This window comes from Balaenoptera ricei, chromosome 6, assembly GCF_028023285.1.
Source record: "Balaenoptera ricei isolate mBalRic1 chromosome 6, mBalRic1.hap2, whole genome shotgun sequence".
In the NCBI taxonomy this organism is placed as follows: Eukaryota; Metazoa; Chordata; class Mammalia; order Artiodactyla; family Balaenopteridae; genus Balaenoptera; species Balaenoptera ricei.
This window is the reverse complement of record NC_082644.1, coordinates 86,118,513-86,245,420: the sequence shown is the minus strand read 5'-3', so window position 1 is coordinate 86,245,420 and position 126,908 is coordinate 86,118,513. Positions and strand designations below refer to the sequence as shown.

The following is a 126,908-nucleotide window of genomic DNA, read 5'->3' as shown; positions in this document are numbered from 1 at the left end:
CAGGGATCCCCACAAATTTGGTATCCTCACTTGTCCTCCACCTAGTAAACGACAGCACCCCTCTCATTGACGGGAACCTCTCCCTCCTTCACCAGTAAGACATGCCTGGTCCCTGGAAGATAAGCCCCTCCGGGACCAAGGCGCTCCGGTGACCGATTTTTCCTGAGTCCTTACGAAGTCCATGAGTCTCCTTCTTCCTTAGGACTCAACCCTCCAATCTCCCTCTTTCTGTCCCCACGCCCCCTCTGTGCCCTCCCGTGTCCTCAGAGGCCACCATAGCCCACTGGGCTCCCACCACACCATCTGCTCCAGGGTGGAAGCCCAGAGCAGCCTCTTCTCTCTTTTGTCTTCCTGCACAGCCTGGGCTTCCACCTGATAAAGGCTCAGAGACTGACTAAGCAAAACGTTTCCCCAGCAGTGGAAGCCCATTGTGCCCCCCTTGGGTTCTACCCCACTCCCAAGCTTCCATCCTAGAAGGCTCACCCCAGACACCCCATATTTGGAGTGCTGATCTGATCCCGAGGAACAGCTTGTGAGGGATGATATCATGGTTGCTGGGAGGGGTTGCAATGGGACCTTAGGGAGTTTTCCTCAAATTGTCATAAAGGAGATGCACATAAACCCATTCTCCTCCCCCTGCCAAGAGCCACAGTTTGTCTCCTGCTTCAAGCCACTTCTCCAGAAAGCAGTGCCAAGAAGCTGAGAAAGCTGGAGTAGAGGGAGGAGGGTGGGCGGGGAGGGAGTGGAGGGGCGTAGTTTCTCTGAGATGAAGGCGACACCTAGTGGTTTGGGGGGAAATTAAGGACAATGCCATTTTATTCTTAGGTACGATATTTCTTTATTGAACACCGGCTGCCTTGCACAAGCTATGGGGGTGAATACAAAATGCTGAATGATACAGACTTACCTTTGAGGAGCATACAGTTGGAATCCCTGGGGCACAGAGGCCAAAGGCAAGTCCCCCAACAACGTCTCTTGCCCTCAGCCTGGTAGAAATGGAAATCTTAGGGCAGCTCTTTCTTTAACACAGATGGATTAACTCCAGTTCCAGCTCCTGACACTGTTAGCGTAAAGAAATTTCGTCCTATCTGAGCAAGGAAAAGAAGGATATAGACCAGTCAAAAGGGTGATGGGACAACCTGAAAAAGACATGGCTCTAACTTCAGACCCAATCCACCAAATAATACTTTTCAAGCAACTACACACAGTTTAATGAGAGAAGCAAATCCAAACGACACAGTCTCTGCCAGAATCACAGAATTTCAGGGCTAGGAGGAATCTTATAAATAATATTGTTCACTCCCCTCATTTAAAGATAATTGAAAACTGAGTCCCAGAGAGGGAAGTCCCATAGCTCCCTGCCCCGCCCCTCTCCCCCAATCCTACATGGCTTTTTAATAGCAGAGCAGAGACTAGAATCCAGGTTTCCTGGTCTCTAAAGTGAGGCTCTGTACAGATATTCTTCTGACTCAAGGAATTTACCATGTGAGGCTGTGCTTAGAGGGTAATGGCCACTAAAGACCCAGAAGAGTCTCTCTGGAACACCTGCAGACCCAAGTGAGGACCAGACACCACTGTTGCCCAGACTCCCCAGACAAGTTTAAATGCATGACATGTCATTTCAAGCATCTTGCCCCTTCCCTCTTCCTTCCAACTGGCCACTAAGACTAGAAAGTGGGAAAGGTCAGGGAAATAAAATTAATCACTTAATACTGTTTCTTATTAACATCCAATGAAAGTTTTTTGTTTTTTTGTTTTATTTGTAGGGAGAGGCTGAAAATATTCCAGCTGGCCACTGACTAGAAAGTGGGAAAGGCCAGGGAAATAAAAGTTAATCAATGCTGTTTCTTACTAACATCCAATGAAAGTTTTTTGTTTTGTTGTTTTATTTGTAGGGAGAGGCTGAAAATATTAGATAAATGAGATTGATTATCTATATATTCCAACTATCTAATTATGTCCTCACTGATATGGACAATAAGATTTTGTCTGTATTTGGTGGCCCTACTGCTACCCATACAAAGCCTGGGAAACCTAAAGGTCCTGCTGGCCTGAGCAGCACCCAGCTAGGAGCCAACTTTATCTCTGTAGAGTCGGTAATGCCTCCCACTACTTCGCAGACACCATCTATAATTTCTTCTGGGACAGGGCCAGCCCAAACACCTCATATCTGATCCAGAACTAAACTGTGGAACATCAATTAGCTAGCTGCTAGAAGCTATGGTAGTTTCCAAGTTGCCCTCTTCCTTAGTGCAAAGAAGTCCTGAGGCCTGTCACACTCAGGCCAAAGGAGCCTCAAGACCCTTGCTGAGTTCTGAGATTGACATGGGATTCAGGCTCATGCCAAGCTCCATGTCAAGCCTTGATGCCCCAAACAAACTCCCAGTTCAGTACTGAACTTGTAACCTCCCTGATTTCACAGCTAACTCTGGACCCTCTGGTTTGCTCTACACCAAGACTGTGCCTCCAAGCCTATAGGATTCCAGAGAAACAAAACACCTTCCAGTCTTCTCTCTGCTTAACCAACCTGACTTGCAGAAAAAGGCTTTGACTTATATGTGATTGTCTCCTGCACACAAGACAGGTCCAAGAGAACTTGCCAACAGAGGGCAGAGAGCAGCCGCGGAAAGGAAGATAAAATAAGGCAGAAAAGATACATTTTCAAATGCAGCATTTCAGTAAGGGAGAGGGGGAGGCAGTATAAAAAAAGAAACACAGTGGGAATTCCTTGGCAGTCCAGTGGTTAGGACTCCTCACTTTCACTGTGGAGGGCGCAGGTTCAATCCCTGGTGAGGAAACTAAGATCCCACAAGATCCCACAAGCCACACGGCTGCAGCCAAAAAAAATTTTAAAAACAAAAACAAAAACAAAACATACTGAAGCATATTAAAGGCAAAAAAAGACCTTACTAAAATTCTGCATGATTTCTTTTAGCCCTAGTGAGGGAAAGAGAGACTCCTGAAAACAGGTCAAACCCCCATTATTGTTCATGTGGCCCCCTCCCCTCCCCCTCCCGACTCCCCTCACCTTCCACACAGCAGCACACAGCATGGTTCTAGACCTTGGGTTCACCTTCTCATCATATTCAATATCCCCAAAGAGCTGCTATTATTGTTTACAGGGTCAAGGGTTTTTACTTTGAATTCACACACAGTTTTCTTGTATAAGTTAAAAAAGTTTTAAAATTTAAAATATTTTCAAATCAAATCCCAGCTTCTAACTTACCTGTCTGGATATGTATTCTAAAAGTTGAAATGATACATACTGCGAGGGCCACAAATATCAGTTTTGTGAAAAGACGGTCCAGAAGAGCAGTTTTTTCCATGGAAAATGCTTCATGGAGAGCCAACGATTCCTAAGAAGCAATTTAAGAATTGTCAAGAGAAGCCAACATATACATTTATCTCCATGATGATTCAAGCTCCAGGTGAACCCATTTTTTCACCCATCTGCTCCCTCCAAGCCTGGACCAGCACCTCTGTGAGTGTCCAAGAAGGTCCCAGTGGTTCCCATTGCTCTTCCACACTTGACCTGTTCTCCCAGGTTTATATACTGCTTCCCTATGTTCCTGTTCCCACCCTTCACCATTGTTAACATACCCAGTAATGACTTACCACCCCTTGGGAGCATCTGATGCCATAAAGTCTTAAATATAATATTCTCGGTTATATTTCCTTCTCTACTCTACTTAAAATTATACTTTCTTTGCAAAATCTTTCACTGAGAAAAAGTGGCATGTGTTCCCTCACCTTTTAAGTCCTGCTCAATTTACAAATATCTCATAAAAAGAAGCAAAGGAAACATAATCTTCTCGATCTAAACAACAGCTTCTAGAGAATGGAAATGTATTAATCCCTATTTTAATCTTCTGCTCTGCTTAGAATTTTCTAGAGAAGCCAAAGACTGGGACAGGAGGAGAAACCTGAAGCAAGATTTGACAAAACTATACTCTTTTTACGTGGCTGAATTATGTCATAGAAAACAAAAAGAGTAGCTACAGTGGCAATGTAGGATTGGTTGGCAGACAGACTGAAAGCAAGAAGGTAAGTTAAGAGGCTCCTGGAGAAATCTAAGCATGAAATGCTAAGCACCTGGTCTAAGATGACGGAATAGTAATGGAGAGAGAGAAACAAATACAAGATGATTTGAAGGAAAAAACAACAGGACTTGGTGGCAGACTGGATCCACAGGTGAAGAGGAAAGAGTCAAAGATTCCTCTAAGGCTGGGGTCACAAAGGCACAGGCCCTCCAGGGCCACGCAGGAAGTGTAAATGTGAGAGGCAGCTGGATGGGGATTTACAAACCATGAAGGCCCTGCTCCTTCTAAAGTGGATGCTGCCACTCTAGGATGGAGCCCAGAGTCACCAGTTCTTACAGTTTTTCCTTTGGACTGTTTCAATGCCTCTGTGACAGGTCTCTGGACCTCCAGTCTCACCTCTCTCCAATTCATCCTCTGCGATGACATGTTCAGATGCCAGAATGACCCTTTTGAAACAAAAACCTAATTATGTCACTTCTCTGCTTGAACTTCTTCAATGGTTCCCCATGGAAGCTGTGCTTTTCAAAGTGATATTTTTAGCAGCAAAACCCTTCCTTCAAACAAAAGTTTAAATGTGAAACAGAAAAGAAGCCCAGGTGCTCCAGGAGAAGTAGTAGAAGTGAGCCCAGAAATCCACATCCCCTGCCCTTCGTGCTCTCTGAGAGAGAGCTTCTGAGCCCTGAACTTCTGGGCGGTAGCCTTCAAGCAAGGGGAGGAGAGAAAGATTTTCCAAGGGCTATGTATATACAGATCATTTCAAAGGAATCCATTTCCGGACCCTAGTCTTCCATGTGTACTCTTTCCTAAAATTCATCTTCTGGAGAATGGACTTGGGCTCACACAGTCCTTCCCCCACTTTACAAAAGAAAAGCGTGTCCCTTGCCGCCAAACCTTACTATGATGAATTGTTCTAGAGTGTAAATACTGGGGCACCCAACAAAGGGATATATAAATGAAGATATTGGTCTAGGGAAATGTTTAAAGATTAATCAAGGGGCCTTAAACTAATGGGGCTTCCTGCCTTCCTTACCATATACATACTTCTGTTAAGGGTAAAACTTGGCATTGGAAATGGGGTGTTTAGCCCATGTTGGGATTCTCTACAACTGGCACAGCCAAAGGAAAATACATTAGTGACATACTTTCTTTTAAAAGTAACTGGGGTACACATTTGAGTTTTACCATATATAAATTATACCTCAATAACCTGACTTAAAAAAAAGTGTAATTGGGAAGTCTTACAGGCCACGAAAAAATTCAGATACACTGAAAAAACCCATGGATAAAAAATTCAGTAACTTATTTTGTATTTGGCGTGCTCTATTCAGTAAGATAGTTCAAAGTCTAATTTGTCAAATCATCATGAAATATTTTTTATGATTACAGTCAATCCTCAGCTTATTTCAACTTATAAAATGATTAATATTTTCTATCTCCTGTTAACAATATATAACTGTAAACTTGGATAATAAATGTTAGGTTTCAACTTAAAACTGTGTGAGGGGGTTATTGTTATTTTAGGGAGCTCATGAGCAAAACATCTGAGCTCTGTGGCTCCAAACAACACTTTGGAAACCAATGGCTACATAGTGGCTCTCGATCCTATCAGGCCTAAGTCTCCCTTCTTCTAATAAATATTTTAAATAACAGCACCGTTACTAACCTAAAACGAAATTCATAGATAATACAAGCTATCTATACACATAATTTCAAAACACCAATAAAATGTCCTAAATCTAATATAAAAGAGAAATAAAAAACAATAACTTATAATAAAATAATAGGTATTTCAATACATAAATGATTGGACATGACCATCATAGAAGACTTACTGAAGCACTCAGATTCTTGCACCTAATTGTAAGGAATCAGTAAGTTAGGATTTAAGAGAAGTAAGATCAGAAGCCGTTCCATTAAAAAAAAAAAACAACCAGATTAAACACCAGTGTTAGGATAAGTAACAACAGACCAGATTTATTTATATATGACACCCTACACAAATGTTTGGTGGAACATTCAAAAATCATGCAGAACTCAAGTCATTTGACATCCAAAATGTATTGCCAGTGTTGAAGTACAAAGATTAACAAGATAAAAAGTCCTTCTCAGACTTCCCTTGGTGGTCCAGGGGTTAAGACTCTGCACTTCCACTGCAGGGGCACGGGTTCAATCTCTGGTCAGGGAACTAAGATCCCACGTGCTGTGCAGTGCAGCCAAAAAAAAAAAAAAAAAAGGTCCTTCTCTCATAAAATACATGACCTAGTGGGGTAGGCAGGTATCTACTTAAAGACAATACATTCTTTTTTTTTTCAAATTTATTTTACTTATTTATCTTTGGCTGTGTTGGGTCTTCGTTTCTGCACGGGCTTTCTCTAGTTGCAGCGAGCGGGGACTACTCTTCATTGCGGTGGCTTCTCTTGTCGCAGAGCAGGGCTCTAGGCGCGCGGGCTTCAGTAGTTGTGGTGCATGGGCTCAGTAGTTGTGGCTCGCGGGCTCTAGAGCTTAGTTGCTCCACGGCATGTGGGATCTTCCCAGACCAGGGCTCGAACCTGTGTCCCCTGCATTGGCAGGTGGATTCTTTTTTTTTTTTTTTTTTTAATAAGTTTAAGCTAACTTTTATTTATTTATTTTTGGCTGTGTTGGGTCTTCGTTTCTGTGCGAGGGCTTTCTCCAGTTACGGCAAGCGGGGGTCACTCTTCATCGCGGTGCGCGGGCCTCTCACTATCACGGCCTCTCTTGTTGCAGAGAACAGGCTCCAGACGCGCAGGCTCAGTAATTGTGGCTCACAGGCCCAGTTGCTCCGCGGCATGTGGGATCTTCCCAGACCAGGGCTCGAACCCGTGTCCCCTGCATTGGCAGGCAGATTCTCAACCGCTGCGCCACCAGGGAAGCCTGGCAGGCGGATTCTTAACCACTGTGCCACCAGGGAAGCCCTAAAACAATATATTCTTAATTATGTGGAACTGTTCTCACATTGCAGAGTCTAGCACCTGTGGCCCCTAACTACTAAAATGCCAGTAGCACCCACCTTCAATCACTATCACAATGAAAAATGCCCCACAAATGTCCAAAATGCCCCTCCAGGGGCAGTACCACTGCTGTGAAGAACCACTCGCCTACAGAATAGAGAACAAGCACATTAGCCCATCAGGATCTGGCTCCTACCTTTCTCTCCAGCTTCCTCTGCTGCCACATCTGCCTTCCGAACATACAGAACTATCTGTAGTACCCTAAGTGGGCCACATTAGTCCATGCCCACTGCTTTTCCATCAACCTGAAATGTCTTCTCTTCTTTTGCCTTCCAACTACTACTCTTCTTTGAAGCCCTCCAGGCCACATTTTATTACCCTTAAGATGTTGTTTTTAAGGCAGGTAGTTACTTTCTACCCTACCCGGCTAGTTTGTGTATTCTACAAGGGAAAAAAATTCTTTCATGTTTAATCTTTGTACCTCAACAGGGGCAATACATTTAAGATGTCAAATAAATGTTTTCTCAATGAATAAACAAGAGTACAGATGAAGGGATTCACTTTACAGAAAAAGAAATATATCCTCTTAGACTGCAGGGGAAGATGGAACAATGAATTCAGGGATGGATTTAGTGATAGATAAATGTAACTATTGGTTGAGCATTGAACTCAGCTAGGTATAAACATTGCCACCCACCCCATCACAGTCTTCATCTGTGCCTTGACATGTCTCCTTCCCACTCCTCACAATAGCACAGACAGATTCCACAGCTCTCCGCTCCTTTTTAGTTATGTGACAATTCAGTCCAATCCAATTGATTTAAACTCCAATCTCAGGTCCAACACAGAACTCATCTGCTCCCCTCTTCCAGCCCAAGCCTGAGCCATGGCTGAAGGAACCTGAAGTGGGGAGGAGAGCATGCTCCCTCCTGTGGCTTCTCCTCCTCTTCTACTTCTCTAGAAGGTTCTCTACAAGGGGTCTAGCTCTACAGGGGTTGGGAAGCAGGAGGAGAGCAGAGAGGGAAGAGATAACTGTCTCCTCACTTAATAAGGTAGTTGTCATCACAAAGCACTGGTGGCTGTGGATGACAGGCCACCCGAGCCTGTTGTTTGACAGATGTCAAAATGCCAGCTCTCTTATAGGGCACTGTGAGGCCTCTCCACTGAGCTGTGCCCTAATGGAAACAATCCCACTCCAGGTCACCTCCTTTAACCCTCCTAGCTTCTGTCCAGCAGGCAGCCTCTTGCATGGACTACCAACAAGATGGCTCAAACCCAGCTATCTTCCTCAGTATCCCCGGAACCACGAGAAACTCACATGTCCTTGCTAAGCCAAACAGAAGGAATACAGGCTATTCTACCGCTAAGCCCCTGTCTTTCACACCTAATTGCCTTTCTTCTTCTCAGATAAATGCAGAGCTAAACAAGTCCACTGTCCAAACACAGAGTCTAGCCAGGGAATGAGAAATCAGTCTCTCTTTCATGTAGACTCTCTTTGATACCCTCCTGCTTGGTTTGGGGGGCAAAAGGAGGGGGAGGTACTCCCTGGTAGGCTCATGACTCCCTCCCTTGAGTCCTCTTACATCTCACACAGACTGGGAACAAGGTGAGGTGATGAGGGATGGGTAGGGTTAGTGGTTAGAGGTACCAGGGCCAGTTCTGCTATCTCTTTGTAAGCCCTCGAGAGGGTGACTGACCCCAGCCATTAGCAGCTCTCTCCAGAATGTGTGGTGCTTAGTGTTTCTTTGTCCCCATTTTTAGACCCTAGTCACCAATTCCAGGGCAACAGGAAAAATTCGACTCAATATCTTCTACAATATGCTGAAGTGAAGGAAAAATTCTATGAAATAAGGGGCTCCACTGCATGCCTAAATGAAGAAGCAAAAGCATCTTCTGAGTGAGGGAAAGAACTAGGAGTTGAAGGTTCAGGCAGAATAAAGAAAGAAGACAGAGACAGGCTGGGGGTAGAACATTGAATGAAAGCCATGGACACGTTCTCTCCCTACCACCCACCCCCAAAAGGCACATATATATATTACACACAAAAGTTTGCATATCATTTTGGGGACACGTGAACCCAGGATCTTCTGAGACACTTGAAGGCCAAAGGACCCCAGATTAACAATTCTTAGGCTAAGAGAAAGCAAGCAGGAGGTGAGAGTCCAGTGTTCTCTATGTAGGAGGAAGGAGTGGTATTTATGAGGATAAGGCAAATCCTGAACGGTCAGACATTTAGGGACGTGCATACACCCAGAAGCAATCCACACCAGATGCCAGTTTTCTAAATGACATGTTTAGTCCAAACTATTCTGATTGGTTAACACTGTTCAACTTATTTTTCCATATCATGCCATGATACCCACTTATACACAGATTTTTTTTTCAATTAAATAGGCACTACAGTACTATATGGTTGGTTGAATCTGCAGATGAGGAACCATGTATGGAGGGCCACCTCTACAATTATACATGAAGTTTAGACTGCCTGGAGGGTTGGTGCCCCTAAACCCCACATTACTCAAGGGTCAACTGTACATATATACATATTTGGATGAGAATAGGGCTCTAAAAACAACAGGTGTGCTACAGATGACTACAAAGACCCCATGTGAGCAGATGAGATGGTCACTGTCTTCAAACACCTGCTAGGTCCCTGAGGGAGAAAAACGGAGCAGTAATGTGATGCCAGTCTCTCCCAACAAACGGCAGCTGAGAACATGTCCATCAGCTACTGAAAGTAACTAAACTGTCTAACAAAAAGGGCCAAGAAGGTTGCCCACTATCTGCGATTCAGAAGAGAACAAGAAAAGAACCCTGATGTTTTTCTTTCAAATCTAAGCTTTATGCTAGTCTGACAGAGGACAAATAAACGGATTCCAGGATCCCCAGATTAAAACCTACTTATGATGAAAATAAATGTAAAAGTACTTTGTAAGTTGTAAGGCATTATATAAATGTTAATTATTATGGTAATTATTACGGATATTTCCTACCCAGAAAGGAACTAGACCCCACCATCAGCAGTTTGAGGTCACAGTCTGGAAAGGTGAAATGTTTAAAGAAAATGAGTCTGCTTGTTTTCACAGCAACTGTGCAAAGATCTTCAAAATTTTCATCTCCTCACTGAAAAGTCTAAGAGGAGGAGCCAGTCAGTGATACATGACCAAAAGAGAGTTTAGAAATTCGGTTAAATTCGGTTCGATATAACAAATATTTATTGAGAGGACTTCAGAGGACACAAAAATAAGTCAGAATATAGTTCCTTGCCTCACCCACCCTGAAGACGTGTACTAACTAGGAAGGGACAAAAGCCATTTTATGTGGCAAAGTGGTGACGTGCTCCTTCCTGTGCCCACTGGCCCTACCCACCCATTCAGTCCTTGGCCTGTTTCTTATCAGATCGACGCCACTCCCTCTCCAGCGAGGCTGACATTCACAGACTGAGCCCTTGGCTCCCGGATCCCTGCTGAATGCCGTCAGTGAGGGGCACGGACAGAAGAATGTCACAAGGAAGCCAGAGCCAGTGTTTCCTCCCCTTCTCCCTCTGCCTTGGCCAGCATCTCCCGCAGAAGCTGTGTGTCCCCTGTGGCTGCAGCCGCCCTCAGGAAGGCACTCCCAAGTTCCAGCTTCTAACTCATCCTTGTTCCTTCAGCCCAGGGATGATAGACGATTCCTGCTGTTGCTAATCTCTGGGTTGCCTCGCCTTCCCTTGAATGACTTCCCAGCTCTTTCTTCACTTTTATAGCTAATTTTCTGGATGAAATTCCCTCTGATTTAAATACTTAGAGTGATTTCTGTTTTCCTGGCTGGACTCGAAATGTGGCAGCTAAGCCAAAAATGAACTGACTGCTATTGAGAGCAAAGACCCCGATTCCAACATTGCTAAACTCAAAGCTCACTGCTACTGGTGTGAGTTCAGACTGAGTTACACAGAGGAATGAAGAGAAAGAATTGATTTTCCTCTTCTTCCAAAAGAACACAGGAAATCAGGAGAGAAAAAGAGTTGGGGAAAAGAGAGAGAAAGGAGCATTATGGACTTCCTACTTCTCTGTCCTCAGGATAATTTGGGGAAGGGGCCGCTGACAAGGGCAAGGATAATCCCCCCCTTAAAATTCAGATGAGTCAAAGAGGAGACTAGACCTGCACAGGGCCAAATTAGGGTCTTTAGAAACCCAAAACACTGAAAGATTACGGTATTCCACCTGCCAAAAAAATTAATAAAAATAAAATGAGTCCTTTACACTTACAATATAATACAATGTAAGTATAAAGAAGTACAATAAATTTGATTTTTTTCCCCACAGTAACTACTTTCACATTTAAAAAAATATATCAAAATCTTTTCCTCCAAACCTATTTTGTGGCCCTGCTTTGCTGGTGCCCTAAGCACACATCTAGTCTACCCATTGGATCATCCAGTGATGGACCTGGGCAGCCTGCCTTGTCCAGAGCTCCAGTGGCCAGCCTCTCAGGGATGGTGCATGTACTATTAGGGGGGGTGCGGGATGCTGGAGGCTGAGTCTCCTAAGGACCCGGGAGTGGAGAGAAAGGATTCTTAAATTCATATGGGCCCAGAGGGAACTGTAGGCTTTAGAAGGGAAAGTGAGCTGGAGTGCCAACCCTAAGAGTCTCTGAAAGAGCAAGAGGATGTGCAGGGTTCACCTGCTGGTGGTGAGGTAGACAGTGGATGAGTCTCCAAGGAGTTATCTATGCACCATCCATCAAAACCACCACAGGCCATCATCTTCTTAGAACCAGCTATGGGTACTCAGCCATAAAAAAGAATGAAATAATGCCCTTTGCAGCAACATGGATGGACCTAGAGATTTTCATACTGAGTGAAGGAAGTCATACAGAGCAAGACAAATACAATATGATATCGCTTATATGTGGAATCTAAAAAAGTGGTACAAATGAACTTATTTACAAAACAGAAATAGAGTCACAGATGTAGAAAACAAACTTATGGTCACCGGGGGGAAAAAGGGAAGAGGGATAAATTGGGAGACTGGGATTGACATATGCACACACTACTGTATATAAAATAGATAACTAATAAGGACCTACTGTATAGCACAGGGAACTCTTCTCAATACTCTGTAATGACCTGTATGGGAAAAGAATCTAAAAAAGAGTGGATATATGTATATGTATAACTGATCCACTTTGCTGTACACCTGAAACTAATACAACATTGTAAATCAACTAGACTCCAATAAAAACTAAAAAAAGGACCAGCTATGGGGAGAGGAGAACATGACAAGCTGTTGCAGAGGGAAGAAATGACCAAGATGAGACCCATAACACGGATACAAGCCTCCCTACAAGTGCCTGGCTTGCATCCTTGAATTCAAATTCTGAAGGACAGAACTAAACTGGTAGAATGCCCAGAGATATATACCTGAAATGTACAAGAGTAAGCTTTCCTCTCTCAGTGGAGGGGGGGGATACCAGTTCTAAAAACAAAAGTTAAAATCCCTACACCTCCAAGTCTGTGACTTGTGCAATTTATACCAATTACACATTTATCCACTTCCACGATTTTAGCTAGTGCCAGAGGTTGATAACACCTAGATTTCTATGTCCAGCTTTACTTGCCTTCATGCTCAGGTGATTCCTTCTGCCAAGAAAACCCTCCCCACTCCCATCCCATATTTCACAAATTCAAATCCTAACCTTTCTTCAAGGTCTGGTTCAAATATTGCTGCCATCTGTTAGAGAACTGTCTCTCACCTGAACCCTCATGGTGCTCTATCTGATCTCTTCTGCGAGGCTTTCGCTCTCTGCCTCATATTACAGTAATGAGGGTACATCTCACCCCTCCTGTGAGGCAGTAAGCTACTTGAAAACAGAAGACATGTTTTATTCGTTTTTGGATCCTCTCAGCACCTACAGTATTTGTTGATGGAAAGAACAGTATCCTTTGGAGTCTAGATGATCACTCCCAAGATGATGCCTTTAAAAAACTGTTTCTGAAACTTCACTTTTGATGCTGCCTTCAGCCAGTTTGAGACCACATGAGAAAATCAGGCTCATCAATGACTACTGCTAATATTTATTCTGTGCCGTATGCCAACTACCGGGCCATGCGTTCTGCATCTAGTTGTCTCATTTAATCTGCCTAACAACTCTCTAAGACAGGTACTATTATAGTGCTCATTTGGTAAAGACTCTGAGGCCTAGAGGCGTTAACCAATTGCCCAAGACTATCCAGTTAGTAAGTGACAGAACCGGGATATGGCCACTTCAGGGTCACATCTACATTCAGTCAAAAACTGTACTACCAAGATGGATCATTCACCTTGTTAAAACACTTCTGTTTTAATAAAATTTATCTTCGAAGAATAAGTATTTGCCACCAATAAATATATATATGCATACACACACACACACACACACACACACATAAAATGGCTATAAAACTGAAATAACAATGAAGGACTATTTTTTCACCTATAAAAAAGATTTTTTGAAATAATAATACCTGACGCTAGCAAGTGTGTAGGAAAATGGTACTCTCACATACTGCTAGTGGGAGTACAATCTGGAACAACTTTAGAGAGCAACTTGGTGATTTCCATCAAAAGCCTTTAAAATATTTTTACCATTAACCCATCAATTCCACTTCAAGAATTTTAGCTAAAGAAAAAAAAAAAAAAAAGAATTTTAGCTAAAGAAAACAATCATAGATTTAGCTTCAAAGATACGCAATACAGCACTGTTTGTAATAATGAAAAATTAGGAAAGGTCTTAAGTTTCTAATAATAGGACATTGTATAACTAAATTATGTTACACTCATACATTAAAATCCAAGCAGCCCACTAAACATTGTTTCAGAGATGTGTGATATCAAAGATTGTTCACGATATATCATTAAGTGAAAACAGAAAGTTGAAAAATGTATGGAATGAGCCCAGTTTCATTAAACACACACACACACACACACACACACACACACATATAAATACATAGTAGACACCTGGGATGATATAAATCAAAATGTTAATAATCACTATCTTTTGGGAATGAGTCAGAATTTTATATATAACTGTATTTTCAATGATTACATATCACTTTTATAATAAGAAAAAATTAGATGAGGATTAAAAAAAAAAGGTATCACAGGGATGAAAGGATACCAAAAGATGTTTTTTCAAATGTCACTGAAATAGGTCTGTAGTTTCCATTTAACAAATATACCATTCCAAACTGATGGAGCTTTTATGTACAATTAGCCAGTATATTTATTTATAAAGACATATTACTTTAAAACACTTTCTACCTCTTTTATACAACCCCACCACAGTTAGTATGCAGCTCAGTAAATACTTGTTGAATAGAATTGAATAGTCTAGTGTAAAATTTTTATAAATAATCGAGATGAGGGGCTTCCCTGGTGGCACAGTGGTTGAGAATCTGCCTGCCAGTGCAGGGGACACAGGTTCGAGCCCTGGTCTGGGAAGATCCCACATGCCACGGAGCAACTGGGCCCGTGAGCCACAATTACTGAGCCTGCACATCTGGAGCCTGTGCTCCGCAACAAGAGAGGCCCGCACACCGCGATGAAGAGCGGCCCCCACTTGCTGCAACTGGAGAGGGCCCTCACACGGAGGCGAAGACCCAACACAGCCATTAAATAAATAAATAAATAAATAAATAAATAAATAAATAAATAAAATAATCGAGATGAGGAAGAACCCAGTGAAGTTCCTACTTTACAGGGGACGGTAAGTTCCTCCACTGTACTTCGAACACATTTGACACTGTCGGCCAGCACCTTCCTCTTAAATCTCTTACCATGGCTTCCACCACAGCTCATCCTCCTGGTCATCCTTCCATCTCAGTGTCCACTGATCGCTCACTGTGGTGCAGATCCTCTTCCTCCTCTGAACTGTGGCCATCCACCCCCACCCCCATCCCCCACCAACGCTCTGGTCCTCCGCTTTTGGCATTCTTCTTCCCATAGTCATTTCCTCGGAGAGTTCATCCACGATCATGGCATGATCTATCATTTCAATGGAGATAATTTCAGGTGGAATATGACCTTGTTTCCCTGGGTGTGGGCATGTGTGCTGTCATTGCTACATATATAAGGCATTTTGATATTGCACAACAGTAATGATTAGAATTTTACAGTATAACTTACCAAGGAAAAGACTGCTTGGAGGAACTGAGGAAGAGTTGTTGGCATCAATGGCAGTAAACTCCTTCCCCCGTCCCATAAAGTAAACCAAATAAAAATACACAAATAAGGACTTCCCTGGTGGTTCAGTGGGTAAGACTCCACGTTCCCAATGCAGGGAGCCCGGGTTCAAGTCCTGGTTGGGGAACTAGATCCCTCATGCATGCCACAACTATAAGCCCGCATGCTGCAACTAAGACCTGGTGCAGCCTAAATAAATAAATAAATAAATATCTTTTAAAAATACAAACAGAAAAAGTCAGCAAAGCATGTGTTTAAAATTCTCAGGTTAATGGTATCATACTTTGTTTGGGGAAGGAAGAAACTAAGTAAATGAAATAATTGGCCTACAAAATATTTTTTAAAGGCCCTAGATTTTATATTTATAAAACTCACTTATTGAACAAAGTACATATTTTTATTAATCATATCTCTGTTTTTTATTTTTCTGGTGGTCAGTCTTAGTCAGCTGATCACATTACTCTTATGGACTCAGCTTCAAGATGAATCTTCTAACCGCCTCCCTCCCCTTCCAATCAGATTTCTGCCCTTAAGCTTCTATATAGAAATTACAAGCCACCACTGGGCTTACAAATTCATTATTTAGACGCAGGGTATGTTAATCACGGGTCCTGAAATAAGCTAAGGGCTACAGTCATCCCTCAGACCCAATACATGGAACATAAAGGTTACAGACTTTTGGAATAGGAGGGTAGCAATTTGGGGCTAATTTTTTTACTAATCTTGGCAGGAAAGAAAGCCCATGGTAGAAAGCTCCACAGAATATTACTCCACAGGAAAAGCCATCAAAAGCCTTAAGGCCATGAACAAGACTGGGCCCAGATACTAGCCCAGAATAATAGATATAAAAGCCAAGTTTCACTGAAAGGTAGAACCACCTTAAAATCTAGCTAATAAATATGCTTCAGCCAAGCAAAACAGAAGAGAAGGAGATGACTGAGAACTGAACTTCCAAGGCTCAGAGCAACTAACACCTCTAGAGGGGGTAAAGGAAGCATCTACACTTATTTAGGCCTATAAAACTGGGCTGTGCTCGGTGGTGACTGCTTATGATAAGCACAAAGAGGCAGCTTCCAGGGCTTGCCAGTCAAGCAGAGGGGTTATTAGAAGTATGTATATATGTACACACTGCTACATTTAAAATAGATAACCAATACTGTATAGCCAGGGAACTCTGCTCAATATTCTTTAATAACCTAAATGGGAAAAGAACTTGAAAAAGAATAGATACATGGGGGGCTCCCCTGCCCCTGGTGGCGCAGTGGTTAAGAGTCCGCCTGCCAGTGCAGGGGACACGGGTTCGAGCCCTGGTCTGGGGAAGATCCCACATGCCGTGGAGCAACTAAGCCCATGTGCCACAGCTACTAAGCCTGCGCTCTACAGCCTGCAAGCCACAACTACTGAGCCCGCAAGCCACAACTACTGAGCCCGTGTGCCACAACTACTGAAGCCCGTGCACCTAGAGCCCGTGCTCTGCAACAAGAGAAGCTACTGCAATGAGAAGCCTGCGCACCGCAACAAAGAGTAGCCCCCGCTCACCCCGCAACTAGAGAAAGCCCGTGCGCAGCAGCGAAGACCCAGTGCAGCCAAAAATAAAATAATTTAAAAAAAATTTTTTTAAATACTTTAAAAAAAAGAATAGATACATGTGTATGTATAACTGAATCACTTTGCTGTACACCTGAAACTAACACATTGTTAATCAACTATACTCCAATATAAAATTAAAATTAAAAAAAAAGAAGTATGTATGTATGAAAGCTACTCCTCAGAAAGGGAGAGCAAGCCAAACTAAATCAAAGATCAAGAACCAAGGGGAACCTACTGGGCATCAGAATCAGAGTGGCAAGGACAGGAAAAAAAAAAAAAAAAGATGAGGATACACTTCTAAGAAGTGATAAGAATGCAACAAAATCTGTGGGATGGCTCAGGTCCATAGACTGGGATTCACTCTGATCCTTCCAAACCTCACCAGGTTAAAGGCAGAGGCTTGATGGTAATACATCTGTGTGAGAACCATTTCCTTCCTCTGAGCCCCTGCTACCTCCTGGAGTCCAGGTTTCTTCAGATTCGACAGGCAGAAGGCTGCTGGGTTATTAAGGTAGGTGGGGAGCTCCAGGTGTGCTCCTCTGGTCCTCTGTAGCCCACCCACCCCAGCAAACATTACAGGTAACTTCAGCACCATCAGGAGTCCACCCAAATGCTCTGACACATCTCTAGAGCAAACTGTAGTGGCACACCTTCTGTGACACCACACTGCCGGTTCCTTCCAACCACCTGGCAGTTCTCTCTCAGTCTCTGACCGACTCTTCCTTCTCTACCTGTCCCTTGGGTTGACTGGTGTTCCTTAAGGCTCTAGATTTTCTCCACCCAACTCTCTTGTCTACAATTATATCTATACCCATAACTCCAATGACCATTTCTATAGGCCAAGAATGAATCACCAGTCCATTTCTGTCAGCTCTAAACTAATATATCCAATTGCCTACTGGATCTCTTCACCTGATGGCCTTGCAAGCACTTCGAACTCCTGTATCCAAAACCTGACACGTGATTTTCCCCCCAAATATCTTCCCACCCCACTGTTCTCTTACTCAGTAAATGACCCACCATCCACCCACATGCTCAAGCCAAAACCTGAGTCATCCTTGAATTCTCCATCTCCCTTACTCTCCACAGCCATGTCTTGCTGTATATACCTCCAAAATATGCCCTCAAGGCCATCCACTTCTCCATTGCCTCTACCCTATGGAGTCCAAACCACCATCGTCTTTCACCTGGACCAATGTAACAGCCCCTTAACTGGTCTCCCAGCATCTAGTGTTGATCCTCTCCAGTCTTCTGTCTATAGAACAGCCATAATGCAGTGCTGGCAACGTCATTCCTCTGCATAAAAACACTTGAATGGCCTCCATAGTAGGATGAACTATGAACACCTTATTATGGATTTCACGGTGCTCCAAGATTTGGTCCCTGCCTATCTCTTCAGCCTCATCTCACATCACATCCCTCCCCTCCCCCTCTAGGCTCCAGATACACTGAACTTCTTTCATTCCTTTCATATCTGTCACCTTTGCACATACTGTTCCCTCTGCCTGAAACATTCTTCCCACCTTTCACCTGATCACCTCAAAATCATTCTAAAGGTCACAGCGTAAACATCACTACTTCCTTTGTAGACGAGGTCTCCCCAAAATGTGTATTCCAATAATGTTCTGTACTTTCTTAGTAATATTTTTCAAACTTAATATTGCTCAAACTTCATTATAGTTATTTGTGTTTATTTCCTTACCGCTACAAAATACTGTATCCTCAGTGCCTAGCACAGTGTATGGCATAACAGACTCAACTAATATTAGAGTAAATGAGAAAATGAGTAAATGACAAAATCCAAGAAATTTGGATGACTCCCCAAAAAATGGTCTCCTCAGGATGAGTGAGGTCAGATAAAAGGTAGATGCCAATGGAAATAGCAGATCACAGGAATCTGTCCTCACAGGTTTGATCAGGCCAGGTGTAGTGGATGTGTTCCAGTCACATGGTTCTTCCTTGGCCATGGGTCCAGCCAGTGTTGGGACATTGGTGGTGCTAAGGCCGGTACACATGGGTAAGCAGTCCCCCTGAATCTGAGTGCACTAAGCATCCATCCTAACCTACCTCAGATGGGCCCAATTAGCCCCTCTTGGAAACGTGTACACAGGCCTGCATCATTCCTCATTCAGTTCTGCCTTACCTCGTCAAAGGTGGTAGATGAGCTGACTGACACCTTCTACTCACATAAAGGTTTTGTACATCTTCACAGTTGCTGACACCACATCCTTCAGAAGTCCCTGAACCAGTTTAATGTAGTCTGGTCTGATCATTTAAACAGTCTTTAAGGTACTGCTTAGACTCTCTTGAATAAAAATTGCTCAGTCTCTCGCATAGCCACCTCTCCCCTGCTTCTCTAGCTGGAGATGGATCTGGATGTACGAGGGGAAGGGGACTTTGTAGCAGCAGGAGAAAGTTGAACTCCTTGAACTGGTGGTCCTCTGGCTTCCTAGATCTCCAGAGCAATGTTCCTTTGCCCCTGTTTGCTGCTTATTCTGCTGGCTGGTATAACTCTAGGGTCTCTCCCAGCCTAGAAACATCCTGAATGGCCCCCTCCAGCAAACTAAATTGCACTGTCTTCCCCGGCACCATCTTTCTTCTTATGATTATTATTTATTTTATTTATTTATTTTTTGGCTGTCGGGTCTTAGTTGCCGCACATGGGATCTTTCATTGCAGTGCGCGGGCTTCTCTCTACTTGTGGCACTCAGGCTCCAGAGCGCGTGGGCTCAGAAGTTGCAGCGCGTGAGCTCTCTAGTTGTGGCATGTGAGCTCCAGAGGACACAGGCTCAGTAGTTGCGGCGCACGGGCTTAGTTGCCCCAAGGCACGTGGGAATTTTAGTTCCCCGACCAGGTATCGAATCCACGTACCCTGCATTGAAAGGCAGGTTCTTAACCACCAGACCACCAGGGAAGTCCCCTGGCACTATCTTTCTGAGCCTGGTTGTGATGCTTATCACACCCCTCAGATGCTTGTATTTTCAGCACAGATGCAACAGAAACCCTTCACAGTCTCTGTACCAAGGACTTCTCGGTTGCACATGGGAGATGCCCCACATCTTAACCTCCAGGGTCAGACATTTTCACTGATACCTCTTTCAAAATATCTCTCCATTTAATGTCTACATTTTTTTTTCCTATTATCTATTTCTAGTCTTACTGGGCTGTGTCCAGGCTCAGTAAGAATGAGTGCCACGATGGACTAATGACATTTGCTATGGCTAGATGATAGGGGAGTTATACCATGAATGGTGTATGGGCTGGTCCTTAATCTCTTCTTCCTCAAATCCATTAATCCAAATTAATCCACCCTCCTTACTTAATCCACCCTCTTTATTATCAACCAAAATCCTACTTATCTTTCAGGACTAATTCAAGCTTTATTTCTTCTTTAGAGGTCAATGTAGGCCACAGTGATCTCATCCTACTCTGAATTAACACCACTTATTATCTGGTTATCTAATGTTAGTACTAGTTTATAAATGTTAATAGTAAATAGCACTTATTACTGATACTTGAGGTGGCTTGAACAATGGTGGTATAATTAACACAAATAAATTATGACTGGTTTTAAAGAACATACGAATGGTTAGTTATAGAAGATACCTGGCATTCTGGCTATCAGGAAAGAGATCGAGGAGTTCTCTGAAGATACAATCAGTGAACTCTTTTTGGCAAAAAGACATTAAAAATAGGATTAGAGGGCTTCCCTGGTGGCGCAGTGGTTGAGAATCTGCCTGCCAATGCAGGGGACACAGGTTCGAGCCCTGGTCTGGGAAGATCCCACATGCCACGGAGCAACTGGGCCCGTGAGCCACAATTACTGAGCCTGTGCGTCTGGAGCCTGTGCTCCGCAACAAGAGAGGCCGCGATGGTGAGAGGCCCGCGCACCGCGATGAAGAGTGGTCCCCACTTGCCGCAACTAGAGAAAGCCCTCACACAGAAACGAGGACTCAACACAGTCATAAATAAATAAATAAAAGAACGTGAATTTCTTTAAAAAAAAAAAAAAATAGGATTAGAGACAAAAACAAAATGCTGAGCTTAAACCAAGGAAGAGAGCATTAAGTCCAGTCACTATACCTCAGCAGTAACAGGAGCATGAGACCATTTACTACCATTTTCCATCCTGTACTGCTATACCACTTCCCCTACTGCATTATAGCCAGCTGTATGCAGCCCAAGATTCCCTTTTCTCTACAGATTAGTGACCCTTTGTGGAAAGAGGTTCCTGCTCTATCATACAATAAGATTAAGCAGATTGCCAAGGATCTGAAATACTTCCTTCAATTGAGGAATCACAGATAGAGGCAGTAACATCTTCTTGACTTTGCCATGCATACAATGGATGCTCACTAAAACCCAACCTCTCCCATTAACATGTAAACTCCACAGAGCAAGGACAGTGTCTAGTGTGTTCATTGTTGTATCTCAGTGCCTGACTCACAGTAGCTGATGACACATATTTTACTAATGAATAGTTAATACATAGTATTAGATGAAGATAACAACACACAGAAGAAAAGTTTAATATTTTGTTCTACAATATATCTGTTTTTGAGAGAGGTTATCATCTTTATTTTAGATTCCCCCTTTCCTACTGCCTCTGTTGTGCAGTGAGGACAAAGTTAAGGAAGTGACCAAAATGGATCATAAACATAAATAGACCTAAATGTGAAAGTCAAAACTATAAAACTTCTGGATATAGAAGAAAACACAAGAGAAAATCTTTGTGACTTTGATTTCTTATGCAGGGCACAAAAAGGACTAACTAGACAAGAAAAAAGTAAGAAATTACACTTCACCAAAATTTAATACTTCTGCTCTTCCAAAGACACCGCAGAGAAAATAAAAAGGCAAGCCACTGAATGTGAGGAAATATTTTCAATTCATATACTCACAAAGGACTTGTATCCAGAATATATTAAAACCTTTATAATAACAAGAATATATAAAGAACTCTTACAATGCAATAACAAGAAGCCAAACATTCTAATTCTTTAAATGGGCAAAAGATTTAAAAAGACTTCACCAGATATAAGATACAGGTGGCAACTAAGCACATGAAAAGGTGTTCAGTATCACTAATCGTTGAGAAAATGCAAACTAAAACCACAATGAGATATCACTACACACCTACTAGAATGATTTTTTTTTTAACTAACAATACTAAGTGCTGATGGAGATGCAGAACACTGGAATTTTCATACAATGCTAGTAAATGTAAAATTGAACAGCCACTTTGGAAAAGTTTGGCAGTTTTTTCTTTATCAAGTTAAAAACATTCACTTACCACAGGACCTAAGATTTCACTCCAAGGTATTTATCCAAGAAACATGTGTACATATCTTCAAAGACTTGTATGTGAATGTTCACAGCTCAAAGTGGAAAATAAATGTCCATCACCAGGTGAATGGATAAACTAATTGTGGTATATCCAACAATGAAGTACTACTCAGCAATAAAGGGATGAACTACTGATATACACAAAACCATGGATGGATAGCAAAAACATAATGCTGAATTAAAGAAGCCATACACAGGATACATACCGTATGATTCCATTTATACGAAGCTCTACAGTAGGCAAAACATCTACGGTGAAATCTGATCAGTGGATGTCTGGGGTGGGGTGGGGAGGGACTGACTGCAATGGGCAACAGGAGAATTTGGGGAGGGTGAGAGAAATGTTCTACATATTGACTGCTGACATGATTACACGGGTGTAAACATCTGTCAAAACTCAGTGATTACACATTTAAAATGTGTGCATTGGACTTCCCTGGTGGCGCAGTGGTTAAGAATCTGCCTGCCAATGCAGGAGACACAGGTTCGAGCCCTGGTCCAGGAAGATCCCACATGCCGCGGAGCAACTAAGCCCGTGCGCCACAGCTACTGAGCCTGCGCTCTAGAGCCCGCGAGCTACAACTATTGAGCCCATGTGCCACAACTACTGAAGCCCGTGCACCTAGAGCCCGTGCTCTGCAACAAGAGAAGCCACCGCAATGAGAAGCCCGCGCACCACAACGAAGAGTAGCCCCTGCTCGCCACAACTAGAGAAAGCCCGCGCGCAGCAACCAGAGACCCAACGCAGCCAAAAATAAAATACAATTTTTTAAAAATAAATAAAATGTGTGCATCATCTTGTCATTTCAATAAAGTTGAAAAAATAATTATTCTGCAACAGTTAAGGAGTTATTTAAGTCTTTTTTTGTTATCAATGGTAGCTGGCCAAAAAGTCATTACAGAGGTTAATCAGTCCATTGTGGTATAAGATTATCCTTGATCCATCAGCCTTCTGAAACATACCAGAGGAATGGATTCTCTGACCAGCAGAAATAGAGTAGGTCAGGGAATTTGCTTTCCAATTCACAGAAGTTAGAGTGTGAATTTGCACACTCTCTTGTGATTAACTCAAGTTAATTTTCAAAAAGTCAGGCCTAAGCTATGTTAAGAGGTGAAGAAAGGTATTTTTTATCAGAAGATTAATGCTTCAAAAGTGAAGAATCCCCACTGTGAGAAAACAAAATGATTTTGGCACATACTCTGATTGGGGTCTGGACCTTCCAAACACGGCAGACAGTCATCTAGTGTGTGTGCTGGCAGGGACACATACACGGGAGAGGGACAGAAATGCCTCCCTGGCCACAGTCTACATGACACAGGGGGAGAACGGCTCCTCCATCAGAGGAGCAGGTTGTTAGAACAGCCAGAGGGATAAGGTTTTTATTTGTAACTGGACTCACAAATGTTTATTATGATCATTTTTTTAACTGTCAGTCACTGAAAAGGCTTTCTGTGCAAGCACAGGAAGGGGAGAAAGCAAAGTAAAACCTGCTAACTGCCCTCTCTACCTGCCCTACCTTACCCTTCTCCTCTGCCCCATCCCCTTAACTCACTGCCCCTCATTCTCTAGCAAAGGTTAAAACCACACCAGAGGGACTTCCCTAGTGGTCCAGTGGTTAAGGCTTCCACAGCAGAGGGCATGGGTTCGATCACTGGTCGGGGAACTAAGATCCCACATGCTGTGCGGTGTGCCCAAAAAATCTTCAATACATAATTGAGAGGTAAACGCTTCCATCTTAAAAAAACAAAAAACAAAAAAACACAAACCACACCAGAGGTCTTGGCTGAGCCAAAAGAAAAGGCAGGCCTAGGATCCAGATGCAGATAGGTGGGGGAGGGGTGATGAAGTCAATGGACATTTGTCATTTCTAGCCCCCAGCATCCTAAGACTACTCTGATGTCCTTTCAGGCAATTGACTCTCTAGCTCTGTGTACAGCCCTGTTGGGAGAGTTAAAATCCAATGTTTGCCCTCCCTCGAGAGAAACCAAGGAGCTTCCCTAGGGGGTCCTTCCCCCAGATCCTTTCTCTCTATATCCTGATAGGGCCATAGATGGCCCTTGACTTAAGCTTGACCAATCAAATAATCTCATGCGACTTTCTTTCAAAGAGTGATGCAAGAGGCAAAGAAATGCCTTGCAGTGGAGCCAGGCAAGACAACTGAGCAGTTCTTTCTCTTGTCAGTTCCAAGCCTGGTTCCTTAGGTTTCCCTTCCACCCTGTGAGGCTTTCCTCAGTGGAGAAATACATATTTTAAGTTCTCACCTTCCTCCCCTACTCCCCAACTTTTCTTAATCCCCCTCATCAGAGTTAATGTCTGTCACCAGTTTGGTGTGTTTTTTTCCAGTTTCTATATATCTCATTTTTGTTTTTAAAAAATGCATGTGTCATATAAATTGGATTATATTATACGTATTGTTACACAACTTGCTTTTTATTAGCTGTGATCTTCTATTTCTTTTGTATCTTATCATCATCCCTGATTAAAAATGTACATAAAAATCCTACCAAAGTTGGAGTCTAGGGATAGGGTGGGACTTAGTTAATCTCACTATTACACAGCCCATAAGAGAATGGGCTCAAGTTCAGCTGGCTGAACAACAAGGATCCTAAGGAATGCTAACTATGTGCCAGGCTGTAAAGTTCTCACAGGCGACATAAAGGTTCTTGAGCAGGGAAATCTCATGATGAAGACAATGTTTCATGAAGAGTAACTTGGCAACAGTGAAGATAATATAGACAAGAAGAAGGAGAGATTGGACAGCAGGGAGACTAGTTCAGTGGCTAATAGAGAAGAGTAGATCTGAAGAAATAAAATTCTGGATTACTGCGGTGGTCAGAAAAATGGAGAGAAAATTTCCTGAATTATAATAAGGTAGACTAGTAGAGTGGAAGAAACAAATGATTGGAATTAGAAGAGTTAGATTTGAATTCCAGCTCTGAAATTTATTAGCTGTGTGACATTTGGTAAGACACGTCCCTGCTCCATATCTTTTTCCCTGTCAGTAAGATAAAGAAACTGGAATATCAGGGCCTTTAAGTTTTGGGGTTTTTGCCAGCAGAACCCCTGCTCCCCACATAGGTAAAGGGCTCAGAGCCCCAGCTCTCCTTCATTACACCTCTCAGGCACCTCTGAGGCATTCCTGAGGAATCAACAGAGGACTAGTGCACAGCATTAGAGAAGTCTCTAAACACTCTACTACCAAATCTAATATTCAATGACTTGAGTAAACTTGGCAGAAGTGTCTAGGAAAATCGTACTGACCACGATAGTTGCTACATAATCATATTAGAAAGGGTGAATTGACTTCTGATAAATCTGCCTGTTTCTCTTTATAGGTCAAATCCAATTAAATGTCCAAAATCTCATCCAAAGCTTCTGCAAATGGTAATCTGACCTATATATAAACAATACAGTCACAAATAATTCACTGCCTAACAATTCAGCTCATTCCAATCTGAGGTCCTCTAACTATTCAACTGTTCTTCCTTATTAAGTCAAAATTTGTCCGCCATCACTGCCATCCGAAATAAAGGTCCTTATTCCACCTTGTGAAGCTAAACCAAGTAAATCTAACCCCTCTTCCATAGGACAGTCCTGCGATTGTTTGAGAAGAGCTCTCAAGTCTACCTTATCCCCCCTTATTCTCTCTTGCTCTAGCCTACCAGGAATGTTCCACAGAAGTGGCCTGCTCCAGTTTTGGATCAGTTCAACATTCTCTGAGCATCTAAGTACAAGTAGATCTGCACTTATTCACGGCTTTAAAGACTTAATCAAATCAGATGGTCTTCCTTGAAACAAATGACTAGCTTTAAAATAAAGTGTAAATAGAACCTAAATTCATTATCTGGTAACCATTATTTTCTTACTAAACATTAGCTGGTGCCAGTGTATCAGAAGTAGATTGCTATATCTTTTAACCCAAAGCAAATTGTGAAAACATCTACTCAGGGATCCAAAAAGATCCAAGACTCAAGGTCCAGTGTAGCAAGTATAAATAACATAAATAAAGCTTATACTCTCATCAGCTCTCAGGGGAATGTAATTCTCACTGGTACAAAAGTTAATTATCACCAAGGTGACTTGGAATATCAGTGTTAGTAAGAAAGCTTCATTCACCATTCCTCATCCCACCCATTCCATATTCCACCACCAGGTCTACAAAATCAGGGGTCTGTGACTTAGGCCTGGGTATACTCCAGTCTGGGTAATTTGGGGATGGGGATTAGGAAGTGTGACTGAGTCCCTAAGGAGAAAGTGAGCTGGCACAGCCAGTCTGTGATGCCTGTGGGAGTGCTGGGCCTTTACGGTTTCCTGTGCCCTGGTTGTCCTAGTAACCTGAGGCCTCCCTATTTGTGTTGGCATCGTGGGGTCAAGAGCGGAAGCAAAGCTGAAGCACCAGGAAGACTTGCAGGGAAAAAATGCGGGTAATGCAGCAGTTATGCCACAGGAAGGTCAAGCCTAGGGCATAAGAATTACCTCTCCCTAAGGGGAGCTAGAGGAAGAGGAGCACACCCAAGAACCCTTCTCCAAGGGGAAGGGGGCAGAGGTGTGCTCAAAGAGTGTGGAGGAGGAAGGCTCAAGGAAGAGGGGGAAAGATGTTTCTGAGAAGGAAGGGAAGAGAAGGGAGAGGGACTTTAGGGACTCTCAGGGAGAGAGATTAAATGAGGGATTTTTTTTAAGTGTTGCTTTTGAGATATGGGAGATGAGATATAACCTTCATCTTCTACCCCTTCTAAGAAACTTCCAACAAAAACTGACATTACTCATCAGGGCTTTGGGGGTTGGAGTTGTGTTTTTTTCTAGTCGTGACAACATGTAAGACTGGCCTCCAGACAGATCAAGAGCCCAGTTACATATGTTTTTACCAGGTCTGAGGTGACCATAAGATTTCTGGAGCAGCCAAAAGACAGCCATGTGACAGGGTACTAACTCCCAGAGTTTAGAGCTATGCTAACACAAGACTCACTCACCTCATCCAGCTATTTAAATTTAAATTAACTAAAATTTAAAATTCCATTCCTCAGTCACACTAGCCACATTTCAAGTGCTCAATAGCCACATGTGGCTAGTGGCTACTGTTTAGACAGGACAGGTAGAGAACATTTCCATCATCATAGTAAGTTCTATTGAACAGTGTTGGAGTAAAGAAAAAAGCTTCGATAAATAGCTAACAAAATACAAACCTTTTCAAATCTTTAAAGAGCTGCCACATTGAAAAACAAGTAGACTTTTCCCATATGTTTCAAGGAGCAGAACTACGGGGAAAAAAATGAGATGCTATAGCAAGGCAGATTTAGCTGAACAACCCTCTAGTACCTAAAGCTAGACGACAATAGAATGGGCCACCTTCACCACAGGTGGCAGTAATCCATTGCATTCAGTAGAGACAGTTAAGCAAAGACCTCCTTGGTCATATTTCAGAGATAACAAAGAGCTAGATGCCTTCTCAGTATCTAGTTTTGAGTCTACAATTTTAAGAAAAGAGCAATTTACAAATGAGATAAAAGTGAGAGTCATAAACACCATTTTAAAAGTCACTACTACCACAAGTAGACTGTGGGGCAGACAGGCAAAATTAAAGCACATAAGTAGATAAGGAACTTAGTCAGAATTAATGATGGTTAGCTGGGGGTTAATTATTAGTGGTGGGGCTATCATTTATGTACCGATTTATAAGCAGAAAAAAATTAAAAAGAAAAAATTGGTAAGAACGGTTCTAAAGGTGCAGAGACAAGGCCGGAAAACTTCAATACAGGTTATCAAGAGAAACTTGACTATAGTTGAAACCGGTACCACAACCAAAGAATCTTTTATATTCTCTGCCAGAGAGAATATGAGCTGTTTGGGTACAGCAACTGTCTGTTCTTGGGACTCTGGCCCCTTCATCCCATCCTCCTGCCATTCACCACAGCCTTACAAGTCATCTCTCTCAACTCCTGAAACTCAGCCACCTTCAAACAGTCTCTTGATCTCCACAGGCAAGACTCTCTCCTCTCCTTCTCATCTGAATACAAAATGCCAAAGGATACTGTCTCTTAACCTTCTATCCTAGCTATGAATCTACTCATCCTCATCTTCCACCCCAAAATGTATTTGGCTTGATTATAATGTAATATACTGAATATACATATTCATAGTCATTTACTGACTTATGGTTCTATTATCTGTGTACTTTGGTGTGTATACATATATGAGAACATTCACGCACACACATGTGATAACATCCATTATTGGTAAGCATTTAGGAATCTGGCACCAGGATTATGAAATGCACTATACAGTGCCTAGCACGACACCAAGCTTAAGTGGTCACTCAATGGACTTTACGATAATAGCCACGTCATGATTCTGGATACAAAATGTTGGAAGATGAGACTGAAGTAGATGTGAATTTGATGACTTTTTTTTCTTGTAGAAAACAGAATGGAAGCATAAGCATCTTGTGCTGTATCTAGAGGAAGAATGTTTAATCACAAGGAGAAGGTTGAAGCCTTGCTGAAAGCAAGCATAATAGAGTGTACAAAGAGTCCAGAATAAGAAAAAAGTGATAGAAGAGGAAGCAAGACAGAAGTGGATCATGCAGAGTAAATAAAGCCTAACCTTTTAAAAATCTGAGGTCTTACCAAAGAGAAAGGAAGAAAAAGAGATTTCAACATAAGAGAGTTTAAGATGGAAAAGAGCCAGAAAGGGCTGTAGGCTTAAAAAAAACAAAATCAATGAAGAAGCAGTGGTGTATGTTGGCAAAGAGAAGTGTAGAGTTGAGGGGAGGGAGAGAATTTATGGTAGAGGAAGTTGGTGTGAAGTTTTCCTCTAAAGATGCCCAGCAGAGCAAAGAAGGAATGAAGGCAAAGGCCACTAGGAATAAAGTAGGGCTGGGGCTGAAACAGCACAGGAGAAAACAACAGGGCCCAGAGTGGGAAATTATATTCTTTTTAAAAAATTAACTGACCCAGATTTTCTTGCTTGAGGCCAAAGGTAACTGGAATTTAAGGATCTTTAAAATAAATTATAACAACCCTAATCCTTGCAATTGCCTTTGGCCCAAGATAACATCAATTTAAAAGATCATGATAGAATTAGTGTCAGTTTCTGACACTGTAGAGTTGATTTTAGAAAAGAAATAAGACTAATAAATTGCTCTGTTTATAGAAATACTATCCTGAATAACAACTTTAGCTGTATCTATCAGCCACAGGGTAAATATAGAAACTTTATAGTTACATACATGTCCACAGAAAATAATAAGTAACCTAACATATATGGTAAAGCTGAGTTACTTATCTTTCTATACTGTAGCCCAATGAAATGTTTTACTGGATTTAGGATACATAGTGCAAGTTAAAGGGCTGCACAGACAAAAGTTAAGGTTAAAAGTAAAGACCATAAGATGAGGGAGAGGAAAACTAGAACTGCTATGCTACTGACATAGAACTGAAGCAGTAACAACACAAGAACTCCCACGCATCAGTGAGGGGAAAATGGCACAAAAGCAAGACAAAGGAAAAGACTCGATGCCATATAACTAATCTTGGTAGCCTCACTTTTGGGTTTTAAATCAAATACTGAATCAGATTCTTCAACTTTTCTATTTTTAAAAATTCAACGAAATTACTTAAATCGTTTGATAAATGTAGTCATGCAATTTTAAATGACTAAAAAATTAGAGGATCAATGCCTAATCCTTTGGCAAAGACTGAAGGCGGCAGTAGTGCTAGACACAGATAACCTTGCGTTTAAGCTCCTCACTACTGCTTAGAGACCATCGATTCTGCCTGCGAGGCCAATCCGAATTCATCTCGGAATTCAAAGCCTTTAGTGACCTCGCCACAACTGTACCCAAAGAGCCCTAACTCCCGCTACTCCCTAACCTACCTCACTCTCGGAGCGCACCGGCCTCTGGACAGACCTGATCTCTGGGGGGATGGCCATTTCCCCTTTCCCGCCTGGGTGGAAGTCTCCTTCCATCTAAGGCTCTGGCTGGCCCAGGCCTATCCAGCACTCCAGCCAACAGCGCTCTCGCTCCGCAGCCCCGCACTCCTCCCGGCCCTTTCCGGGCCTCTCCTCCCCGACTCTCTCGGTGTTGCCCCGGGGCCCCTCTCCCTCGGCTCCAGTGTTCCCCTGGGGACTCGCCCGCCTCCCCGGGCAGTCACAAGCTCTGCGGGTCGGTGGGTGTCTGTTAGGTGCTTCGTGCCTGGGCGAAACCCAGACCCGGACCCCTCGGGGCCCTCCCCTCAACTCTCTCGGGCGCTTCCACGACCCTCCCCGGGCTCCCCACGCCGGCCCAGCTGCTCCTCGGGGCTCCAGCCCCCAGACCTCCCCGCCGCCGCTGCCAGCCCTTCCTATCCTATCCGGCGGGGGTCGGCGGTGACTCACCGAAGGGCCAGCGGCTGGGGGGTCGGAATGCGCTCACTTCCTCCCCGCGCGCACCTGCCCGGAGCTGTTGGAGCGCCGCCCAGCCGAGCCTCCGGCGGATGTTTTTCTGTCCCCGCGTGGGCAGCGCTCGCCAGCCGCCCCCTCCCGGCCCAAGAGCCAGCCGCCGCGCCCCCCACCAACTGGCATCGCGGAGTTGAGCCCTGACCACAGAACCCCCAGCCCCCAACACACGCGGCAACCACAAGCGTGGCCTCTGGCCCCGAGAAGCTAGGCAGATGCACACGCGAGCGCGCACACCAGCAGGCGTGCAAGAAGCGGGTTCAACCAACACCTCCCCGCCGCCCTCTCCCCCAACCAACTTATGGGAAAGGGCTCCTGGCTCCGCCCCAGCCTTTCTTTCCAGAAGCCCACTACTCCTGCCCCTATATGCCTACCTCATCTTCATTACAGGCGGCTCTCACCTCTCCTGTCCCATGACCTCACACACGCCAATCCCCATCAGGCCCCTTCTGCCTACAGCATGGCCACCACCACCACCTTCAAGCTCCCTAGCTCCCCCCCTTGTGTCCGCCCCCTATTGGTTTGGCTCCAGGATGCAGGAGCAGAAGGTAGTCTATGGTCCAAACATCAAGGGTGCCAGCTGGTGCCCCACAAAGGCACCAGCAGGGCTATAGACCACTGACAAGACTTCTGGGCCCTTCTATTAGTCAGGCCTTCTAATCCACCTGCTCCGGCGCAGAGCAATCCAAGACCATGCCTCCCACACGCCAGCCTACATCAGGGCACCTTGCTCCTCTGTGAGTTTTCTTTTTTTCTCTTGGTGCTCCTCTGAAATGGAAAGGATATCAGACCTGACTAGGGTGAAGGTGCGGTGCAGTCCGCATCTCCAGCCACTTAAGCTGTCTTCTTGGAAAAAAACAGATAGGGAGTTTGGGGTAGACTGGCGAAGTTGTTTCTGAATGGTGAGGAGGTGAGAGGCAGGGTAGCCCTCTAGAAAAGTCAGCCAGAAGTAGTTGGATCTGAACCACTGAGTGGCAGGGAGTGGGAGTCTTGGGGTAAATGGAACTAGAGACTTAAAAGGAAAAATAGAATAAATGCCAAAGTGATTGGGCCCTGTGGGTAGGAGGGGAATAGCTGGAACAGGGGTCTTTTAAGTGTGAAAAAGTGAAAGAAATCCAGCTTGATTGGGGCAATTAGTACGAATGAGATGGCCAGCATTAGACTGGTCAGAAAGGAGAACCTGAGAGTTCACTTGAGTGGGGATGGGAGGAAGTGGATCAGAATCCTTACCAGAAAAAGCAGGAGTCCTAAAGTTAGCTGGAAGGATGGAGAAAGGATACCTCTTCCCAGGGTAGAAGTGAGGGTAATGACCTAGGAAAAGTAGGCTTATTAGCAACACTGTTTCTCAAAGCAGACATTTAGAATTTCAAGGATACAGGAACCAAAAGCAAAATGTTGCTGGAGGCAGGTTTTGAAGGTGGTAGGGATGACAAGAAGCATAAGTGTGAAAGGGGCAGAAGTCTGTGCCAGGAGATAGCAGCCCCAGCAGAAGCTTTCAGCTGTGCACACAGAGCTGCTCACCATCATTCAAAGAAAGGAACGTCTAGCACCAGCCACAGTAGTTACTCTTTTCGGAGGGCTATGTGCCAGGGACAGTACTAGGAGCATTACACGCATTATCTCATTTCATCCTCTTGACAACCCTATGAGTTGATATTGCTATCCCAATTTATAGATAAGAAAACAGGTTTAGAGAGGTGAACTAACTTGCCCAATGTCACACAGCTCTTAAGTAGAATCAGGATCTAAATCCAGAGTCTGACTCTATAACCTATACTCTTAATCACCCATCTTTAGGTTCTCCAGAACCTGCAGGAGACCCAAAAAAGGATGTCAGAGGACAAGTTCCTAAATTCTCATTCCATAATGTACAGGAGATAAGAGGGGTATCTCTGTGAAACTGGAGTGACCCATACCATTAGGGCATTTAGAGATGTTCTTCTTTGAAAGAACCATCCCCAGACATGGGGAGAACCTTTATTTGCACTATGTTTGGGGGTGATGAACAATGGATAATCTCTGGGATGCCTGTAAAAAAGAGACACCTGCCCCCCAGCCCCCCAGCCCTAACCTCTGAGGGGCAGCCATATCTCTAGGATACTGCAGGGAGACCCTGCCCTAGGGTCTGAGAGAAACATTCTCCACTCCAGGTGCCTGTTCGCTCTCCTGGAGCCTCTGGCTGTCGCACCCTACTGCATCTCCTCGGTTTGGCTGGGGCACAGGATTAGCCATCCCCAGGAAATGCCTCCCTCCGGTCCAGGCAGGGATCCCAGCATACACACCCCTGGAGTGTGTGAGTGAGTGAGTGTGTGTGTGTGTGTGTGTGTGTGTGTGTGTGTGTTACAGGGCGGGGGGGAGATGGTGGAATGCTTCCTCTCCAGGCCAGGGAAGAGTTCTGGAGACCACCTGGGGGCCCTCACCCCTCCCACCTCCTTGCTGGGGAAGTGCCCAGTCCAGTGCCCCTTCCATGGCCACCTCCCTCCCCCTAGCTGTGTGGGGCATGAATCAGCTCTCACAGCTTGTTAAAGCTAGACCTCTTGTTTTCATGCCCTCACCTCAGGAAACAGAGTTACAGCTTTTCCAGCTCTACTCAGCAGGGGGCCAGGGTCCTCACTTTATAAACATCCCCAAGCCTGTGAGAGGGCACGGAGATGGTGCGAGACAGGAGCCCAGGGGAGAAAGACAGAAACTAAGACTCGAGGAGAGAAACAAAGAAAAGCCAAGGAGACAAGACCAGAGCAGCCTGAACAGAAGCCAAGAACGGTCCGAAAAGGCCGTACTGCAGGAATGGCCTTATGGATGCTCTGGGCTGGACAGGCTAAGGGGACCCTGGGCGGCTGGGGGATCACCTGCTTGGTGATATCTCTGCTCCTCCAGCACCCAGGAGTCCACAGCAAGTGCTACTTCCAAGCTCAAGGTAAAGCTGGGTGAGGCGTTAAGGAAGGACAGGAGCAGAGGGCACTGGGAGGAAGGGGGCTCAGGGGTGATCCTGTCAGAAGACCCAGACCCCCCGAGCTGGGAAACAGGAGAGGGTAAACGCGGGGGCGGCAGCACTTACTCCCTCCGCTCTAGCACACTAACATTTCCTGCTCTTCCCTAGCGCCCTGCCACCATGAAGGGAAATATTTCACCCTGGGCGAGTCTTGGCTCCGCAAGGACTGTTTCCACTGCACCTGTCTGCATCCCGTCGGTGTGGGCTGCTGTGACACGTGAGTGACCACTGAGGGCCAGAGAGAATGGCTCTGATGTGAGTGACTAAGAGATGGCCAGGGCATGACTAGATTGCTGCGGTGTGAGAATGAACAAAGTAGCAGTATGAAGCTGGCCGAACCTGAAGGTACCAACAAAAATGTGAGAGAGAAGGCTTCAGGCTACAAAGTAAGGGGAGTTGGGGTGGATCTGGAGGGAAAATATTCCTGCTATGAAACGAAAAAAATCCATATATGGCAGGCAAGAGCTCGGTTAGGGGGGACAGGGGCACTGGGGGAAGATATGGGAGGAATGCTGGGAGGGGGGATGCGAGACAGGGATAAAGGCGGACCTTCACTGTCCTGACTCCTGCCCCGTCCTTTGGTTCCCCAGGTCCCAGCATCCTATCGACTTCCCCGCTGGGTGTGAGGTACGTCAGGAGGCAGGAACGTGCCAGTTCTCCCTGGTGCAAAAATCTGACCCTCAGCTGCCCTGCAAAGGGGGAGGGCCCGACCCAGAGTGGGGCTCAGCTAACACTCCTATTCCTGCGGCTCCTGCTCCCCACTCCAGCTAAACTCAACTGACCGCCCTTTTGCTGACTGCCCACTGCCGCTGCCACTTCCAGGGAAACCACTAGCAGCTGCCGATTTATTCTGAATAAATAAATTAATGCTACAGCCGAAAGCCTGCCTCTCATTATCTGTGCCACTGGACCCCAGGTGGAAAAAATGGGTCCTACTAGAGTCCAGGTGCTGAGTTCTCAGGATCCTGAAGAAAGTAGTGCCACATGGGCCAGTTTCAGATGGTTATGGTACTGGTGCTGGGGCCTGGGGCCGCATATGAGGCCAGGGTAGGGCTTGTAGGCAGCACCTTGATGGGGAGGTCCCAGCTGAAGGTGTCCACGGGCACTTGCTCAGGCCCTGTCCAGGTGACAGGCTCGGGCTGTTCCATGGGAGGTAGAAGCACCAAACCTGGTTCTCGGGATGTTACAAATTCAAAATGCAAACGCCACTTCAGGGATACTGTGGGAAAAAAGATAAAGGTAGAAGCATTAGAAGCCAGAAGTAAAACCCAATGACAGGATGTGGTTAGCAAATGAGAAAAAAAAACATCCCTGTATTCAGGAAGAGCGGGGAGGTGTGGGGCAGGGAGCTAGGATTGAGAGTTTGGCTGAAGAAATCTAGTGTGTAAACTGGAACCGTGACAGTAAGGACAACAGCATCAACTACCTAATAACCCAAGTGTGGGACAGTCAAGACTTGGTAGCTTGAAGTAAATGCAATGGCGAGTCAGAGATCAGTGCATCACAGGGTCCCAGTGGGTAGGGGGAGTGAAGATGTGCAAAGCTGTTAAGAATTTAGGGGTCAGTGCACCCAGGAAACAGGTTGAAGGTCTGAGAAAGTGTTGAGGGTCAGAGGCTGGATGTGAGTATGTCTGGGAGTTTGTTAGGAATCAGGATTCATTATACGCTACCTAAGCGCAGCATCTTACTGTGCCCCCCACCCCTGGTAATAGTCAGGGTCTCACCAACGGCTGTGCAGAAGCCTGGTGTGGAGCTGAGAGGGATGGGGAGGGAGAAGCTCGTTCTGGTTGTATGTAGGCAGGACTCCTGGTGCCAGGCATGAGTGACATGAGACACAGAGGGGGCACCCCCTGCCCCGCGGCGCCGCTGGTACTCAGGCTGCACACGCTCCTCCGTCTGTAAGCTCACTGAAAACTGGGAGCAAGAAGAGAAGTGCATGTTGGCAGGCGCTGGGATGTGCTGACTCTGGGTGGGAGGGCAGCCCAACCTCACGCTGTTTTACCAGAGGGACCCTGGCTGACCTCACTGCCCATTTCTACCTGCCACCCCTCTTTATGCAGGCCCTCTCTTTCCACCCTAGACCTTCAGACCCAGTTCCCCCAAAGTCCTCTCCTTTCTCACCTGCAAACAAGCTACAGTTCCTTCCCCTAAGTTTAAGGTCCCCACCACGTCCTCGCCAAGTCTGTATACAGATTTGAAGATGCCAAATGTCCCAACTTTTCCTCGGCCATCACTGATGTTGTACAGATCTGGGGAGAATGGGACACAGTAAGCCTGGGGTCCACACTGGGGAACGTCTAGGGCTGGAAGCCAGAGGCCAAAAGGTGGGGCTTTTCCTTTAGAATCTGGGGTGAGGTATCACTGGATCCTCAGGAGAATGTGGCAGTTAGGAGACTCCGTCTCTGAGACAGGAATACTATGAGGGGAGGATGGGGTGCGTCAACTGTGAAGGGCTTCTCACGGAGGCTGCGGCAGGATGTGGCAGCCATGAGGCGCTCCCCAGCCAGCTCAGCGAGCCATGAGTCCTTCTTGCCACATTCACCCTCTTCCAAGAATGGACTGGATGGGGCTACTGCCTCCTCCTGGGGAAAGCGGACATCTTGAAGGCCTGGAGAGAAAATGAGTGGAGAAGTGGTGGGAGAGAACAGAGAGAAGAGTAGTGGTTAGGGTTTTAGACTCCAATCTGAGAGGGCTGTAGGTAAGGTGTGCCACGGCTGAGGTACACATCTCACCTATGCTCCAGAACCTTCTCTCCCCAACCCCCTCACACCTTCACTAAGACCAGGAAGCTTCCCTCCAGCCCCTCTCACAAACCCTCTAAGGATCATTTTGGTGAGGCTCTTCTCCAGCCCTTCCCTCCAGGAACCCTTACTTACCAGTCAGCACAAGAACCCTCAGAGGGACCCTGAGTAAAGTGATGGGTGAGTTGACACGCTGGCAGCCAATGGTCAGTTTGTAGACATACTTGACTGACTGACCCCGAAAGGAGGGTGGTCCCTCTATAGGCAGCACTTCGCTGTAGGAGTCTGGTTGGGAGGTAGTAGTCAGGGCAGCCAGAAGCAGCCAGAGAGGTCCTCCCTCCAGGAGCCTTAGAAGGCAATCGAGGGGTCAGGGGGCAGTCACTCACATGATTTCGACTCTCCAGGGTCTAGCCTCAGGTCACAGAATAGGATTTTTGGTGGAGTGGAAAGGATACACTGACCCCTCTCACCTAGAAAAGATAAGACTGCAACTTAATAACCCCATTGTCTAGTACTGGAGAAAGCTAGCACAGCAAGTGGGGGCAGTAAGCACTGCCAACAGAGGGCAACCCAAACCAAGCCACTCCTCTTTTCTCGTGAGATAGGAACAGTTTTACGCCACCAAAGCAATAATTACACTCTCCCACATCCCCAGTGCGACAGAGACTATAATGACCCACCAGAACAATCTGACAATTTCACCCTTGGGTAACAGTGATTCCATCCCCCTCCAAAGGCAAATGCCCCATCACTAACCTCGGTGTGGTAGAAAGACAGTCTGGCTCTCAGGCTGGACATCTGGCTGACTGGAGTCAGGGGGAGGCAGTGCTACTCGACTCTCACTGGCATGGAACTGGCAGTGGATTTGGGCACTGGCCCATGCCAGAGCCTCACTGTGGGAGGAGGAAAAGAGGACATCAGAGGGCAGTTCCTGACCTCACAAATGCTCCCCCAAACTCCCTACCACACTGAGAAGACCAACACCGTGAGGCGGCTGTCCTCTGGATCAGAGAATCCAGAACCCCAAAGAGAAACCATTAAACAAAGAAAAGTATACTGGGTAAAAGGGGGAGTGGGGGAGGAGAGAGGAAAGGAAAGTGGAGGGCTATGTCACCCACATCTTCTGTTAAATAGCCTTTCCTACAATGAGAGCACAATGAGCAAGAAGGTGGTGCTGTAGTCACAGGACAACCTGAGCTCTGGCTCAGCACTATAGATACCAGGCTTCCTTCCAGAAGGACCACCTTCTTCAGTACCAGCATCCCCACCTGGATGCAGAAGTGGCCGTGGGGGGCAGGGGGTTGGTGACGGTCACCACACACTCCAGCGCCTCCCCTGCCAGAAACACAGGACCTCTGCTCAGCTCTGCTACCACTTCAATCATGGCAGCTCCGGAATCGGATCTAGAAGGAAACAAGGGGTATCAGAGGTCAGTACCACGGCCCGGGGGGGTGTCTCAGGTGAGCTTGGGGGTGAAGACCCGGGGAATGGGCGTTCAGCACCAGGGTGTCAGAGGGAAGCGCCCAGACTTGGGATGTGGGAAGGCGGAAGGGAGGTATGGCGGCAGCTGACTCGGCACTGCGGAGGGAGAGGGAGTCGCTCTGGATCCCAGCCCCCCGCCCCTCTCAGCGCCGAATATTCCCCCTACCCCGCCGGGACCCCCCAGGCCGCCTCCGCCCCCTTCCCTCGAGGTTCCACGTCCCAGCCCAGGGCCGCGGCCGCCCGGCATCTCGCGCCCCTAGCCCGGACACCTCGCACGGTCAAAACTGGGGGCTCGGTGCACCGAGGCCCTCGGTCGCCCGCCCCTCCGGGCCGGGACCTTAGTGCGTGGCTGCGGCCGCGGCAGAGGCGGGACTTCCCTCGGCCCCCCACACCTCTTCCCCCTCGGAGCCCCTTCCGGCCGGAAGCGTCCGGCCGGCAGGGCCGGAAGGGGCTCGAGTGGTCCCGCCGCCCTGGGTCACCTTCCCACGGCCTGGCACCCGGGTGCGAGCGCCGTCCCGGACACTGGCCGGCGGGACCCGGCGCCCACCCCTGGGGGGGCCTGGTGCCACGGCCCAGGGACTGGGCCGGGGCTTCCGCGAGCTCCCAGGCCGGCCCCGGGGGCGGTGCCTGGCGGGCTGGTCCCGGGGGCTCCTCCCCTCTCCGCGGGCCCAGTCGCCCTTTGGCAGGGCCAGCTAATCACCGCGGCCCAATGACGTCGAGGCCCGATCCTTCCCGCCCAGGACCCAGAGAGACGACCGAGGGGGAGACCGTGGCGGCTTTATTGCTGTCGCCGCCACCGCAGCAGCAGCAACAGTTACCCGGCGCCACGGAGACACCAGCTCACCTCAGCTTTCCCCAGAGGCCGGCCCTCCGAGAGAACACCTAACAATAATCCGCGCCCACATCTGGGCTTGGCTGGCCAGATACTTTGTACCAGAAAGCTCGGGAACCGAGACCACCGAGGTCGTGGGGACCCAGAATCCAGGGAATATGAGAACCGGAGTCCCAGCCTCGGAACAGACCAGCTGTGCCAAAGGGGATCCACAGGCTTATTGCCCTGAAAATACTGGAGGCACTGAGGCTGTGCAGGTTACAGACTGCCAGAACCCTGAGGACAGTCAACCCCAGAATGAGCAGGGCTACAGCAATCCGCAGGACTTTGGGCAGCTGATGGCTTCCTATGAGGGTAAAGCCAAGGGCTACCAGGTGCCTCCCTTTGGCTGGCGCATCTGCCTGGCTCACGAGTTTGCAGAGAAGAGGAAACCCTTTAATGCCAACAATGTCTCACTAAGCAACCTAATGAAGCATTTGGGTATGGGCTTGAGGTGAGTAGATCCCATTGCCTAGACTACCTTATACCTCACTTTGTTCCAGCAGAGGCAGGAAAGGGTGAGAAAGTAGGTGGATACCTTGTCCTAGTCAGGTGGCCCCCATTCCCAACATAATTCTTAAGCCCATGGTTTTGGAGGGGGAGACCAGGTCACATCTCTTTGCAACCCCCTTCCTTCCAGTACCTTGTCTTTTTAGCAAGAAAGAGCAGGAGCGTTTGCGCCTTGTAGTCATTTGGGCTCCCTCTCACATGCACCCTCTCTTCCAGAGTTTGTTCTTTGGGGTTAGCTATACTTTGTGACAGGTAGGAAGGGATACTCTGGCAGCTGTGGTACTGATACAGTGTTGTTTTCTGGGGAGGGGGCGGGATTCTTAGCCCCAGATTCTCCTGAGCAGCTGGAGTATTCATTGAACCTTTTTTAGGCACAGCATTTAATAGTCCCAACACCCATCAGCTTCTTTCCTCAAGCTTTGGCTCCAGGGAGAGGAGAGAGCGATAAGAGGTGCTGTTCACTCTATTCCGGAATAGACGGCCCGTTATATAAAAAGCAAAGACCTTTGACCAGAGAGGCACTGCCTTAGGTGTCCCCAGAGCTTAGTAATAATCTTCCAGAGCATTTCCTGGTCTCCCCCCACACAAGGCTGGCAGACACTCCAAGAGCTTATCCTGGGCTGTAGAACTCCTCCAGATCCCTCCAGATCCCCACTGAGTTCAAAGACTAGTGATGGGGCCAAGACCTATTAACAGGAACAGGTGGATGTGAGAACAGAAAGCATCACCCAGAGGTCATCCTGAGTCAGTCCACACAGTAAACACAGAGCTGGGGAGGGAGGCTTAAAGTTCGGGAAACGCAGCCCTGGCAACCTCTTAAATAGGGGCTCCTTCTCTTCTGCAGTCAGTGCTCTGGGGCTGGGGTGGGGAGCCCATGTACCTAACCCAAGCCCTAGGCAGTGGGAAGGGCCTGTCGCTGCCTGGGTATCTGACTCCTTTGCCAGTTCCCCTGGGTGGCCTGTACCAGACAAAAATAATCCCTCCAGGCTGCTTCTGAAATTGACCCAGCCTAGTTTTGACCCCCAAAGGCTTTGGGTCAAAATAGGATCTAGGGCTGGGGTACTGAGAGCAGCACATTGGGGTGCATGTGGTGGGGACATTGAGGTCAAGAGCCCATCTGTAGGCATCCTAGCCCCCCAGTCCCTAAGTATGAGCCGAATCACAGAGGCCTGAAGCTGTCTGTGCTCAGCTCCCTGGACTTGGCTCTGCATCCCAGGACAGGGTGGGGATCACTGACACAGGGGTTTTGGAATGAGATGAAGTCCTGCATTGAGGAGAAAGCAGGGGTGAGACAAGGAAGAATTCTGAATGATTATTCTTAAGTGGGGGCTGAAATAATGGAAAAGGCCAAATAGGTCAGGAATGGCCAGCAGCTAAGTTGAGTGAGAGAAAGGTGGGCTCTGAGAGGGAGCTGAACTGGGGGTAGGTACTGTGGTCAGGAGCTCCAGCAAGACAGAGTTCTCTTGGCCTTAGAGCGGTAAGAACTCAATTTTGGTTGCTCTCCCTTTCAGCCAGAATCCATTCATTCAGTAAATATGTATTGAGTGCTTGTTCTGCGCCTGATACTCCTTTGTTCTGCCTATCTTCATATCTTGCATTTCTCCCTCACTGCCCTAATCCGCGCTGTGCCCTCCCTCCCTTCACCAATCCTTTGTGGCCTCTAGTTTCAAAGTCCAGTTTCCTCTAAGCTGGCAAAGAAGATCTGCCTTCCCATCATCCCATCCTTCGTCTTCCCTCCCTCTCCTCTCACCCCCAGAATGTACCCTCCCTGTTCTTTAGTCAGATTTTCCCTCCCCTTGCTCCTGTCCCTGTTCATTTCTCTTATGCCCCATTGTCTGTACATACGTTCTTTGTAAATTCAGCAAATAGTTACTGAATGCAGACCATGTGCCCTGCCCTGTGCTTGAAGCTGTGGGTAATAATCAACTAGTCTGTCACTGTCCCTTTCCCCAAGAAACTTAAAAGTATGTCAGACTCACATGAGGAACACTAAAATAACAGGACAGTGTCTGATTGGGAGTTGAGACAGTGCATGCATGGATATTCCACTTTGTGGCTTTCCTATCTACTGTGCCATTTACCCTTCCAACCATTCCTTGAGGTAGGAAGGGCAAGAGGTATCCCCATTTTGTAGATGAGGAAACTAAGCCTCAGCAGGGTTACCCAATTACATGGTTACAAGTGGTGTGCTTGAACAATGTGTATAAACTAGCTGGTGAGGGAGAAGAGTGGAATTGGGAGAGAGTTTGGCAGGGCAGGGGTTGCTTAACGAGGACCCACTCTGAATGGGAATTTGTACGAAGGAAGATTAGAAAATAGACTGAGAGAGATGTCAAAGCCTTGAATCCCAAACAGAATCATTTGCCTATTGGATACAGAGCTGTGATAAGACCAGGAAAATGTTGGGGTTTTTAGAAGGCTTTACTGGGATATTATGAGAGAGCAAAATTAGAAAGCTTACAGTTTAAATGCTGAACTTAAAAGAAAAAGAAAAAAAAAAAGAGAAAAAGACTTAAAAGGAAATGCCCCAAAATGTAAACACTGGTTGTATATGGGTGGGATTTTTTTCACCTTCCACCTAGTGCATTCTCCAGATTTTCACCTTTCATAATCAGGAAGAAAAATCATCATTTTAAAAAGAAGAAAGTTATCACAGCAGCCTATGCCTGTATGTGGGGTGGGAGTGATTATAAATCAGGAAACCATAACTGGCCCTTTCAGCACCTCAGACGAAAGTTCCTGGAGTAAATTAAAGCAGTGGTGGTGGAGTTAGTGGTGTGGAAAGATCAGAAAGCTCCTTCTAAGGAGACTAGAGAGGAGAAACAAAGACAGTCTCATACTGTGACCTGGGGTGACTGGGAAGATGAGAGGACCTTGAATTGTAGAGATGTTGAGAGTAGGAGAGGTTTGGAAGTGAAGGCAATGGGTTCTCGGGACATTTAATGGGAAGTCACAGCTGGGTGTCCAAAGAGAGGCCGGTGACTGCCGCCCGCCGCCCCTCCACTCACACTGCCCCTTGCTCCTTAGGTACTTGCAGTGGTGGTACCGGAAGACCCAGGTGGAGAAGAAGACACCTTTCATCGACCTCATCAACTCTGTGCCCCTGAGACAGATCTATGGTGAGCCTCACTCCAGCTCCCCCCAGTCAGAGAGGGCCCAGCGTCCAGGCCTACTGCAGAGCTAGGCAGAGGCTTTCAGCTTATTTAAGTTGCACTGACCCATCCCCTAGGGTTTTTTCCCCAGCTTTATTGAGATATAACTGACCTATAACATTGTGTAAGTTTAAAATGTACAATGTGTCGATTTGATATCCCCATGGTGTTTAGAGGAACCCACCTTTATAGTCTAGAAAGTGAGAAATGGGCTCGTTTTCCTCTCCCATGCCCCACTAACCATCCTGATTCTTTCTCTAGGTTGTCCCTTGGGTGGCATTGGGGGAGGCACTATCACCCGAGGCTGGAGAGGCCAGTTCTGTCGTTGGCAGCTTAATCCTGGAATGTACCAGCACCAAACAGTCATTGCTGATCAAGTAAGAGCCAGGAGGTGGAGGAGAGGTCCAGGCAGTACTTCCCAGGCCAGGAAGGGTCTCTTCGCTAGTGTAGGATGTGGCAATTAGAGATGTACATGATTCAGTCCAGTAAGTACTTTCAGGATGCTTTCCGTGTGCCCAGCCCTGTGCTAGGATGTACTATAGGAACGAGACACTCAGAGCACACGTTCCCTGAAAGAAAAAAGGTACCCCTGTGCCCTTCATTTTTCTAGTAAATGCCTCCTACCTACTTCGCTGCCCCAGTTCCACTAGCTGAGCCAGAACCCAGCCACAGAGAGTCAGAGAATTCCAGGATCACTTAACCTGGTTGAAAGATCAGAAGGGAAAACAAACCAGCAGTCTACAAATGCACAGGAAGACAGGATGCACAGAGCGCCCACTGCTCGCCCTGATTTGCCAGGCTTCAGCCAGAGGCCAGCTTCTCTGCTGGTGGTCACTCCTCTGGAGGTCTCTCTGGCTGGGGGCCTGGGAAGCCCCTCTCCCAGGCATAGGTCTCCAGACTTCTTCCCTCTTCTGAAGCTTCATTTCTTTTCCCTGTGTTCCTTCATCAAGGAGTGATGAAGGCCTTTGATTGCCAGAGGCATGTGGTCTACCTTTCATCATATCTCTCTAGTGCCCTCCCATGTTGAGTTGTCCACCAAGTTCCTACTTCCTGTCTGAGGGAGGCCTCCAGCTTTCAGCTTACCTTCAAAGGAGAAATGACTAGCAGACCTTGAGTCCTGTTAATGATAGTGCCCTTCCTAGTTCAGGTTTACCAGCCTTGCCCAATGCCCCAAGGGTCCTCTGTGGCTCATCCCTGAGGTATCCCGGGGGAATGTCTTCCAACCTTGTGACTCTTTCGTATAATATTTAATATTTAAAGACAGTCCTACAAGGGAAGTACCATTATTAGGCCCATTTTACACATGAGGAAACTAAGATGCAAAGAGATTTAGTAGCCTGCCCAAGGTCACATGGTTGGTAAATGGAAGCACAGGGATTCAGAACCAGTTTTCTCTGCGGTTAAAAGCCCGTGGTCTTAACCATTACCTACTATTCCAACAACATAAAAGAATTATTTGATATATACATTATAGATAACAGGCATATAAACATTAAAGATATGAGGCATACTTTGAACCAAGGAAGAGATATTAATCCCTCATAGCCCTCCCTTCCAGGGGAGTCAGGGAGTCAGAATGTGAGCACATTATAACATGCTAGACTAGAGGGGTAGGGGGACACGCAGGAGAACGACTCACTGCTTGAGGAGAGGAGAGGGCATTTGTCCTAGGCCTTGAAGGATGAGGGGTTTTACCAAATGGAGAATGAACATGAGCAAAAGCGTGGAGGAGGAAATGTAGTGTTCTCAAGGAACAGTATTTGATATGAGCAGAATATAAGGGCTCGAACAGGTAATGAGTCTGATGGGCGGGGAGAGGCCACATCAAGAAGGGTCTTGAAAGCCAGGTAGATTTTAGCCTGAGGGCCACGGGGAGTCACTGAAACATTGTAAACACAGACTAACATATCTTGATTTCTCTGTAAGAAAGATCAGTCTGAAATCCAAATGAGAAGAGGCAGAGGGTAAAAGCAGAGATGGTGAGGGCCTGGCTTAGGGCACTAAGACCGCAGTAGTGAGAAGGGAGCTAGATGGGGGAGGCACGACTCGGTGGTTACCCCGAGCTTGGGGGGAAGGCCTGGGGGATGAGTGAGGCTGCGGTGCATTGGTCGCCACTGCGGGCTCTGGCAGGGCAGGAGCTACTCTGAGGAGAGGGAGACTTGTTTGAGGTACCTGTGGGTTACCCCGTTCCAGCCCATGTACCTTCTTGGTTTAGTTCACAGTGTGTTTGCGCCGGAAAGGGCAGACTGTGTACCAGCAAGTCCTGTCTGTGGAGCGCCCGAGTGTCCTGCACAGCTGGAACTGGGGCCTGTGTGGGTACTTTGCATTCTACCACGCCCTCTATCCCCGAGCCTGGACTGTCTATCAGCTTCCTGGCCAAAATGTCACCCTCACCTGCCGCCAGATCACACCCATCTTGCCCCATGACTACCAGGTGAGGCTCCCCTTCTGTGTTTCCTCCATTGCTCTCCCTTCCCCAGGATCTGTCTCTCCTGGAAGTTCCATGACCTATGCAAGAGGGGGTGGAGAGTGAACATCATGCTGGTTTCCCAGGACCACCGCCCAATTGGTCTTCTGTCTCCTGGCAGACAGCCTGCCAGGCAATATGGGGAGATGCAAGTGGAAGACAGAGTATATTGCTGGGTATTTGAGTCAGATCCTCGGTGCCAAGGACTGATCCTGGGGAGTGGGGCCAGAAGGGATACGCTGGGACCATCTGAGTCTGATCTTCTGCTCCCAGGACAGCAGCCTGCCTGTAGGAGTCTTTGTGTGGGATGTGGAAAATGAAGGGGATGAAGCCCTGGATGTGTCCATCATGTTCTCCATGCGGAATGGACTGGGGGGTGAAGACGATGCCCCAGGGGGGTTGTGGAATGAGCCCTTCTGTCTGGAGCGTGATGGGGAGACTGTACAGGGGCTGCTTCTGCATCATCCAACCCCTCCAAATCCCTACACGATGGCTGTGGCTGCACGACTCACGGTATGGAGGAGCCTGCCCCATACCATAGCCTCTGAACCCCTACTCTCAGCCTGGCCCGAGCCCACCCCCCATGCCACCATGGTCTCTTCACTTCCTCAACTCCTGAGTCCCACCCTCACCACCCTAGCCTCTGGAACTTGGAGGCGGGAATATATTCAGGAGAGTTAGTCAGGCGCCGGCATACCTGTGGAGTTTCTCCTCACAGAGTCTTTGGCCCTTTAACAGGCAGATACCATGGTAACCCACCTCACAGCCTTTGACCCTGACAGCGCTGGGCAGCAGGTGTGGCAGGATCTACTTCAGGATGGACAGCTGGACTCCCTTGCTGGTGATGGGGGTTCTGACAGGGAGGTGGTGGGAAGAGGTTGTCCCTGCCTTGGGAGCAGGGGCGGGAGGCCTGGTAATAAGCAGGCTTTATTCCCATGTTAGGGACCCCTGCGGCTGAAGGGGGTGCCTGTGCTGATTCATCTTGCGCTTCTCTCAGGCCAAAGCCTCCCCTCGCAGAAAGGAGTAGGCATCGCTGGGGCTGTGTGTGTTATGGGCAAGCTGCCACCTCGAGGCCAGCGCCGCTTGGAGTTCTCACTGGCTTGGGACATGCCCAGAATCATGTTTGGAGCAAAGGGCCAGGTCTACTACAGGTGATGGGAATGAGAGAGCACACGGTCCATGGTGCTGGGGCTCTGAGCTGGAGCCCACACCCTCATCCCTCCCCTTTCTCTCCACCGCAGGCGGTACACAAGGTTCTTTGGCCCAGATGGTGACGCAGCACCCACCCTTAGCCACTATGCACTGTGCCGATATGCAGACTGGGAAGAGAGGATCTCGGCTTGGCAGAGTCCGGTATTGGATGACAGGTGCCAATGGGGCCCATCTCTTGCCTTTCTCCCAGGCACTCACACCTCAACTGGGACTCCTTGATTCAGTCTCCACCCACCAAAGTCAGCAGAGTTGGGCTGGGATTCACTTGGGACCCCTACTCTGCTGAACCCCAGAATCCGTCCTTTCCTGGGAGGTCCACACTCATTAGACCATTCCCTCCTCCTGACTCCCCAGATCCTTGCCTGCCTGGTACAAATCTGCGCTGTTCAATGAACTATACTTCCTGGCTGATGGGGGCACAGTATGGCTGGAAGTTCCTGAGGACTGCCTACGAGAGGAGCCGGTGGAGAGCATGTGTCAGCTCCGCCCCCTCCTACGAGAGTATGGTCGATTCGGCTACCTTGAAGGTATGGGCTGCTGGTGCGCGCAGTATGGCAGGCCATATCCATGAGGCCAGTTGGTGCCCTGCCCCCAGGCGGGATGATGGGTTTTGCCTATCCCAGGGTACTGGTTGGGATGAGGGGGAGGTTTTGCCTATCCCAGGGTGCTGGTTGGGATGAGGGGGTAAGTGCCAGGTATGGAGTGTGACGGTGCCCCACCCCCAATGCTAGAGGAGCAGCTAGGCAGGGCAATATGAAGGAGCAGCAGGAATCCTGGCAACAGTGTGTCTCCCTCATTCCTCCAGGCCAGGAATATCGCATGTACAACACATATGATGTCCACTTTTACGCTTCCTTTGCCCTCGTCATGCTCTGGCCCAAACTCGAGCTCAGCCTGCAGTATGACATGGGTGAGGGTCCCTTTTGTGCCTCTTCTGCCCTCTTAGCTCCCCACGCCCCTGAACCTTTGTGGTCCCTCACACTGTCTCTTCCACCCAAACATAATGTGGATCCTGCTTATTGGTTCCCCTCTGGAATCACACACACACAGTTCTGTGCCCTACCCCAAGCCTACCCATTCCCTGCCCCGCCGCCCCCGCTTGTGTATCTGCTCCCCCAGCTCTGGCCACTCTCAGGGAGGACCCGGCACAGCAACGGTACCTGATGAGTGGGATAATAGCACCTGTGAAAAGGAGGAACGTCGTGCCTCATGATGTTGGGGATCCAGGTAAAAGTCCCTCCACCACAAGTGAGCTTCTCTTCCTCAATTTTTGCACCCTCTACCCTACCCTGCAGTGCAGATGAACCAGGTTTTCTCCCCTCCCCAGATGACGAGCCATGGCTCCGGGTCAATGCATATGTGGTCCATGATACTGCGGACTGGAAGGACCTGAACCTGAAGTTTGTGCTGCAGGTTTATCGGGACTATTACCTGACGGGTGACCACTGCTTCCTGAGGGACATGTGGCCTGTGTGTCTGGTAAGGGATGCATGTGCAGTGGTCATGCCAGGGGCATGCTGCCTGGTGTTTGGGGAGAGCCCAGCTGGCTACTGTTGTCTTTTCTTAGCATCTAGGTCTTCAGTATCTTGGTCCCTCTCTAGGCCGTGATGGAGTCTGAAATGAAGTTTGACAAGGACCAAGATGGACTCATTGAGAATGGAGGCTATGCAGACCAAACCTATGATGGATGGGTCACCACAGGCCCCAGGTTGGGGGGTAGGGATTTCCAGGGGCCTGAGGTGGGGAACTGGGCATCAAGAGATTGTGGGCTTAAGGAAGAGTGACTGCCTATTATTTGTACATGGGAGTGGCTAGAGCTGCCAGGCTAATTCCCTGAACCTGTGTCTCTGATCAGTGCTTACTGTGGAGGACTGTGGCTGGCAGCTGTGGCTGTGATGGTCAAGATGGCTGCTCTGTGTGGGGCACAGGAGGTCCAGGATAAATTTTCTTCCATCCTTAGCCGGGGCCAAGAAGCCTATGAGAGACTGCTGTGGAATGGTGAGTTGGGGGACCCTAAGGAATCTTAAGGAAGCTCTGGGGAGGCAAGGAGCCTTACTTTGTCCTTCCCCTCCTCCAGGCCGCTATTACAACTATGACTGCAGCTCTCAGCCTCAGTCCCATAGCATCATGTCTGACCAGTGTGCTGGCCAGTGGTTCCTGAGGGCCAGTGGCCTAGGAGAAGGAGACAGTGAGGTGAGAGACTAGGAGGAGGAACCGGAGAGAAAGGTAAGGGTTTTTCCTGGAGGTGGGAACCAAGTTTAAGAGACTGTGTTTCTTCCCTTGCCCCACTAGGTATTTCCTACCCCACATGTGGTCCGTGCTCTCCAAACTATCTTTGAGTTCAATGTCCAGGGCTTTGCAGGAGGGGCCATGGGGGCTGTGAATGGAATGCAGCCCCACGGTGTTCCTGACAGATCCAGTGTCCAGTCTGATGAAGTCTGGGTGGGTGTGGTCTACGGGCTGGCAGCCACCATGATCCAAGAGGTAACTCACTCCCTTCCCCATCTCTCTGCCATCTGTACCTTGGCCTAGCAAACTTCCTCAGCCATCAAACTTCTGTACAGCCTAATTCAATGTCATCTTATCCATCCAGAGAGCCTCCCCCTTTTTCCTGGCATGCATTCTATCTCCTGCCTTCAGGCCTGCCTGTGAGTCAAGTTTATCTCCCCCACTGGCTGGGAACTCCCTGAGGGCACAGACCCTATTCTCTCCGTCTGTCCAGCTGAAATAGCTACTCAGGGGTTGCCAAGTTATATGACTGCCATGTCTCCATACAGGGCCTGACTTGGGAGGGCTTCCGGACAGCTGAAGGCTGCTACCGTACTGTGTGGGAGCGCCTGGGCCTGGCCTTCCAGACGCCGGAGGCGTACTGCCAGCAGCAGGTGTTCCGCTCGCTGGCCTACATGCGGCCGCTGAGCATCTGGGCCATGCAGCTGGCCCTGCAGCAGCAGCAGCAGCAGCAGCATAAAAAGGCCCCTGGGCCAATCGCCAAACAGGACACGGGACTAAGCACCAGGCCCAAACTTGGACCAAAGGAAGCCGTGGCAAACCCAAGCCCAGAGTGCGCCTCGTGAACTGTGGAAGGAGGTGCTAACAGCCCAGCCTTCAGCCTGGCCCTCCCTCCTCCTCCACACCCGCCCCCACTCTCCTGCAGCCCTGAGCCACCAGGACAATCATGCCCTCCCTTCTCCCCACCCAACCGCGCCAGTAAAGAGGGGTTGAGGGTGACCCATGCATCAGAATCACTTATTTATTTCTTTCTTCACCCTACCCCCTCACTGCATGAAGTGTTCAAGGAGGTCAGTTGATTCCCCCAGGCCCATTCATGGGGTGACAGACATACTTGGGTACAAATAAAAGACCCAGAAAGCCAGTAAGTGTGGTGTGTTTGAGTCCTCAGGCCTCCTGACAGGGCACCAGGACCTGAGGCGAGCCTCCTCCCGCCCCTTTTCCTCTGAACACAGACTGGGGGCAGCAGACCATGACTGAGGCCCCCACATCCTCACACCTAGCCTGAATATCTGCCCAGCAAGATAACAGACGTGGAGCTGTGGGTAGAGAGCCATCCTCCCTCACTTGTGAGATTTGCATGCAGGGGAGAGATGGGACCCGGGCAGGAGGACGTTGAGAAACTGTCAGGCAGTGGCGACCTCAGGGGAGGCTGTGCGCTAGGAGCTTGAGGCATGTGATAGAAGAGGCAGCAAGAATTGCTAGGAGCCTGGAGCTCATGGTCCAAGCTGTCCTCTGGTACCTCTGACTGCAGGGCAGGCAGCTCCAGCTGGGGAGGGTCCTCGCTGGGGAGGGCACGAAGCTGGCGGGACAACACTGAGGAGACAAATGCTGTTCAGGGCAGGCCGGGCTTCTCCCCTAGTCCTTCCTTAATGGTATCCTCAAGGCTCTCACCTCCATGCTCAGCTGGCAGGCTCCCCCTTGTGTCCGACGAGTACATCACAGGTACGAAAAGGAGACAGAAAGAGAACAGCAGGACCTAGAACACAGGAGAAAAGAGATGAAGAAGGGCTTTGCATTGCACCCCTATCCCTGCCACCTGAGAAGAGAATCTCTCCTTCCATCACCATCCTCACCAAGACACAGGTGCTGCCGCTGCTGGCTTTGTTTGCTGTCTGAATCATGATGGCCTGGAGTCTCCTCAACTGATCCAAAAGGGACCTAGAGGAAGAGAGGGGACAGACAGCAGCCCCTGGCCTGGCACCCTGACATACAACAAAACCCTCCTGTTAAGTTCATCCCCTCCATCTGTGCACTGGATCCTCTCTTACTTTTGGACCTATTTTTGCAAGTGATCTCTTCCTCTCTCTGCACAAAATGCCTGACCTCACTAAAACAAACATACACGTCTCCGCCCGGATTTAAACTCCTTTTGCAAACCCCTTCAGTGGTTCTACACTGCCTGATCAGCTCTGCACACAATCCTCACCAGGGATTATACGTTCTCTACCTTCCAGCCCAACTCACCCGTGTTAGGGTTCCAGCCAGACTGGACTATGCTGTGTTCTCTCTGCCTAGAATGCTCCCCACACCTCCACCCCAGAATCCTATCTGCTATCAAATGCCATCCACCACATGAGGTCTTTCTTATTCCCTCCTTTCTCCTTCTTGATACTTATCCATAGTTACTTGTAAATTTATTCCCCGCTACTATGAGCTTCTTAGAATCAGAGACCCACTAAAGGCCAAGCACCAGACCTTACACGTGGGAGCTGCCTAGTTAGAAATCAAGTGTGGAGCAGGAGAAAGACTGAGACAGTATTAAATGGGAGGGATGAGAAAGGACTGATGTCGAAGAGCTGCTTACAGATTCTCTTCCTCCAGGAGCTGTACTTTGTTCTGTAGCTCCAGATTCTGGGCTGTGTATTTCAGGACCCTGGAGGAATAACAGGGATGTGGGGGCATGGCCTGTATCCTCCCTTCAAAAACCTAACACTTCCAATTACCTCTGTTCTCCCCACCTCCGAGTCCCGCTCCCTTTTATACCTGCTCTCTAAACGCCCCACATACACCTTCTTCTTCCTGCGGCTCTCCTGAGCAGACTTTTTGTTTCGAATCTTCCTCCGCACTCGTTTCAGAACTTGTTCCTCCATCTGAGAGAAGACAGGAAAAGGGGTATCATCCGAGGAACATTAGACCAAAGAGTTAGAAGGCAACTGAATTCGATCTTCCCAATGCGGAAATTCCTTCTACAGCTTCCCTGACCAACAGGCACTCTGCTTCTGTCTGAGTGCCTCCGAGGACCAGTTGTTAATGCCCTCACAAGCCAAACCACTGTAACAATTTTATTAACTAAAAAAAAAACTTCCTTATCGTGAGCCAACATCTGCCTCTATTATTTCTACCTATTGGACTTACCTAGCACCTGATCTCTGGGGCCATAATAGAACAAAGGTCTGTAGCTATTTCAAAGCACTTGACATTTCTTCAGAATTTAAAAAAAACTGGACAAAAAACTCGTCATCTTATCTACTCTTCTCAGGATGGACTGCATCCTCTTAATATCTGTCAAAGATCTGGGCTCAAAACTGGACACTAAGATGCTTTCTGGCCAGTAAAAAGGAGAGCAAGATGGTTACTGCCCTTCTAGCAGCAACGCTGTTAGATAACTGGTATCCGACGATACAGCTTCCAAACCCCATTCACTTTCTTAGTAGCCATGTCACACTATTGACTCAACCTGTACTTTTTTTTTTCGCAGCTTGTGGAATCTTAGTTCCCCAACCAGGGATTGAACCCTGGCCCTCGGCAGTGAAAGCACAGAGTCCTAACCACTGGACTGCCAGGGAATTCCCTCAATTTGTACTTTTAAGAACTTAAAATTCTTTTAACCTTTCTGTTAATGAACATTGATTTCATCACAGTATCACAATGCTGTGCATGTGAAGCCGCCACTCACTGCTTGAAAATCGGGATTTTACACTTATTCTTGTTATACTACTCAATCCAGCCTTGATGAACCCTAATACTTAATTCTACTATTCAGCTATAGGTAGATTAGCGCGAAACCAGTGAAATATAAGTGTCAGGGCCCCATGCTTGCACAGTACTTTCCAAATTCCTTTACTAATATTACCCTGATAACTTTGAATTCTTACTTAAAAAGAACACCAAAATTTGTACAAGCCCTACAAAACCACCATCTGCCCTTGCACCCAGCACACTAACTACATGCTCCAGCTTCCTAGTAACAGCAAATGTGCTAATCTCTCACCTCAGCTCTTTTTCAAGTTACTGATATAAAATTAACAGAACTGGCCTACTTGGGACTCACAACCCTCCTCCAATGGGAGTCTTACCTTAGTGAGAGGAAGCGTCCCAGGCAGGGTAAGCCCCTCCTTCTCCAAGAGCCTCTTCTCCTCCTCAGTCAGTATTAGCCTAGCAGTCTCCTGGGGTTCCTGAGAGATGGGCAGCAGAGTTGCAAAGGGATGTCAGAAAGGAATGGGGCATCCGGCCCCAATCCGTGCAATGCGGGAATAATCCTCCTGTAAATCAAGTCAAGTACCTGATCTGCCGGCTCCTCCACATGCAATGGAGTCATCTGAGCCCCCTCTTCTCCATATCTCTCATTATCTGCAAAAGGGAAAGTATGAATAGCCAGGCCCGTGAGTCCTCTCCTCCCCCAAAACTTCACTTATTTCAGACTTACCTAGATCTATGGAGACATGCTCCTGTGAGAGAGAATAGGTGTGATCATGGTGGACAAGACAGGGGTTAGAGTTGCTGAAAACGTTCAACGATGCTGGGGGACTCGGCAGGCAGCTCAGGAAATCCTCTACGTCCCAATTGCTCAGAGCCTGCACAGGGTTCAGATTAACAGGCTTTAACCTATCACCACCCACTGCCTCAGGGACACACCCCACAACCGGCCCCGGGCCTCCCCTACTCAGACCCCTACCCACCTCAAAAAGTGGCAGCTCCCAACCCAGCGGAGCCTCCAAGGCCTCATCGGGCGCCGCCCCCAAACCTCCGCTTTCCTCTAGCAGGAAGCCCAGCAGGTCATGGTCACCCGGGTCCAACGCCAGCTCCATATGAGACATCTACGGAAAAGATGTGCAGAAACGCCGGAGTTCACCCCTCCACCCGGCCCCAATCCCCAACCCTATGCGCGACCCGGACCGTCAGTCGACCCCACCTATAGGCTCCTCAGCGAGGTTTTCCTCCTAGCTGCTAGCAGGGTCTCTGAAAACGGACCCGCATCCCAGACTCGATTCCCCGCAACTTCCAACACAACACAAGTGACGCACCTACCCGAGAGGCATTCCGGGACTTGGAGTTTCCCCCGACGCGGAAGCGGCGTCGGTGCGCGCCACGTCCCGAGCGCTATGCAAATAGAGGGTACGTGCCTGCCGCCCCCTCACTCCCTGAGGGCGGGCATTCTGGGGAACCGCCCTCGCCTTCTCCCCGGGCTAGAAGAAGGAAGGATTAGAGCCTAAAAGGGAACTCCGGCGCAGTTCGGGCGCTTTCTCTGACTGCGCCGCACCCTCGCTTCCTGCCGGGGAGGGGCTGCCGGTAGTCGGCGGGCTCCCGAGCATCGAGAGCTGGAGCCAGAGCAGCTTCCTGCAGCCCCCGCGACCATAGAGCGCGGGCCCAGGGCGCCGCCCGCGGGTGGGGGACGTTCCCGGGACGGAAGTGGCCGAGTGAGTGTCGAAGAGAGGGCGAGGCCGGAGCCTGAGAGCCACCGGGAGGACGAGCGGGTTAGCGGACCAGCGGGCGGGGCACAGAGCCGGGCAGCGCAGGTAGGGAGGACCGGGCGAGCTGGGGCTTCAGGGTGGGGCTGCGAGGCCAGGTCCGGGAGGCGGGTGGGCGGGCGGGGCCGCTGACTCTTCTGCGTCTGTTTCGGGTCCTGTTGGAGAGGTCAGCGTCCAGTGTATCTCCGCTTGTGCTCGGAGTTAAATAGGCCGTTTTTCGGGAGCCAGGCCCTTCCTGGGAGCAGATAGGTTTGGGGGAGGGTGAGGAGTGGGTGGCAGTGTGGCGCAGGGCGGGGATCGGCTTTGAGGTTAGTTGATAGCGGGTGAGTAGGAACACATTGGGTGAGTTGCGGATTAGGTGGAGTTGGGTTTAGGAGTTAAGGTCAGCTTCTGGAGTTATAAAACTGGGGTTAAAATTTAGACTTATTAGTGTGAGTCAGGTGCGTTTTGTGTAGGTGAAGTTTGGATTAAGGGCATTATTTTGTTTTCTAGGATAGCCAACATAAGTCAAAGTTAGAGTTCAGGGTCAGGTTAAGGGTCACCAACAGGAACTAGGTTAGAAGTCCAGTTTTAGGGATTAGAGAAGGTTGGCATAGTCAGTATTAGGGATAAACAGGGAAGGGGTGAATCAGGAATCAAATGACAAATGAGCTTTAGGTTTAGGTGTCAAGATTTAGGGTTAAGGTCGGGATTTGGTGCTAAAGGTAAAAATTAGATCAAAATTAGGGATCAGGGATTGGATTCAGGTGTGTGCTAAGAAAGGGATGAGTGTCAAAGCCAGTACTGGGAATCAGGAGACAGATTAGGGTCAGGGTTAATGTTAGGAATTTCGGGCAGTTTTCGGTGTTGTAGATGAGGTCGGGGTGGTTGACCTCGGGCAGGTAAAATTTAAGAGATTGGCAGTAAGTAGATGCCCTTGTTTTGTGGGGAGGGCTCTTATGCCTGTGTAGTCACGGGGGCTTCTTTGGCCCAGAGAAATGACAAACTAATTTCAGGCAGGGGTTCTGGGCTTCAGCTAGGATTGCAAGCATCTGGGATTCCAGCTTCATTCTACTGTCTAAGCCTAGGGCTCTTGCTGTGACCACCACAGTTGAGGGGCAGGGGTTTCTGGACCATGTTGTTTACAAGATAGGAGGTGGGAAAGGGTTAGGGACTCAGGAGGTGTGCAAGGCTTAGTAACAAGTGGGGGACTGCCTAGGGGAGAAGGGATGGTGATTAAGGGGGAAGCAGACCAAGGAAACTGCTCCCATGGGAGAAGGGGATGGCTTAATCCTCTGAAAGTTCAGCCCTACTGCCTCCCTCTTCCCTCATTCCCTGGATATTAAGCCTTCCCCTCCAACTCTCCTCCCTGGCCCTGCATTTCACACCCTTCAGGCCTACCCACTTACAGAATACTTCCCTTGCCTTTAATGCTCCCATGTTGTTCACCTTACCATCCGTTCTCAGTGTGAATTCTGCCTCCCTTCCCACCCCTGAATCCGCACATCCTACTCTCGTGCAAATCTGAGCTTTCCCATCATTTTAAAGCACTCTCCCACCATTTTCACCCACTCATTCAAGTGCATACCTCCTGGTCATCTGCTGAATACCCCACCACCAGTCCAACACTACTGCCAAGTCCTTACGGTCCCTGCTATGTGCCATTCCCTGATTCTAAGCCTCCTTAATTTCTTGGTCCAGTTATAGATCCCCTTCCCCCACTCCCCCAAGAGAAAAGAGGAAATGAGACCCAAAGAGGAAACTGGATCTTGCTGATCCCACGCCCAGCCAGGCCACTGACCACACCCCCATTTCACTCCCAGCCTGACCCTGCCACTGACCACAACACTATCCCCTACCCAGCCTGACCCGGCCACTGGCTGCACCCCATTCCCCTCAACTCCATCTTTACTTAGACACTGCCAACGTCCCTTCGCTCTCCCCCCGCATCCCACTAATGTAGCCTAATTTAGCCACTTACCACATCTCTTCTCAACCTCCTGCAGCCTGACTTGGCCTCTGACCTCACTCCATCATTCCCTGTCTTAGCCACCATCCACATAATTATTCTTCCTCTTCCCCCAGCCTGATCCAGTGACTAACTATAGACGTATTTTTCCTACTGTTATCTTCCCCAGTCTTTCTTTACACTTTGTCTTCCCCATTTCCAGGCTTATACAGTCACTAACCCCATCCCTTCTGCCCCTACCTGGCTGCTAACCACATCCCCTAACTGCAGCCTCATCTTCACATTCTCAGCTCCACCTGCTCCTTTCTTTCCCCCTTTCCCAGTTCCTTGCCTAAACTCAAGCTCTCCCAGCCACTCTGAGTGCCTACTGATGACGCGAAGCAATGGGACCCCAGCCTGACTTTGGGCCTTGGTTTCTGAGGATAGACTGTCATCAGGTCCTGTCAGTTCTACTTCTTAAAATTTCTAATGAGTGACGTCCTCCTCTCCACCATTCTAACTCTGGCTTCATTACCTCCCACTTGTGCTAATGCAGTGTCTTTATAACCAATCTCCAAGGTAGATGCCAGAGTTATTTTCCTAAAGTTTAGTTCTGATTATGCCCCTTCTCTGATCAAAGCCTCCCTTTGCCTCCTGTTGCCCTCCGGTAGGTGAAATTCCACATACTCCTGCTGAGTTCTCCCCTGCCTTTCCACCCTAACCGTGACTTCCCCATCACTGCTCACTTGCAGGTACCCTGTGCTTCAACCAGCCTGCCTCCTCACTTCCCTGAATGCCCCTCCGTGATTTCCTGCTTCTCCACCTTTGCTTATGCTATTCTCTCTGCCTGGAATGCCACCCCTGACTCATCTCCGGCTGGCTGGAATAGTGGAGAGAGCTTGGGCTTCGGAGTCAGAGACCTGGGTTTGGATCCTGGCTTCACAACTTATTAGTTTGTGTGACTTATTAGCTGTGTGACTTGTTCAAGTTAAACACTTGAACAAGTGTTTAACTTCTTTGAGCCTCAGTTTCCTAACCTGTAAAAATGGAAATAACGACACCTACCTTGCAGGGTTGCTGTAAGGATTAAATGAAATTATGTACACAAAGCAATTGACATATAGTCAATAAAAGATAGATCATTGTTATTTTTTATTATCTTTATTTTTTTTAATTCTAACTTCAAATGACACTTTTCGTGAAGACATTTTAGTCCCCCTTCCCTGACCTAAAGGGATCTCTCCCATGAGCACATACCACCTGGTTCTTACCACATCCTGCCTTCTGTAACTTTGTATGTAGCTCATCCACTCTGCTGACTGGGAGCCCATTGAGGGCATAGGCTAGGGCTTACCCGCCACTGAGAGTTTGGCCCAGGGCCTTCCCATAACACGCCCTCGAAAATGCTCGCTGGATGGATGGAAGGAGAATGTCTGTATAACGGGAGGAGAGGTGTTGGGGCCGAGTGCTGTGTGCTTGCCGATAGAGGTGTATTTGTACGTCCCAGCTGTGTGCGTGGGGTGGAGTCCATAGGAAGATGACGTGGTTGTGATGGATCTGTGTAGAGCTGTGTGTTTGAGATAATGCGTATGTAGAGACTGTGTAAGTAGCTTTGTGGGAAAGACCTCTGTGCATAGGCTGGGGTACATAGGCTCTGTGCATAGGGAGAATGAATATGCATGGATCTGGATGTAGGTGGGGAAGGGTCGTGCTGGGGGAAGTCAGGTCCAGCCCTTCAGCTGCCCAGTCCAGCCCTAAATGAGCCTCCAGCAGCCTGAGGCCGGATATGTCAGTCTCACCCACAACCCTCCCCTCCCTCTCAGCGGTTACAGACTCAGAGGCCAAATTTGGTAACAGACTGAGTGTTACTCCCCCAGCCCTCTTACGTTCTGACTCTGTCTTCAGCTTTCTGTCTCCCTTTGTCCCTCTCTGTAACTCCCTGTCTTTCTGCAGCTCCCTTTGTGGGTACCTGCTCTGACTGTATTCTCTATGTACCCCAAATTCCTTACCCCCAGTACATTTACATTCCATTCCTTGCTGGGGATTTGACCTCCTGTCCTCTATCCCCACCCCCCCACCCCCCCCCCCTCGCTCCAATTGCCCAACTCCTCTGGAATGCATCTCAGGAATGTCTTGAGGGAGGAGGAGTTCTCTGGGAGGGGGACACAGAGGGGGGGGGGCATTGTTGCTGTTCCATAAAACATGATAGAAAGGGGAGCAAAGTTCTCAGTCCGGAACAGGAATTGGACAGCTTCTCCCCATACTTCCAGGGGCCTGGTTCTGTGCTATCATCGCCCCCAACTCGCTCAATTCCCTTTCCTCCCTCACCCTCTTGTAGCCATGTGGATGTCCACTGAGGACCAGCCTGAAAGTGAGGGTAGCCATGACTCAACTCCCTTATCGGGGTCTCACCAGAGGTTTCCGTGCTTGAGGAAGAAGGGGGTGTCCATATGTCCGGAGGAAATGGGGGGAGACATGCAATTTCAGCTTAGGGTCTAAGGTCTTTTCAGTGTGCCCTCAGCTTCGCAGACCTTCCAGCGACCCAACAGCCAGGTCTGTCCAGCTATGGGGAGAGGTGCTCCAGGAATGGGGAGGGGAGTAGAGACCTAGTAGTGGGGAGACTGGGAGAGTCCGCTCTTGGGAGTAAAGATAGAGGACGAGCTATGGCTGCTTCTTTTTTGACACTCTGTACTATTTATAAGGTTAGAAATTGTCTATCAGATCCCTGGTCCAGACCTTTCCTACATCTGCCTCCCGCCTCCTGTTTCTACCTAGATTTTCAATCCCTCCTAATCTCTTCAACCCTCCAAAAACATACCCCTTGCCAAGTTCCCTGGTCCCCAGCTGCTGTTTCCTAACACCCCCACCTCTGCTTCCAGCCTTCTCTCTAGTCTGCTTTCTCCCCTTTGGGGCTAGCAGTTTGCAGAGAGGGCAATGGGCAGCCTGGATTTGCTCACTCTCTTAGGTAAGAGGCACCAATCTCTGTGCAGAGCTGGGTCACATCATCAGCTGTCAGGCAGACTTGTGGTCTGGTACACTCTGCACTGCCTGCCGCCTCCACTGAGAGGTGGTGCCGGGAGGGCTGGGTGAGACTGGTGTCCCTGGCCGCAATGAAAATACTGTCAGGAGAGGCAGCTGAGATGGAGGGCAGAGTTTCAGAAGGACTAACTGAAGATGAGAGAGCATAGGAGGAGTTACGGTGAGAGCTGGGTAGTAACTTGGTGACTTAGAAGGAGCAAGGACTGAGTTAGAAGGACTGGGCTCTTTCTCTGACCTGCTTTGAAACACACACACACACACACACACACACACACACACACACTCTGATTCCCCTTCAGCAAAATTAAAGAGTTGATTAGATCACTTCGGAGATCCCTTTGGATTAGAAAATCATGATTCTAGCTTGACTGCTGGGGAACCAAACATGGGCCAAGCTCCTCTGGGAGGCCCCTAGCACATCAGGTTAGAGGAAAGCTGAGACAAGTGGGCCTGGATGGATTGAACAGCAAGTGTTTGGCCTCCCTGCCGGACTAGCTAGAGACAGTGTTTGCAGGTCTCAAGAGCCCTTGGGGATTATCTAATATAACGTCTTCATTCTGCAGAGGAGGAGGCTAAAGCTGTGAGAGGGAAGATCATATGATGAGTCAGGGCAGAGCTCTGAAAATTCCAGACAGGATGAAGCCAGCAGGGTATAGTAAGAGACAAAGAGAGAAGAAGACTGAACCAGGAAGGATGAAAACAGGGCAGAGGCGGGGCTGGGAAAGGAGGTGAGCAGGGACAAGGGTAAGAGAGAAACACTTGGAAGAAAAAAGGGAGGCACAGATTCCAGTGCTGGGGGCGGGGCGGTGTCCTCGGGTAACACTGCGTTTCAGACCTGCTTTTGTACCTTGCAGACCGGCCTCTCCTTCAGATGTCTTAGACACCTTAGACATCCATCTGATGCAACTCATCTTTCATTCTTTAAAATTATTAAATAAAACAAAAACAACTTCACTGCTATCTGTTTTGGTGACTCCCTTTCCTGGGGCTCCATCTGGGGGGGGCCTCCTCTCCTCCAACAAGGGTGTATTCTAATGCCCTGATGCCATAGGTCAGGTATAGCCAGGCTGGAGAGGAGAAGCCGCCACCATGGTTGCACTTTCGCTGAAGATCAGCATTGGGAATGTGGTGAAGACGATGCAGTTCGAGCCGTCTACCATGGTGTATGACGCCTGTCGCATCATCCGTGAGCGGATCCCAGAGGCCCTGGCTGGCCCTCGTGAGTCTGACTACCCAGATGGCTGGGGCAGGAGTCCTTGATCCCTTCTCATTCCCAGGCTCTTGGCCTTGGGGGATGACTTTGTTGTCCCCCAGGGCTTCTCATCGCTCAGGTCTGTGCTCCTTGGTTCCGTCCCTCCCCTTTAGGCCCCGGATCACTGAGAAAATAATAAGGGGCAATGGTGCAGCCATTCAGCCACACTGGGGTCCTTATAAGTCTGAGGTGATCCATCCTCTCTTTTAGCCAGCGACTTTGGGCTATTTCTGTCAGACGATGACCCCAAAAAGGGTATATGGCTGGAGGCCGGGAAAGCTTTGGATTACTACATGCTCCGAAATGGGGTGAGTATGACTTCATCACGGACCACCAATATCCTCTTCCATCACTTCCCTCCTTCCACTTCCTATTTTCAACACCCGCGTCTGTTGTCTCTGACCTCCCCCATGCTTTTTTTCTATTACAGGCAGTCAAAATACCCTGCTTTCGAGCGAGCCACCATAGTCTTCCTTTTAGTAATCTACTTTCCTCCTGCCTCTGGCTGCCTAAAAAGGAAGTAATACCTTTAGCTTAAAGTGGGCCCCTGCCTCCTATTCCTGCCCCAATAGGACACCATGGAGTACAGGAAGAAACAGAGGCCCTTGAAGATCCGTATGCTGGATGGCACTGTGAAGACTGTCATGGTGGACGACTCTAAGACCGTCACTGACATGCTCATGACCATCTGTGCCCGCATTGGTAAGGGGCTCGTGGGGCCGGAGGCTCAGGGGGAGGCCCCAGCTCTGCCGGAAGACCTGGCTGCAGTGCCTGGGATGCTGCCAACCCACCCCCTCCCCCAGGCATCACCAACCATGATGAATATTCACTGGTTCGAGAGCTCATGGAAGAGAAGAAGGAGGAGGTGACAGGGACCTTACGAAAGGACAAGACACTGCTGCGAGATGAAAAGAAGATGGAGAAACTAAAGCAGAAGTTGCACACAGATGACGAGCGTAAGCAGAAAGGGACAGAAGAGGGCATTCGAAACAAGCAGGGTGGCAGGGGCAGCCGTTTCTGTGTTATTTACTGAATACTTGCTTTTGCAAGGCACTGTTTAAACACTGGGGATGCATCTGTAGTAAAACAGAGTCCTACACTCACGGAACTTAACATATTAGTGAGAGAGGGTAGGAAATGAAGAAACAAACAGCCAGAGATTAGATGGCACAGGGGCTCTAGGGGCTTGACATTGAGGGGACTCTCCGTGTCCCAGTGAACTGGCTGGACCATGGCCGGACGCTGAGGGAACAGGGAGTGGAGGAGCACGAGACACTTCTGCTCCGGAGGAAGTTCTTCTACTCAGACCAGAATGTGGACTCCCGGGACCCTGTCCAGCTGAACCTTCTCTATGTGCAGGTAGGGAGAGGACTTGCCTGGCATGGGGTGGTAGGGAGAGAGGCAGAAGCGCAGTGGGGGTATCTCTGTACCCCAGACAACATTCGCCTCCTTTCGCTGTGCTCTGCAGGCACGAGATGACATCCTGAATGGCTCCCACCCTGTCTCCTTCGACAAGGCCTGTGAGTTCGCTGGCTTCCAATGCCAGATCCAGTTTGGGCCCCACAATGAGCAGAAGCACAAGGCTGGTTTCCTCGAGTGAGTGACCCTCATCCCATACCCTGTCAGGGCCCAGGACTCCCTCCCACTGTGGCCCCAGCACAATGGGCCTGTCTCCATCCCAGATCTTCTCCCCTATTTCCTCTTCTCAGGTCCCAGGGTCTGACCCATATGGGTACCTTTGCAGCCTCCATCGTCCATTTGTCTCCTCCCTGGCCTCATGTGGAATATAAATGTAGTCCAGAATCTCTGCCCCTGCCCCCTACCTCTGAAGTAAGCATGTAACTTTTCTGAGATGCTCTGAAGAATTGTACTGCAATAGCCAGAGGGAAACTACATTTTCGTCACAGGGAACATCAGATTTCAAAAGTCTCACAGGTCTCATCCACTGGTATTTCTCAGAATATATACAGTTTGGTGTGGCTTTCTCAGCTTCCTACAAGCATGGTCATCCTTCTAGTGAACTCCTTCTGCTCTTGGTTCCCTAAAATTGTGCTCTCGACCCTCTTTTCCTGAAGGAATGAGCCTCCAACTCAAGTTGCCTTAGTCTCTTTCTCTGTAAGGAGGGACACAGGCTGTATTCAAGAGTTATTACTAAGTCATCTCAATTTCAGGGACGATCCAGACTCTAGTCCCTTGAGTCTTCCTTCTCCCCAAAGATAATACTCTCCTAGACATTTCCTTACAACCCTAGGCCCACAGTCCATGGCCCACATAGCCCTGATGCTGTCCACTACATGCTGACCCTCCCTTTTCTGGTGTAGCCTGAAGGACTTCCTGCCCAAGGAATATGTGAAGCAGAAGGGAGAGCGTAAGATCTTCCAGGTGAATGGGGATGGGGAAAGTGTTTGGGATGACCCGGGAGCTTTGCTGCTTAATCCTACTGACTAAATGGACCCCCGCCCCCTCCTCATCACCCCTACCCTGCTTCCACCCTCCAAGCTGTTCTCCCACCCCTCCTGCACCAAGAAAGCAGAAGACCTGGGCTTCTGGTCTCCACCTGCACACTGCATCTGCTGTGGAACTCAGTTCAGTAATCTTGTTTTCTTTTCTTTACCTCTAACATGGGATAACTATCTTTCCTGAGTAAGATTGATAGGGGAATCAAACGAGGTAGTATGCCCAGATTACTGTGAAGAGTATATATCTTCGTACAGACGGAAGGTGTTATCCCCACTCTTTGAATCCCCAGCCCAAAAGGCCTTGTGTTTGACCTTCTACTTCCTAACCATCCATTCACTTCTACAGAATGTCTGCAAGTTCCTTAACTGTACCCCTGGCTTCTTGAATAATCGCTTCTGCATATCCTTTATCAGCCCCATCCCCTCACCTTCTAATTTTTTATAGCCTGCATCCCCTAACCTTTCTTCTGTTCCCATAATGCTCTCCCATCATAGTTCACATCCCAACTTAACTCCTCATCTGCGATATCATCCTCCCCACATTTTGCTAAATGTTTCCCCATTTCATACTCGAAGGCACACAAGAACTGTGGACAGATGAGTGAGATCGAGGCCAAGGTACGCTACGTGAAGCTAGCCCGTTCCCTCAAGACGTACGGCGTCTCCTTCTTCCTGGTCAAGGTGGGTTACGGATTCTTCTCTCTGCCTGCCCTTATTTCCACTCTTACCCTTTCCTCTCTGAGTCTCTAACCCTGCCCCCAGTCACATTTCCCATTGTTCCCCAAGAATCCCATTCTCTTCCTTGTGAAAACTTGCCCCTTTGTCAGTTCTCCACCATCACTTCCCTCCTTACCCTGCATTTTCCTTCCCTTTCCCTTTATCCTAACATAGCCTTGTCCCGGGTCCATCCATAGACACCGTGGTTTAGCTCTCCTGCCCACCTCAGCACCCCACTGTGGTCTGGATCTGATCCCCTGACCAACAACACCAATGACAACCTCTGCCCCACAGGAAAAGATGAAAGGAAAAAACAAGTTGGTGCCCAGGCTTCTGGGCATCACTAAGGAGTGTGTGATGCGAGTGGACGAGAAGACTAAAGAGGTGATCCAGGAATGGAACCTCACCAACATCAAACGCTGGGCTGCCTCTCCCAAGAGCTTCACCCTGGTGAGCTGGGGTCTCGGGGGAGAAAGGGCTTTGGAGTTTTCAGAGAAGGGACAGCCACAGAGGTCTCCCCCGCGCCCCTGCTCAGGGATAGGTGCACTGAATGCAACTCCAGAAAAAAGGAAAACTTTGGAACTATTGCAGGAACGTGGAGATTAGACTAGAGGGGAAACTCTCCTGGAGAATGAGGGAAGCTTAAATGAAACAATTTTTTTAAAATCAACGGAACAAAACCGTAACCAGCAAGCTGAGATCACAGGAAACTTGGGGAGAGGGAAGAAAAAGGTGACAGAAAAATAAGCCTCCCCTCTTTCAGCAACAGCTACTTATAGTAGTTTCCTCCTCTAGCTTTATGTTTTGGCATTATGAATTGAAAACTGATCCCACCTTGAGGAAGTGGCCCACTGAGAAGGGAAATTAGTAAAGGTGGTTTTTCCATTTTGGATACTAGTACTAATCCTTAACTATGGTCATTTAATGATAAATAATAAATGTGTCCTCCCAATTCAGGGTGAGAGAAGAGAGATTTCCTAAATGCCACACATTTGAAACTATGCAGCATAAAGAGCACTCCTTGGAAATAAAATATTTTTCTCCAAGGAAAATGAAATAGGAGGTTGAAGAAAAGCTGTTGTCCTAGAGGCTGTTGGCACGGGGTGGGGAAGTGCCCCTCATCAGCTCGACCTTGGGCTTCCGCCCCACCCTTTCCCATCCTGGGTGGATTCAGGCTTTCCCACTGAGTCCCCACCTTGTCCCCCTAGGATTTCGGGGACTACCAAGATGGCTACTACTCGGTGCAGACAACCGAGGGGGAGCAGATCGCACAGCTCATTGCTGGCTACATCGATATCATCCTTAAGAAGGTGAGCACTGCCTGACCCCCACCTTCTCCTTCTCCTCCCTTACCTTGTCCCCAAGCCGATCCTTTAGAAATGGGGACCCAGGTTCCGGAAGATGGCTGACTGCAGAATGAGAAGGCTGCCTTTTCCACTTCCCTCTTCTTTAACTCTTGTTCTTTTTTTCTCCCTACAGAAAAAAAGCAAGGATCACTTTGGGCTGGAGGGAGACGAGGAGTCTACTATGCTGGAGGACTCGGTGTCCCCCAAGAAGTACGAGGGGAACTGGGCTGACCCCATCCCTCGGGCAGGGAAGGCAAGGCATGACCCCAAGGACTGTGGGAGGTGGGGAGTCCTTAGGGTGCCTCTGACCAGTCGCAGGCTGTGGTGAGACCTCACGCACCGCCCAGACCATAGGACGTGCGGAGGCGGTAGAGCGGGGCGGGAAGGGATGACAGGAGGGGGTCCTCGGAGTGCTCCCTGTACGTCCCCTCTCTAGGTCAACAGTCCTTCAGCAGCAGTGTAACCGGGTGGGGAAGGTGGAGCATGGCTCCGTGGCCCTGCCTGCCATCATGCGCTCCGGAGCCTCTGGTCCTGAAAATTTCCAGGTGGGCAGCATGCCACCTGCCCAGCAGCAGATTACCAGTGGCCAGATGCACCGAGGACACATGCCTCCTTTGGTAAGAGTGCCCCCACTGCCGCCGCGATTCCGGGCGTAGCCCCGCCTTGGCTGGGCCTAGCCAGGAGTTCGGCAGTCTTTCCCATGTCCCTATTTGTCTCCTTCTCGGCCTCAGGCTCTCTTTTACCTTCTCTCTCCTCTAACTGTTCCCTGTTACTTCTCTCTTTGTCTCATAGACGTCAGCCCAGCAGGCACTCACTGGAACCATCAACTCCAGCATGCAGGCTGTGCAGGCTGCCCAGGCCACTCTGGATGACCTTGACACTCTGCCCCCTCTGGGCCAGGATGCGGTGAGTACGGGATGGAGGAGAGGCCGATGGTGCTGAAGCTGGCACTCCAAGGAACAGGGTTGGGGTTAACTGCAGCAGAGCAGATCCTGAGGTTTTCTTCTCTTTCCTCTCAGGCCTCGAAAGCCTGGCGTAAGAACAAGATGGATGAATCAAAGCATGAAATCCACTCCCAGGTAGACGCCATCACAGCCGGTACTGCCTCCGTGGTGAACCTGACAGCAGGTAGACCGGATGCCCAGCCCTGTGTGTGCGGTGGCGGAGGGGAGGGCGAGCACGTGCAAGCATGAGTGTGACTGGCTCGGTGTGACCGCACCTTGACTCATGGAAGGGACTTTGTGTGTACGTCTCTCTCAGGACGTGTGTGTGACTAACTGCCTGTGACTGGCCTCCTCTTCTTCCTTCTCCCGCCAGGGGACCCTGCCGAGACAGACTACACCGCAGTGGGCTGTGCAGTCACCACAATCTCCTCCAACCTGACGGAGATGTCCCGTGGCGTGAAGCTGCTGGCTGCCCTGCTGGAGGACGAAGGTGGCAGTGGCCGGCCCCTGCTGCAGGCAGCAAAGGGCCTGGCGGGGGCGGTGTCAGAACTGCTGCGCAGTGCCCAGCCGGCCAGTGCCGAGGTCAGGGGCCAGGGGTTGGCTCTAGGGAGAGGGGAGGGTTTGAGCCCAAGGAGAAGGGGGCGGTCCAGGTTGCAGGATGGAAGTGTGAGACCCATGGGTGTGTAGGACCCGTGGACATGGATTAGGCAGCTTCTGACCGGTGTTCACTCTCCACAGCCCCGTCAGAACCTGCTGCAAGCAGCTGGGAACGTGGGCCAGGCCAGTGGGGAGCTGTTGCAGCAAATTGGGGAAAGTGATACTGACCCCCACTTCCAGGTTGGTGACTTACCCAAGCCCCAGAACCCCAGCTTCTAGGAGGCAACCTCTGGTCCTGAATCCAGCTCCAGTCCTGCTACTGTAAATTGACCCCTCAGAGCCAACCTGAACCTCTGTTTCCAGGGATGACCCTGGGAACCCCCAGTCCCTTTTTTGGGGATAAGAATTCAGAACCCCTGAATCCAAACTTAACCTGTTAGTTCACCCTTGGCCCTTATTGGTGATATGTTTTTGGCCACCTGTCATCTTTCCTGGTCTTCCCCATATGTAGCCCTCACCCCAACTTGAGGGCATCTTGAAGCCCCACTTCCAGTCCTTTAGACCACACACCCGGAGGATGCTGTCCTCTCGCTCCCCCTTCCCACCCCATGCCCATCTCCTCAGCTGACTTGTCATCCTGGATTTCCCATGCAGATCTGTGCGCCCAGAGGGGCTGGGGTTCCATCTCCCCCCGATCCCCCCACGGTAACGGCCTCTGGCCTGGGCCTTCCCAGCTTTGTCCTCTCTGAGCCGCATACACTCGCTCTGCCCCCTCCCCTGGCCTCCTGGGGGAGCAGAACATGACGGGAGCTGGGGAGGCACAGCACAGGCAGGACTTGAGAAAATGGGGTCCGAAGGGTAGTACAGGGACTTGTTCCCAAGACTCCAGGGTGACTGCTTCCAACCAAGATTGAGAAGAAATGGAGAAAAGACGCTGCGGGTGGGAGGGACCCCTCCCTCCACCCCATTGTAACAGTGCGGCCCACCCTCCCTCCCCATTGCCGTCCGAGTGTATCCGCCTCATGCGTTTCTCCCTTTGGTGTAGACACTGTTTCTCTCGGTGTGGGTTTGTTCCTTGGTGGGGGTTCTGTCCCACTTGGTGCTTGAGGCAGGGGCTTGGGGTAGGTTCTGGTTGCTTCTGCACACACTGTTCTGTGATTGGAGTCGGTGGGACTAATGAAACAGCTTATGCCTCTGAGAAGGGTCCGTGGATCCCAAGCTGGATCTCAGGCCATGCTGACTGCCGTTTTCTCACAGGAGGTGCTCATGCAACTAGCCAAGGCCGTGGCAAGTGCTGCAGCTGCCTTGGTCCTCAAGGCCAAGAGTGTGGCCCAGCGAACAGAGGACTCGGGGCTTCAGACCCAGGTTATTGCTGCAGCAACACAGTGTGCCCTGTCCACCTCCCAGCTGGTGGCCTGTACCAAGGTGAGCCCCGAAGGTTGCTGCAGCCTGTGCCTAGGGGTGATGCTACCACACACAGAGCCTCTCATGTTATCTCTTTGGCCCCCAAGACCTCACTACCCAACCTAATAACTATTGTGAACACCACAGACACCCCTACCTCACGGCTCCTTTCCCTCCCCTCCGTCTCTGACACTCACTGTGCCCACAGGTGGTGGCTCCTACTATCAGCTCCCCTGTCTGCCAAGAGCAGCTGGTGGAGGCCGGACGGCTAGTGGCCAAAGCCGTGGAGGGCTGCGTGTCCGCCTCCCAGGCCGCCACAGAGGACGGGCAGCTATTGCGGGGAGTGGGAGCAGCAGCTACAGCTGTCACCCAGGCCCTGAATGAGCTGCTGCAGCACGTGAGGGCCCACGCCACAGGGGCTGGGCCTGCTGGCCGCTATGACCAGGCCACTGACACCATCCTCACTGTCACCGAGAACATCTTTAGCTCCATGGGTGATGCTGGTAAGGACAGCCCCCTGGGAAGACAGAGAATCCCAGTGAGGTTCCCGAGTCCACTGGAAATTCCCTTTTAGACCCATCACCCCCCACCAAGGACTCAGCACAGTGGGCTGGGTGTTTAATCTCTGAAATCTCCAGTTCCCCATCTGTAAAGCAGGAATATGATATCTGCTCTGCCTTCCTTGGTGTATTTAAAGAACATACCAAAGTATACACAAAAATAGATGGAAAATGGTATTAAGAGATAGCATCCCCATTCTACTCCCTAACCCCCAAAATCCTTCACAAGGAGTCTCATCCTCTCAAGACTTCTTGTGGAAAATACACATTGGAGACTGCCCCCCCGCCCCTCCCCCCATCAAAATGCACCAGGAAATCCGTTCCTTTCCAAGATCCTAAACCCAGGAAACAGTAACTCCAGGGAAATCACTTCAAGAACTTTTTTGTCTCCTTACTGTCCCTAAAAGCCCTACCTACCTTGTCTGCACCACTTTCCTCCACCACGACACCCTCTCAGTGTCTCTGGCTCCCTTCGCTGACTGTGCCTTCGCTCTCAGGTGAGATGGTGCGACAGGCCCGCATCCTAGCCCAAGCCACCTCTGACTTGGTCAATGCCATCAAGGCGGATGCCGAGGGGGAGAGTGATCTGGAGAATTCCCGCAAGCTCTTAAGCGCCGCTAAGATCCTGGCCGATGCCACAGCCAAGATGGTGGAGGCTGCCAAGGTAGAGAGCCTTCTGTGCACACCCCCAGACTGGGCCCTGTAGGGAAGTAGAAGGGTCCAGATAGTCACCCTCATTTATGGGAGGTGAAAAGTAGAAGATACAAGAGAACAAATAACAGGAGCACTGAGGAAATAAATACACCCCTAGGCGGTGAGTGGATGGCGCCAGGCTTCCAGCCAGTGTGACTCACAGAGTCCTTGCTGACTGACAGGAAACTGTACCCTTTTTCTTACTCTAAGTCCAAGGCCTGCGGTTCCTACTTTGCTGCCACCACCTGTCTGCTTCCTGGATCCCTCTGCTTCCTGGTCTCCTGTGAATGCACGCGGGCATTCAGTCCCAGGGGATCTGCTGCTAGCAGCACAGAGACAAGGCAGTGGGACACAGGGACACAAGGGTGCAGAGGACTGTCAGGAAGAAGCCAATAGATTCCCAGGCTCCCTGGGCTCTGGGGCTCTTCATTTTGCAGGAGTAACCAGGGCCCCTGCTTTGGTATCCCTGAGATCCCTGCTCTAAACTGCATCCTTCTTGTCCCAGAGAGCCCTGCTCACCCCCATTTGCTAGTGGTATTTTGTGGGGAGGGGGGGATGAAATATGGCCGCTTCCCCAGAGAGGGGAAGCAGAAACAATTCTACCTAAGGAAGGGATTTCAGCATCCCAGACGGAAGCCAGAGCCCCTTTAGGCTCCCCTTTTGCCTGCCTGAGGTAGCTCGTCTCAACTATGATTACCTTTCAGTGGGGGTGGTTAGAAATGACTTCAGGAAAATACCTCTGAGTTTGGAGGGGTCAGGGAAGAGCTTATTTCGGGTCCACAGGGACACAGGGTGGTAACTGTCCCCTGGCCACTTCTCAGGGGGCAGCCGCCCACCCTGACAGTGAGGAGCAGCAGCAGCGGCTGCGGGAGGCAGCTGAGGGTCTCCGCATGGCGACCAACGCAGCCGCACAGAACGCCATCAAGAAAAAGCTGGTGCAGCGCCTGGAGGTGAGGCTGGGAACCAAGCCAGTGTAGGTGCTGTGGGAGGAGTGAAACTGGGAGGGATGTGCGGGGACGCTGATGTTTCCTTGGGGGGATAGCACGGGCAGGGTAAGCCAGGGACAGGGTATAGGAATGTCTGGGCCTCGTCCTCACTATTCTGTCCTTAAAGCACGCAGCCAAGCAGGCTGCAGCCTCAGCTACACAGACCATCGCTGCGGCCCAACATGCAGCCTCCACCCCCAAGGCCTCTGCCGGCCCCCAGCCACAGCTGATGCAGAGCTGCAAGGTGAGACGCCAGGAAGCGCCTGGGGGCGGGAGGAGGCGTGGGAGATGGGGGACTTTTCCCCCAGCTTGCGGAGAGGTGACTCTGATGACATTTTCACCTACAGGCTGTGGCAGAGCAGATTCCACTGCTGGTGCAGGGCGTCCGAGGGAGCCAAGCCCAGCCTGACAGTCCCAGTGCGCAGCTAGCCCTCATCGCTGCCAGCCAGAGCTTCCTGCAGGCAAGGCACCTTCCGCTCACCACTCAGACCAGACCCTTCCCACTCCTCAATAAGACCTTATATTTAATCAATTTCAATCTCTGCCAATAGCCTCTCTCCCAGTACTGAGCCCCAGTGCTCACCACATCCTGACCATCATCAGTCCCTGTACCCAAGCCCAGAGGGCGTATGGTACACTTCATCTGCCCACCTGTTCCCCAACAGCCAGGTGGGAAGATGGTGGCAGCCGCGAAGGCCTCAGTGCCAACAGTTCAGGACCAGGCATCGGCCATGCAGCTGAGTCAGTGTGCTAAAAACCTTGGCACCGCACTGGCTGAACTCCGTACCGCTGCCCAGAAGGTATAGGAGCTGGCTCTCTTTTTGGAAGATGAGGGGGGGAGTCCTAGGATAATGGAGAATCTGTTCAGAATATCCTAAAATGGGTAATTGTGTGACCTGAGGTGTGAGGGAGACACAGTGTACCTCCTACACCTCAACCCCCCCGCCCCCTGTATCTTTGTAGGCTCAGGAAGCATGTGGGCCTCTGGAGATGGATTCTGCTCTGAGTGTGGTACAGAATCTAGAGAGAGATCTGCAGGAAGTGAAGGCAGCAGCTCGAGATGGCAAGCTTAAGCCCTTACCTGGGGAGACGGTAGGTATTCGAAAGACCTCATTCTTACTCAAACCCTGAGGTCTTCCTTCTCACCCGTGCCCCAGAGCTGCCCAGAACCTTCACTCAAACTGCCAGCTGTCCCTGAATAGCTTCTCAGGTTCCCTCTTCCCCGTTCCTCCTGCACCTGATCCCCTGAATTTCCCCCTTCATCCCTAGATGGAGAAGTGTGCCCAGGACCTGGGCAACAGCACCAAAGCAGTGAGCTCCGCCATCGCCCAGCTGCTGGGGGAGGTTGCCCAGGGCAATGAGAATTACGCAGGTACGTGGACAGGACTGGGAATGGGGCATGTGGTGAGGAGGATAGGGGAATGGGAGTTGGATGGAGGAAGCCACTGGCATCAGGGCCTGGCAGTGAAGGTGCCTTTTCCCCTCCTTTCTCTCTCCTTGTTTCCCCAGGTATCGCAGCTCGGGATGTGGCAGGTGGGCTGCGGTCACTGGCCCAAGCCGCCAGGGGCGTAGCTGCCCTGACATCAGATCCTGCGGTGCAAGCCATTGTGCTTGACACAGCCAGTGATGTACTGGACAAGGCCAGCAGCCTCATCGAGGAGGCGAAGAAGGCAGCTGGCCATCCAGGGGACCCTGAGAGCCAGCAGCGGCTTGCGCAGGTCAGGTATTGGGACAGGGCCACTCCCTCCCTCTCCCCCAGATCCCATCAGAAGGCCTACCCTGACGGGGGAAGAGTCTCATCGACACCGCAGCTCCTCTCTGGATTCCTCCCTTCCTTCTCAGTCTTAGTAGAAGTGTCTTAGCTAGACTGAGGCAGGGGCCTAGCTGAAAGCCACATTTGGGGAAGTTTGGTCACCATCAGTTGATATCCTAACGTGATACCCTAGTCTGTTCAGCTAAAACACCCCCTTTCTGCTTTCACTTTCAGAGTCTCCCATGGGTGGAGGAGGGGATCTCCCAGTTGTTTCCATTTTGGCAACCCGTCTCCTTTCCCACCTCAGGTGGCTAAAGCAGTGACCCAGGCCCTGAACCGCTGCGTCAGCTGCCTGCCTGGTCAGCGAGATGTGGACAATGCCCTGAGAGCAGTGGGAGATGCCAGCAAGCGACTCCTGAGTGACTCGGTAGGAGGACAGGGGTGTGGGGGGAACACAGGGAGGATGAAGGACTCCAAGCTTCTACCTCTGGACCTCTCCTTGACCCTGACTCCCCAGATGTATCCCTTTTCATTGCCCCCAGGCTCTGTGCCCACCTCTCAGCGCTCCTTTACCAGACTCTCCCTCATGTCATTTCCCATTCTTGCACCTGATTTTGTCTCTGACCCTGCAGCTTCCCCCCAGCACCGGGACTTTTCAAGAAGCTCAGAGCCGGCTGAATGAAGCCGCTGCTGGGCTAAATCAGGCAGCCACAGAACTGGTGCAGGCCTCTCGGGGAACCCCTCAGGACCTGGCTCGAGCCTCAGGTCGATTCGGACAGGACTTCAGCACCTTCCTGGAAGCTGGTGTGGAGATGGCAGGCCAGGCTCCGGTACGAAGAGGCACTGGGTCCTGTTCAAGGGTTAGAACAGAGGCATCTCTGTGACCACGGAGTCCTCACCTGCTCCTGGCTCACTCCCCTCCCCAGTCTCTAGCAGTACTTGAGTGTCTGGGACAGAAGATCCCTTTTAGAGACAGATAAGAAAGGACTGGACAATGTGTTGACCTTCTTGCCTTCAACAGAGCCAGGAGGACCGCGCCCAGGTTGTGTCCAACTTGAAGGGCATCTCCATGTCTTCAAGCAAACTTCTTCTGGCCGCCAAAGCCCTGTCCACAGACCCTGCAGCCCCCAACCTCAAGAGTCAGCTGGCTGCAGCTGCCCGGTATGTAGGAGCTGGGAAGCCCAGCCCTAGAATGTTGAAGAGACTGGGGAGGGGACATCTCATGAGAAGTCCCTGGCTTAGGAGTTGTTCCAGGCAAAAGAGAAATGGCTAGAGACTTCCTCCACGTACAGGATGCAGAAATGATGACCTTTGCACCCATTCACTTGCCTTTCTCTTCCTCGCAGGGCAGTGACGGACAGCATCAACCAGCTCATCACCATGTGCACCCAGCAGGCGCCAGGCCAGAAAGAGTGTGACAATGCCCTGCGGGAATTGGAGGTGGGCTCTGTCAGGCTAAATGGGGTTGAGGTTGAGGAAAGGGTTCTTGGTTGGAGGGTGAGGGGGCGTCTTGGATCTCACTTCACCCTCCCCCTCTACAGACGGTCCGGGAACTCCTAGAGAACCCGGTCCAGCCCATCAATGACATGTCCTACTTTGGCTGCCTGGACAGTGTCATGGAAAACTCAAAGGTAAGTGCACCCAGGAACCCAGGAGGGCAGAGGACAGGAAGATGGAACTAACCGGGGGCTGCTCTATCCCTCTGAGGACAGGCTCTGACTCTCCTGACACACTCTGTTCCTCAGGTACTGGGTGAGGCCATGACTGGCATCTCCCAAAATGCCAAGAACGGAAACCTGCCAGAGTTTGGGGAGGCCATTGCCACAGCCTCCAAGGCCCTCTGCGGCTTCACCGAGGCAGCTGCACAGGTTATTCTCCTGAGATGGTCCCTGGAATGCCCCTGCTTTCCCTACCCCACCTCCTCGCAGCCTGACACACTTGCAGATAAGTCAAAAAGTTATGCTTGCAAAGCCAACTGTATGGAAACTGGGGATCTTTCCCCCTCTTAAAGTAGAGATATTTGTCAGCAATCATAGAACACCAGCAATTCTGATCACTGTCACTCCTGAGCCCTGGTGCTTTGAGTTATGGTTACACTGTCCAATCATTGGGCTGTTTCCAGACCCAGCTTTCTTGGTATATGCTGATTAGCATATGCAAATTATTTTCACATAATTATTACTTCGCGGGGGGGGGGGCGCGGAGCAGGGGGGTGTGCCGCAGGGCATGTGGGATCTTAGTTCCCTGACCAGGGATCGAACCTGGGCTCCCTGCAGTGGAAGTCTTAACCACTGGACCACCTGGAAAGTCCCCACATAATTGTTACTTTATTAGAATAGCACCAGGGACTAAATTTCCAGTTACTTGCGTCACCACTTAACTTTGCCTTTTCTGCATTATGAAGTGTAAAACAACCTATTAGCTCAGAGTATTTTGCTTTCATATATAAATCCTTAAAACAAACTGGCTTGAGAGCTCATCATCTCAGACTGTTTCCCTAAAGGCCTATCATCCTGCTCCTTCAATCTCCCTACCTCCCTGTGTCCTGTTCTGTTGGGTGGCCTGCTGTATATGGTTTGACTTATTTCTGGAAAAGCATGAAGAGGAAAAAGCAAAGCTACCATGTGTTGGGTGAAGTAAGAATCAAACCTTATGATGGTCTTCCAAGCAGAAACAGATTTTGGCAACCATTATACCCATCCCTTCCCTCTTTCCAAATCTCTGAAGCTTGGAGGTATCGTAAGTGTTAATTAGCCTAACACCCTCTGTAGTTTTACAACTATCTCTAAAAGAGGTTTTGTGTGTGTGTGTATGTGGCTTTCAAACTTTTTTTTACTGCCACTTACAGTAAGCAGTACTTTTCACCTTAAGACCCAGCATACAAACACATACACATAGAATTTTAATAAAAACCTTATTGTGTGTCTTTCCTTTTTTTGTGTACTTTTTTAATCTTCTGAAATGTTTGAACAAATTTAACAAAACAGGAGAGGTTTTTTTCCCTCTTATAGTGTAACTGTAGCTAATACCTCCACTCACATAGATCCCTGGCCACTAAACTTACCCCTGCTCCCCTTTGTCCCCACTATCGCTATTCGAGTCCCACCTAAGGAATATTCCTTATTCCTCACCCCACCTCTTCTCTCTCCCCAGGCTGCATATCTGGTTGGCGTCTCTGACCCCAATAGCCAAGCTGGACAGCAAGGGCTGGTGGAGCCCACGCAGTTTGCCCGAGCAAACCAGGCAATTCAGATGGCCTGTCAGAGTTTGGGAGAGCCTGGCTGCACCCAGGCCCAGGTAAGTCAAAGGGACAGGCACCACGGACAAGCCTGGGAAAGGCTGCTGAGCCAGGACAGACCAGCCCCTGGGGGGAGAAGGAGATGCAGGACACGTGGGGAAGGAGAGCTTGGGGCCCCAGCTCTGACCTCCCACCCACAGCATCTCTGGGTCATTGTCTTCTCCGGCCGTGCTTCTCATTGTTCCTTCAGTTACTGCCAAGTTCACCACCTCTTTATGGATGTTTGAGCTCACTCTCCTACAGAGCCTGTTACTATTTCTCCATTAGTGTGTCGGCTTTTCATCTTCCTTTCCCCCACACCCTGCTCATGCTCATCTTTGGGTATCTCTCTGTCTCCCAGATCTGGACTTTTCAGGTGACTTTGTCTTTCCTAATTAGACTTCCAAGGGTATGACTATACATCCCCCAAGCTAAAGGGGCTGCTCCCTGGAGTGGACACTTCCCTCCTGCCCTCATCGTGGCTCTTGCACGTTTCTGTCTCCTCAGGTGCTCTCTGCAGCCACCATTGTGGCCAAACACACGTCTGCACTGTGTAACAGTTGCCGCCTGGCTTCTGCCCGGACTGCGAATCCTACCGCCAAGCGCCAGTTCGTACAATCGGCCAAGGAGGTGGCCAACAGCACGGCCAATCTTGTCAAGACCATCAAGGTTCCCGGTGTTTGAATTCTCAGCCTCTCCCTGACCTATCCAGTTTTCTCTCTCCTGACCCCCTGTCATTCCCTGAGGCTTTCTACCAAATCCCACCTGCCTGAGCCCAAGGCCTTTCCTATCCACGCTGGTCATCACCAGCCTCTCCCCACACCCTTTAAGCTCAGGAGGGAGACCTGGGCTGCACCGCCTTTGTCTACAGTCCGTCCTGAGGGCCTCCCCATCACTCCCTCTCCAGGCGCTGGACGGGGCCTTCACAGAGGAGAACCGTGCACAGTGCCGAGCAGCAACGGCCCCGCTGCTGGAGGCTGTGGACAATCTGAGTGCCTTTGCGTCCAACCCTGAGTTCTCCAGCGTTCCCGCCCAGATCAGCCCCGAGGTGAGGCCGGGTGAAGGCAGAACGGATGGGCCGTCTGCTGCCTCATCTTCCCAGGAGTCTTGAGATTCACCTCCCTGCTTCCCCTCTCCCCAGGGCCGGGCTGCCATGGAGCCCATTGTGATCTCTGCCAAGACAATGTTGGAGAGTGCTGGGGGCCTAATCCAGACAGCCCGGGCCCTGGCAGTCAACCCCCGGGACCCCCCGCGCTGGTCGGTGCTGGCTGGCCACTCCCGTACTGTCTCAGACTCCATCAAGAAGCTCATTACAAGCATGAGGTACAGGGGGCGGGCTGGAGAACCGGTGTGACTGGGGGATATACGTTGTGACAGAATGGAGGGGTGGGCACTTACATGCAATGAGATGGGATGGTGTTGGAGGACACCTGTTGTCCAAGATTTGGGGGATACAGGGAAAGGCAGGCTAGCCTTATGTTAAAGGGACGTTCTTGGTGTTGGAGCCTGTGATGTGTCTGCAGGGACAAGGCTCCAGGGCAACTGGAGTGTGAGGCGGCCATTGCAGCTCTGAACAGCTGTCTGCGGGACCTAGACCAGGCTTCCCTTGCCGCAATCAGCCAGCAGCTTGCTCCCCGTGAGGGAATCTCTCAAGAGGTAAGGGGGAAGGGGGTTCTATGAAAGGTGTCTGGGAGGAGCTATGGCAGGCTTGAGGAAGGTGGGGGATCTGGGAATGGGCTTCATAGAAACATCGAGGGTATGGAACATGCCAAGGGGGTTAGTTAGTTGGATGTGGAAGGAAGAGTGGGGTCCTGTGCAACTAGAGGGTCCCTTTGCAGGTCACAGTCAGAGCTAAAGTTCGCTTCCTCCCCAGGCCTTGCATACCCAGATGCTCACTGCAGTGCAGGAGATCTCCCATCTTATTGAGCCACTGGCCAGTGCTGCCCGGGCGGAAGCCTCCCAGCTGGGACACAAGGTACCTGGGGAGACACGTGGGGAGACCGGGGTAGGGTAAACAAGGGTACCTGGCCCGGCTGACCCATTCCAATCCCTTGCCTCAGGTGTCCCAGATGGCCCAGTACTTTGAGCCACTCACCTTGGCTGCAGTGGGTGCTGCCTCCAAGACCCTGAGTCACCCTCAGCAGATGGCACTCCTGGACCAGACCAAAACCTTGGCTGAGTCTGCCCTGCAGTTGCTGTACACGGCCAAGGAGGCTGGCGGTAACCCCAAGGTACTGAGGGCCGGGTTGAGAGGCTGCTTCTATAGTAAGAGAAGCAGGAACAGCTGGGCCCCAGCTCACTCACTCTGCCCCACAGCAAGCAGCTCACACCCAGGAAGCCCTGGAGGAGGCTGTACAGATGATGACAGAGGCCGTGGAGGACCTGACAGCCACCCTCAACGAGGCAGCCAGTGCTGCCGGGGTTGTCGGTGGCATGGTGGACTCCATCACCCAGGCCATCAACCAGGTTGGAGTCTTGGGGTGCCCATGGACAGAGCCTACTGTGGACCAGGGTCCCTGAGCCCAGTGGCAGAGACCAACAATCTTTCCCCTTTCCCCATTCTCTCCCCTTAGCTAGATGAAGGACCAATGGGTGAACCAGAAGGTTCCTTCGTGGATTACCAGACAACTATGGTGCGGACAGCCAAGGCCATTGCTGTCACCGTTCAGGAGATGGTGAGTTTGGGAGAGAATAAGAGGACTGCTCTTGGAAAGTTGAGTTTGGACATAACTTCACTTCTTCCACTGTCTCCAGGTAACGAAGTCAAACACCAGCCCTGAGGAGCTGGGCCCTCTCGCTAACCAGCTGACCAGTGACTATGGCCGTCTGGCCTCACAGGCCAAGCCTGCAGCTGTGGCTGCTGAAAATGAAGAGGTAACGTGGAGGCAGTTGTGACCTTCGCCAGCGCCTCACAGAAAACCCCAGAGGCATGCCCCTTGTCCCATCATGTCAGCCTCTGGGGCTGTCCCACCCTCGCCCCCTCTGATCTTTCATAGGAAGGGGAACTCCTCCTCAGGGCCACTCCACGAAAGAGTGATCAGGGCTCTGCATAGGGACAGCATCAAAGCCTTTGGTCACAGACATAAAGGAGACAGCCCAGGATCTAGAGCTTTCCTGGTCTGCCGCTGTTTCTCTGCTGACCCTCCTCTGGGCCTGTGGCTGCTTTTCTGCTGTGCTGCAAGCCTGTATTCCCTTCCTAGTTCTTCCGTGTTGTAAAGCCCTGAAGCGCTTCCTTCCCTAAGCTCCTGGCTTTCCAAGAAAGCAAGTAATTGGATCTTAGCATGACACACCTAATCCCCAACCCCAAACCCCTCCACAACCGCACACAGGCCAAATTGTAAGCCATGGCCTCTGATTCAGATACCCCAGCATGAAGTGCTTCTCCCCTCCTCCTCACTGTGCTTAACAAGGTCCTCACAGCTGGTGCCCACAAGCCAGTATTTTCCATGTGTGGGAGGTGACCTCCTGACTAAAGGCTATGACACAGGACAAGCCTGTGCTAGGCGCTTTTCTCACTACCTCAGTCTGCAGTGCATGGTTTCTTAGGTCCTTAGTGACTCCTCTGAGCGCACTGGACGTAGCTGAGCGCCTCTTGTAAAATCCATCTCCTTTTTTCATGTGCTCACAGATAGGTGCCCACATCAAGCACCGGGTTCAGGAACTGGGACACGGCTGTGCTGCTCTGGTCACCAAGGCAGGCGCCCTGCAGTGCAGCCCCAGTGACGCCTACACCAAGAAGGAGCTCATAGAGTGTGCCCGGAGAGTCTCTGAGAAGGTGACCGAGCTCATGCCCACGGACTGAGGGCCAGGCTCCCCAGCCCTGCAGCCTTTCCCGTCCTCCTCCAGCCTTCCCAGCCCTCTCCTCTGTCCCTTCTCTCAGACACCGGTGACCTTTCCCTTTCACGGGGCGCCGGCCGCAGTCGCCACATGACTCTCCTCCCCCAGGTCTCCCACGTGCTGGCTGCGCTCCAGGCCGGGAATCGTGGCACCCAGGCCTGCATCACGGCAGCCAGTGCTGTGTCCGGCATCATTGCTGACCTCGACACCACCATCATGTTCGCTACCGCTGGCACACTCAATCGAGAGGGCGCTGAAACTTTCGCTGACCACCGGTGAGGAGGGCACTGGGCCTCATGGAGGCAGGGTGGGGTTTGGGCCACAGAGGCTGGAGGGGCCGGGGGAGGCCTGAGAAGAGCTGACTAGGCCGGACCCTCCCCCAGAGAGGGCATTCTGAAGACTGCAAAGGTGCTGGTGGAGGACACCAAGGTCCTGGTGCAGAATGCAGCTGGGAGCCAGGAGAAGTTGGCACAGGCTGCCCAGTCCTCTGTGGCCACCATCACCCGCCTCGCCGATGTGGTCAAGCTGGGTGCAGCCAGCCTGGGAGCCGAGGACCCAGAGACCCAGGTATCCAACTCACACCCCTAATTCTGGCCAGAACCACTTCCTGTTCCCCCTTTTCTTCCCACAGACCAGAGCCTCTGCTCTCCCACACAGGTGGTGCTGATCAACGCAGTGAAAGATGTGGCCAAGGCCCTGGGAGACCTCATCAGTGCAACAAAGGCTGCAGCTGGCAAAGTTGGGGATGACCCTGCCGTGTGGCAGCTCAAGAACTCTGCCAAGGTCGGAGGAAATGAGAGCTGCTTCTGGGGAGGGAGCGGATCATTGTGCTTCCTCCTGTTCCTTAAAATGATCCCTCCTTCCCTCCCTCCTCTGATGCCCCCAGGTGATGGTGACCAATGTGACATCACTGCTTAAGACTGTGAAAGCTGTGGAGGATGAGGCCACCAAAGGCACACGGGCCTTGGAGGCAACCACTGAGCACATACGGCAGGAACTGGCAGTGAGTGCAAGTCTGGGGCATCGGGGACTTGGGTCGGAGAGCAGGGTCGTGATAGATTGTGAACTTGCGCCACACACACACACACACACACACACACACACACACGTAGATACACAGTCTCCTGCTCGTTGCCAGACTTCTTACACGAGCTGCACTCGTGTCTTCCCCTTCCTCACCTATTTCCGCCCTAGCATTTGACACCTCCCTTTCATCCCCCCGCTTTCTCTGGTCACCAGTGGCCTCTTAGTTGCCACATGCAGTGGCCGCTTCTTGGCCTTCATCTTCTTCAGACATTTCCAAAGCAGTTGACTCCCTTAGCAAGCCTCTCTTTGAAAGCCTTTCTTCCTTTGGCCTTCTTGACACTGGCTTTTCTCTTGCCTCCCACGTCTCTTCTATAGTCGTCATTGAATCACCTTCAACCTAGTAAACGTAGAGGCCTTCCCAGAACTGCACACATTGCCCTCTTACTCTATCCTCTTCTTTGGCAAGTTTAACCACTCTCTTTATCATTCTCTAACAAGTTGAATTCCAATTCTGAGTTTAGTTATTTTCAACTGCCTGTTTGACATCAGCACCGAGATGCAGTGCCTCCCAACCAGCTGTTCTTCCTGACGTGCTGCTTCCCACTAATGATGGTAACAGCCTCCCGGTCCTGAAGGTTCCCTCTCAGTCATCTTTGACTTCACTGCCTTACTCACCATATCCAGGCCATCGCCAGGTCCTGCCAGCCACCCTCCTCTGTTCTCTTTTCCTTTGCATCCCTCCTCTCCAGGCCCACTGGCAGCGTTCTCCCTCACTTTGACTGCTGTGCCAGTTTTCTACCTGGTGTCCCTGCCTTCAGTCTCTATCACTTTCATCTTTCCTACTCATCTTTCTAAGCTTTTTTTTTTTTTTTTTTTTAATATTTATCTATTTATTTGGCTGCGTTGGGTCTTAGTTGAGGCATGCGGGATCTTTCGTTGCGGGCTCTAGAGCACATGGGCTCTCTGTAAGTTGTGGCGCGCGGGTTTAGTTGCCCCACAGCATGTGGGATCTTAGTTTCCTGACCAGGGATCGAACCCGCGTCCCCTGCGTTGTAAGGCGGATTCTTAACCACTGGACCACCATGGAAGTCCCTCATCTTTCTAACTTCTAAATTCGTCTTTCTCATCTTCTGTTTTCACCTCTCCTTAGAGATGGCCAAATTGAAATTCCTAACTTTCTGCTTCCCAAACCTGATCATTCCCTCATCTTTCCCATATCAGCAAATGGCACCTCTTAGTAACTCATTTCCTAAAGACAGAAACCCAGCTTTAACATCTTTCTCTCGTTCCCCACATCTGAGCCCATCAGCAGTTCTTTTAGTGCTCCCTCCAGATAGATCTCATTTTCCCTTTGCCCCGTCTCTGCTACCACCACCTTGTCCAAACCATCATCGGTCCTTAGCTGTGTTGATGTGATAGCATCTGTCTAATCTCCCTGCTTCCCCACTCCACTCACCCCCTCCAGTCCATCCTCTCTACACGGTAGCCAGAATAATCTTTTTTTTTTTTTAGGCCGTGCCGTGCAGCTTGTGGGATCTTAGTTCCCCGACCAGGGATTGAACCTGGGGCCACGGCAGTGGAAGCGCCAAGTCCTAACCACTGGACCGCCAGGCAATTCCCAGAATAATCTTTTAAAAATATATATCAGGTTACGTCACTTCAGTGCTTACAACCCTTTAGTGACTGCCCTGGCATCTGTGGTAAAATCCACTCTCCTTACCATCGCCTCCCAGGCCCCAGGGCCCCTGCATTCTCAGCTCCACCCACTGCAGGCCCTTGCTCTTGCTCTCTTCCAGCTTTTTGAACATCTGGTTCCTTCTACTCCTTTAGGCTTCAGCTTAAACATCCCCTCCTTCTGAGGCCTTCCCTGACCACCTTTCTGAAAAAGGACTTCCTTTTTCTTTCTCATCACAGCACCCTCTTTTTTTCCTTCACAGTCTAGTTTCTCTGCTCGTTTACCTATGTATAATCTGTATCCAAAACCAGAATGTAAGCTCCACGAGAACAAGGACCTTGTCTACCTTATCCCCCATTGCATTCCTAGCACCTCACACAGAATCTGCCACCTAGCTGATCTTTAGTAATTTGTTGGATGAACACATACATCAAAATATTTTTATGACTTTTACATATTATGTGAAATTCTAACTTCCTTATTCTGATATTCAAGACCCCAACAATCTTTTCTCCTCCATCCGTGTATTCTAGAACATTGCTTGATACTCTCCCACTTGACGTCCTGGTTATTCATGCTCTACCACTTACCTAAAATGCCCTCCTGTTATCTATATTTCTTAAGACCCAGCTCCTTGCCCACCTTCACCACTCACCCTGTCAAGGCTTCTCTTTAGTTTATGAATGAAAACCCAGCTCAGAGGTACTTCTTTAATTTCAAACAGATAAATTGTCCCTGATCACTTCAGTCAGAAATGACGACCAGCTGCCTTCTATTATATTAGCTGTGAATGTGTGAAAGTCTCCAAGCACTTGACCTATGATAAATATTCAGTGAATGCTTGTTGAGTGAACACATGGATGAATAAACCAATCACATGACTGCTGCGCTATCTTACAGCCTCACTCACTGTGGAATTTTTCTTCTTGTTCTACCCCCAACAGGTCTTCTGTTCCCCAGAGCCACCTGCCAAGACCTCTACCCCAGAAGATTTCATCCGCATGACCAAGGGTATCACCATGGCAACAGCCAAGGCTGTTGCCGCTGGGAACTCCTGTCGCCAGGAGGATGTCATTGCCACAGCCAATCTAAGTCGCCGTGCAATCGCAGATATGCTTCGGGCTTGCAAGGTAGACATCCTGGTGGTGAGGCAGAAGTTTGAGGCAGTGAGGCAGCTTTAGGGCAGAACATGGTAGGGAGAAACTGTAGGGACTTGGGGGACTGGGAGCTCCCAAAGGATCCTAAAGCTAACATATTACCCGGTGGTATAGGAAGCAGCCTACCACCCAGAAGTGGCCCCTGATGTGCGGCTTCGAGCCCTGCACTATGGCCGGGAATGTGCCAATGGCTACCTGGAACTGCTGGACCACGTGCTGCTGGTAAGGCGGGAGTTGTCTGCTCCTCACACCAGCCTCCCTGAACACACAGTTCCCTTCCCACAGGCCTCAGACCCCGCTCTCTAATTTTTTGTTCCAATCTCCCCCCCAACCCTACCATCTCTTCCCCAAATCTGTTCTTATTTCCAAGTCTCCTTTCCACTGGGGCCCCATCAGTCTTAGCATCTTTGGTTCTCCCACTCACCTCTTCCTCTTTTTGTTTTCTCCTCACTCCCCACCTGACCTTCTCCTCCTCTACCTCATCATCTCTTCTTTCTTCTCATTTCATCATTCTCCTTGTTCCTTGTCAGCCGGTGAGTGACACACAGCCCCACTGTCTTCACCACGTGTGCCGTGTGATGCCTGGAGTCCACCTGGATAGGCTGTGTGGTGTTTGAGGCTGTGGTGTGGAGCGGTCTAGGAATGGGGGCGGGGTGGGGAGGGTTTTGATCTGCCCTTTTTCAAAGGTCAAGGTAGAAGCTAAGATCTGATGTTCCCTGCCCCCATCTTCCCCAGACCTTGCAGAAGCCCAGCCCAGAACTGAAGCAGCAGTTGACGGGGCACTCAAAGCGTGTGGCTGGTTCAGTCACTGAGCTCATCCAGGCTGCTGAGGCCATGAAGGGTGAGGGGCGACCAGGGGCAGGGAGGGAAGGGAGACCCTTGTCCCGGGGAGACCTCTACTTCCGGTAGTCTGCTCGGAGCTGGCCTCTGCCCGTGGTCCTCACAGATGCCAAGGCCCCGGTGCTAGTAACCGTGCTGCCCAGTGCTCCTGACCTCCCTGCTCTGCCTTAGCCTCTTCCTTTCCCACTTTGTCCCACCAGGAACAGAATGGGTGGACCCAGAGGACCCCACAGTCATTGCTGAGAATGAGCTCCTGGGAGCTGCGGCTGCCATTGAGGCTGCAGCCAAAAAGCTGGAGCAGCTGAAGCCCCGGGCCAAACCCAAAGTCAGTCCTGCTCCCTCCCTCTTCCCTACCCTCAGAACATCTGCACCTTCAGCCCCCTCTTACTTTGCATCTCTCTCTGCAACCTTCGTCTGTTCTTTGCAGGAGGCGGACGAGTCCTTGAACTTCGAGGAGCAGATACTGGAAGCTGCCAAGTCCATCGCAGCAGCCACCAGTGCCCTGGTGAAGGCTGCATCCGCTGCCCAGAGGGAACTGGTGGCCCAAGGGAAGGTAAGGACTCGGATAGCCAGCAGAAAGGGGACAGCAGCAGCTTTGCCGTCCACACCTGCCTGCATTGTAGCCGGGGGGCTCTTAGGACCTGCGGAGAGCACAGGTCTAAGCAGGCTCCCGCCTTCCTCCACAGGTGGGCGCCATTCCCGCCAATGCACTGGATGATGGGCAGTGGTCCCAGGGCCTCATTTCTGCCGTGAGTGTATAACTCCCCCTACATCCCTCTGAGCTTCAGAGACTTGAGAAGGCTGGAGAGGGGATGGACCAGGGCAAGAGGCATATTGTAATCTAATCTCCCTGTTTCAGGCGCGGATGGTGGCTGCAGCCACCAACAATCTGTGTGAGGCAGCCAATGCAGCTGTCCAAGGCCACGCCAGCCAGGAGAAGCTCATCTCATCAGCCAAGCAGGTCGCTGCCTCCACAGCCCAGCTCCTCGTGGCCTGCAAGGTCAAGGCTGACCAGGACTCTGAGGCAATGAAACGGCTTCAGGTGAGGAACCTTGACCCATCCCATTGTACCTTGAGCTGTGCTGCTTTAAACTGTCACCCCCAAGGCATGCTTTCTGTGAGGGAGTTGAGGGACTCTCTCAGCTGGGACCCTACCTGAGTTCTCAACTCATGCTGCCTTCTCTCTACCCAGGCTGCCGGCAATGCAGTGAAACGAGCCTCGGATAACCTGGTGAAGGCGGCACAGAAGGCTGCAGCCTTTGAAGAGCAGGAGAACGAGACAGTGGTGGTGAAGGAGAAGATGGTCGGGGGCATTGCCCAGGTAAGCTCTGTCCCAGACACTCTGAGGGACACTGTCAGCAGGGCGGTCCCAGTGCCCGTGCCGGTCCCAACTACCCTAAACCCTAACGCACACACGCACTGACCCGAGTCCCTGATCTCCATCCCTCAGATCATTGCCGCCCAGGAAGAGATGCTTCGGAAGGAACGAGAGCTGGAAGAGGCGCGGAAGAAGCTGGCACAGATCCGGCAACAGCAGTACAAGTTCCTGCCTTCAGAGCTTCGAGATGAGCACTAGGGCGGCCGCTTCTGTTCGACGCAGACCTAGCCCAGAGACTGTGCCTGCCACCACCAAAGCCTTCTGGGCTATCGGGCCCAGCCTGCCACCCCAGCACTGCCCGAAGTGCCTGCCAAACCCCGGGCCTGGCCCTGCCCAGTCCCACTGCACATCCCCTGTCCCTTCCCGGATCCAAGTGCCTTCATGCCCTAGGGCCCCCTAAGTGCCTGCCCCTCCCCAGAGTATTAACGCTCCGAGAGTATTATTAACGCTGCTGTACCTCATTCTGAACCTGCCAGGGCCCCAGCCCGCTGCACCCCGCCAGCAGCTTCCAGCCAGTCCCCACAGCCTCCGCTCTTCTCCTCCTTTTTGATACTGGCGAGCCCCACCCACAGCTACCTGTGGGGGCCGTGAGGGTGCAAGCCCCCAACAGGTCATGCTCCAATAAAGGTGATTCTGCCTGCAGCCTCTGCCTGGCTTCATGAGGAGGTTCCCCCAGGGCAGGGCAGAGAGAGTGGGATTCAGTTCTGTACCCACTTGATCTGTCTCAGAAATGGAGTGGGGGCAGACCGGCAGTCTGCCCCGAGGCCCCTTCCTCCTACTTGCACGCAGATCCCTGAAGTCATCCTAGTCAGGAAGCTGTCCCCGAGGAGTCGCACTCCTGTTGTCCCCTAGCTCACTGGCCAGTGCCTGCGCCTCACCAAGTGTCATTCTTCTGTTGCTGGGACAGCAGCTGCCGCTGCTCTATGCGGCTGCAAGGGACACTCTGTGCTTCATCACTGCTCAGAGGATGTGAACAAATCCAGTCCCTAGCCAAATCCAAATTTTCAAAAAGCAGCTTTGCTGAAAACAGTAAGCCTACGGATACAAGTGTCTGGGCCTAAGAGAACTGTGGCCACAGATTTGGTTGAGGCAGTTAACAAGCAAAAAATCCAACCTGAGGCTGCCTCAGGTAGGCTCAACTGTTGACCAGGTTGGGCACTTCCAGGCCCTCCCAGGCCTCTGCTGCCTAGAATAGCGCTAGAAGAAAAGTAACTGATAAAGCCGGACCCAAGTGTGAGGCCGCATAATCAGAGACCAGAGCTCCCCTAGTGGCCAGGCGGGTGCTGGCAGCCCTGTTGCAGCTGCCCTGCTAACCTGTAGGTTGAGTGGAGGGAAGCGGTCAGGGAGGTGGGTGCTGTGTGCTTCCACATCCGCCCACGCTGCCCACGCTGCATGGACCCCCTGGCAGTCCTCTCAGATCTGCCGCTATTTTCATGCATGATTCTTTAACCAGCCTTGCTGCCCAGTGTTATTTCCTTGCTTCTCCGTCCAAGCAGAACACAATTACTGCCCATCTGCTGCTACTCTTGTCACCTCCTGTCGCCTCCTTGAAGCCATGACATCTTCTACTCCTATCCCATTAGAGTAAGTTTAAAGTAGACAGAATGAGTTTGTCCTTCCCAGGGCTGCCCATTAGGGGAGGTGCCAACTTCCTACCATCACTCGTGTCGCCTGTGATTAATTCATTCAATATTTACTAAGCCATGCCCATGCTAAGCACTGGAAAACAGAGATGTATTATCACCTCTCTGACGCAGACTGGCAACTGCAATACGTACTGCTGTGGCCCCCTAACCCCAGGTTCAATGTCCTAGCATCGTTGAGGACCTTAGAGATCAAATCCCTTTTACAACTTCCCCAACAAGTGATAGTCCAGCCTGTTTGAACTCCTCCAGCTATGAGCCCAGGACAGCTGCTGACTCCTGCTACCACTTCCCTGCCATATCCTCAGGAACTGTGACCAATCACGTACCTCTCACTAGTGATGCCTCAGGGAGCCTTCTGGGGAGAGACTTGAATACCCATTAGACCAGCAGTTCTTAAAATGTGGTTAGCCCTCCAGCCCCTAGAGGTTCCCAAGACCCTTTCAGGGGTCCATAAGGTCAAGATTATTTTCATAATAATACTAAGACATTATTTTCCTTTTTCACAGTGTCAACATCTGCACTGATGGTGCAAGAACATTGGTGGGTAAACTGCCTTAGTACAAATCAAGGCAGTAGCCCAAACTGTACTACAAATAGTCATTGTAGTCTTCACCACCATGCACTAGCAATTTAAGAAATAAGTGCTGTCTTCTTACTTAAGAATGTCCTTGATGAGGCAGTAAAAAAATATTAATTTTATTAAATCTTAGTCCTTTAGTAACAAGTCTTTTCAATATTCTGTGTGATGAACTGGGAAGTATGCATAGAGCACTTCTGCTGCATACCGAAGTATGGTGGTGTCTCAAGGAAAGCACCTAGACAATTCTTTGAGTTGTGAGCTGAACTAGTTGCTTTTTTCATGGAGCACCACATTTACCTGCAGGAATGACTGACAGACAAACCATGGTTATCAGACTTGGGTATCTGGGAGATCTTTTCTCGAAAAACAAAACAAAACAGAGTGTGTCACTTCAGGGAAAAACCTGACGGTACTTGTTGCCAATGATACAATTCAAGCTTTCAAGTGAAAACTAGAATTTTAGAAAACTTGTTTCTGCCATGAGCTTTACAGCTTCCCCACATTTAAACTTGTCTGTTGAAACCATCATGATTTTTTAAATAATATATAGTGAAATGTATTGACATTTGAAACATCTGCATAGCTCAGTGAATCATTTTCCAAATGACCAATGCTTGATGTTACAAAATTATCCCTGGGTAAAAGATCCAACCAAAGTGCAATACAGACTAATTGGTTACAATGAAACATTGTACAAAAAGGTTATTGATATGGTTTCAGGTTCCTCATTGCAACTAACCCTTAAGAGCATACCATCTGTCAAGTGTTGATATAGCATCAAAAAAGAATATCCAGGATCACCCAAAAAGGCTACAAATACCAATGACCCTCGAACAACATGTGTTTGAACAGCACTAGTCCACTTATATGTGGACTAGTTTACTACAGTACTACGTGATCTGTGGTTGGTTGAATCCAGGGTTGCAGAATCATGAATACGGAGGAACCGAGCATACAGAGGGTTAGGTTACGGATTTTCAACTTCACAGACCCCTGTCTTGTTCAAGGGTCAGCTATATACTATTCTCTTTTCCAACTACGTATCTGTGTGAGACTAGATTCTCTTCCTATACAGTACTTTAAACAACCAACACATAGCAACAGATAGAAAGCTCAAGTAGATTTTGAGAATCCAGTTGTCCTCTATTAAGCCAGATATTAAAGAGATTTGCAAAAATGTAAAATAACTGCCATGCTCTCACTAATTTGGGGAGGTGAATATAGTTATTTTTCATTAAAAGTATGTTAACATGGTAATGTGTAATGGGTTTGTTTCTGTTACTTTTAATGAATTAATAAATATTGAAATTTTTTCTTAGTTTCCATTTTAATATGGTAAGTATCGATAGATATAACCCACTCCAACAAAAGCTTTTTGGATCTTCAAACGCCACTCTCAATTTTTAAGAGTGTATGAGGTTCTAAGATGAAAAAGTTTGAGAATTGGCCCACTAGACCATGAGTTCCCCTAGATCCACATAGTATCTTTGTGAATTCTGAACCTGGTGCACAAAAAATTCACCCGGCAAATGTTTACCAAGTGTCAACTCTATGCCTGATGCTATGCTACACTGGGGATTCAGAATTGAAAAAGACAGTCCCTGTTCTGGAGACCAGTGAAGGAGGCAAACAGGTACAAGGACAGTTATAACAGGGACTATGAGAATGTCAGTCAGGAGCCTTCACCAAAAACATGCACCTGTTAGGTGGAGAGGGTGGTCAGGACAAGTGGCTAGGGAAGGCTTCCCAGAAAAGCTGCCACTTGGTCTGTCTTTACAGCCACCAGGAATCAGGCAAGGGAAGAGCATTTTAGGGAGAGAGAACAGAATGCATAAAAGGTGGAAGCTTCAAGAAAAGTATGGTGATTTCCAGCTCCTGCACTTAGCTCAGTATGAATGCTGCACAGAAGTACAAGTCTGTGTACTGGGGGTGAGGTTGGAAATGAAAGGAGGTAGAGCTAGAGAAGTGGGCAGGAGCCAAAACAAAGGGCCTTATATACCATATTAAGAGATGTGGATTTTTCCCATCAAAAGAGGGAGGGCGAAGGGAGGGGTTTTGGAGTATTTTAGGGTCCTACTTGCACCAACTTTAAAAAAAGACTTTTGTGTAACAATGTCGAGGAGAGCTGGGGAACCAGGAGTAAGACCACAACAGACACAGGGAGGAGGATAATATAAGGAGCTGCCCAAAGCAACCCCAGAGACTTCTGAGGAGGAACCTCATTTGTAGGAAGTAGAACCTACAGGATTAAGTGGATGATGTGGGAAGTGAGGGACAGGGGAGCTCTTGATTACCCGCCAGGGGTCTGGCACTGGCTACAGGGTGGATGGAAGCGACTCTCAAGAGTTTGGGGAAACAAGGAGACGGAGTGAACACCGCGAGATCAGTTTTGTTCCATGTGTAGCAGCAGTCGCCTAAGCAGATCTAAATACATTTCAGAGCCCCTCCCTCCCCGCCCCCACCTCGCCCGGCCCGGGACCCAGGGTTCCCACGGTTCCCGCGCCGCCAGCAAAAGCCAGGCCTCCCGCCCCTCTGCCCCTGGGGAGCAAGGCTTCCTCCGCCTGGTCTCCCCTTTCCCCCCTTCCAAGGCAGCTCTCCACTTCCTCTCCCCCCACCCCACCCCGAGAAAAACGAAAACAGCCTGGCGCCCGCCCGTGCCTCTGATTTCCCGACCCTAGGCCCCGGCTCCCGGAGCTCTTTCTGGCGGCCTCGGTCCGAGGGGACACCTCACCCCCAGCTCCTGACGCCCAGCAGCTCAGTAACTCTTACCCTCGACCCTGCCTTCCTCGCCCCAGCCCGGCCCCGCCTCCCCACGGGAAACATCCCAAAAAAGGGCAGAAAAGAAATTTCAGCGTAAAGCTGGCTCACAAGGGAAGAGAGGAGAGTCCGCCGGGAGAAGGGGAGGAGAAGGGAGGGCGCGCGGGGAGGTTAGGCGAGCGCGGGGGTGGGTGGGGGTGAGTGGAGGGGCGGTGGAGCCGGTGGAGCCCGGAGGGGGGCAAGGAAGGGACGCAGAGGGACGCGTCCCGGGAGGGGATGGACTCGGCGGAGGGGAGCGCGCCGCGTCCTGCCCGGCAGGCAGAAGCCGCGTGGAAAATATGCGGGGCACGTGGGGGTGGGGCAGGCGGGGCACGGAGCTGGGTTCCGAGGCCCAGAGACCATGGAGGAGGGGCCCTGGCTCCAGAGGCAGGGGCTGGAGGGGGGTGGAAGGGGGAAGAGAGGTCAGGCCCGCCCTCGGGGGCAGCCAGCAGGGCCTCGCCCCGCACTCTGGGCTCCCCTCCTGACTCAGTTTCCCCAAGTCCCTAGAGAGACTCTCCGCTATCACTGCCACGTGGGTAACGCAAACCCAGAGTCTGGGACTCAGGGTAAACTGAGGCAGTCGAAAGGCGGAGGAGCCCCGCCTTCCAAGAGACATTTAATCCGAGGGGATTTGCATGAAACTTCTAAATTAAGTGCAGCGGCTGCTGCAGCTGAGGGGGGGGACACTCCGGTCCTTGCGCCCGGGCAGCTGCTGTGAGCTCAAACCCCGAAATAGCCCCAGGGCCCCCAGCCGCAGCTGCCACTGGGCCGGGCTGTCACTCAGAAGAAGCGCGGAGCCCCCAGCCCCAGGGTCCCCTCTCCTCTGCAACGCTACGGTTTTTTCTTTCGGCAGACTCTCCATCTACTTTCCCTTCCGACGGCCGGGGGGAGGAGGGGTGGGAGGGGGGGAAGGGAGGGGGAGAGGCGGAGCCCCGAGGGGGCGGTCCCGAGGGGGTGGGCGCAGGGGGTGGCCGCGCCCCCCGACCCTGCAGTGCTTCTGCCCCTACAAGGTTTGGGCTGCGGTGGGGGAGGGTCCTGGCCCCCGGCTCCGCCCGGTCCCTCCCCGCCTTTTAGGCGCCCGCGCGGCTGGGACATCCCAGTCCCGGTTGGTCCTCCTCGCCCGCCACCCGTGCGACCATTCGCGCAGCCAGCCCAGTCAGCCCGGTCCACCACACAGCCCGCCGGCCGGCCGGTCTCCCACCGCAACCATGGACGCCATCAAGAAGAAGATGCAGATGCTAAAGCTGGACAAGGAGAATGCCATCGACCGCGCTGAGCAGGCCGAGGCCGACAAGAAGCAAGCTGAGGACCGCTGCAAGCAGGTGGGGGCCCCAGGCCCGGCGCAACCCCCGCCACCACCCCACGATGAGGGTGGGGTAGGCCCTGCCCGGTGCCCCCTCAGCCTCTGGCCTGATGTCCAAGGCTCTCTACTGTCCAGTGTGAGGGCTGCTGGGCCTTCACAGTACCCCCCAGGGCCCTAGCCAGAGCCACGCTTCACCTCACCCACCATAGCCTGGGGAGCCCGGGTCCCCCCCTTTCCACTCCTGCCCTTGCAGAGCCATGATGGCCCTTGCTCCTTGGGGTTGGAAGCTCTCTCTCCACTCCTGCCAGGTCCCTACGACACCCCTGGCTGCACTGTCCCTCCTCTGCTATCCCTCTTCCTCCCTGACAGCCTCTACATATCTCTTAGTACCCCCTCACACGCACCCCTGCCTCCTTCCTGGGCCTGGGCCTGGCTGACTGAGGCCTTTCTCTCCCAGCTGGAGGAGGAGCAGCAGGCCCTCCAGAAGAAGCTGAAAGGGACGGAGGACGAGGTGGAAAAGTATTCTGAATCAGTGAAGGATGCCCAGGAGAAACTGGAGCAGGCTGAGAAGAAAGCCACCGATGTGAGTGTGGACCTGGGGGACGGTGGGAGATTTAGTGCACTGGGAGGGGTGCCAGACATGGGGATGGAGGGGACCTTCAGCACCAGGACAGAAACCGTTTCCTCTCAGGAACCCAGGCTAGGGCAAAAGCTGGCACAAATAATCCAAGACAGTGGGTAAATCAAAACCACTTCCCACTTCCCCCAGAGGACACAGTGTTGTAATTCCGTTTGGTTCCAGCTCTTAGCGTGTACAGTGACCAAGCAATGAGTCACCGTGGGGGTGGGTGGTACAAGAATTTACCATCCATCTCAACTAATCCTCCAGCTGAAAATGGAGAGGAGCCTGCAGCTACCTTTTTGGGGTGCGGGTTGTGGCTGTAGGCGCCGTTGGGCAGGGGGAGGGGAGAGGAGTTCAAAGAGGGGCCCTGACTTGACCTACAGCCCCAGGGGGCCATTAGAAATTCCCTGGCCTTGACTTCTGGCTCCAGCGGCCCTGCTATGCACTAGAGCGCCAGCTCAGGTTCTGTCGGTCCCTCACTTACCCTCATTAAGCTCTCGGCCTCGAGACCATGGCAGGCCACGGGGCAGAGGGACAGAGCCACAAACGCCATGGCAGCCACCTTGGCAAGTTCCGCTCACTCGGAGATTTCTCTGCCCACCCCCCACCCCTAACCAGACTTCTCCACCTCCTGCCATTCCCAAACCACCGCCCACCCCCCCCCCGAGGTAGGAGAACGGCCATCAGACTTTGGACATGGTACTTTCTCTGCCTCATGCTCCCCGTTTTCCTTCCACCCAGGATTAAGTTTAAGATGAGCCTGCGGTTGGGTGGATGGGGGGATTCACATACGCACGGTCTGAACATCCGAGATCAGAGATGACATTACTGTTCGTATTGACCATTATCCTTGTTCCCCATCCCCCCTAGCCCCAAGGTTGGTTTCTCTGACCTCCAGCCTTAGGTTTTGGTTCTTCACCAGACCTGGCACTTGGGAGGGAACTGACCTGCAGCTGCTAGTGAAGACGACCCTGGGCATCTGACACTCTATAAATAACTGAGGCCCAGTGCAGCTGGAGTAAGGACTGGAAACCCAAGGAGCTAGGTGGGGGCTGGAGGGAGGAGGGGAAGACAGGGACAGAGCTGGGGAAGCAGGGCAGCAGCACCAGTAGAAGATAGGAAACGGTGCCCAAACATTGTGTGACCGTGAACACAGCACTTAACTTACACGGTGCCTCAGTTTCTCCTTTCTCTCTTGCTTCTCATTTGTGCAGTGGGGATGGCACTGCCTGTCCTGCGGTTAGAGGGCAGCATCCGTAACTGGGAAGAACTTGAGAAGCAGAAAATGGCAGAAGTCATTCCTGTGATGCGGGCCCCAGGACTTCCCAGATTCTCCAAAGTCATTTGTCACCCCACTACCATGAAGAGTTTCCCTTTTACAGAGTCTCATCTCTCTCTAGAATAGACCTCCAGTATCCCCCAGAGTCATTCTTCCCAACCCCAGTGCTGTCCCAGAATCCTTCCACACTGAGTCATATGGCCCTGTGCCCAGGATGGGCTCTTGTCACTCTAGGTGGCCTTCAGCACCTGGAGGATAAGCTGCAACTACTTTCTATATATGGTGTTGTTTCCCCTGCCCTACACTATCACTCAGGACCTGCTTTCTACTCCCTCTACCCCCAGTGCTGCCACCCATCTCTTCCCTCTCACTCTCTTCTTCCCCTACACTGGTCCTTTCTCCTTTCCAATCCTAAATCTCGGGGTTTCTGTGTTTTGTCCTTGAGGGAGAGACAAGGGATAACCTAACGTTTATGGGGTGTGGACTCTGCAGGCACATATTCAAGTGCTTTCTGCATATTATTTTACTATTCCCCAAGATTGCTTATCATCAGAATCCCTTGGAAGCTTTGAAAAAAAAAAAAAAAAAGATGGAAAGATTTCCAAGCCCCTGCCCTGGAGATCTCAGTTCAGTGGCTCCAGCATGGAGCTAGAGAACCTGGTATTTTTTATACACCTCCCAGATGATCCTGTTATTAATCCAGTATTAGAAGCACTGCATTATCTCAGAACAGCCTACAAAGTAGGAACTGCTATTGTCAACTCCAACTTAAAAAGGAGGAAACTGAGGCTTAGAGAGACTAAATAAGTTACCCAAGGTCACACAAGTAGCTCAAAGACAACAGTGTCACTCAGAGCTGATGCTCTTAACACCAAGTTGCACTACTTCTCTCATTTTCCTTTATTGGGACCCTTCTTGCTCTGTCCTCTCTTTCTCAAGGTATCGTCTGTTTCTGTGCACGTTCTCCAAAACCACCATGATTTTGCCTCTGTACTGCAGGATCGGTGGCTGCAGGGTCAGTGTGATCTGCCACTCACACTGCCCTTGCACCGACCCCACTTGCCTTGGGCATTGGCAGGGAGCCCCTTGGTACAGCCTAGGGAGTCCTAAATAGGCCTGGCTTGCCTCCAGAGCCTCCCGCTAGGAGTCTGCCTGGCAGCGACTGACATCACAGAGCTTGATTCTGTGATTGGCGGTTTTTAGCAGCACTGCAGTCTGGTTGGCCTGATTCTTCCCCACCCCTTGCTTGGGCCAGGCTCTGCTGAGAAGGAGTCAGGGCTGCCTCAGACCTGGTCCCAGCAGTTGGAGGGCTCTCAGGAGGGATGGAGGGATTTGTGTGCAGATAACCACTGGAGATTATGCACCGTGCTAGAAGAGGCCCTGTAGCAGGGGAGTGGAGCTTGTCCAGGAGGGCATGTTTTGGGCTGGAGCACAGAGTCTGCACAGAAGATGGTTGGTTTGGGGGGAAAAAAATAGGTTGAAAGTCTGGAGGCCAGAAAGCCTAGGTTCGTTCTGACAAGAATCTTAACCATCCTCTGAAGCCTCTCTGATCCTCAAGGCAGACAAAGCCTTTCTGACCTCTGACCTTTGACTCACAGGCTGAGGCAGATGTGGCCTCCCTGAACCGCCGCATTCAGCTGGTAGAGGAGGAGTTGGACCGGGCGCAGGAGCGCCTGGCTACAGCCCTGCAAAAGCTGGAGGAGGCTGAGAAGGCAGCTGATGAGAGTGAGAGGTGGGCAGGGGGGTCCTCAGAGGGTGGACCGGGGAGGGGGCTGGGAGCCTGTCTCTGCTGGTCCTAACCCGACCCCTACCCCTCTCCCTGCCTCTCAGAGGAATGAAGGTCATCGAAAACCGAGCTATGAAGGATGAGGAAAAGATGGAGCTGCAGGAGATGCAGCTGAAGGAGGCCAAGCACATCGCTGAAGATTCAGACCGCAAATATGAGGAGGTGACAGCCCTGCCCCACTTCCTTCTCACTCCCAAGTCCCAGACACCCCCGGTCATTCACCATGGATCTCCTCCTCCTCTCTTCCCCATCCCCACAGGTGGCCAGGAAGCTAGTGATCCTGGAAGGAGAGCTGGAGCGCTCAGAAGAGAGAGCTGAGGTGGCTGAGAGGTAAGGACACCGCAGGGTGGCAAGTGAAACTCGGCTTGAGCCCATGGCTCTGGGGCAGTCTGCACAGTGGGGAGGCAGTTTCCCAGGCGTGGGACCACAGGGACAGGTCCTGCCTCTGACCCCTACCTGCTGCCCCCAGCCGAGCCAGGCAGCTGGAGGAGGAACTGCGAACCATGGACCAGGCCCTCAAGTCCCTGACGGCCTCAGAGGAGGAGGTAGTCACCTCTCTGGACCTTTCTGGGCAATGGCACCTTCTCTAGGCTCACCTTCCCCTCCATCTCAGGCTGCTCTCTCTCACCTGCTGGGGGTCGGGAAGGGCCTGGGGCTCCTAAACTCTGCCTGCTGTCACTCTCACAACTTTGCTCTTCTCTTCTCTCCTCCACCCCTCCCCCACTGTGCCATCTCCGCTGTCTCCCCCACTGTGCCCTCACACCCCACCCTGCCACACACCCCCTGCAGTAAATGTGGGGACCTAGAGGAGGAGCTGAAAATTGTTACCAACAACTTGAAATCCCTGGAAGCCCAAGCGGACAAGGTAGAGGGGGGTAGAGGGGCAGTGAGGATGGGGTCCTTCAGGGGAGGGAGGCGATGGGCCCAGGCAGGGCAGGGCCAGATGTTTGATGGAGACAAAATCAGGAGTAGCCTGTGGGGCTCCGTGGAGAAATGAAGGACTTGTGGAGGCGATGAACTGATGGCATGTGTCTGTCCCTAAAAGTATTCCAGCAAAGAAGATAAATATGAAGAGGAGATCAAAGTGCTGGAGGAGAAGCTAAAGGAGGTGAGAGTCCTTCCAGTCCAAACCCCCCTCAAGCCCCCCAGTACCCGCCAGAGACCTCCTGTGGCAGGGGATTTGGGGACAGGGATGGAAGAGAAGGTTGATAGTGTCTGGGAGGGCCTAAGCTCTTGTCATTTTTCCCATCTTGCCTTTATGCCCAGGCTGAGACCCGAGCGGAGTTTGCCGAAAGGTCGGTGGCAAAGTTGGAGAAAACCATTGACGACCTGGAAGGTAAAAGGGATATTCCTCTGTACCCCGGAACCTTTGAAAATAGGTCCATACTCCCCATGACTTATCTTCCCATCCCATGATACTTGCCAGTGGTAAATTAGGGTTGGACCACCTAGGACTCCACGGACTCTGGCGGTCTGTGCCTCCCATCCAAGTAGATGTAGCCCCGTCAACTCCAGTGCTTCTCAAACTTGAGCGAGCATGAAAGTCCCCTCAGAGTTTTTAAAACACAGATTCCTGGGTCCTCCTCTGAAGTGACTGCTGACTTCGGGCTGAATCTGTGTCTAACAAGCTCCCTGGTAACGCTGATGGCTGCTGGTCCTCACACCACACTGAGTAGCACTGATCTAGACAATTCTGTTTCCAAGTGCAGCAACTTCTTCATTAAATAGAGAGCTATTTGGTTTAATATCTAGGTTTTCATGATAACATTAATGGAAAATACTTTTTGAAGCTAGATTTGGTGAAAACAAACATCCAGGCATTTGCTAGTCTGTAGCTACTTCTCACTGTTACCGACAACACTGTGCCTAAAACTGTCTTTCCTTTTTACTTCATTTTCATAACTCCCTCTTCTCTTGCTTCCAGCCTTCTCAGGCAAGCCTCAGTTTTCTCTCCAACTTTAGGACTTTAGAACGTTCTGGCTTGAGCGCCCTCCCCTTGAAGCAAGCACTCCTGCTTATGCAAAGGACTGTGCCCCCAGGCCCCTGGGGGAAGCAGGAGCTCCTGGGGGGAAGCACCAGTTTGGGGTACAGAGAAGAGCAAAAGACATAGGGGTACAGAGAGGGGAGGAGGGGGCCCTGACAGCTGTCCAGCCTGTCCTCTGGCCTGTCTCTCTCACTCCATCTTCGTCCACCTCTCTCTGATTCTTGTTCTCTCTTTCCATTACCCTCTCTCCTTCCATTCCTCTTTCCCTCCATTCCCTCTCCCCACACTCCCACCTGGCCCCCCTCCCCTGGACCCCCCAGACGAAGTCTATGCACAGAAGATGAAGTACAAGGCCATCAGCGAGGAGCTGGACAACGCACTCAACGACATCACCTCCCTCTGAGCCTCTCACCAGTGTGGCCCGTGGCCCCTTCTCTCTTCTCCTTTCCATTCTCTGTATGGGGAGGGGGGCAAGCAGGAGGAGCAGAAATTGCCAACATTGCACAGCCAGGCTGGACGCAGCCTAGGAGAGCCCCCGTCACAGCTGCTGCCCACCCTGGCATTTGCTTCATCCTTCTATATCCATCCACTCCTTCCTCTACCCGCCAGCCTCTCCCGCTCTCTGCTGCTTAATAAACTCAACTTGGTCTCCACGCTGTTTTCCTGCCCTCCAGAGAGCACTTCCATCATCCCCACAGAGCACTGGTTCACTGCTGAGACCCTGGCTCCTACGGGCACCCCTGATCTTGTGACCCCCCTCCCCTACTGAGCTCACCCACAAAACACTGTGGCCCACACCGGAACCCCCTCTGCATGACTCTCACTGCTGCATGTGGGCACGTATGACCACGTCAGTCAACCACGGGCCCTCTGGTGCCTCTGAGACACACACCCTTCTACAGACCCAGGCATGTCACTGCCCTTGGAGCGTTCAAGCTGTGATTCCAGGATCTAAAAGAATGACTGGAAGGGAAGTGGAATGGTGAGGTGCAGGGGAGGGGCGAGAAGGTTGTGAATGGTCTGGGATGAAGTTTGGAAAGACACTGGATGGCAGCACCATGGGGCTTTCGCTGCAGGTCTGTTTTCTGCCTCGAGTCTGTCTGTCTGTCTGTCTGACACTCCCTTTCCTGGCTCAGTCTTTGTCTTTCCTCCTGCTTCCAACTCTCTTCAACCTTTTAAAGAAGGAGGGTAAATTAGTTTATGACTCAGGTCTTCCCATCCCACCTCCTTGGCCCCGAAGCCTTGAGTGAGGCGTCCCTGTCTGCCTTGTTCAGTCCATCCATTTGTCCCACCTACAGGGTCCTCAGATCCCTGAATGTTTGGGTCTTCCTGTGTCTCCAACCCACTCCGTGTCTATTTGTCACATCCCCTGTCCATGCCTCCCCATGTTTCTCCCCGCCCCACCTCACGGGTTGCTTCCCCTCACAGAGACCTTGGCCAGTGCCAAGGAGGAGAACGTGGAGATCCACCAGACCCTCGACCAGACCCTGCTGGAGCTCAACAACCTGTGAGGGCTGGCCCTGCCCCCAGCCAGGCTACAGTTGCCACCGAATAAAACTGATGTTACCAGCATCACGGGGCCCTTTAAGCCTTTCTTGGGTGTTGGGGATGGTGGTGGTGGTTTTCCAAAGTGGAGAAGGTGGGGAGGATGCCTCAGGGGAAGAGTGGAGTTGGAAGGACCCCTGAGTGAGCCAGAGGGGTGGGGCACTGGGCCTACTGAGGAGGGGTTGTGAACAGGCTGTGTGAAGCAGAGAAGCCTGGCAGGGCTGGGGGGACATCTGGCCGTTACTCCCCACAGAGCAAAGGAGCTGCTGTCAGCGGCACTGCCCCATTCCAGCAAGCGGCTGGGCCGGACGGCACGACTGGAAGGCAAAGCTGCAAAGCTACATAGGTTTTACTTGAGCAGGGTGAAAACCCAAAAGCCTCAGTGTGATTTTAAGCCTAGAGACCAAGCCTGCCCACACACACACAGTCATTCCAACAATATCGGTCATTTCTCCCTGCTTCCTGATAACATCTACATGAGGCAGAATCATGTCCCCCCACCAAAGATGTCCATACCCTAATCCTGTGAAATGTTACCTTACATGGGAAGGGGACTTTAGTTAAGCTAAGGATTTTGAGTTGGGGAGGTTATTCTAGGTTAACTGGGTAGGCCCAACATAATCACAAGGGTCCTTATAAGAGGGTGGCAAGAAGGTTAAAAGCAGTTGTAGGAGATGTGACAATGGAAGCAAGAGATTGGAGTGATGCAAGGAAGGGGCCACAAGCCAAGGAATGCTTGGCTTCTAGAAGCTGAAAAAGGCAAGAAAATATCCTCTCCTCAGGAGTGTCCAGAAGGAACCAGCTCTGCCAACACCTTGACTTTAGCCCATAAGATTCATTTTGAACATCTGACCTCTAGAACTCTTAAGAGAATAAATTTCCGTTACCACTGTTTGTGGTAATTTGTTACAGCAGCAATAGGAAATGAATACACCATCCTGTGATTTGGGGAACAAGGATATGCCTTCCACAGATTTTATTAGAAATATTTATTTAAAAAAAAATATCTTTGGAGGTTTAAAAGGAAGTAGTGTAATGGGCAGGACAAAGTCTCCAGCTCCCCCTCAGATTCCTCTGGCCAGCTTCTCTGCACATTCTCCAAGTTGCAGACCTCTAGGCAACAGTCTCCGTGACCTCTGCCGGGTGGTAGCTGACACTTCCTTTGGTCCCACTTGGGTGTCTACACAACAGGGAACCCTAATCAGAAATCTCACCAAGGATGAGCTCATTTGCATGCAATTTGCATGAAGCTGTTCTGGACTCCACTTGGGGAGCAGGGGCTGGGCCTAAGGGAGAGGGTTAGTAAAATACCTTTGCTGCCTTCTCATTTGCACAAGGAAGGCGATGCCGGTAACAGCAAAGAGAAGGCCAAAAACCAGGGCCAGGATGTCTCCTGGAGGGAGGAGGAGAGAAACTGCCTCAGGAAGTGAAGAGGAGTCTGTGGGTTCTCTCAGAGCCTCTTCCACCTGTCCCCCACCCCTGCCCCAAGTTCTCCAGCTGCCCCCAGCGTCTCTGAATCCAGCAGAGGCCAGCAAAGGGATGGGGGTGGATACACAAGGAGGGGTAAGATAAGCACTTTTTTCCTCTCTAAAAACAAAATGAAAGAGGTTGTTTGGGAAGGAGGATGCAAGGAGACTTCTGGAGCTTCATTCTGACCAACTCTTGCACTGGGGACAACAGGGGAAGCCCCCTGCCTTGATTTGATGCTATCCTATTGGGGTTGGAGTGTGTTCTGCAGAAATAGAGAGGTAGCAGTGGTGGTCCTGACTAGCCCCTGAGGCTGAGCGGCGCCAAGGGATGCCCCCAGCCTCAGGAACTAGCGGAGGGGCACAGACTCACCAGCAGCGAGACAGGAATTCAGGTGGACTGAGGAGAAAAAGGAGACATTAGAGCCAGGGGTTGTGATCACCAGTGACAGACAAATGAGGACACATGGGGAGGATGAGGGACCTGTGGCTGGGGGCAGGGGGCATGACATCAGTAGACAAAGCTGCACCTGGCTCAGTGGTCCCAGGGCTGCTGTCCACTCCAGCAGGGAAGGAGGCCTCAATTATTCGCCCATTCAAAGGCTGTGTAGCTCGGAAGTTCAGCTGTAGCCGAGAGTCATCAGGTCCCCACAGGGAGTCAGAGAGGGTGTGGAGCTAGGGAGGTCAGCAGACAGTGGGGGTGGGCTCATGACACAGAAGCAAAAGGGTCACAGGCTTACAGCCAGGACCTCAGGAACCCACTGTCCACGTCCCCCTCATCCCCCACACGGCCGCTTCATCTCTTTATGCCTCCTCTTTCTCACCTCCACCTACAACCCTTTCCCCCTCATCCCCTCTGTCACCACCACACCCCAGCCCCACCTGCTTAGCACTCAGCTTTACTGTCTGGTTGAACACAGTCCAGATGACTCCCTGGGCACAGGGGGGTGTGGTGAGAGACCCCTCATATCGGAAGTAGAGGCTGAGGTCAGAGGGCAGCAGTGCAGATACATCCAGTCCTGGGACCCAAGTCTCAGAGTCTGTGGAGAGGACCTGTGCTGGAGTCCCACATAGATTGACCGCCTCCCCCGCCATTACACACAACAAAGCTTTGGGGTACAGGAATACATTTTTATCTCCCAGAAGCCAAGCTGACTCAACTCCCTGAAACCACTTCTTCACTAGGTATATCCCTTCCCATAACTCAGCACAACAAGACATGACACTTCTTCACTAGGTGTATCCCTTCCCATAACTCAGCACAACAAGACATGACACTTCTTCACTAGGTGTATCCCTTCCCATAACTCAGCACAACAAGACATGACTCAGAAGAAAGTAAAAGGCTTTGGGGCTCACAGAGTGAGAGAATTGCTCCCCTGGCCCTCCCTCTGAGTCTTCACTCTTACTTTGCACACTGTGATAACATGCTGGAATGCAGATTTAAGCCCAGAGTAAATCAAAAGAGAAAATGAGTTGAATAACTTGTAAATAAATACCTATAACTTTAAAAACAGACACAAAACTCAAAAAAACACAGTTCTTTCTAGTTTAGCAAAACTTAAGGTCCAGTTGGGCAAGTGAGGTTTAAAATGACCTAGAGTGACTGAGAAGGAAAGAAAGATTTCCAACAAAAGTATTTACAAATTTAAAATATTTGATGCTTATGAAGGAGTAATAGACAGCTCTCAGAAAAATTTTAGCTCTCCAGACTCAACCCCTTAAGTTCCAAACACTATTTTTTTGGTCTTATTTGGTTTTTGTCTTATCTTAGTTTCTGTTTGGTTTTTAAACATAAAGCCTGTGGCCAGCAGTTTGCCTTTGCCTGTTTGCCTGTGTTCGGCTTCATAGTTATTATCAAGGTCACAGTAGGCCAGTTCACATTTCAACCCCTCTCTGTGGGAGGGAGCCCTTCTCCATCCTCAGACCTGAGGCTCCCCAAGGGCGGTTCTTTATGAACAAGGGTATCAAGGGTAGTTGCCAAACCAACAAACTGACCTTCCTCGGCGATTTCTCCCAAATGTGACAGCAACTCCTCGTAGGCGCTGTTTTCTTCGGGGCCTTCCTAGGAGATGATAGTGCAAGATGGATTCATACATGTATTTAGGGTCATGGCTGGAGGCCTGAAGGTGAGGTGGGTTCCCATAGTCCTCCCCCAGTTCCCAGCTCTGAGAACGCTGGGGGAACACAATATTTCATGTGTTATTACTCAAGGTCGATATACTCCTACTTTGCAAACTGACATAACTAGGCAGACTAGTTTTCAATGGCAAACTGGAGGAAGAGGAGGATGGTGGGTCACTTTACCAGGATACAAGGTTCTCAATGATGGGCTCTACTTACTTTTCTAATCTCACTCATCATTAACTCCACACACATTCTGTGTCCCCACCACAGAAAACCCCAGTAACCTTTGTATTCATGTTACCTCTGCATTCACCTTAATAATTCATGTGTTTGAGTTTTGGAGCCAGGACATGGTATTTCCAAGGTGCTTCTCTGAACTTTGTGCTGTGAGGCTGGCTTTAATGAGTCAGGGAGGGAGTGAGCCTAACAGGGAGGGAGTGAGCCTAACAGGGAGGGAGTGAGCCTAACAGGTGTTTCACCATCCACAGGTGTCTCACCATCCCTCCAACCTACTGGCCTCCTCTAATCATTGTGTATGTACTCTTGATCAGTACAGGTCCAAAGAGGTCACTAAATGCTTCTCTAGACAATATTGCATTTCGCAAAGGGGAAATTAGGGGTTATAAGAGTATTAGAGAAATGACTCTTCCTGATGTCCATTCTACTGCATCTGCCATTCCCCGAATGGGCCATATTCTGAGTCTTTACATGTACCGTTCGCTCTGCATGGAATAACTCCTTTTCTTTCCCACTAGTGAAGGCTTCAAGTTTCACCTCCTCTGTGAGGCCTTCCCTGACTACCTTGTTCACTCTGCGTCCTGTGTATATGTCTATCCTGTCAGCCTCCCTCACTGGCTGTGGGGAGACAAGGATCCACAGTTTCGGAATCTTTTGTTGGGGCCCAGCTCACAGTGGGTGTTAATGAAAGAACTAATGAGTAAATGAAGATGATAGCCAGGTGCGGGGTGGGGTCTCTGGGGCAAGCTACTCTGAGCCCGAGGGCTGGGGAAGCAGGGGTGGGGGGCGTCCAGGGCTGGTACCTGCAGAAAGGCGGCCAGCACGGCCAAGCCCCCCGGGCGCCCCAAGGCCTCGTCAACTTTGGCAAATGCCGTGCTGAGGTGAACCACATGGATCTGGAGAGGACACGGTAGGAGTGGGCGAGATCCCCTACCCCGCGCCCCACTTCGACCCTCCGCGGACAGCTGCGCGCTCACCTCGGCAGGGAAACGGTGACCGCCAACCGTGTGCTCCGAGCCCGGGCGACCCGCAGCCCCCCAGTGCAGATGCAACTGCAGGGCCCGGTACTCCTGCCCGGGACCCAGGGCCATCTCCAGCCCGGGAGGCAGACTCAGCTGCACTGCGTGGTGAGAGGCAGGTGAGCCGGGCCCGCCCCTCCCTCCGGAGAGCGCGAGCCTAACTCCCAGGCACAGTCCCTCATCCCCAGATAGCCTCCGCCCCTTCCCCGAGGCTCCGCCCCGAGACCGCCTCACCGGTGTGGCCATTGTTGCGCAGGCGCAGTTCTGGTTGTGGCGGGAGCGCAAAGCCAAGGAGTTCCAGGGGTCGCAGGGCTGGGCAAAACGCGGTGAGCTCTGGACGGATATCTACCGGGGATTGAAAACGGCCAGCGCAGGCGGGGGACACCTGGGGCCATGGCGGAGCGCCTGGAGTGGGAGAGTATGTACAGGAAGTTTGATGACAAGATCAGGAACTTTTAGGGAAGCTGAGTAGAAAAAGTGATGGGGTCGAGTCAGGAGGCATCCGAACGGGAGATAGAAATAAGGGATGTGGAGGGAGAGAGGCAGCGGGTGGTGTCAGGGACTGGCAGACGTGGATGCGGGGGAAGAGGGCGCGGGGTGCGGGCATCAGCAGAGCTGGGTGCCCAGATTGGGTCTGTGCAGGGGGTGGGTGTCTCACCTCCATAACGCCAGTGACTGTGGTCATCCCCTGCATAAATGAGAAGAATGAAGAGGCTGATCTTTGAGCCCAGTCCCTCCCCAGCAGCCAAAAGGAGGTGGGTCTCCTTCACTAGCAGAGGTTCACAAACTCAGATGTCTTACAGAAGCGTAGCAGGTAACAGAAATGCCTGAAGCAGGCCAGGTGTAAAGCACTATAGATGGCAGCCAAATAAAACGCCACAGCTTGATGGGCCACACAAAGATCCTACTGGCCCCGGAGATACCAGTTTGCGACCACTGTCTTAGGGTCTGTAAAATGGGTGGAGGCCTCAGTTCCCAGGCCCAAATCAGTAGACCTTTTTCTCCCTTACTCATCCCTCCTCCCCACTCATCCTGTTCCCTTTCTGGTCTCCAGCTCGTTTTCCAGTTCCTGGCTTGAGAGTCAAGATACCAGGTTCCCCTACCTGCTGTTTCCTTAGTCCTAGGTCTCAGTTTCCTCATCTGTAGACTGAAGATGAGGTGATTTCTACAAGCTCTTCCTGCTGTTCCTCTGGTACACCCCCATCCTTCCTCTTCTCTCCCCTCATACTCTTACTTCTCTCCACCTTTGTTTTCTCTCCACATTCCTATTTTTCTCCTCTCCAGCCTCCCCCTTTCTTCTTTCCCATCTCTTCCTGCTTACCTCTCTCCATCTGTGCCCCTTTTGGTCTCCCCATCTGTGCCCCTTTTTGTCTCCCCATCTAGCTCTGAAAGGGGGTAAAGGGCTAGTGGCATGGGAGCCCCTGGGGTTGGGAAAAACTACCGTCAGAGTACAGGCTCCTCTCCTTCCCTGAATAATCCCTACCTGGGTTGGGTTTAATGAGGGGAAGCATCAACCTCCTGGAGCCTAGATTTGCAGAGCTGATGACCACTTACCTTTTTTGTCTCTGTGGGCATTATTCTGGGGGCCTTGAGTATCCCTGGGAGTCTCAACAGTAGGTAGATCCTCTAACTTCAGAGAATCCTCTTCTCCTGCTTCAGTCTTCATTCCAGGTGGATCCAACTCTCCAGGTGGGTCCTCCTCTCCAGGTATATCCTCTTCACTGGGCAGGTCCTCCTCACCCAGTGGATCGTCTTCCCCAGATGAATCTCCTCCTGTGGTGGGAGCCTCCTGCATCCTGAGCAGGCTCTGGGGATGGGCAGGCACCAGGAGGAGCAGTAACAACAGCAATTGGACAGCGGGGCCTGGGGCAGGGGCCGGGATCAACAGAGGGAGCCAGGGGCTGGGGCACAGGGAAGCCATGCGGCTGACTGTGGGGTGTCCCGGGACACGGTGTGTACGGGCTGTACGTGCATCAGAAACAGGAGCTGGATGGGGGAGGAGCAAGCCTAGAGGGGAGTAGACTGGCTCACAGAAGGCCCTTTTGTAGAGATGGAGCCAAAGCCCTGCAGGTCTGTCTGGCCCTGTGCCCCCTCCCTGATAGCAAAGTGGGCATGGGGTGGAGTGAGCGGCAGGTATGTGCGCAGGCAGAAGGTTATCAGGGTCATGGGCTCAGCCTGGAACCCAAGGCACCACCTGGCACTATACAGGTTCTCCCTGGCACTGCCCGGCTGCTCGCCAGCCAACCTCAGCTAACCCTGGCCTGCTTCCCAGTCCCAGGCAGCTGGGGCCCCCACGTCCTCTGACTGAGAGGGGAAGCAGCCCATATATACACCCCTGGCCCAGCCAGGGAGCAGGTGAAGGGGTAGGGCAAGCTGCTGGGGGAGTCTGGGGGTGGGAGGGTGGATGGATGGGTAGGTGGGAGGCGAATTTGAGAATGAATGGAAAACTGTATATATTTATGAGAGAGTCTGATAGGTTTAAACTGAACGTATTATTCATCATATTACACCTTTGCTCAAAAACCTTCATTGGCTTTCCACACTCTACCCAAGTATCTTCTATCTGCCCATCTTCTCCCTCTAGTTGACTTCCAAGTCCCTTCAAAATCTTACCAAAGAGACTTTTCCATCTTTTCTCCTACCACTCTCCCTCATACCCTAGCCAAATTAAACTATTCATTTTTTACCCAAACCTTTGACCACCTTTGTTCATTTAGTTCTCACTGCTGGGAATGCCTTTCACTCTTCTCTTTATTTAGCATCTACCGTATGTCAGGCACTGGGCTAATGGACTAGATGTATGGAAATGAATAAGACACAGTCCCTGTCCTGAGGAGCTCGCTCTCTTGTGAGTGAGGGCAAAAATTATCATAATATTTGGGGGAGAGAGATAAATTCTGCCTCAGAAAGTAATACAGAAGTAGGCAAAATTTGATCAGGGCTTAAAAAAGTAGCAGTTCAATTGGTTTAAAAAAAAATGGGGAAAATGGCATTCTGGGCAAAAGGGAGGCACCAAATATTTTGAGCAGAAGAATGACAGAATCCAAATCTCATTCTAGGTTATGTTGAAGGGTAGTGTGGAGCACAGATTGGAGGGGGAAAGTGGGTGCAAGGAGATGAATAGTGAGAGGACCCCAACAATGGGCTGGGATTCCCAGTCTGCCTATTCACTTAACATTTGGTAAGCTTCCTCCAGTCCTCCAGGCACTGTTCTAGACCCTAGGGATGCAGCATTGAACTGGAGAACAGCCTCTGCTGTTCTACAGCTCACATTCTAATAAGGCCCCTATGGCTTCAACAAACCAGAAGAGAGTAAGGCCATCTCAGGAGATTCTTATCTGGGGCTAACATTCAGTAGGTACATACACCAGTATGGTTGTATAGGTTAATTAAATATATTGAAATATTTATAATCTGGTTTGTAACTAGCCCCTAACTCCAGGGTGCTCCTGCTACCCCACTCCTCCCTAGGGACCGTCCTGACCTTATGAACTCACTAAAGAAGTAATGCTTGACACAGCAGGGGCTCCAGGACACCACTTGAATGCCCCAACCAGTTTCCACTCTGATAGGTCAGTACTTGTGCACGAATGCACCCACTAACATGTTAAACAGTTTTACTATCTCCTCTGTCTAAATCCCTTCTATTATTCAAGACTCAGCTCATACAACCACTATGGAGAATAGTATGGAGGTTCCTTAGAAAACTAAAAATAGAACTACTATATGATCCAGCAATCCCACTCCTGGGCATATATCTGGAGAAAACCATAATTTGAAAAGATACATGCACCCCAATGTTCATTGCAGCACTATTTACAATAGCCAAGACATGGAAGCAACCTAAATGTCCATCGACAGAGGAATGGATAAAGAAGATGTGGTCCATATATACAGTGGAATATTACTCAGCCATTAAAAAGGAATGAAATAATGCCATTTGCAGCAACATGGATAGACCTAGAGATTATCATAGTAAGTGAAGTAAGTCAGACGGAGAAAGACAAATATCATATGATATCACTTATATGTGGAATTAAAAAAAAATGATACTAACGAACTTATTTACAAAACAGAAACAGACTCACAGACTAGAAAACAAATTTATGGTTACAAAGGGGAAGGTGAAGGTGAGGGGTAAATTAGGAGTTTGGGATTAACCTATACACACTACTATATATAAAATAGATAACCAACAAGGACCTACTATATAGCACAGGGAACTCTACTCAATATTCTGTAATACCCTATATGGGAAAAGAATCTGAAAAAGAATGGATATATGTATATGTATAACTGAGTCACTTTGCTGTACCCCTGAAACTAACACAACATTGTAACTCAACTATACTCCAATATAAAATAAAAATTAAATAATAAGAAAAAAAAAGACTCAGCTCCAAGGCCATCTCTTCTAGGAGGTCTTGCTTGACCAACTCTACACCACAGGAAGAGATTTCTGGTGCCTCTGAACCACCACAGTTCTTTGCCCTCACTAAAAACCTTGTCTAGCATCCAATTCATATTAAGGTGATTTATGACATTATATCTGCTTTAATAGCCTTGAGGTCCATAAGGGCAGGGTCCAGTATTTGATTGATTGAGCCTGTCTTTTGTTCAGTAGTCTTTTATTATTGATCATTTTTCTCTCTGCAGATCACTGAGACAGGGCTTGAGAAAAACCAAACTAAAAGCCTTCCCTGCCCTCAGGGAGCCCATTGTCAATGGCCTGTGTGTGTCAAACCACAATTGTTCCAGGAGCAGGACATCACATTTCTACAGCACCCCAAACTGTCTGCCTTGTCAGAGTGACTGTCATACTGTATGCCAAAACTTGTATGGTTGAACAAGCAGTCTTCTTAGGAGGTAGTCAGCCTAACGATCTAGGTTGCCATTTCTGGAGCTAAATTAAGAGCCATCCATGGCAATCTGATCCAGTGTGCACTCCTGATGGTCAGCTCATTGTCTTAGTCAGCTGTGTTGTCAGAACCTTGGTTGGACCCAGACACATGGAAAGTACATGGTACTATCTAAATTGGATGGGCCTGGACAAGACAGAATGTGGTAACGACTAATCTAGTTGAGGTGGAGGAGGTCATGGGAAGCATGGAGGACAGAAACACCATGCTAACTGAAGTCTGGAGTCTGTATGTCTAGAACTTTCTCCAACACCAATCTTAGTTTTATTTCATATTCCCTCTTTCCAAACGTTTTGAATGTTTCCACCTTTTTCCTTTTTAGATCTCCATCAGGGTCTCCTTGTACAATTCTCCTTGGCACTTCTATGTGTCCACATGTCTCCCCTCCATCTCCGCTGCTTTTTCTCAGTATTTCAGAGTCCAGATTGCATCTAGGTACAGCTCTCTCTGTGTTACAGCTCCCTAATTTCCCAAGTGCCATTCTCCATTGTGCTGTCTCTTTCTTGAGCTCTCTATCTCTGTATGTGACTGTGTCTCTGGTCTGGGTGGGGAATGTGGACTCTGACCCAAGATCGTGCTTTTGCAACTGGGAGTCTGCCAAACCCTAAAACAGGTTTGAGCTCCCAGAGTTTTGTTTCCTGAGTCTCTCCAGGTTGGGACAGAGTGTACTCAGGACTGATTGACTAGGACACCCCCCTCCCCCCACCCCAGGCTAACACACAACCTCTCTGTGGTTGTTTAAGGCCAAGTTTTTGGTCATTAGGGTCTGTGTCTTAAGACATCGAGGGCCATGTCTCTGCTTATCCCAGGGCTGCAGAGGAGGGAGCTATTTGCTGGTGAAGTAGGAGGAAAAAGAGCCTCCTATTCCCCAGACATGGATTGGAAGCAAAGACAAATCACAGCCCTTCTGGGGCCCTGGGGACTTACCTGTAGTTCTGGCCCAGCTCACCATCAGTATTATTTTCCTAGGACTGCTGTAACAAATTAACACAAACTGGGTGGCATAAAACAACAGAGATTTATTCTTTCACAGTTCTGGAGGCTAGAAGTCTGAAATTAAGGTGTTGGCAGGGCCCTGTTCCTTCTGAAGGCTCTAAGGCCTCTTCTAGCTTCTGGTGGCTCCAGGCATTCCTTGGCTTGTGGCTGCATAACTTCAGTCTCTGCTTCTGACTTCACATGGCCTTCTCTTGTCCTTATGTCTTCTACTGGATGTCTCTTATAGGAACACTTATCATTGGATTTAGGGCCCACCAGGATAATCCAGGATGATCTTAAGATTCTTAATTTAACTACATCTGCAAAGACCCTTTTTCCAAATAAGGTCACATTCACAGGTCCTAGGGGTTAGGACATGGACACATCTTTATGGGGGCCACCATTTAGCCCACTACACCATCAGCCACTTTGGAACTGAAGTGGGTGCACGGGATGAGAAGGAATGAGCTTGTGTTGGGGACCCTCATGGCTTCTGCCCATATCCCTCTTCATGTCCTTTGTAGGCAGTTTCATCTACTCCCATGGCTTCTATACTTGATGACAGCCAAGTATCCCCAGGTTGGACTCTCCCCCATGTCGATCTATAACCACCTGCCAAATGGATATCCCCACTTGGATGTCCCACAAGTATCTCAAATTCAACAGGCCTCTAGCGGAATTTATTTGTCCCCAAACCTCTTCTTCCATACTCCACCAAGAGGTCTGAGCCAGAAACCTGGTGCCATCTTTCATCTTTTCCTTCACGTCTGACATTAAGTCATCAAGCACTATGGATTCTACCTTCTAAACTTTTCATCCTCATTTTTCATCCTAGTCCACAATTCCATCACCTCTTACCTGGGTAACTGCACCTGCCTCCTAATGGGTCTTGATGAGTCCAGCTAGCCAGGGTGATCTCTCTAAAATGCACATATAATCTCACTCCCTATTTAAGACCCTTGAATGTTTCCCATTGCCCTTAGGATAAAGTCCATAGTACTACTTGACATGGCCTTCAGAAGGCTGCAATTGCCCTGTTCTCCTTGATGGGTTTGCAACCTAGGTGGGTCCAGTCAGAGTGAAGCTCTCTGTATCTCTCAAGTATCTGATAACTGATGGAACTCACTTTCACTTTGTCCAGACATGGATAAGGAAACACACAGCCTCTGGAACTGTGGGCAGCCACCTTGTAACCCCAATGGAAGCCAGCCTTAAGATGAAGATAAAACCATGGAAGGCAGAGTGGAATGGTAGAAAGCAGTCCTTGGTGATTTGACTGAGCTGCTGGATTAAGCTAACCCAAGTCCCCCCCCCCCCACCCCATATCTGGACTTTTCAGTTGCATGAGCCGATAAATTATCTTATTGTTTAGCCACTTTGATTTACGATTACTTGTGACACAGTCTTACTGATATAAATTCCCTCTATGGTTTGGCCTGTGTCTACCTCTCCAGTCTCCTTTCTCATCACACTTTTCCTTTGCCATCTGTGCTCTAGTCTTACTAAACTTCTAGCAGTTCCTTGAATGCACTGCATGCGTGTGCATGTGTGTTTTATCTCCAAGCCTTTGTCCATGCTATTTGTCTCTCTGTCCACCGCACCCACATTGCCGGCCCTGCCTAGCCAGGTTATGTTTTGTTTATCCTCCTGGCATCCTTCAGTTCACATGTCCCTTCCTCTGAGAAGCCTCCCTGACTCCTAGGCTAGGGTCAGTCCCTTCACTCCTGCATGCATAGAAGCCTGTATTTCCTTTGTAACGTGTATCTCACTTTATGGTGACTCCTTACCATGTGTGTCATGCTGGATTAAAAGCATTCATAAGGGCAGGGGTCACATTTCTCTTGTCCCCCATTTCATCTCCATGCCTAGCATAAGACCTGGTGAGTGAGAGGCATTTAATTTTTGTAGAATGATTGGTAATTATTGTTCAAAGCATCCCTAGGGCTTCTCCAGCAGCCAGTGAGTTGAAAGCAGAGGTTGAGGGTAATTAAAGGACAGAGAAAAAAAAATTTTTTTTTGGCTGAGCTATGGGGATTGAGGGATCTTAGTTCCCTGACCAGGGACTGAACCTGGGCCCCCAGCAGTGAAAGCGCCGAGTCCTAACCACTGGACTGCCAGGGACTTCCACCACCCCCCAAATTTTTTTTAATTTTTTAAATTTATTTCTTAAAATTTATTTATTTATTTATGGCTGCATTGGGTCTTTGCTGCTGTGCGCGGGCTTTCTCTAATCGCATTGAGCGGGGGCTACTCTTCGCTGCAATACGAGGGCTTCTTATTGCGGTGGCTTCTCTTGTTGTGGAACACAGGCTCTAGGTGCACGGGCTTCAGTAGTTGTGGCTCGCGGGCTCTAAAGCACAGGCTCAGTAGTTGTGGCACATGGGCTTAGTTGCTCCACGGCATGTGGGATCTTCCCAGACCAGGGCTCGAACCCATGTCCCCTGCATTGGCAGGCGGATTCTTAACCGTCTTCCCTGGCCCCTCTTTCCTTTGGCTTTAGGGGAGAGAGGCGGGCAGAGTATGGTGTGCCTGACTTGCTCTGTGGGACCCTTGGTCCCCAGGGAATGAGTTGTCTCCGAGTGTCCTCACTGTGTCTTACTCAGCTCTGCCCTCTTCTTCCTCAAAGCTGAGTGATTTCCCAACCTGAGCTCACAGCAGGCTCTACTCCCCTCTCCTCTTCCATCCACCTAGAGCACATTCACACACTGCCAGGATGCCCAAACACACCCATCACTGACTGCGCCCTGGGAGTGTGCTCTGTTCCCATTACCTGGGCTCATGGTGATACCAATTATCATGAGATTATCTGCCCCCTTCCACCCTTGAGCTCTTAGTTTGGACTGTCCCACATTCACCTGAGACAGTGTAACCAGTCCTCCACCTATGTGGCATCACCAGTTCCCGTGACCCATCCAAGGTACAGTCTGACCCAAACTCTCTCTTGCCTCCATCGAGCCCTTCAAGTTTTTCCCTGATTAAGTCCAGCATTTCTCCATCCTCAGAATACTTAGAATGTCAGAGAGCTAGAGGCGACCTCAGAATCCTGACAATACCCTGGCTCTTGGCTTCGGGCCCAGATTCTTAAGAGTCCTCAGTGGTAGGAATAGGGTCTAAAGTTTCTAACATTTTGCTTTTTAATAGCACTTTTTTTTCTAATTACAAAGTAATGCATGCATGCTCAAGCAGAAAACTTGGGAAAAGCAGAAAAGTATAAGGGAATTTAAAAAATCACCCTATTTATCCCATTTACCCCCTCAGTGGTCCAGTGCCTGGAACAGATTAGGTGCTTAATAAATATTTGTTGAATGAATTATCTTTGATCCCATCACCCAGAGATAAAAGCCACAATCACCTTTTGATTGTTTATCCTTCCAGTCATAGATATGTTATCCTACCTAAATAAGATCATATTGTACACAGTTTTATGGCCTGCTTTTTTTCTCTCGGCAATATACTATGTGTTTTCCCATATTGATAGCTTTTTTACATCATTAATGCTTTCATATTATTCTTCTAATGGCTGTACCATAATTTTCCCAGCCAATTCTCTACCATTGGGCATTTAAGTGATTTCCAGTTTTCTGTTGTTACAACACCTTGCCACTCATCCTAGTACATATATTTTTGTCCACATATCTATTTTTTAGGATGCATTCCTAGAAGTGGAATTGCTGGGTTAGAAGAGTAGGCACATTTTAAGATATCTCATGCATACTGACAAAATGGCACTGCTAATTTACCCTCCAGGGCTATTGCCAGTTTTCAAAAAGACCTAACTAAGTAAAGAAAATCTGGTACATTTTATCTCTGACTAGGTAACACAGACTCATCAACTCTAAGCTTTTGGCCAGAATTACAGCAATTCCGACCCACCATGTTAGTTATTGACACTTGCTGACCGGAAGCTAACTGGCTATCAGGTTTTGGATCAGTATGGAAAGAGAAAGCGAGTTAGTGACTTAAAACCTATCAACTCTTCCGGGGGCCAAAATATTCAAAACCTGGTGACCCGTGAGGATTCCTAGTCATGAAAGCATTGGGGACAACTGGACCCCGGTGTTTGGCATGGGCCCAGGACAGAATCTTAATTCTACAGGTGGGACACTGTGACCCTGCCAGTGTCTAAACCCCCAACTCTCCTGACTCAAAGTCCACGCTGCTGCCCCAACTTAGTGCTACTCAAAGGAGGGCCACCCGCTTGCCCCAACCTGCCCTGCCCCGGAAGGCGCCGCACACCGGCAGCGCCGCCCTGGCGGTGACCTGATGCGGTTCAGCTGGCAGCTGCGCACGCTCCGTCCTGCGCGCAGCCTCCAGGCGCCAGAGGGCGCGCTCCTCTCCAAGGCCCCGCCCCCACGGCCCCGCCCCGGAGCCGTTGGAATTTGAATCTCCGGCGGGCTGCGGCTGCAAGTGTCGACCCCTCAGTCCGGCATGGAGAGCCCGGGCCCCAGCGCACGGTGCCCGGTGCAAGAGCAGCGTGCCCGTTGGGAGCGGAAACGCGCCTGCACTGCCCGGGAGCTGCTGGAGACCGAGCGGCGCTACCAGGAACAGCTGGGGCTGGTGGCCACGGTGCGGGGCCCGCACACCCTCCCGTAGGGGCGGGAACCCCAGGGTGTGGGAGGGCCCCTACGAGGTCGGTGACCCTGACTGGGGTATCGTGGGTCCTGACCTGGACGCCTGCACGTAGGTAGCTCAGGCCGACTTACAACAGAGTTTCTAGCGGCGCCTTGGCACTGGCTTCACGTTTCTGCGGACTGCATACCGGTATTCTCTCCTTCCGCAGTACTTCGTGGGGATTCTGAGAGCCAAGGGCACCCTGCGACCACCAGAGCGCCAGGCCCTGTTTGGGCCCTGGGAGCTCATTTACGGCGCCAGCCAGTGAGTAGAAGGGGCGTGGGAAAGGAGAAGGAGGGAGAGCTCTGGCCTCTGGCAGTGCACGGAGCTCAGAGTCGGAGCGACCCCGGTTCACATTCGGAGTCTGCCAGTTACCTCACTTGTGGTCTTGGCCCAGTGCCTTACTCTGCCCCAGTTCTCCACCGGTAAAATGGCGTAATAGCACTACCTCCGGGGCAGGGGTAGGAGAATTAAAAGAGGTGGTGCTTGAGTAGTTCTTGGGCTGCTCTTTTATTGTCCTGACCTACGCAGAGAGCTGCTTCCCTACCTCGAAGGAGGGCGCTGGGGACAGGGGCTGGAGGGCTTCTGCCCCCACCTGGAGCTCTACACCCAATTTGCTGCCAACGCTGAGAGGTCCCGGACCACCCTGCAGGTAACCTGAAGATGACCTCAAGTCCTCCTTCCCCTCTTCCTCCATACATTGCCTCTTCATCTGGAGACCCAAACTTCATTCACACTGTTCCTGCGTTTATAGAGCCCTGTGGGTGCCCAGCTCTGTACTAAGTTCCCTGTAGGGAGACGGGGTTCTTTCAGGAGCACACAGCTTCCTGAGGGCTGGGGATGTGTACACCGAAGAATACAGTAGTAGGAGAGGCTTCTCTCCCTGCTGCCAACCCTTTCCCCGTCACTCTAGGAGCAATTAAAGAAGAACAAACGTTTCCGGAGGTTTGTGCGACTTCAGGAAGGTCGCCCTGAGTTTGGGGGCCTTCAGCTCCAGGACCTGCTCCCTCTGCCTCTGCAGAGGCTCCAGCAGTGAGTGAACTCACCCTGACTCAGCCAACTTCTCTTAGAATTCTGAGTCTGTATGATTGCTGCTCTCAGCTTTGTGGGATTCCATGGGATCTGTCCCACTGTGTCTCTCCTGTGACAAATTGCTCCCAAAAACTTTTTGCAAGAGTAAATGTGAACCCACTGGAGTACCCGGGCTGTGCAGCCTCAGGCCCTTAGCTGGGATTGTGGAACACAATACACTGAAGTGAGGGGCCTGTAATAAGGATAGCGACAGGGTTTCTGGAGATGAAAGGCTCGCCTAGCTTAGAATTTGTCCCTGTGGATGAGTTAAGAACTTACAGTCAGTTGTCTGTAGCATCCTCCTTAAGTTGATTAACTTTCACCTTGGGATCTGGCCTCCTGAACCTTGGTCAGTCTGCCCCTCTGACTCTTCAATGTGGAATGGAAGAGGGCCATGTGGTGTGAACCCAGGTTCTGAGTCTCAGATGAAAGAGGGGGATAAAATAGCCACAAGCAGGTCTTTCCTGGCTTTGCAACTGAAGTTTGTATAGGGGGTGATCTGTGTGTCAGGCAGAGGAAACTCTGCCCAGCTCTACTTCCCCTCATAACTTCCAACTGTCTAATTCCAGGTATGAGAATCTTGCCATTGCTTTGGCTGAAAACACAGGTCCCAACAGCCCTGACCATGAACAGCTCACAAGTATGTTTTTGCTCCTCCACAGCAGTCCTTGGAGACTGCTTCTCTTGTATCCATTGCTGGTTCTGACCTCCAACAATGTCTGATATGCCCCTGTCTTCCAATGACTTGTATACAATGTTCCTATTGCCCTGCATACTCTTCAAGAAGTTGGACTCTGACCCTGGTCCTCTCTGGAATAGCCTGTCTTTCACCACCACCATTCACCCAAAGTCAAAGTTGTGCTGGGAGTGGGGCATGGAATGTTATTGCAGGGGCTGCCCGGCGGATAAGTGAGACTGCCCAGAGAGTCCACACCATCAGTCAGAAACAGAAGAATGACCAGCACCTCCAGCGTGTCCAGGCTCTGCTCAGTGGACGGCAGGCAAAGGGGCTTGTCTCAGGTAGTCTGTGTGCTTCCCCTCAATCCTCAAACTGCCCTTTTCCCACCCCCCCATCCTCTCTTTTGCCAGCACATAACCCCCCATTTCCTCAGCCTCCCTTTCCTTCTATTCCGTGCATCATGGTCCTGAAGCTGCATCAGAATAACAGCTCTCCCATCCCCCAGGTCGCTGGTTCCTACGCCAGGGTTGGCTGCTGGTGGTGCCTCCCCGAGGGGAGCCTCGGCCCCGAATGTTCTTCCTCTTCTCTGATGCACTCCTCATGGCCAAGCCTCGACCCCCACTGCATCTGCTGCAGAGTGGCACCTTTGCTTGCCAGGCCCTCTACCCTATGGCCGAGTGTCAACTCCACAGGGTCTTTGGCCACTCAGGAGGCCCCTGTGGTGGACTGCTCAGCGTAAGTAACAGGCGAGAGCCCTAGGTGAGGTAGGAGAGGCCCAAAATATACCTCAAGTGCCTGTGCACCATTCATCTCCTAGGCCTGGGCCCCCCTCACAGGAACTGAGCCACCTACATTGAGAGCATAGTAGGGCTTGGGGTTCATAGCTGGTTCTCACTTCAGCCCTAAATTACCTCAGTGGAAACAGCAGGGCCTTTAGCTTAAGGCTGGACCTTTCTGAGCCATGTGCTAAGAGGTGGTCTCTCCCTAGCTGTCCTTTCCCCACGAGAAGCTACTGCTTATGTCCACAGACCAGGAGGAGCTGTCGCACTGGCACCACAGTCTGACTTTGGCCAGCAGGTAAGCTACTGTCCCTCAGGAAGAGTGCTGTGGTGAGGCCCACGAGCTGGAGGCAGCAGTCTGGAGCCTCTCTCACGTCTGGAGCTCACCCCCACCTCACCCCACTCCCCCATCCAACACCCTGGGTGGTTTTGTCAGAATAGCGTGCTCATGCCAGTGCCTGAACTGTCTTCTCTCCACAGCAGCCAGAAGAACTAGAGGAATCTTACAAATTCAAGTCCAGGATACCTCAGGGAGAGGTCAGAGTCGGAAGTACAAAGGAATCTTCTTCAGTACTAACAAAACACAGACTCTTCATGGTTTGAGAAGGGTCATTCTGTGTTTGCGTGAGACGGAGACACGCCATGTCATTTGACCAGCTCTTAAGAATCAGGACACCAAACCTGACCCAACTGAACCTCAGCTGAACCAGCTATTTTTATGTTGTATGTAGTTTCTATAATTTATTTTCCCACAGGATTTTAGTAAAGTTTTTTCTTTTTTGGAGAAGCCTTTTTATCTCACTCAGCTATGCAATATGAGAAAAGGGATTTTTGTGCCCTGAAGGCTGGCATGACGGTGGCCTCAGGAATACAAAGAGAAGGACTGGAGCTCCCTCTGTCTTCTCAGCTCCTGCACTGGAAGACAGCCTCTTTATGTCCTAATAAGGGAAGCTTTTCAAGAAGGCCCGGTTGTTTTCAGGCACCTAGTATGGGTGTGTGTGTGTGTGTGTGTGTGTGTGTGTGTGTGTGTGACCAGCTGGAATGGAAAAAGCACACAGGAGCATCCAGTCACAAAAACAGACTCTGTTTTACTAAACTGTCAGCTGTTGTCCCTCCTTCCCGGTGGGGGCGGTGACTGGGGCCCTTTGCTGCAGCCTTCCGGCATCTTCTCCTTAGCCCCTGCTCCATTTCCCTGGGAGTAGCTAGCTTCCTCGTCCCTGTGCTCCAGTTTAGGGGCTCCTCCCAGGCCTGACTGTCACCAGCCTCTTCCTCGTCCTCCTCTATACGTAAGTCCTCAGGAAAGGGTGTGCTGGCCTCTGTGAAGAGGAAGATCAGGCACGTTCCAGTTTCAGAGGCTTTGTCTCTACCTCCACCAGACTCTCACCTCCCAACCCTGTACCTGGTTCTGGAACCTCCACACCCTTGTTTGGTTTGCTCTCTTGTAGCAGCTGGTGGATGGCCTGTAGCTTCATGTGCAAAAGCTCCTGCTGGGCTCCAGCCAGGGTAGTCACACTGCAGATATGTCCACTCAGAGGCTGCCCAATCTCTGTGCCCACCTCTCCCACCTACCACAAGTTCCCCTGGCCACAGGGTCATTGCTCTCCTTACCGCTCAAAAAGGGGCTCCAGCTGGGCCATCAGACTGTTCAGGTGTTGTTCTGTCTGGGCCAGCTGTTGTGTCAGCTGGGCCAGCTGTTGCTCTGGGGGTATGGGAGAAAAGGAGAGCAATGGTTACCTACCTTCTGCTGTCCCTTAATCCCCCCCAAGTACAGACTTCTGCAAAACCCACCTGACTGCAGTGAATCCTTCTTGCCTGCCTCCTCTTGGAGAAAAGTAGCCTCATCTTTCCCTTGCTGTGGAAAAAGGCAAGGGCAACGAGGTTCTCAATAACCTCAGTCCTGGGGCTTCCCTGGTGGCGCAGTGGTTAGGAATCCGCCTGCCAGTGCAGGGGACATGGGTTCGAGCCCTGGTCCGGGAAGATCTCACATGCCGCGGAGCAACTAAGCCCGTGCGCCACAACTACTGAGCCTGCACTCTGGAGCCCGTGAGCCACAACTACTGAGCCCACGTGCCACAACTACTGAAGGCTGGGCACCTAGAGCCTGTCCTCTGCAACAAGAAGCCACCACAGTGAGAAGCCCGCGCACCACAACAAAGAGCAGCCCCCGCTTGCCGCAACCAGAGAAAGCCCACGTGCAGTAACGAAGACCCAATGCAGCCAAAAATAAAATAAATAAATTTATAAAAAAATAAGTAAATAAATAACCTCAGTCTCCAAAGCCAGAAAGAGGAGGAGGACAATTTCAGGTAGACAAAGCTAGCGGGGTTTTACCTCAGAGAATCACAATCACATCTAGTCCAGCTCCTCACCCAGGACAGGAAGCAACATGTCAGTACGCCCCACACATGGTTGTTTAGTCTACTGAAACACCTCCAGGAAGGAGCAGCTGTCATCAGTTTGATAACGTTCTGGTTGTTAGTTTATACACAAAGCCAGAAACTGTCCTGCGCGTATCTTCTTTTCATGGTACTGATCAGAGCCTTCCAAAATCAAATCTTTTCAACGTGATAGCCCCTCAGGAATTTGAAGAAATTGGTCATACCCCCTGTCTTCTCTGGTTTAATAGTGCCAGTCTTTTGCAGTCAGTGCTCATTTGACACGGTTTTCTTTGGTTGCTTTACTCTGGTTTGTTTTAAGAGCATGTACTGCTCTTAAAACAGTGCCCTCAAGAGAGTAAAATTCTCCAGGAGTGTTCTGATCAGAAGATAAAGCACAATACCTCGTTCCTAGCATTGATTTGGGAAGTGGGTTATCACATCACAAAACTGAACTTTGTCAACTAATAAACTGCTGCCAAATTATGTTTCTTTCAGACTATACTTGGGTCCAAGAATAGAATTTATTATCTCTCCTTGTAAAATTTCATCATTAAATTCAGTCCCTCATTCTAGCCTGTCAAGTCTATTTTGGATCACGATTAGCCATCCCTCCTAGTTTCATATCATTTCCAAATTGGCTCAGCCCTCTATTTTCCAATGCAAGTAAGTGATAGGGCCAGGGCTTAAGGGAGAGCCCTGGGAGGTACTACTTTCTATTTCAACAGTTTCAATCAACCACAATATACTGTCAGTTCACATTGCAGGGCCTCCTTCCCAAGGAGAATTTGAGACTGCTTGTTACCTCGAACTCCAAAAGCACTTTGGCTACAGTAATCAACTGCTCGTGCCAAGGTTGGAATCTCACCGGGAACTACACTTACTGTAGTATGGACATTTGCTGGGTTCAAATCCCAGCTCCACCAGTTACTAGCTCTGGGTGGTCTTGAGCAAGTGACTAAACCTCTTCACTGGATTGTTGGGAGGATTAAATGTGATGATCATTATTTATTTACAATTTACCAAGGGTCCTTCACAGCCACTACCACGCTGAATGCTCAAAATAACCCCATAATCTTAGAAAGCCAAGGAACTCTTGTCATTTTACAGACTGACGGGAAAATGTGTCTTCTTCTTGGTACCATAGCGCCCCCGTGGGAGATTCAAGCTCGGGGCATCCCCACCCCTGGTCGTCCCGCACCTGTAAGCACTTGTACAGCACAAAAGCCACGGCGGCTGCGGTGTACAGCGCCCCCAAGGGCAGCGCCCCGGCCCAGGCCCGCTCGCGCTGGTTCTTGGGCGGCGGCGGCGGCGGCTGCCGCCGCCGGGTTTCCGTGGCCCCAGGGCCGACCTGGGCGGCGTCCCCTGAGGAGGAGGGCAGAAGCGGTCAGTACAGCTGGGGCCTGGGGGCCTGTGGGCAGTCCCAGCCTCCCTCCAGCTGCCCTCGCTGGTACCTGAGTGTGCCCGGCGGTCGGGGCTGGGGCGGTCTCCGAGCACCTCGGGCAGCGCAGACACAAGAAGCAGCCCCAGCGAACCCACGAGCGACACCACGCTCGCCATTGCAGGCCGACACCGCGAGAACCGGGACGGCGCCGGCGTAGGTCGGACGCACCCGAGCGCTCCCGAGCCCGTTCAGCTCCGGGCTTCCCAGGAAGGTCACGCCCACCTAGTGTGTGGGCGGGGTCAGGCCGTATTTGCATAGCACTGTGGGTCCAGCTTAGTTCATTTAAGAAATTAGTTCATTTCTTACTTCTGTATAGGTATTCTGTTAGCCAGAATGTCTCCAGAAGCGTACAGTCTTAGAAGATTATAACTGGAAGTGGTTTTTATTTGCTACGCCACCAATTTCCTCACCCTAACCGAGAAATAAATTTCCCCATGGAGCTATAAAAGGTTAGAGCGCGCCTCTTATAGCGTAAGCTCGTGCTGAAGGCCTGTTTCCTAGGCTACGAACGGGGGACTAGTTCCTTACTTGTGCCTAGGGGAAAGTCCCCGGACCTCGGGCAGAGAGTGCCACGTGCGCGGGCACGTAGACCTTTCCTGCTTCTCACGGATAAGCCCGCTAAGAAGCGATCCCGCAGCTGTTGGGGGAGCTGAGCGGCGTGTTGCTGGGGGTGTCATCCGTCTACTTCTATAGTTACGCAGGCAGTGCGCCTCCGCGCGCACCAACCACACGGGGCTCATTCTCAGCGCGGCTGCTTTTGTACCTTTTAGAAAGTAGCAAGCTACACCCCTGAACTACGTGTTCCGCCTGTGGCCTAATACATCACTGTATCATTTAGTGCAACGGCTTCCTCTTCCCCGCCCTTTCCATCTGGCAAGTGACTGTAATAGCCACCATTTATTGTGTAGCATGGTAACACGATAAAATTTGATCTCTGCCTGGGCTAGAATCCTGCCTCCCCTATTTGACTAGCCGACCACCCAAAGGCAGCCTGGGCTGCAGAGCAGAGTAGTCCAAACCTCGACTCTAAGCCAGGTGACATAATCAATGTAAATAAGTGGTTCAGGCCAGGTGTAATAGGATAAATGGGCCCCAGCTGATTGTTGCCTTTAGGGAATTTGGGCCCACTATCGCCAGCTCTTCTGATTTTTTTCCAATAGATCAACAAATAGGGATTTCAAAATTTGGAAATCTCCAGTTTTTAAATGTTGACGAGGAATCAGTGGCAGACTTCGCATATTTGACACCTGAGAGATTTTTAAAAAGTCTCCTCTTCTATATGACAAAATTATTTTCAGTAATAATCAGGAAATGAAACAAATAATAGGGTCCAGAAAAGAAACTAATAATAATAAGGGCCAGAAATTCAAACAGTGAATTATTTCTTTTATTGAACTCTGTAGATACAAACTTGACAATATAAAAAAATAGTTAAAATTAAATATACATTACAGAACAAGAAAGGGTAATGGGTTAATATTTCTTAGTTACATTACGGTATTTTTTGAGAAAGGGGCAAAAAACTTACACCTACATTTAACCTGTCTGAGTAATGGATAACTCTAATTTCTTTTTTAAAGTTAGCTTCTTCAAATTCGTCAAAAGTAATTTTTGCATATTCCTATTTAATAGAGAATATAGCTAGATTTGTCAATCTCCACGTAGTTGATTAAAGAATGTCTTTTACTAATTTTCATTTCAAAAAAGTTTCTTTCACATGAAGCAACAGACATACAAATAGGAAAAGAAAGTCTTAAACATAAGGATGTTTGGCAAAGATTCATAAAAATTCCATTTGTCAGTAAATTCCAGAAATTTTCAATACAAATAAAAACTACGTGGTCACCTAGAATGACAGAATTAAAGTAACTCAACGTCAATTTATTTGACTTTTTAATCACTGTGCTACCATTGTTCATTGTAAATCTACTGGTTAAATGCAGGACTGTGTAATACCATAGGAGACAGAAATTGTGCCCAAACCAAAGAACAACTCCAAATTGTTAAGAACTAATTCTGGCTATAAACACATGTAGATGAACCTGTTTGTGTCAGGAGCCAGTTGTATAACTGGGCGTTCTACAGATTAACTTCCATGTAGATTAAAATAGTTTTCTTTTTTTTTTTCCTGGCCGCGCCACACCGCACGAAGGATCTTAATTCCCCTGACCAGGGATGGAACCCTCATCCCCTGCGGTGGAAGCATGGAGTCTTAACCACTGGACGGCCAGGGAAGTCGTAGATTAGAAAACTTCTAAAGGATAAGTAATATAAATGTGCTAATTTGAAGCTTATATAGTAGTATTAAAACTCATCAGTAACTACAACAATTCAGAATGTAGAGCTACAAAATATTTTTGAGAAAGGAATATTTTATCACTGACATTTTTTAGAATTGCTGAAACTTGGTGATAATAAAAGGGAGACTGATTTTTAGTCAGTTTTGTTTTTAAATTCTCTACAGACAATACCCTCTTATTGCCTGGAGGGGCAGGATCTCTCCTGCCATCCCCATCCTTGGCACATCACTGCAATGATTTTAAATTTTTAAAAAACATTGTATGGGCCAGACAAAACAGATCTCTGACCTCTGGTCTAAGGTTTATATTTGGAACTTAAAATCCCTCTTCCCACATCAACAGCCTCCCATGTGGTTGGGCTGTTTCTGGGCAGGGCAGGTACTCTGCTGCTCCCTGAAGCGAACAAGTGCAAACACAGGGCTGTTTCCCAGGACAGATCTGGGGCAGAGGTTTCTCTCATTCAGCTAACTTTTTTTTTTTTTTTTAAAGCCATCTTTAAATTTATTTTCCAAATATAAATCTCAGTCAATGTTCATACACTGTTATTTAGCTTCAGGCTTTTTTAACCTAGAAAAAAATTCTGACTCTTTTTAAAAATACATCTATTGAGGTATAAATGACAAACAATAAAGTACAAACAAAGGTGCACAATTTCATGATTGCTGACATAGGTATAATGCATGAAAGCACGAGCATCACCAAGGCAATGAAAACATCCATCAGCCCCCACTCATCTTCAATCTAGAACACTGCTCCTGTCCCTCCCCGTCTCTTTCATGATATTGACTTTTAGGAAAGCTTAAGGTCACTTGTCTGGTGGAGTGTCCCCCATTCTAGATTTGCCTAATTGTTTCTCCATAATTTGATTCCCATTGAACATTTTTGTCCAGGACATCACATGGGCAATGTAGAGTTCCTCCCACTGCATCCCATTAGGGACACAGAACATCACTTTGGGCACTTGGTTCAAGAGGTGTCTGTGAATGTCTCCATGATAAAGGTCCCTTTCCCTGTCATCATCACAAGTGGTCTGTCTCTGGTACCCTGTTCCTTAACAAAGGCTTTGACCACCAGTGAGGATTCTTGCTGGCTCAGTGATGGCATTGTGGGTGGCAGATGGTGGTTCTCTAATTCTGCACAACTACACTTCACAGCTGGCATCTTCTCTAAAGAAGACCTTTCCTTCCCTGACTCCCGCTCCTGTGTTTTTAAAGGTACCCTTGGGTTCATGAATTCTTTTCCTCCATCCAATGTGTATAACCCAATATCCTCCTTTTTGAGGTCCAAAGTGTGCTGCAATGTGCCAGTAGAGCCCTTCACCCTGCCTCTGCATCCTTCTGGGTCCTAACTAGTTTTCAAGTACATCACTGCTGTCAGACATGAGCTTTCATTCTCCTTCTTTCCTGAGAGTGGACCCAGAGCCAACCATTTCTCCATGACACCCTGACTGCCTTTATTGGTGAAGGACATTGAAAAATCAAGATCTGGGGAAGTAAACCCTTTTCAATGTTTGATGTAAAACATTTGAGGGTGTACATGTTAAGAACTATGAAGGATCTGAATCAGCTAACTTTTGAGCTTGACAGTTCCTAGGGACAGTTTGGATGAAGTGGACCAGGGGGAGGGAATCAAGCTTCCTCTACCCCCCAAACTATTAGACCAATAATAATAACAATGACAAAGGTCACCTTAACACATGCCCCTCGGGTCAGCCTTCGGGGGTAGTGGGACTGTAAGTACCAGGGGGCCTCCTCATCACATTTCACTTCAAAACATGCTCACTGAGGAATACGTTCTCTGTTCTCTGTCATGGGACTCAGAGCTGGAGAGAAAAGGCATACAGCCTGTGGCAGAAAGCAATCTCCGTCCTAAGGCCTGGCTTCCTTGTCTTGTCACTCCCGCCTCATGCCACTTCTGCCTGCCTTGGGGTCTTCATGAGCTCACCTGCCCAGTGGCTCAGTAAACTCAGGCCTGCCTCTTCTCTGGCCGAAGTTGCTACAGGGTACAGGGGAGGGATGGGGGTGGGGGCGGAAGCCCAGGAGCTGCTGGGTGGTGCAGGTGCAGGCACAGGGTGGTGTCTTTGTTCTTTCACTCATCCCTCCCCGCCCCCTTCCTCCCCGGAAACCAGTAACTTTGCCACCACCGGTATTGGAGGTGCTGAGACGTGGGGGCCAGGCCCAGGGAGGGGTGGGAGTAAAGGGGGCTGCCGCAGCTGTGTTGGGCCATAAATCAGGCTGACCCCTTGGCTCAGGGCAGGATGGCTGCAAATTCGGCTTCCACACCATCAGGTCTGAGCAGAAGTGACAACTGCACGGATCTGCTAGTGCCTGGTGAGCTGGGCGGGGCAGGGGCAGGGGGAGGGGTCACGTGGCTCCATGTCCCACCTGCTGGGACCTGGAGGGTTAGGCTGGGCAGTAACACTCCCCCCCCCATCCTCTCACATCTACAGGAATCCCCTCCGTGACCAAGGCCTGGGGACTATGGGCCCTCTTAGGGGTTGTGACGCTGCTGCTTCTCATCTCACTGGCTGTGCACTTATTCCAGTGGACTAGTGGCTGGAGCAGGAGCCATCCGGGACAGGGACGGTGAGTCGGGGGCAGCAGAGATGGGTTGATCGAGAGTTCCCCCTTACCAACAAGTACCCTCTCATCCCCTAAACTCTGTGTTGCAGGCCTGGAGAGTCTGCGGAAGAGGTCCCTCTGTACGGGAACCTGCATTATCTGCAGACAGGTAGGAAGCTTTCAGAGGGTAGGGGCACGGTGGCCAGGGTGCAGGGGGAGGAACAAGAAGTGACCAGATTCCTGTTCCCTGTCCTAGGACGGCTGTCTCAAGAACCGGGGCCAGACCAACAGGATCCAACACCTGGAGGCCCTGCCAGGGTGAGTCAGTTGTGGCTGAAGAAGAGGGGAGGGAAGGTAGTTGGGAATTTTTCAAGGGTCCAGTGAACTTCTAACAGCCTTGCATCTCCAGGCTGCAGAGGAGGTGATGTGCTATACCAGCCTGCAGCTGCGGCCTCCTCAGGGCCGGATCCCCAGCCCTGGAAGCCCCATCAAGTACTCGGAGGTGGTGCTGGACCCTGAGCCAAAGCCCCAGGCCTCGAGCCCCGAGCCGGAGCTCTACGCCTCAGTGTGTGCCCAGACCCGCAGAGCCCGGGCTTCCTTTCCAGACCAGGCCTACGCCAACAGCCAGCCTGCACCCAGCTGAGACAGAGGGCCTGGCACAGTGGGGCATACAACTCCCCCGCCTCCTCTGTTGCCGGGGTTACTGCTACCCTGTCTGGGGCATGACTGTTTCCCAACCACCCCCTGAAGACAGGCAGCCATTGCTCAGTCACAGGAGTTATGCTCCCCGAACTTCCTATCTGAGCTGTGAGGGAGACATCTCAGAGGAATGGCAGGCCCCCCGTCTCTTGAGGGTGGAGGAAGCAAAGGCAGTGGCCCCCTCTCCACCGGTTTTTTCCCTCTATCTATTCCTCTCAACCCCCAAACTCCCAGGTCCTCACTCCTCCTTCCGGAGCTTAACCAGATCCTCCCCTCTGGCTTCCTCTTAGTCTACCCCTGACACCTCAGTGTCTCCTCACGCACAAGAAGTGGGCAGGGGGGGGAGGGGGTAAGAGTCTGAGAGGACACAGATGGGCATCCTCCTCAGGAGCCCACAGGCTGGAAGGGTCCTGGAACTCAGTGACCTGAGAAACCCAAGCCTGGTCTCTGACTTGAGAACCCTGGCAGAATACCAGTCTCCATCCTGCCATCTCTGTTATGTGCCCAAGTTTTTAAATAAAACTTCTGAAAAAGTGTTTAGATTTCACCTAGAAAGCCACACACCTGCAACAGGCCCCACATGGTGGGGCGGTGACCTCTGCACTCTGCACAGAGCACTTCTGGGAGCGTCTACCTGGGAAAAAGGGGCCAAGAAGGGCCGCAGCATCAGTGATGCAGGGGTGGGTGCTAGGGTGGAGGCCGGAGCCCAGCTGCTGCTGGAACATCCCCAGGATTTGCACACAGAGCCTCCCCACTCCCCTCACCTGCGGTCTGCAAGTTTCCCACCCTCTGACCTACCTTCCCCAGGGCCATCACCCACAGCCTGAAGTCTGGGCCATTTTCCCCTACAGCCTCTGTAGATCTCTTGACAGACCTTACTGAGATTTGAAAAAAAAAAAAAAAAAGGGGGGAAGCTGAGGCTTTTACTTCCAAACTTCTCTCCTTCCTACTTAGAGTCCCAGAGAAAACCACAGAGAAGGAACCTTGAGCCTGAGACCAGCCTGGTGGTCCCAATGAGAAGGGGGACCCGCCTCTCCACACACACACAATAACCCAAATGCCCCAGGGTTCCTGGACCTCTGAGGACCCCAACCTGGGCCTCCCCAGAAGAGGCCCCCGTCGCGGTTAACGGCAGGCAGCTGGGGCTGTGTGGGAGGGAAGGTGGCTTTGGGGGCGGGCACCGGATGCGGGGAACCGCGGGCAGCTGGATGTGGGGTTCTGAGGGCTGCTGTGCTGAAGACGGCTCAATGTGTCCGCGGCCTGGGAGACGTGACGCCCTGACCTTGGAAGAAGCAAGGGTTGGGGTCCCGCCAACCTCCTGGGACAAGCCGGGAGCCGCAGCCGAGGTCTCAAACGCAGCCAAGGAATGAAGCCGACCTCCGCTCCCCGATCTCCCTCTCCCCGCGGGGTTCCGCGGCGCCCGGACCAAGCCCAGAGCGCCCCGCCTGGTGCGACGCGGCCTCGCCACCACCTCTGCGCAGGCGTAATGTTGCCCTGCCCACAGCGTGCTGGGAGATGTAGTCCCGAC

The 126,908-nt window shown here is 50.2% G+C and overlaps 10 protein-coding genes across 25 annotated transcripts; 6 read left to right on the top strand and 4 right to left on the bottom strand.

Moving 5' to 3' along the window:
* Nucleotides 1-32,546: 32,546 nt before the first annotated feature.
* RGP1 (RGP1 homolog, RAB6A GEF complex partner 1) lies at nucleotides 32,547-38,447 on the bottom strand. Of its 4 annotated transcripts, none has more exons than XM_059925046.1 (9): nucleotides 38,278-38,447; nucleotides 37,585-37,719; nucleotides 37,073-37,209; nucleotides 36,703-36,786; nucleotides 36,452-36,601; nucleotides 36,037-36,183; nucleotides 35,697-35,824; nucleotides 35,300-35,489; nucleotides 32,547-34,794 (listed from the first exon to the last, which is right to left on the bottom strand). In XM_059925046.1, exons 2-9 carry the CDS (start codon nucleotides 37,698-37,700, stop codon nucleotides 34,571-34,573), a joined length of 1,176 nt encoding a protein of 391 aa, XP_059781029.1. In that variant the 5' UTR covers nucleotides 37,701-37,719; nucleotides 38,278-38,447; the 3' UTR covers nucleotides 32,547-34,570. The 4 variants fall into 4 exon arrangements, with proteins under 4 accessions (XP_059781029.1, XP_059781030.1, XP_059781028.1 ...); XM_059925047.1 differs by lacking the exon at nucleotides 38,278-38,447 and adding an exon at nucleotides 37,965-38,179; XM_059925045.1 differs by lacking the exon at nucleotides 38,278-38,447 and adding an exon at nucleotides 38,068-38,179.
* On the top strand, nucleotides 33,087-34,447 carry MSMP (microseminoprotein, prostate associated). The gene is made up of 3 exons (XM_059925057.1): nucleotides 33,087-33,500; nucleotides 33,684-33,792; nucleotides 34,166-34,447. The coding sequence occupies exons 1-3, from the start codon at nucleotides 33,371-33,373 to the stop codon at nucleotides 34,344-34,346; spliced, it is 420 nt and encodes a 139-aa protein (XP_059781040.1). The 5' UTR covers nucleotides 33,087-33,370; the 3' UTR covers nucleotides 34,347-34,447.
* A 53-nt stretch (nucleotides 38,448-38,500) lies between the features above and the next one.
* Nucleotides 38,501-49,383, top strand: GBA2 (glucosylceramidase beta 2). Of its 3 annotated transcripts, XM_059925039.1 has the most exons (18): nucleotides 38,700-39,123; nucleotides 42,207-42,298; nucleotides 42,593-42,708; nucleotides 44,547-44,765; nucleotides 45,072-45,311; nucleotides 45,537-45,639; nucleotides 45,796-45,949; nucleotides 46,040-46,165; nucleotides 46,365-46,537; nucleotides 46,816-46,920; nucleotides 47,130-47,237; nucleotides 47,338-47,489; nucleotides 47,612-47,718; nucleotides 47,866-48,008; nucleotides 48,088-48,203; nucleotides 48,303-48,494; nucleotides 48,604-48,658; nucleotides 48,788-48,915. In XM_059925039.1, exons 1-18 carry the CDS (start codon nucleotides 38,789-38,791, stop codon nucleotides 48,817-48,819), a joined length of 2,568 nt encoding a protein of 855 aa, XP_059781022.1. In that variant the 5' UTR covers nucleotides 38,700-38,788; the 3' UTR covers nucleotides 48,820-48,915. The 3 variants fall into 3 exon arrangements, with proteins under 3 accessions (XP_059781023.1, XP_059781022.1, XP_059781025.1); XM_059925040.1 differs by lacking the exon at nucleotides 48,604-48,658 and having other exon boundaries at nucleotides 38,501-39,123; nucleotides 48,788-49,383; XM_059925042.1 differs by lacking the exons at nucleotides 38,700-39,123; nucleotides 48,604-48,658 and having other exon boundaries at nucleotides 42,210-42,298; nucleotides 45,077-45,311; nucleotides 48,788-49,383.
* On the bottom strand, nucleotides 49,247-53,540 carry CREB3 (cAMP responsive element binding protein 3). 4 transcript variants are annotated; one of them, XM_059925051.1, is made up of 10 exons: nucleotides 53,267-53,540; nucleotides 52,922-53,059; nucleotides 52,669-52,816; nucleotides 52,525-52,592; nucleotides 52,319-52,417; nucleotides 51,006-51,112; nucleotides 50,827-50,895; nucleotides 50,096-50,180; nucleotides 49,914-49,998; nucleotides 49,247-49,835 (listed from the first exon to the last, which is right to left on the bottom strand). In XM_059925051.1, exons 2-10 carry the CDS (start codon nucleotides 53,057-53,059, stop codon nucleotides 49,519-49,521), a joined length of 1,116 nt encoding a protein of 371 aa, XP_059781034.1. In that variant the 5' UTR covers nucleotides 53,267-53,540; the 3' UTR covers nucleotides 49,247-49,518. The 4 variants fall into 4 exon arrangements, with proteins under 4 accessions (XP_059781034.1, XP_059781033.1, XP_059781032.1 ...); XM_059925050.1 differs by having other exon boundaries at nucleotides 53,271-53,540; XM_059925049.1 differs by lacking the exon at nucleotides 53,267-53,540 and adding an exon at nucleotides 53,155-53,259.
* On the top strand, nucleotides 53,407-85,219 carry TLN1 (talin 1). Of its 2 annotated transcripts, XM_059925029.1 has the most exons (58): nucleotides 53,407-53,758; nucleotides 59,728-59,895; nucleotides 60,139-60,236; nucleotides 60,501-60,630; nucleotides 60,732-60,884; nucleotides 61,145-61,287; nucleotides 61,397-61,524; nucleotides 62,250-62,310; nucleotides 62,964-63,068; nucleotides 63,399-63,554; nucleotides 64,313-64,414; nucleotides 64,584-64,660; nucleotides 64,887-65,067; nucleotides 65,243-65,356; nucleotides 65,470-65,578; nucleotides 65,768-65,976; nucleotides 66,133-66,231; nucleotides 66,646-66,696; nucleotides 67,249-67,416; nucleotides 67,604-67,898; nucleotides 68,453-68,619; nucleotides 69,470-69,598; nucleotides 69,762-69,878; nucleotides 69,982-70,095; nucleotides 70,300-70,434; nucleotides 70,598-70,726; nucleotides 70,904-71,006; nucleotides 71,144-71,352; nucleotides 71,695-71,814; nucleotides 72,020-72,217; nucleotides 72,409-72,548; nucleotides 72,734-72,827; nucleotides 72,929-73,018; nucleotides 73,133-73,255; nucleotides 74,541-74,684; nucleotides 75,172-75,333; nucleotides 75,572-75,712; nucleotides 75,806-75,987; nucleotides 76,188-76,320; nucleotides 76,538-76,639; nucleotides 76,725-76,895; nucleotides 76,981-77,130; nucleotides 77,238-77,339; nucleotides 77,419-77,538; nucleotides 78,293-78,439; nucleotides 78,610-78,776; nucleotides 78,885-79,068; nucleotides 79,159-79,284; nucleotides 79,388-79,504; nucleotides 82,147-82,332; nucleotides 82,474-82,581; nucleotides 83,095-83,200; nucleotides 83,400-83,524; nucleotides 83,627-83,752; nucleotides 83,886-83,948; nucleotides 84,059-84,241; nucleotides 84,392-84,520; nucleotides 84,650-85,219. In XM_059925029.1, exons 2-58 carry the CDS (start codon nucleotides 59,766-59,768, stop codon nucleotides 84,773-84,775), a joined length of 7,677 nt encoding a protein of 2,558 aa, XP_059781012.1. In that variant the 5' UTR covers nucleotides 53,407-53,758; nucleotides 59,728-59,765; the 3' UTR covers nucleotides 84,776-85,219. The 2 variants fall into 2 exon arrangements, with proteins under 2 accessions (XP_059781012.1, XP_059781013.1); XM_059925030.1 differs by lacking the exon at nucleotides 66,646-66,696.
* A 5,388-nt stretch (nucleotides 85,220-90,607) lies between these two features.
* Nucleotides 90,608-98,145, top strand: TPM2 (tropomyosin 2). Of its 4 annotated transcripts, none has more exons than XM_059925028.1 (9): nucleotides 90,608-90,921; nucleotides 91,360-91,485; nucleotides 94,402-94,535; nucleotides 94,634-94,751; nucleotides 94,849-94,919; nucleotides 95,059-95,134; nucleotides 95,635-95,697; nucleotides 95,856-95,925; nucleotides 98,002-98,145. In XM_059925028.1, exons 1-9 carry the CDS (start codon nucleotides 90,808-90,810, stop codon nucleotides 98,082-98,084), a joined length of 855 nt encoding a protein of 284 aa, XP_059781011.1. In that variant the 5' UTR covers nucleotides 90,608-90,807; the 3' UTR covers nucleotides 98,085-98,145. The 4 variants fall into 4 exon arrangements, with proteins under 4 accessions (XP_059781011.1, XP_059781009.1, XP_059781010.1 ...); XM_059925026.1 differs by lacking the exon at nucleotides 95,059-95,134 and adding an exon at nucleotides 95,379-95,454 and having other exon boundaries at nucleotides 90,612-90,921; XM_059925027.1 differs by lacking the exon at nucleotides 98,002-98,145 and adding an exon at nucleotides 96,894-97,226 and having other exon boundaries at nucleotides 90,613-90,921.
* Nucleotides 98,146-99,092: 947 nt separating this feature from the next.
* CA9 (carbonic anhydrase 9) lies at nucleotides 99,093-110,169 on the bottom strand. 4 transcript variants are annotated; one of them, XM_059925022.1, is made up of 12 exons: nucleotides 108,814-110,169; nucleotides 104,522-104,774; nucleotides 103,626-103,655; nucleotides 103,202-103,372; nucleotides 102,926-103,068; nucleotides 102,752-102,844; nucleotides 101,583-101,649; nucleotides 100,467-100,624; nucleotides 100,115-100,259; nucleotides 99,958-99,984; nucleotides 99,430-99,511; nucleotides 99,093-99,298 (listed from the first exon to the last, which is right to left on the bottom strand). In XM_059925022.1, the coding sequence occupies exons 2-12, from the start codon at nucleotides 104,760-104,762 to the stop codon at nucleotides 99,232-99,234; spliced, it is 1,224 nt and encodes a 407-aa protein (XP_059781005.1). In that variant the 5' UTR covers nucleotides 104,763-104,774; nucleotides 108,814-110,169; the 3' UTR covers nucleotides 99,093-99,231. The 4 variants fall into 4 exon arrangements, with proteins under 4 accessions (XP_059781005.1, XP_059781002.1, XP_059781003.1 ...); XM_059925019.1 differs by lacking the exon at nucleotides 108,814-110,169 and having other exon boundaries at nucleotides 104,522-106,942; XM_059925020.1 differs by lacking the exons at nucleotides 99,958-99,984; nucleotides 108,814-110,169 and having other exon boundaries at nucleotides 104,522-106,944.
* Nucleotides 110,170-113,220: 3,051 nt separating this feature from the next.
* Nucleotides 113,221-116,764, top strand: ARHGEF39 (Rho guanine nucleotide exchange factor 39). The gene is made up of 9 exons (XM_059925024.1): nucleotides 113,221-113,427; nucleotides 113,642-113,736; nucleotides 114,004-114,124; nucleotides 114,386-114,504; nucleotides 115,113-115,183; nucleotides 115,435-115,563; nucleotides 115,728-115,957; nucleotides 116,211-116,299; nucleotides 116,482-116,764. Exons 1-9 carry the CDS (start codon nucleotides 113,290-113,292, stop codon nucleotides 116,495-116,497), a joined length of 1,008 nt encoding a protein of 335 aa, XP_059781007.1. The 5' UTR covers nucleotides 113,221-113,289; the 3' UTR covers nucleotides 116,498-116,764.
* Nucleotides 116,765-117,064: 300 nt separating this feature from the next.
* CCDC107 (coiled-coil domain containing 107) lies at nucleotides 117,065-120,031 on the bottom strand. The gene is made up of 6 exons (XM_059925023.1): nucleotides 119,831-120,031; nucleotides 119,578-119,741; nucleotides 117,790-117,853; nucleotides 117,610-117,700; nucleotides 117,401-117,513; nucleotides 117,065-117,317 (listed from the first exon to the last, which is right to left on the bottom strand). The coding sequence occupies exons 1-6, from the start codon at nucleotides 119,934-119,936 to the stop codon at nucleotides 117,070-117,072; spliced, it is 786 nt and encodes a 261-aa protein (XP_059781006.1). The 5' UTR covers nucleotides 119,937-120,031; the 3' UTR covers nucleotides 117,065-117,069.
* Nucleotides 120,032-124,362: 4,331 nt separating this feature from the next.
* SIT1 (signaling threshold regulating transmembrane adaptor 1) lies at nucleotides 124,363-125,518 on the top strand. The gene is made up of 5 exons (XM_059926481.1): nucleotides 124,363-124,450; nucleotides 124,570-124,705; nucleotides 124,792-124,850; nucleotides 124,938-124,999; nucleotides 125,091-125,518. The coding sequence occupies exons 1-5, from the start codon at nucleotides 124,378-124,380 to the stop codon at nucleotides 125,322-125,324; spliced, it is 564 nt and encodes a 187-aa protein (XP_059782464.1). The 5' UTR covers nucleotides 124,363-124,377; the 3' UTR covers nucleotides 125,325-125,518.
* The last annotated feature ends 1,390 nt before the right edge of the window (nucleotides 125,519-126,908 follow it).

Bases quoted from the DNA above. Each gene is read 5' to 3' on its own strand.
- MSMP (XM_059925057.1), top strand. From the start codon at position 33,371: ATGGCCTTATGGATGCTCTGGGCTGGACAGGCTAAGGGGACCCTGGGC. The intron at 33,501-33,683 runs GTAAAGCTGGGT...GCTCTTCCCTAG, and splicing joins GTGCTACTTCCAAGCTCAAG to CGCCCTGCCACCATGAAGGG. The intron at 33,793-34,165 runs GTGAGTGACCAC...TTGGTTCCCCAG, and splicing joins GGTGTGGGCTGCTGTGACAC to GTCCCAGCATCCTATCGACT.
- RGP1 (XM_059925046.1), bottom strand. From the start codon at position 37,700: ATGATTGAAGTGGTAGCAGAGCTGAGCAGAGGTCCTGTGTTTCTGGCA. The intron at 36,787-37,072 runs GTTAGTGATGGG...TATCTTTTCTAG, and splicing joins TGTCTTTCTACCACACCGAG to GTGAGAGGGGTCAGTGTATC. The intron at 35,490-35,696 runs GTGAGAAAGGAG...TCTTGCTCCCAG, and splicing joins GAACTGTAGCTTGTTTGCAG to TTTTCAGTGAGCTTACAGAC.
- GBA2 (XM_059925040.1), top strand. From the start codon at position 38,789: ATGAGAACCGGAGTCCCAGCCTCGGAACAGACCAGCTGTGCCAAAGGG. The intron at 42,709-44,546 runs GTAAGAGCCAGG...TTCTTGGTTTAG, and splicing joins AAACAGTCATTGCTGATCAA to TTCACAGTGTGTTTGCGCCG. The intron at 45,950-46,039 runs GTGATGGGAATG...TCTCCACCGCAG, and splicing joins AAGGGCCAGGTCTACTACAG to GCGGTACACAAGGTTCTTTG.
- CREB3 (XM_059925051.1), bottom strand. From the start codon at position 53,059: ATGTCTCATATGGAGCTGGCGTTGGACCCGGGTGACCATGACCTGCTG. The intron at 52,593-52,668 runs GTAAGTCTGAAA...TCCCTTTTGCAG, and splicing joins GCATGTCTCCATAGATCTAG to ATAATGAGAGATATGGAGAA. The intron at 49,999-50,095 runs GTGAGGATGGTG...CCTGTGTTCTAG, and splicing joins GCGGCAGCACCTGTGTCTTG to GTCCTGCTGTTCTCTTTCTG.
- TLN1 (XM_059925029.1), top strand. From the start codon at position 59,766: ATGGTTGCACTTTCGCTGAAGATCAGCATTGGGAATGTGGTGAAGACG. The intron at 64,661-64,886 runs GTACGAGGGGAA...TCCCCTCTCTAG, and splicing joins GACTCGGTGTCCCCCAAGAA to GTCAACAGTCCTTCAGCAGC. The intron at 71,007-71,143 runs GTACGTGGACAG...TTGTTTCCCCAG, and splicing joins GGGCAATGAGAATTACGCAG to GTATCGCAGCTCGGGATGTG.
- TPM2 (XM_059925028.1), top strand. From the start codon at position 90,808: ATGGACGCCATCAAGAAGAAGATGCAGATGCTAAAGCTGGACAAGGAG. The intron at 95,135-95,634 runs GTAGTCACCTCT...TGTCCCTAAAAG, and splicing joins TGACGGCCTCAGAGGAGGAG to TATTCCAGCAAAGAAGATAA. The intron at 95,926-98,001 runs GTAAAAGGGATA...TTCCCCTCACAG, and splicing joins AACCATTGACGACCTGGAAG to AGACCTTGGCCAGTGCCAAG.
- CA9 (XM_059925019.1), bottom strand. From the start codon at position 104,888: ATGGCTTCCCTGTGCCCCAGCCCCTGGCTCCCTCTGTTGATCCCGGCC. The intron at 103,656-104,521 runs GTAAGTGGTCAT...TCATTTATGCAG, and splicing joins TGCCCACAGAGACAAAAAAG to GGGATGACCACAGTCACTGG. The intron at 101,650-102,751 runs GTACCAGCCCTG...ATCATCTCCTAG, and splicing joins TGCTGGCCGCCTTTCTGCAG to GAAGGCCCCGAAGAAAACAG.
- ARHGEF39 (XM_059925024.1), top strand. From the start codon at position 113,290: ATGGAGAGCCCGGGCCCCAGCGCACGGTGCCCGGTGCAAGAGCAGCGT. The intron at 114,125-114,385 runs GTAACCTGAAGA...CCGTCACTCTAG, and splicing joins GGTCCCGGACCACCCTGCAG to GAGCAATTAAAGAAGAACAA. The intron at 115,564-115,727 runs GTAGTCTGTGTG...CCCATCCCCCAG, and splicing joins GGCAAAGGGGCTTGTCTCAG to GTCGCTGGTTCCTACGCCAG.
- CCDC107 (XM_059925023.1), bottom strand. From the start codon at position 119,936: ATGGCGAGCGTGGTGTCGCTCGTGGGTTCGCTGGGGCTGCTTCTTGTG. The intron at 119,742-119,830 runs GTACCAGCGAGG...CCTCCTCCTCAG, and splicing joins CGACCGCCGGGCACACTCAG to GGGACGCCGCCCAGGTCGGC. The intron at 117,854-119,577 runs GTGCGGGACGAC...CTTTTTCCACAG, and splicing joins TGCTGTACAAGTGCTTACAG to CAAGGGAAAGATGAGGCTAC.
- SIT1 (XM_059926481.1), top strand. From the start codon at position 124,378: ATGGCTGCAAATTCGGCTTCCACACCATCAGGTCTGAGCAGAAGTGAC. The intron at 124,706-124,791 runs GTGAGTCGGGGG...TCTGTGTTGCAG, and splicing joins AGCCATCCGGGACAGGGACG to GCCTGGAGAGTCTGCGGAAG. The intron at 124,851-124,937 runs GTAGGAAGCTTT...TCCCTGTCCTAG, and splicing joins CCTGCATTATCTGCAGACAG to GACGGCTGTCTCAAGAACCG.